General features: G+C 38.2%; 3 protein-coding genes across 4 annotated transcripts in view; 2 read left to right on the plus strand and 1 right to left on the minus strand.

The window, feature by feature from the left end:
- The first annotated feature begins 1,557 nt into the window (after positions 1-1,557).
- LOC101635992 (UDP-N-acetylglucosamine transferase subunit ALG13 homolog) lies at positions 1,558-19,048 on the plus strand. Of its 2 annotated transcripts, none has more exons than XM_004685717.2 (4): positions 1,558-1,671; positions 2,589-2,751; positions 4,065-4,203; positions 7,770-8,617. In XM_004685717.2, exons 1-4 carry the CDS (start codon positions 1,591-1,593, stop codon positions 7,882-7,884), a joined length of 498 nt encoding a protein of 165 aa, XP_004685774.1. In that variant the 5' UTR covers positions 1,558-1,590; the 3' UTR covers positions 7,885-8,617. The 2 variants fall into 2 exon arrangements, with proteins under 2 accessions (XP_004685774.1, XP_012582690.1); XM_012727236.1 differs by lacking the exon at positions 7,770-8,617 and adding an exon at positions 18,967-19,048 and having other exon boundaries at positions 1,567-1,671.
- A 145-nt stretch (positions 19,049-19,193) lies between these two features.
- Positions 19,194-62,417, plus strand: LOC101634247 (putative bifunctional UDP-N-acetylglucosamine transferase and deubiquitinase ALG13). The gene is made up of 24 exons (XM_012727235.1): positions 19,194-19,348; positions 19,857-19,940; positions 21,885-21,935; positions 22,628-22,674; positions 24,383-24,455; positions 31,392-31,473; positions 31,670-31,832; positions 34,014-34,089; positions 34,991-35,156; positions 36,172-36,236; positions 36,527-36,627; positions 37,605-37,732; positions 38,510-38,756; positions 39,190-39,303; positions 39,492-39,648; positions 40,048-40,168; positions 40,440-40,472; positions 40,576-40,631; positions 43,787-43,858; positions 45,357-45,522; positions 52,015-52,179; positions 56,023-56,063; positions 57,220-57,403; positions 61,546-62,417. The coding sequence occupies exons 1-24, from the start codon at positions 19,208-19,210 to the stop codon at positions 61,809-61,811; spliced, it is 2,799 nt and encodes a 932-aa protein (XP_012582689.1). The 5' UTR covers positions 19,194-19,207; the 3' UTR covers positions 61,812-62,417.
- A 10,335-nt stretch (positions 62,418-72,752) lies between these two features.
- The window catches only part of TRPC5 (transient receptor potential cation channel, subfamily C, member 5), a 227,480-nt gene continuing 156,053 nt past the window's right edge, over positions 72,753-144,179 (minus strand). The window contains exons 4-11 of the mRNA XM_004685718.2: positions 118,354-118,690; positions 116,910-117,049; positions 111,865-112,187; positions 101,579-101,774; positions 82,288-82,491; positions 81,831-81,872; positions 80,959-81,048; positions 72,753-79,175 (exon numbers count right to left, since the gene is read on the minus strand). Coding sequence (XP_004685775.1) covers positions 78,483-79,175; positions 80,959-81,048; positions 81,831-81,872; positions 82,288-82,491; positions 101,579-101,774; positions 111,865-112,187; positions 116,910-117,049; positions 118,354-118,690 — 2,025 coding nt within the window. The 3' untranslated portion in view covers positions 72,753-78,482. The remainder of the gene's footprint in view (positions 79,176-80,958; positions 81,049-81,830; positions 81,873-82,287; positions 82,492-101,578; positions 101,775-111,864; positions 112,188-116,909; positions 117,050-118,353; positions 118,691-144,179) is intronic.

Raw genomic sequence — 144,179 nt, forward strand, 5'->3', positions numbered from 1 at the left:
GATGTGGGTGAGAGACCTGTAGGGAGGTGACTATGGCAGTGTTTATATTGATTTTGATTTTGCTCTTTTCCTCCCAGATTTGTCTGGCCATTTCTGACCCTTTTCCATGGGTCCCAGCCAGAAGGTGCTTTAGTATTGTGGCTTTCAGGCCTTGCTTTGGGCCAATCCCTTTTGGGTGGGCTTTTGCCCACGAGGGGATGGGTCACTTCAGGTGTTTGATTTGGAAGTTATATTCTTTGTGTTCCGTATTGTATATTTACTGTATTAAAGTCCCGTTTCATTAAAGTTATGTATGTTTTGTCTTCACGTGGCGGATGGCAGAACCCACTTAGAGCAGGCAGGTTTAGGGGTTCAGGGGTGCCCATCTCCCCCTGTCCTGTAACAGATTTGCTGACCTGGAACAGATCTGGTGTCCTACAACACTATGAAATATACTTTTACTATATCATTAATTTGTGAAATGTGGTTATTAAGAAAGGTATCATTCATGTCACATCACTCCTTAAAGAAAAAGTTGCCCAAACTACAATATTAAAAACAATCGGGAACAAATAGGCCTAAGAGGTCTTTTCAGATGTTAGTTCTCAGTTGCCTCTGATCCTCTTTCTTTTTGAAAGAATTTCTTTTCACAGTTTCCTTTTTGTGTATACCAGACAGAGAAAAGCATAAAAATGAGGTTAAGAGGAGACTTTCAGTAGGAAATGCCAGGAACAATAGATGAGATAGTTTGGACAATGACCTTAATGTGGCAGAAGGTGGGAAGTCTTGAGAAATCACTTCTCCAGTACTTGACTGCCTAAGTGAAAGGTCTCAGTGGCATTTTATCATGCTAATGTATAACTTTACATTATGCACTCTAAGCCCTTGAGGGGTGGGTTCAATGAAATACAGAATAAGGCTCCAGGCCTTAATGCCTCTATTTTACACAGATCTCTTGCAAATGGAGTTAATTTGCAATTCCCAAGAGACCCTTTAGGGTTCTGGTTTAAGAACCTCAGTTACAAGATAAGCCCATGCTTAATGTGTGATTTTCTTAAAAGGACTTTTTTTTTTTTTACAAAATGTGTATTCACCAGACTGTAAGTATAGCCATTGGGAGGGAGAATGTATATGGTTAAAACATAGTGGCAAACAAAGAACCCCAAACGTGTCCATTGTTACAAAAATTGTGGCACCAAATCAATAGTGGAAACACAACGCTTACAAAGTGGGATACTCGGTTTCATAGTTATTATTTTTAGTATTTCAAAATGCCATTTTATTGCCACTCTATTTATAAATAGATACTTCATAGTCATTTTTTAACCACCACTTTGGAAAAAATGAAATGTAGCCATTCCCTAAACCCTTATTCTGAGGGTCCGGAGCACGTAGTTGCAAAGTGCTTTGCTACAGCAGCTGGCAGGTTTGGGATTTTGTCATTTGCGTTCCGCCTGGCCTCGCCCCAGTCGCCACACAGATCGAGGCCTGGCTGCCCCCTGGTGGCCAGGGAGACTTCCGCGGCCCCCACCCAGAGGGACCTAAGCTGCTCGCGTGGCCGCCTTACGTCACATCCGGCCCCGGCGACTTTGGGCCCGCGAAACCCGCGCGATGAAGTGCTTGTTTGTTACAGTAGGGACCACCAGCTTCGACGACCTCATAGCGCGCATAACAGCGCATGACAGCCTGCAAGTGAGTGGGGGGAGGCGGGAAGGCAGCGGGAGACGGCTGGACGCGGCTCGCTTCACGCGCCACTGGCCGCCACCAGCTTCTGGTTCGGTCGGGTAACCTGTCCCTAGCGGGGTACTCGGAAAGGAACCCCCGCGGCTCTGTCAAGTGTTGGCGCCTGGCTGGGACCTCGGCTGGCGTCCAGCTCCTCAGGGTCCGCCGCCTCTCTTCCTGCTTCCCAGTCGCCTCCCTGGGCTGCTCCTCCCCTCTTTTCTCGGGTCCCTCCTTAACTCCCCGGCTTTCCCATCCCCATTCTCCGCCTCCGCAACCTCAGGCTTAGCTCCTTCTTTCAGTGGCTTCTCCCCTCCGCCCCATTCCGCCTGCCACCTCTTGGGGAGTGTTGGCGGGGCGGGACACTTTTCAAGTGAAGTTCGGCCCCTAAGCGCTTCTGTGCGACCTGGTTCTATTGCAGTCGGGCTAACTCGGCGTCCGCCCGCTAGTCGCCTGGCCCCGCCCTCAGCCTCGATCCCGCCCCCAGCCTGTCCTGCCCCGCCCCCCGGGAGTGGGTGGAGCCTACCTTTCCTACTCTACGGCGCGCTCGGGAAAGGCGGTTGAGGCTGCGTGGCGGGGCACGGCGTCTTCTCGGCGTGTCCTTCGGCTCTTGGCCCGCGCGAAGCGGGTCTTGAGAGAGAACGGAGCAGTTTTCGGTTTTCCCGCAGTTATTGGTGCCTGTCTCAGCATCTCTGCTAGGTCTCTCTCGGGCGGGAGCAGCATTTTGGTGACTGACTGGGTGAGCTGGGTCGCGGAGCTCTGTGGGGACGACTGAGGTACTTCCAGCAGCCCATGCTGGAGGCTGAACGCCGACTTTAGGGTTTATGGTTATTGTGGATTTTACGGCATCTCCTTTAAAATGGCCCGTGTTTTCTTTTTCTTGTATTCAGATAATCCAGAGCCTCGGTTATAACCGACTTGTCCTACAAGTAGGTCGAGGAAGCGTGGTACCTGAGCCGTTCAGGACGGAGTCTTTTACTCTGGACGTTTACAGGTACAAGGATTCACTGAAAGAAGACCTTGAGAAAGCAGATCTCGTTATTAGTCACGCAGGTAAAGTGCCTTAGAACTCTTACAGAATAGCAGAAGCCTGAGTCTTTTTTTGGTAAAATAAAATCACGGGAGTCGACCACTGTAGCCCTGTTGAATTTAATACATTTTTGAACGGAAGGACTGAGAATACTGCTGAGGAGACTTTTATGTCTGGGTGAAAGATGGGAAGTGGACCACCTGAGCCCGACTTTAGAGTGAGAAATCCCACAGACAGCGGGGCAAACTAACGGCTGCAATGGCATGTGTGTAGAGTTTTCGAACCTGAAGCTAGTATTTGGGCTCAGATTTGCGAGAATGTTCATGATTGGTTGGATTGGGCATAAAGCAGTTGGCCTTGAGAGTTTTTTTTTTTTACAATTCTATTAAATATGAACGTTAAATTCACGCAGTCAAACATTTTTTAGCAGTCACACGTCAATCTCGTGCTTGCCGTTGGGAGAAACATCTTGATGCAGTTAATTAACCTTTCAGCAGAACTATTTTGGAGAGCGTTGGGAGGTTCTTGGTCCTTAAAATGCCTACCGTGAAGAGAGAAAAGTCATTAGAAATAGACATTAGCAAAGATTAGTGATTAAAAATATATAGGGTAATAGTTAACAGACCTTTTGGCACTGTTCTACATTCTTACTGGTTGAATCCTCCCAAACAATTCTGTGAATTAATTACTGTTGGTAGTTCCATTTTACATATGAGGAAACAGACATTGAGGTGAGGTAACATAGGCAGTCTGTCAGTAAATGGTAGACTAGTAACAATGTGACCTTAGGAGTTGAGTTCTTAACTACTAGCCTTGTCTACCCAAGGAGGATTTGCCTATTCACTTACTAGTCCCCTTCCATTTAAAATCTCTAAGTACTTTTAGCTTTCAAAGTTGAATTGACTTACAAGTTTGCACACTCCTGTAGATGTAATCCTTGACTGTTTTCAGGCAGCAAGCAGGTGGATTCATGAGGGGTGGTCTCAGTTTTTCTTCATTGGTGCCTGTCACTGCTAAAGGTTTATTTTGTGTTTGGATAAAAGTGCAGGACATTTCCATATATAGAATGATGACCCTGAATCTTATCTGGGTTCAAGGCCCATAACCCAGGTAGCACTAAATCATAGGCCATGATGGTGGAAGTGTTAAAATATGTTTTTCAAGCCAGTATAACACTACAGAGCAACTGATAAACTTGCCACTTTGAATGTATAGTTAAAAAGGCCTGCTTTGTAGTTCTGCTAACTTAGTTTTTTTGCATTTGTGTTTTATTTATAATGCTTTGGTGAACATCTTAACTTAAAAAAAATGCTATTAACAATTTGATTTATTGTAGGTGCAGGTAGCTGTTTGGAGACTCTGGAAAAAAGAAAGCCACTTATAGTGGTTATAAATGAAAAATTGATGAATAATCATCAGCTTGAATTGGCAAAGCAGCTATACAAAGACGGGCATCTCTTCTACTGTACTTGCAGGTATACTGGAGACTGATTGTTTGGCCTCATCTTAATTCCTTCCTAGCTAATTTTACCTATGGCATCTCCTTTCAGCCTCTTCTCTCAGTCATACTTTGATTTTTTTATTTGTAAAACCACCTCATTTGTTTTTCACTTTGATTGTGACCATGTATATTATTTCTTTTTTGTATCTATGCTAATTCCATTGCATGTGAATGTTTAAATATGTATGCATGAACATGTATTCATCTGGGTGCACAAGTATGAGGCTATAATTTTGAGCTTGATATTTAGATTTTCATTATTCAAGGAAGGCATTTTTCCCTGTTTTTGATTACAATTGTGTGTCAATAAGTCCATTGGAATCCCTGTTTACTCATCCTAATTCAGCTTCACCTAAAGGTAGAAGGCATCTTTTGGGTGCTTTGGATACAGTGGTTAAACTAAGGTCCCTGCTTTCTTGGTGCTTATGTTCTAGTGGTAAAAGTTACAGTAAGCAATTCACAAATAAATGATGAAGGTAATTTAACATGGTGAAATGTGTTATGAAGTAAATAAGGCAGTGTGAAGTGATAGCTAGTATGCAGATTAGTTAGAAAGATAGAAAAGTCATGGCTGGATAATAGGATATTTAAATAGGATATTTAAACCTGAATGAGAAGGAAGTCAAGTGGTCTTGTGACCTTTTAGAGGCCAAGGTACAAGTAGCAATTGCAAAGGTCATGAGTTAGGAAAGAGCTTGGAATTTGGTTGTGTTTGAGGAACAGAGGGAAGATTAGTGTAGTAGGAAAAAATTGAGCAAGGGATAGTATAAGTTGAGACTGGGGTGTGGGGGAGAGATAGCTCATCTGATTTTCTGAGTTCTGATTTTCTGTTTAGTGGAAAACCATTGAAGTGTTTTAAGCAGAGGTGTTTATGTTGTAAGAAGTGCTATTTTCTAGAAGTGTATTAATAATCAAGAACTGATCAGCATCACAATAGAAGGATGAAGAAAATTGCTGGTTGATTTTCTGTTAATTCTTGAGACACTAGAGGCTTGCCAAAGGGTCAAGGTCAGCATTTCTCAATTGTTTGACTTTAAAAGCTACTCTCCTTTGGTGTTTTATAAAGTAAAGCCTTCATGGAAGTATTACATACTACATATTAACATATTAACTTTTATGTTAAAAGAAGTGGAAATTAATTTTTAAAATAAACTGTAGATGAAATGGGATAGAACATAGTAAGCTTTTCTCTGCTTTTGTCTCTTAGACACAGTATATATTTGTTTGTTCATTAAATATTTGTTAAACTCCTCTGTATATGCCAGGCGTTATTCCAGACAGTTGGCATATATTTTATTTTCATTGAGAGGAGACAGATCCATTGAAAATTTTAGGAAGCATAGTTTTCTTTTCTAATAATGATGTAGGAGTGGAATGTCAGGGTTACTGTAATATGGGAGTCATTTTTTTTTAAAGATTTATTTATTTGTGTATACAGAACTGGGGTACAGGCCAGAGGTTCAGGGTCAGTGAGGGGCTTCACCAGAGATAGAGTGGGGAACAGAACAGGCAGATTGGCTAAGTACACTGCTGAGGGGAACAGCGGGTCTGGAGAGGTCTGCCTCACCATGTGGTTGCCTCGGGGCAGGCGGGAATCGAACTCATGCATTCAGTGCTGTGCTTTAACCCGCTGCACCACCAGGGAAGGCCAGGAGTCATTCTTAATTATTGAAGTTGTGTGGAAGCTAGCTAGTCAGAATTATGTCATCTTCCTTCAGATCAAGAGCATATATGGCCTTGGGTAGTTGAGATTGTAAAGGGTTAATATTTTTTTTTCTTTTTTTTAAAGATTTATTTATTTATTTTATTCGTACAGAACTGGGGTACAAGCCAGAGATGCGGAGGGTGAGAGGGTTCACCAGAGACAGAGCAGGAAGCAGAACAGGCAGATGGACTAAGCACACTGCTGAGGAGAGCAGCGGGCGGGTCAGGAGAGGTCTGCCGCGCCATGTGGTCGCCTCCGGGACAGGCGGGAATCGAACTCATGCGGAAGCGGCTTTAGAGTCTCAGTGCTGTGCTTTAACCCGCTGAGCCACCAGGGAGGGCCAGGGTTAATATTTTTTAAAGAAGAATTTTCCTAACTGGTTTATGCAAATCAAGTTTTTCTGAAACTTTTGATGAATATTTTCATTATATATGTTAAATTAGGAGCTTCCCTGGTGATACAAGGGTTAAAGTCTCATCACTATCAAGCTATTGCAAGCCACTGTGGCATGAGTTCTGCAATCCCTGACCTGGGAACTAACCCACATGGTGCAGCAGACCTCTCCTGTCTCCCCCTGCCCCCAACCCCTGGTCCCTTCAGCAGTGTATTTCAATAGATCTGGCGGTTCTGCTCCCTACTCCTGCACCTCTGGTCTACACCCCAGTTCTTGTATACATAAATAAGTAGATCTTAAAAAGTAGAGAAAACATTGATTTTGTAAATTTATCATAACTCTTGTTAACTCAGGCTGAAAAGGAAGCTGTATAATTTCCTAATGTACTCATTTTTAACAATTTTGCAGTTTAAGAAATCTTTTTTTCACTAATTGTCAAGGAAGTCATAACCACAAATAGCATAAACCTTAATAACTGGTTGGTTGTAATTTCTTCTTAGGTTTATTGTTTATTTGCCCCAAATCTGAGCTGGGTGGTTCTAATTTAAGTGGCTGGTTTAATTACATTTCTGAAGTAATCATTTTATTGTAGTTTGGAACCTTATTTCCAGTATGCATGGAGAAGATTGTACATTGCTTAATTATATATGGATTTATGATAGCAAAATTAGTGGCCAAAAAAAAGTTATTTCACAATGCTCATGCATGGTTTAGTAGCCTCACCAGCTTATGTTGTTCCTGTTTTGGCTTTTAATTTTGGTTTATTTATTGTGTTTTTATGAATTAATTTTGCTTCACTTTCTATTTACCCAGTTGTGAGAAGCCATGTGAACCCATCTTTCATGAAATAATATTTCTGAAATATTTCAGTGACGTAAGAAATAAAATGTACAGGTGTCCTTCACAATCTGACAGTATTCCTATGAAATCTTTTATAAGCTGAAGTGGTGTAATGTACACACAAAGAAGCAGTTATCATTAATTAAAAATCACCTATCAAATCACACAAAGATAACACATAAAACCTCAAGTAACATCGTAAAAATAGGGATAATATAAAAACATAGCCTGTATAAAGTGGTTTTTAGGGATAGAGTTTGTTGATGTCAGTTACTTGGAATGTGTGCTACCTTATAATTGCTTGTTGAAACTTTTTTTCCAGAAAATGAAAATCCTCTTTGGCCTTCTTATAGTTAGCTAAAACAGGCATTAGTACTAGGTTTTTGCAAAAACAATATGGCATATCATGAACTTTAAAAACACAGGGGATACCTGTATTGCTTTAATCTTAGTAGAGATATTAAACATTAAATTACATTAAGTTTATATGAATAGCTTGAGAAGCATCACAATGTTCTTGGAAGTTAGTCATCAAGTGGACAGCAGATTAATTTTGGAATTTTCTCCCATGTTACCTAATATTTTTCTTTTTTTGTTTTAGCACGCTTCCTGGAATGTTACAGTCAATGGACTTGTCAACACTGAAATGTTTTCCTCCTGGCCAGCCAGAAAAGTTTTCTGCATTTTTGGATATAGTTGTTGGATTAAAAAAGTAAACCATAACCTCTCAGCACTTTAAAAATACCCCCAAAATCCAACTTCTGGAATGTGACTAAATATGTATTTGCAGAATAATCAGTAAACTTACTGCATCTATAAAATGTATTGAAAATTTTGTGGTTTAACCATTAGCATTTGGGCACAAATCCTAGCAACATTTAGTGAATTTATTGGGGTTTTGTCCTAGTAAAAGAGGCAGTTTTTGTTAGTTCATCTAGTAAAAGAAATTTGTGGTAAGTAGCAGGTTTTATCCTGAAATACCAAGTTAATTTGGAGCCACAAAAAATGAAATTAGAAAGCTGACAGACCACAAATGTAGTTTACTGTTCCTTAGAATAAAAAAAGAAATAGTAACAAACTTGTAAAAAATTTTCTTTAGCATCTTTAGCTTCTTAATCTAGCAAACTAAATTTTTAAAAGACAGGCAGAAGTGATGGATTGTGTCTGTGAAATAAAAATCTCAAAAATTATCTAAAAGAGTAACTATCAGTCAGTTGATCTATTGTATTGGGTTTTGCAAAAATGCATCATTACTTTTCTGACAACCCACTACTTGGAGAAACTTTTTATCCTGAAGAATAGTGTAGTGGATGTGTTGACTATTTTCCTCTAAAATAGAAAGTGATAAAAATCGTCTGCCTGATGTCAAAACTTTACAGGTTTGTGAAGAATACTTCAAAAAAGATTTAAAACCAATAGGGCTTGCTGTATTTTTTTTATTCTTCCTCTTAACAGTGGTTTTCAAACATTTACTGTAACAATACAGTTTATAATTTAAATACCTTTGAAATTAGTTGTACAAATGAATAAATAACTTTATGGTTTAAATATATGGCTTTAAAATTCACATAACTTAAGATAGTTACATTATAAAATTCTCATAGTAAGTTTTCTGAAGGACTATAAAATTGATTATTCCTAACTATTTTTTTTGATAGAAAGTTTAGATACAGTTCATCCAAAAAATAAAACATTCACTACCAAAATTTTGACTATTCTCAACATTTTACTTGGGATACATTATGTAGTGTTTTTGTAGACTTATTTTCCTGACTGTTTTAATTAGGCTAATATTAAAATTGTTTTTTACTAATGGTAGGTGGTAGCTGAGAAATGTTCTGAGCAGCAGAAGGAAGCCAACTTGGATTGAAGTTTGCTGAGAATAAAAGATGAAATCTATACCTACATTAGTTGAATTCATAATACCATAATCATAAATGTATAGTAAATGTTACACTAATGTGATAGCGAAGGCCCTTGTTTTAAGCTATGAAAAGGATTCAAGTATTTTCTGGACTTTTTTCAAATGTATTTATTCAGTTGGTAAAATTGTGAGTTAAAATTTAAGTTAATCACTCAGTCTTTGTAGTTATTTTACGTGATGAGGGACTGGCCATAGAGAATCAGAAACAAATTAATGGGTTCACTAAAAACATCCAGACAACTTGAAAACAGTATGGGATCCCAAATCCTTTGGTTCTTTCACACCAAAATGTCTAACCCATTTTAAATGTGTTAAGTTATTTAGCAAGGGCTTAAGCTAGTGTTGTTCCTTGTGTTTGGTGACATTACAGGCTACACCTCAGTGAAATTTTATATCAGTTGTGGGATTTAAAAATCAAGAGAAACCCTTGAAGTCATTTTGATTTTGCAGGAATCCTCTGTATCTTACACGTAGTCCTATCCCTGCATATCTAAGGTGAGGAAGACCAGAGGTTACGACTTGTTTGAAATAGCTTTTGGCAGGGCTGCCGCTAGTGGCAATTGACTGCCATTGTTATATTCTTTCTGCCATGCCATATGTATTAAGAACTTATTGCTTAAATTTGTTTGCCAGGTACTTGCTTTAATCCCTTCCAGGGAAAATTTTGTTTTTTCCAGAAGTAGTTTTTTTTTAAAGTAGGGATTTCACACTTAATTGGGGCTTTCTTGTTTTGTGTATTTCAACCTTAACTTAGAAAGTTGATATTACTGAGTTTGAAATCTTAACCATGGGTAATACTGATACTTGATTGACTAAAGACTAGGAATTGTAGACTTTTCAGAGTTACAAGAGTATTTTTGAAATAGTTGTGTAATCACCACTTTTATGAGTGAGGAAAGTGACTAAGATAAATTGTCATGTTCATGTCTTCTTTGGTCCTAATGAAAAAATGGTAATTAAGATGTTGTTTGAAATATTTGTTCAATAAAGTAAAATTTGTTGTTTCATTATGTTACCAGGCTTCAGGTTCTTGAAATCAAAGAAAAAGTGGAATTTAATTTAGCAGTCTTTAGATTTCCAGGTATTGAGAGATTATTTAGACGTTTAGGGATGAGGATGCAAAAGAGATTGCTGAGAAATTTACATCATGGTTAGTTTCAAAGATGAACAGGTAATAATAGGAAGTTGATGGTGTTGAAACAGATAAAAAGTGATAAGAAGTTATAGGATAACTTTGGCAAGTAAGAATTTTAGAAGACTGCTTATAATTCAGAGGAAAATAAGAGATGGCAAGATTTGGTGGCAGTTAAGATAGTACAAACTGAACTTGTGTTTCTGGAACATTTAAAAATAGTCATTTCAAATGTACTAGCCAGCATCTGATTTTAGACTCCTTAGTGCACTACTTTGTATGCTTTAAAAGGCAAATCATATGTAGACAAAACTGGCAAAATGTTTACCATTTTGGTGGCTTGTGGAGAGTTTTCCAAGAGTAAGTCTGTCAATGACTGGCAATAATGTAGTCTCTTTGGTCCTTTATTATAGCATAAGCACTTATTCCTTCTAATTTGTTGAAATAAAATATTCAGAGATAAAAAGAAATCTGCATATAATCTTAGAAAATAGATGTGTGGATGGTTTATTTGAAATTGATTTTTGGGAGAGTTGGATTTAGTTGTCCTGATATTTAAGTGTAGTGATCAACTTTCTGCTACACAACTAGCGTGATATTTTTATGGGATTAGGGAATGAAATACAAGTTGACACTCAATGCTTACTTAGTATGGTTTACTTAAAGAAGTTTACACTCATGAACTCAGTATTTATAGTAACCTTTGAAAAAGTTGATATTGTCCGATTTTGCAGAAAGGAAACTGAGGTCAAAGCAATAAGTGGCCAAGAGATGGGCTGGGAATTGGAATGCAGCATTGAATATATTTCTATCATAACGACAGAATATTTGAAATGAGAAAAGAAAAGTAGATTGTATGATTTAAAGAAAAAACTAAATTGCTACTCAGAATTCTTGTGGAGAAACTGAGTTGATGTGCCTGTTTGGTAGGTATTTTCTGGCATTTTTCTTAAATATTAGTGTTTAGATTCTGTTTTGGACCTTTTTTATATATTCATATTTTCACTACCCACAGAACTTTAATTGTTGATGCCATCTAAATTTCAGTTCCTGTGTTGTGTTTCCAGTTATCTATTGGTCAATTCTCTGAATACCTTAAAACTCACTGTGCCCCAAACTAAAATTATATGTTCTCTGTTGGTCATTTTTTTGTCATTGCTCATTAATATTATAGTGACAGCTCCTCAACTGAATCAAACTCTTTAGTTAAATACATCTTTTTATTATCTCCTAGTTTTTGTAATGTAACAGGAAGTATGAGCTTTCTCATCCCAAACAATACATTCTGAAAACTAAACTAATACCTTTAACTTGGTATCTGTGACCCACAGTGTTTTCTGTAACAGCTTCTAATAGATAAAAATAACAAGATGGGTTATTTTTATTATTTTAATTATTTTAAAATATACTAGGATATTTAGTAAAGCAATAGGGTATTGCAGATTGAGCACTGTCTGTCATCTGTGCTTCTAAAGCATTTGCTGAACTGAATCACTGTTGGGGTGTTTGTGAGGGCATATATTACATCTTTTTATTGTTCATTTCCCTTTGTACAGGAGGACATTTTTTCCCCCTCAATGTGAAATGGGTGGATAATGCATTTAGGAGTGGAAAGTCTTTCTACATCCTTGGCCTAAATAATTTTTTGAATCTTCCCAATTGTGAATTAGTAAAACATCACTTCCCTTCATAGGGGATTTCTAAGATGTACATCCAATTGTATGGAAGATTAAAAATAATGTCCAAGACATATGCCTTGGTTAGAAATTTTGTTTTAAAAGGTATTTTCCTAGAATTGAAAATATATAGTTCTAAGTGATACAGAAAGCAGAGTCTTCATTGAATCTCACATTTAATTTGTGTTCAGTCCCATATTCAACTGCTGTTATAGTTAGAAAATTGAAGTTTATTCAAGTGGTCTTTCCTGTGTATCAAAACAGAATAAAGTGAAGAACAATCTAGTATTTCTGTGCTAATATTTTAAAACAAAGTACTGTTTTCCTTTTTTTCTAATTTATATTAGCTATGTTAGAATGCTTTGGTATATGGAAATGGGGAAGAGAATGAAGTGAAACCAAGTAGCTCCTGGTAATGTTTTTTTTCTGTTTTGAACAAGTATCACTGTTCTGGGAAATTAATTCCAAATTGTTTCATTGTCCACTTTGAAAACAAATGGCAGGTTGTATTTCCAAACTGCTGTTAAAATATGTTTTAAAAGTTTACCATTATAGTTTTTAGTAATGAAAGTTTAAAATATGTTCTAGAGTTGAGCTGTCCTTATTGTTTTTTTAGCTTAATTCAGATATAGTTCACATAAAGTATACATTTAACATATATGCCAATAATTTGAGATATATGCATATATTATGAAGTGATTGCCACAATAAGTTAACATCTATTATCACTCATAATCACAAGTTTTATCATTTTTTTATCCATTTTTATATGGGTCAGTTAACCCCACAATTTTGAGGTACTAAATTAATATCCCTATGTTATTTTTGTGTTTGCTGTTGATGACAAAGTTGACTATCTAAAGGGAGGTCAAATTTGTTATTTACCAGGGAATCACAGTTCTTTGGATGTAAAGGAGAACTTAGAGATCATGCAGCTCATCTCCTTCATTTTTTTTAAAAAGATTTATTTATTTATACATACAGAACTGGAGTTCAGGCCAGAAGTACAGAGGCAGTGAGAGGACTCACCATAGACAGAGTGGGAAGCAGAACAGGCAGATCGACGAAGTGCACTGCTGAGGGGAGCAGCGGGCGGGTCAGGAGAGGTCTGCCATGCCATGTGGATCTCCTCCGGGGCAGGCAGGGATCGCAGGGATCGAACTCATGCGGAAGTGGCTTAAGTTTCTTTGCGCTGTGCTTTAACCCGCTATGCCACCAGGGAGGGCCTCATCTCCTTCATTTTATAGATTAGCAAACAGACCTAGAGAGGTAAATAGTGTTATAGCTTAATTTATATTGTTTTCATGGAATGTTAATTGTTTCTTAGGAACTAACATTAAAAAAAAACAAAACACCGTGTCTTATATTCATTTAGAACAACACCTTGTATATCACAGATAATATGTGTTTAAAAAGATTCTAGGCGTCTACCTAATTTAATTGAAGCATGGAAGAGTGTTATCTTAGAACTAAAACTTATCCATGTTTTAAGTACAAAGAATTTCCCCCATTTGACTAGTGGAAGAATAGACAGTTGTAGCAATTACACCATCACATTTTCCAGGTTAAATTATAAAGTGTGGGCCCTCCCTGGTGGCGCAGCGGGTTAAAGCACTGCACTAAGAAGCTTAAGCCACTACTGCATGAGTTCGATACCTGCCTTCCCCGGAGGAGATCCATATGGCGTGGCAGACCTCTCCTGACCCACCCGCTGCTCCCCTCAGCAGTGTACTTCTCGATCTGCCTGTTCTGCTCCCCACTCTGTCCCTGGTGAATCCTCTCACCTTCCACATCTCTGGCCTGTACCCCAGTTCTGTGTGAATAAATAAGTCTTTAAAAAAATTATAAAGTGTAGCAATTTAAAATTAAGGCATATCAGTTTTATTACTGGTCAAGTAGTAATTTTAAGTTATTTTCATTTTCTTAGATTTGTTTTAATCTGTACCCAGAGTTTAATGCCTTAAGATAATCATTTTTCTTCCCATTCTTTGTAGATGTCAAAGGGAGAAACTCCCATCAGAGTTCAGGAAACTTTACTGAATATATTTGAATTTTCTCTTGATTTCCATCTTTAGGTGAAATTACTTTGCTTCTCACTTTATTTTTTCTGGACCTGAAATAATTTCTTAATGAACTACTTTGTCAGGTAGTTGCTAGTAGCAGTCAATATTTATCATTATGTGCTATAAAATTTGGTATGTGTTATCATTTCTACTACAATTTTTTATTTAGGTCACAAAAAATTATGGAAAAACTATTTAAAAACAGTTATAATGTATTAAAAGGTATTAGTTCAATGCAAAAGCTGTCTGCTTAAATTTGACCTGGCCTGTCACAATTTTTTTTTTTTCCTACATGGAGTCCTTGTCCAAGTTAAGTAGTAATAGCATTCTCTGTAGCCTTTCATAGTGAGTGTTTCTTAAAATTCAACCTTGAAGTTCTTTTTTTTAGGAACACAGTAATAACTTAAGGAGCATATTGTTCTAGAGCACTGGTCCTCAAAGTGTGATCCCTGGAGCAGCAGTATCTCCTGAGAACGTGTTAGAAATGTAAATTCTCAGGAACCATCCCAGACCTGAATCACAATCTCTGTGCCTGGGCAAATTAGTGTTCTGTCAAACCCTTAAGAACCACTGTTCTGGAGGTTTATTCACAGGATTAGGGTAGGTTGCTCTGTAAGAATGGTGAGGCAGAATTTCAAGTATAATAATTTAAAGGACAGTGATAATATTTTGAAATGGCTTTCTGTTATATATAGAAAGATGTCTAGTATTGTCCCATGGGTCTTTTTAATAAAGTCCTATTGTGTTAATTTGGAGAACATCCTGTATTTAACTACTTCTGAGCCTTAGTTCACATTTTACCTTCTTTGGTCTGTGATTCCTCTATAATATTGTCAAGTCAGAAGACTATATAATTCTGTTCCTAGTACTGTTGATGGAATGCAAAACCTTTGGACAAGTCTTGAAATTATTTGAAACTTGTTTCTTCATCTGTAAAATAGGTTACTGGTAGTTGTAAAATTCTATGTCGTTATTTTCCTAGTTTTATTATGCTATTCTGTCTCTGGCTTACTGAATTTCACCATTTAAAATTTAACTTGTCTAGAATAATACATGTAAATGGTATAAAATATATATCGCTGACTCTGCTTCCAGTGGGTGATGCTATTCCATTTTATGACTTAATGCACAATGTTCAAACTGGTTTTTTGTTCTTTAAGTCACAAATTCATCTATACACTTACTACTGTGAAAGCAGACTTTTTCTCTCTCCCACAGTAGAAAAGTCTAGATATTTCAGTGTAAAACAAATTGCAGTTTTATCAGTTCATGTGAGGTCAGGTTCAGTGTTAACACTATATTGACTACTTAAGTATAATCACATCTGAGCCAAGTAGTGTTCATCGGTTAAATTTTCTATTAAACTTTTGCCTCATTTTAATTAACATTAATTATTTTAAGTTTGTGTTTAACTTTTACTGTACCTAAACTGTTACTTTTTTTTTTTAGACTTGTTTACTTATGTGTACAAAAACTGGGGTACAGGCCAGAGCTACAGGGTTGGGGTGAGGATTAACCAGAGACAGAGTGGGGACTAGAACAGGTGGACTAACTGAATGAAATACACTGCTGAAGGGAGCAGTGGGCAAGACAGGAGAAGTCTGCTGTGCCATGTGGGTCAGCTCCCTGGAGTTTTAGATCTAATCCAGCTGAATGCTTGTCTTGGGATGATTTCCTTTTCATCCTTATCCTGGAAATTTCTTTTGCTTACCTCTTGTGTTGAGTTCTGTTTCTAGGACTATGTGCTCCCTTTTTTTGTGGTTTAGCATCTTTATTTTGGTTTTAAATATCCTGCAGTAGCTTTCTGAGAAACAATACTAAAAAAAATTTCCTGTTTGAAAATACCTTCTGTTCGCCCATTTGCTTGATGTGTTGTTACTGCTGAAAATAATTTCCCTCAACTATTGAACTTAATTGTTTTCTTGCTTGTAGTTATGTGAACTGTCAGGTTTATTGCTTATTTCCATGTTTGATCTCGTATATAACCTATATTTAGAAATATTGTCATGTGCATTGATGATTGCCTTTTTCACCTTCATGGTTCTGGCTGCTTATGGACCCTTTCAATATACATATAGTTACTCCTATCTTCCAGTGTCCTTGTTTTATCACCATCATCATTTGTTCCCCATCATTTTCTCTTTCTAACCTTTTTGTTGGTTAGATAGATATTGGCTTTCCTGGATTGAATCTACCTTTTCTCTCCAGTCTCATCTGTGAGCTACACTCTAAATTTGAAATTAGGAAAACTAATTTTTTTATTTTGAAAATTAAAATTAGGAAAACTAGCATTATTATCTTGTATAGTTTTGTAAGTTTTGGTGAATAAGTAATCTTTTAACTACTATCTATATATCAAGATACAGAATGGGCCCATCACTCTTATGCATACCTTCCTGCCATCCCAATGTATTCAGACTTTCTCTGTAACTATCTCTTAGCAACTCATCTGTTTCCTTCTTATCATTTTTGCTTTTTCCATTATGTTTATAAATGGTATCCTATCATATTTAGCCTTTTTAATCTTTTTTTTGCCTAGCATAAGCATATGAAAATCATACATGTTCTTGTGTATATCACTGCATTTTTTATTGCTAAGTAATATTCCTTTGTATGGATATATCACTGTCCATTTACCAGTGGAAGATGTTTGGAGGGCATATTTGTACAGTTTGGGGAAGGGGTGATCATGATTATGAATAAAGTTAATGGTCATTCATGTGCAGATTTTTTTGGTAAACCTAAGCTTTTATTTTCTCTTGGATAGATACATAGAAGTGATATTGCTCAATCATATGGTAACTATTTAGTTTTTAAAGATCTATTTATTTATGCATACAAGAACTAGGGTGTGGGGGTTGAGGGGTTTTAGAAGATTCACCAGAGAGACAGAATGGGGTACAGGACAGGCAGATTGATGAAAATACACCTCTGGCGGGAACAGTGGGGGAGACAGGAGAGGTCTGTCATGCCATGTGGGTTACCTCTCTGGCTGGGGATTGAACTCATGTGATGCAGTGCAGTGGCTGCTAATGGCTTCATAGTGCTGCCTTTTAACCTGTTGCACCACTAGAGTGGGCTAGCCCTTATGCATTTTTTGAAAGGTTTTAAAATTTTATTCTACATTTAGGTCTTTGATTTGTTTTGAGTTGTACAAGACATAGTGTATAGGTTGAAGATTAACTTTTTCTTTTGGATATGATTGTGAGTTCCAGCATCATTTGATGAAAATACTGTCTTTTGACTATACCTGCCTGTTACACCTTTGCCAAAAATCAGTTGATGTATTTGTGTGAGTCTTTCTGTGTGCTACATTCCTTTTTCTCTTTTGTCTTACTCTTTTTTGTTTCCTGCTTTGTCCTATTTTCTGATCCTCTCTTCCCAGTTTTCCCTGCATTCCTTAAAGTATATTGATTAGTAGTATTAATGGAAGTTTTATGTATATTTTCAGTTTAGTCAGAAATAACTAAAGAATTTGTATTTTCTCGACCAATTAAAAAATGCCAAAAAAATTAACTTTCTTCATTCTATAACCCTTACTTTTTTTCAGTAGATTTTGGCCTTCATTAAAGCTGGTATGCCCTCTTCCCAAACCATTTTTCAGAACGTTTGCAAAATGAATCGTTTCCCCAGTGCTATGGTTTCTTTATATTTTTTAAGATTTATTTATTTATGCATACAGAATTGGGGTACAGGCCAGAAGTGCAGGAGTGTTGAGAGGTTTCAGCAGAGGCAGAGCGGGAAGCAGAACAGGCAGATCAAGGAAGTGCACTGCTGAGGGGAGAGGTCTGCTCTGACTTGTGGGTCAAATCCCTGGCTGGCAATCAAACTCCCGATGAAGCAGCTGTGGGGAGCTTCATGATGCTGCGCCACCAGGGAGGGCCACTGCAGTTTCTTTAAAAAAGAAATTAGTTACAGTAATTTCAAGTTGACATGCCAAAGGGAAGATGTTATTTTTTTTTTTATTTTTAACCATGCTTCTATTTAACTGCTTTCCAAAGCAACTTAATTTTGCATCATCCCAAAGCCAGTTCTTGATCTATTTTTTAGCACTTGGGAAAAGTAAGGCATTGATTTTTGCTGTTTAAATAAGACACTTAAAAGGTGAAATGAAGTGATAAAAGGGGCTACTCTCTTTGAACCTTACAAAACATGGCTGTCCCTTTTTTTCCTCAGTATCCAAAGCAGTTTTTTTTTGGTGGAAATAAACTGAAGTACACCTCTCTTCAGGCCTAATACCCCTAATACTGTGCCGCCACATGTAAAAGGTGTTTTAGAATGTTTAGGTTAAGATAATCCTTTCAAGCTGCTTCATTTTAAATTTTTGGTGTTTTAATTTTAGAAGTAACACAAATTTGCTCTTTGTTGACATACAGTAGTTTAAAGCCATTAGTCTAGAATTGTGCCTCCATTTTCTAGCCTAAATGATTACTTTCTGTGGTTCTAGCCGGGGGGTATTATATAGGAGAACTAAATTTGATAATTACTTAAGACCTCAGACCTGAAATATCCTGACAGCTGCTATGGTACTTTTATTTTGCTTGAACTATGATCTCTGCCTCAATAGATTGAGGGAGTTTCTGTTGCCACTGTGTCTTTTAAAAGATATTTTTGATACCAAAGCTTACTAGTTAATTACATTCCATTTCCTCCTTACCACTTTGCCATTAAACTGAAGGGTATAGGGAACTTGGGCACAACGAAATCTTAAAGCAATGTAAAGTGGGTGAGGGTGTATTTAACACACCTGAGTCTTATTGCAGCCCCTCTGCAGTCTTGTGCAGCAGTTGCTCTGAGTTAAGCTGTGAACTCAGTTTCCTTTCAGTCCCAAAGCTCAGCTACTTAGTCATATACTTCTTTCAATTTTAAACTGATTGGATTAATCCCACCCTTCCCACCAATCCTGCCAATGAAGTAGCTCTGTCAGGTACCTTCGCCCTCCCATGTCTCCTGGTTGAGTTCTTTATGCCTAGGAGCATTGGCTCTTCATTTTCTTTTCACAGGGTCCCGACTTCTGACTTCTGAGCAAGCTGGTCCTTTGCTTCACCTGCCCCTGAGGAATGCCAAGATTCTGCTGCGCTGACTCCAACTACCCTCTCATGAAAACAATTGGGGCTACTTTCTGGATACCTGCATAAGCAATCCCTTGTCACTACTCTCCAATCCTGCCTGCACTCTGTTTTTTCCTTTTTGCTATCCTTGAGGTCCTTTCTCTCTGTCCCTACTTCCATCTCCCTGTGCACAATGCATAAAGGATGGAAAAAGTACTCCGGCCAGAAGTCTCTGAATGAGGCGTCAATGGATGAATATTTAGGCAGCTTAGGGCTGTTTCGAAAACTGACTGCCAAGGATGCCTCTTGCCTCTTTCGGGCTATTTCGGAGCAGGTAAAAGGAAAACAAACATTGCCTGTAATGAGTTTTTAGAATTTGATATGTAGCATGGTATTGTGGCTAAGAGTTAACAGCTTAGCCTAAAAAAAAAAAAAATCCTTTTTCTCTAACCTAGTGAAAACATTCAGGCCTTTCTGCTATTTATTAGCTTGGTTTGTGCCTTTGTCCAAATAAATTGCTATGCTTTTGCTAGCTTTTCTGTTCCCTAAATACTACTTTGTAGTGTAATAGAGATAAGGTGAAGCTGTCAAAGAAAAATTTGAAATATCTAGAAATTTAATACCTTAAAAATGTACAGGCCAGGTCCATAAAGTAAAATAGGGACCTGGCAGTCATCTCACCAATCTCCATGAAGATGGCAAAAGCAAATTTTAGTAAGCTTATTTTTCAGTAATCTATATGTATTCTAAGTAAGGGGGAGTTAATACAACCAATTTATGGTTTTAATTTAGAATCTTCTATTTCAAAAGGCTGCTGACAGTGAGCTGTTCTTTCTTTTTAGTTGTTTTTCAGCCAGGTCCATCATTTGGAAATCAGGAAGGCTTGTGTCTCCTATATGAGGGAAAATCAACAAACTTTTGAGTCTGTAAGTAGAATATATACATACCCAAGAGAGAGCTGTCAGTATGTGCAAGTCGGAAATGAATTTTGAGTGTCTACATGTTATGTAATCTCATTAGCAAATACTAGCCTGCTCTGGATGTCCTCCCAGAATTAGGTTCTTTTGTATTCTAATGAAGTCAAGAAAAAAATAATTTAGCTTTCCTATTACCCACTTTACAAAAACCGCCTTGAACCCAAAAAGTTACATACTGTTTTATATTAGTCCATACCACTGTTTACTTAAACATTAATCATAGTTCACAGAATTTTAGGGTGTGCTAATTTTTTTTAATGTATACTTGAAATTTGCACAAATGGAAACTCCTTTTTCTCCTAAATCTGCACACATGGTCTTTAGCCAGTCAACTTAGAGTTCTTTAAACCCTAATTGTAAAGAAACAAATTTTCCTAAACATCTGACTTTTCATGTGCCAAACTAACTGAAGCTCCAGTATGGATCAACATTTAAGCAACTTTTAGAAAATATCTTTGTATACATTGAAGTTTTGAATTCTAATTAGTGAAATAGAGCTTTATTAAGGTCTAATTTGTGTGGCTCTCTTCCCCTAGTCCTTCCAGTACTGCTTGTTTTCTTCTTACTGTATATTATGAGTATTTGCCTGGTGCTTGAGGATTACTTTTAATTTTCTTAACAGGTTTCGGTGAATTTTAAAAAACTATGTGAAGCTTCTTGATTTTAAAGCCCAATACCTTGAAGTTAATTATAGTCCTCCCCACAGCTGGGGAAAGAATTCATGCAGTTACCTCATGCAAGACCGTGGTGTAAAGCGGCGCATCTCAAGTATTTTTGTACATACAAATCACCTGTGAGGATCTTTTTAATTACAGATTGATTCATTAGGTCTGAGCTTGGGCCCAAGATTTCTGCACTGTTGACAAACTCCCAAGTGATGCTTGCTGTTGTATGCGGACCACATTTTGAGGAACAAAGATTTTCGTAAAAAAATTTAAAATCTTGTTAAATGTTAGAATTGTGCGTGTGAAAGAAGTCAGATTACCCCTTCCACCAAAGTACATACTATATGATTTTCTAAAAAGTCAAGAAAATGCAAACCAACCTACAGTGACAGAAAGCAGGCTAATGGTTGCTTAGGGGGTGTTCAGGAGCTAGAGAAGGGGGTAAAAAATGACTTAATGGCAGTGATGGGTATAGTTACTATCATGCTTGCATCATGGTTTCATGGGTGTATACAGATAATCAATTATTGTGCCATGTACGTATGTGCAGTTTATTGCATATCAGTTATTATCTCAAGCCATTTAAACAGCAAAGTGAGGAAAAATTGGTTTAAATCTAGTGATAAGTACACATGGAATTGGAAGTATGTTATATTCTGAGTTTAGCTTTGCTTTTTTTATGAGGTATATTTGCCATAACAATAAATTCACCATTTTAAGTTGAGTGCTTTTTGGTTTTGCCATAATAGTCAAGCATCTGCCACCACAATCTTGCAGAATATTTCCATCAACCTAAAAAGTTCCCTTGTGCTGTAGGCATTTTGAAGCTAATGAAATTTTATTTAAAATCCCTCAGTTTGGCTTTGTCAATATATGTCTCCTGTCAAATTTGTAATCCTTAAGAGTTTTTGTCCTTTCTCATGTGGAAATGGTCTACTTATTTATTTTGGCATTTCAAAAGAAACACAAAGGCATACCAGTTGATGAAATCCACTGGTCTGAGGATAAGTCAAGACCAGTACCTATGATACTTTTACAGTCCAGCTTTTTCCCATGTATAACTTTTGTGTATGTGCAAATCTTCTTGAGGTGCTGTACAAACTAGTAACTTAATTCCATGATTGTTGAGCTGAGCCAAAAAACCCGTTGGAGGGTAATATTGCAGAATTTAATCAGATTTCAGTAATGCTATGTATTTGGTTAAGTCAAGTTTGTTTTATTTTTGAAGTATGTGGAGGGATCTTTTGAGAAATACCTGGAACGGTTGGGAGATCCCAAGGTAAGATAAAATGTGGGGGTTAATCTTTTCAGAGTATTTGGAATAATCTAAACATTTAGCTGTGTTACTTAAGCTAGATCTAACCTATATCAAGTAGCCAGCTGTGTTGAATCAAATAGTTTTGCAAAATTTTAGAGGCTGGCAATTGACATTGTTTTGTGTTGAATATTGAGAGAGAAATGGTGTTAACCTTATCATCATAGATTAGGGAAAATATTCATTGCAATTAGCACAGGCTTAAGCCTTTTTTCACTTTAATATGGGGGTGGGGGTAATAGAGAATGTTACTAGGAGATCATTATTTTTAATAAGTCCCCTGACTCCTGATACATAGTAAGCTTTCTGTATTTCTATACAAATATTTAATTAAAATAATTTTATATGATTACTTAGTTCTAGGCTTAAAACATTTACTAAAATCCCTGCTAATATTTTATCCTTACATAAATTTCATTCATATATTACCCTTTAAAATCTTCCATATTGTCCTTGCTAAGGTCTCTAAGTCATTTCTTTTAGAATAAGTAACTATCACACTATCCCAAGCCTCAGAGCAAATTATAGTGTGTTATACAAATTCTTCATCTAAAACAGTGCTAAGCATCATTTAAAAAAAGCATTGTTGACTTGCAAAAATTCTGCCTCTCAGCTCCAGAATGTTTTTAAAAAGTTTATGTACTATTTGTGTTTAGGAAAGTGCTGGCCAGCTGGAAATAAGAGCTCTTTCTTTAATTTATAAGTAAGTTGAGTTTTCTTTTCTTTGGGGATGGCTATGGTGTGTAAGGTTTCTATTAGAGTTCCCATAGGACAGGAAAGTTGAAAATTTGATCTAGAATGAAAAGATTTAAGCAAAGTCAATTGGTATAATTTTGGGCGGGAGAAACTATAGCATTTGTGTCAGTTTGAGTGGCTTTATAATGGCTACTATTATTCCTGTAAAAAGTAAGGATATTTTAGAAATTTTTGTGTATTTAAGTCTCAGATTTGTATTCATCTTCAGTGGGACAGTTCAGTATTGCATCCAAGAGGGTAAAAATTGGATCTCGAGGACAAAAAAAAGGATTAAAAATTATAGTGGTTTGAAAGGTCAGCTAATAAAACCTATGTTAATTTAAGCTAACTGTATGTGTCAACAGTAATTCTTATATAATGTAAACTTGTAAATTACTTTATTTAGGGAGATATTTGCCATTTTCAAGTAATATTTATGGTTAATTTTAAGATTAACCTTAAGATTAATTAATGGTTAATTTTAATGGAATGCTTAATACAAGTGAAATGAAAATATATATTTTCTAGTTTTTTTTTAATGTCAAATGTTTATTTGCAGTCTTCAGGAATTTTCACATTAAATTTGGTGAAGGAGTCAAAAGAATCAGTATGTGGAAACAATACATTTCTTGATCACTATTTTGACTCTTATATTCTCTAGTTTGTGAAAAACAAGTAAAGTTAGTCTATCAACAACAACAAAAATTATAATGGTTTGTTGTCCTTCAGAGATTCATTGTATATAAACAAATATAATGTAAATCTGTGGTAAAAAAGGAACTTGAAAAGGGTCTTTAAGGAGGTTAGTGACAGGGTACAGGAATTTGAGAAACAGTGTTCTGTTGCTCTAGAAATTTTAATTTGTTCTTTAAAACTGCAAAAGTCGTATTTCTGAAAACATATAGTTTTGAAAAATACCTATATACTGCAGGTTAGAGACTAATGGAATCTTTTAAGCAGTTTGAGCTGTGTAAGCCTCCTTAACTGTTTTTATGGTGGTGAGATGTTAACATACCTTGGTAGATTCAGACCCTCTTGTTATAGGGAATTGTTCTAATATTTCGTATTTTGTTAATTCTCACTAAATCTGCAAGTAGTATAGGAGAGGCATTAAGCAGGTGTCTGATGCTTTTAAATTGACCTGTTTTCTATTTTTGGAGGGCCCTTAAACTAAGAGTGCTTTCTAAAAAATTTTAAATGCTTTAAAAAAAATCAAAAGGTTTCATAACATGTAAAATTATATGAAATTGAACTGTATTGTCCAAGTTTTATTGGAAGGAGGAAGAGTCATAGACAATTCATGTATTTAATGTGAATATTGAATAACATGATATGCAAAAACTAAAATGTTTATTTCTGGACTTTTACCAAGGAAAATTTATTAATCTGTTTTAAATAAAGGAGACTTCCCAAAACTAATAAATAAATGCACAAGTAATAATTATCTTCTGTACACTTCCTTTCTCCAAGTTAAGGCACATATAAAAAAAGAACCCATTGAACTTTGGAGGGGAAGGTAGCTGTGTACTTTGAATTACTATTATTTAATTTTTTAAACCCTTGGGTTATTCTCTATGAATAAAGTAGACAGTTTAAGTGGAAAAATATGTGTTCTTGTAACTATCTTTTGCATATACTAGATTATCTCTTTTCATCTTTGTTTTTTACTTGTGTAGTCGGGACTTCATTCTTTATCGCTATCCTGGAAAACCTCCAACTTGTGTCACAGATAATGGCTATGAAGATAAGGTAAGAAGATGAGTAAATTTTATTACAATAAAAGAAATTGAATGATGCTGCTGGATTACCTGGATAGTAAGAAATCCTTATTGACCTAGTCAATCTGTATGTCAAGTTTCTCTGCCACCAGCCTTTTACTCTACTCAGTCATCCTCAGTGTTGTTAGCTATCTCTCCTAACTGATCTTACCACTTCTGTGTGACCAAAAAAAAAAAACAAAACACCTAGTTGTTTCCTTATTGCTTAGAAGATAAGGTTCAAACTGGCATTCAGTGTCCCAAACTGGCATTCAATGTCCTTCCCAGTGTCTTTGTCTTTGAACCTTAATATACCATGCCTCCAGTCAGTCTGCTTTTCATATTTTATATTTACCTTTGTATATCAAACTTCAGCTCCTCTGAAACTTTCTCATCTCCCCTAAAGTTATTTGTACTTTTTGTGTCTCCTAGCAGCTTCCAAGTAGCTGTAGTACTTATCACATTGTGTTTGTTTACATTGCTTTTTCTCATTAGTCTGAAAGGTATTTGAAGGCATGGACAGTGTGCTACTACACTTAGTAGGTGCTGGGGAAATAGTAGGAGGTTGTTCTGTTGGTTGAGAACTCTTATCAGATAAGCATATTGTTCTTCAGCATATGTTTTTTCTTCAACATATTTAAGAAGAACCTTTTATCCTGATTAGTGAGGATAGACTACACAGTGTTTGAGTTTTGTAAGTCCTGTTTCACACATGGAACCAAATTCACACATGGAACCAAATTCAGTCAACATTTTGATGGTGAGATATTAGATACTGGGGAAACTGTTCAGATACAATTACAGTATTCTAGACAGAAGACTTCAACTAGTGAAGTAAGTAGCAATAAGAATAGAGAAAGCCAAGTAGGATGTGAGACATGACTTGGAAGATGTTCCTAAATGGGGCACATTAATTGCTTTACCAATTGTACCACCATCTAATGTATTAAGCAGTCATTAACTCCCTACAATGTACAGGTATTGGGGGTATCAAAATGAATACAGAATCATTACCTGCTAAGAGCTAAGGAGGTATAAAGCACATATATAGTTAACTGCAGCAAGATGTGTTTTGTGAGTATGTACAAAAAGCAAAAAAGGAATAGCCCGTGAATTTATAAAGTGTCATGTTTTAAGTGACATTTAAGTAGAATATCAAAAAATGATTCCAACAAGTATAAAAGGCAGTTTATTCAGAGGAAAAATTATATGTAAAGACAAACAAGCCAGAGACCCTTTAGGTCCAAGACATTGGTATAGGCAATACTGTAAAGATAGGATAATGTTACATAATGAGGAGTGTTGTAGGCTATGCTAGGATACATCGCATTTCAGTATGCAAACAAGCTTTGTTCTGGTGGGTAAGTTGCCTTAATTTCCCATTCTGCCACAGTATTGCTGCCTTCTGCAGTATGTTGTGATCTGTGAAACTTGAGTCTCCCAGTGGGGGCAGGGTGCAAGCCTTGTGCACCCCTTGGTAATTACCAAGAGATTAATGAGTTATCTCACCAGTTGTCCTCTTTACTATTGGGCCCAAAAAGGAGCCTGGGCTGACTCATCCTGATAGCTCTATCTTTTAGGAGGGGCATAAGGGAAAGTTTTGTGTGCCCACACAGAAATTGTGTGGAGTTGCCAATGTTAGGAGTCTGGTCCATGCTTAAGCAAGACTCCTCCAGGGAGATTGACAATGTCCCATCATGCCTTGGATGAACAGCTCACATCCCATTATGTGGGCTTGAGTAATAGCTTTCCCAGTCACGCTCCCTTTACTTCCTCCTATGCCTTCTCAACAGCCACCAACTTAACTTCAAATTATCCTTGGGAATGTCCTGATAACTATCTGGGATCTTCTGGGTCTCCTTTGAATAAATATTTTTGCACTTGCCTTTGGGAAAAAGATAATCCAACCTCTGTAATAATTTGCCATGTTGTAGGTAGCGTCTAGCTGCATCTATATACATTCTCACCAGCAGTGTTACAGGGGATCCTTTTCCCCACATCCTCACCACACTTGTTTCTTGTCTTTTTAATAATAGTCTTTCTCACATCAAAATAGGTTTATGATGATAGCTTGTTTTGATTTGCACTTCCCCAGTAATCAGAGATGCTGAACATCTATCCTTTCCTATGCCTGTGGGCCATCAGTGTGTCTTTTGAGACTTGTCTGTTAAAATCCCCTGCCCAGTTTTTAATTGGGTTATTTTTGTGTTGAGTTTTACAAGTTTGTTGTGAATTTTAGATCTTAACCCCTTGTTTGATACAATTTGCAAGTATTTCTTTCCATCCAGTAGGTTAATTTCTTGTTTTAGCAATAGCTTCTTTTGCTGTTATAAAAGAATTTATAAATAATAAACGCTTTAACATCAGTCTTAGTGGTGTCTTTGGCTATTTTTTAAATGACTAGAAACAGAAGTAAAAGGAATCAAATGGGATTAGATGAAATTAAAAACTTTTCCTGTAAAGCAAAAGAAACCACCATTAATACTAGTTTAGTTTTTTTCCCTTGACATTTTAGTCTGAAATTTTTCATATAGAGAAAAGTTAAAAAAAAGATTTGTATAGTGACTATCCATATACCCATCATCTGGTTCCTACTATCATACAGCTCCCCACCCCCCCTTTTTTTGGAAAGGGTAGAATGGCTTTTTAAAAAAATGTACCAACAATAAAATGGAATTCAGCTTCATTACATAATCTTCCAAAGAACAAATGGAAGTCATGATTATATGATCACAACAAGCTTTTTTTTTAAATTAAACTTTTCTGCTTTCTTGTATTACTCATTTATGTACATTATTTGACTTCTGCATTTAGGTGTATTCCCCATAAATCTCCTACCAACACATCATTCATGCATACCACTGAGTCCTTTGACCACTCAGCACCATTAAAGTGAGTCATAAGCATCTTCCAAAGGAATCACTGAGCTAGTTACAGGGTAAATATCAGCCAGTGGGACCTATAAGCATACATGCATGCATGTTAGAATATGTGTGACCATGAGACTGCCATATCTAAGTCTCATCCACACACACATACGTCTAGATACTACTTGTCAGTGGCTGGATATATGCAAAGCATAGTATTTATGTGTCTATTTGGAGACTGTATTAAATGAGTAATTTTATTAATATTGACCTTTAAGTGTAGAATAAAGCCAGGGCACATTTGTTGTGTGACAACTTTTTTTTTTTAATTTTTTTTATTTTTTTAAAGATTTATTTATTATTTATTTGTACAGAACTGGGGTACAGGCCAGAGATGCGGAGGGTGAGAGAATTCACCAGAGACAGAGCGGGGAGCAGAACAGGCAGATCGACGAAGTACACTGCTGAGGGGAGCAGCGGGCGGGTCAGGAGAGGTCTGCCACGCCATGTGGTAGCCTCCGGGGCAGGCGGGAATCGAACTCATGCGGAAGTGGCTTTAGCTTCTTAGTGCTGTGCTTTAACCCGCTGTGCCACCAGGGAGGGCCAATGACAACTTGTTTTGCCTAACACATATTTGCCGTTTCTCAGTTTAGACTACTAAGATTTATATTTGAAATGTTTGAGTTCTCAAAAGTGATTATATTAAAAGCAGTGAACATTATTAGTGTTGAGCCTTCCATAAAATACACCTCAGAGTATACATTCAAAGAAATAAATGCCTCAAGTTCATATTATTACTTTTGACCTTTTTTCTAAGGTTTATTAATGCATACAGAACTGTGGTACAGGCCAGAGGTACAGGGGCAGTGAGAGGATTTACTAGAGACAGAGTGGGGAGTAGAACAGGCGGATTGACAAAGTACATTGCTGAGGGGAGCAGTGGGCATGATAGGAGAAGTCTGTGCCATGTGGGTCATCTCCCTGGCTGGGAACCGAATTAATGCTGAAGCTGCTGTAACTAGTTTCACTGTACTTTGATTTAATCTCTTGCAACACCAGGGAGGGCCCTGACCTTCTATTTTTTAAAAGCTTTGAAAAAAAGATTTTATTCAATTTATGCAGATAGGAACTGGGGTGTAGGCCAGAGGTGGGGGGAGAAGGGCAAGAGGGTTCACCAGAGACAGTGGGGAGCAGAACAGGCAGATCTACTAGAATACACTGCTAAGGGTGGGGGGATCAGTAGGTGAAACAGGTCTGCTGAGCCATGTGGGTCAGCTCCTTGGCTGGGGATAGCTTGTTAGAGATTTTAAACCCTGTGCCACCACGGAGGGCCTGACTTTATATTTTGACATAATTCTGCATTCTACATAGTTATCCATTGTCCAAAGTGAATACTTCTTGAAATCTAGCCATCTTCACTCAGTTCATGCACTCTATTCTAGAAAGACAGACATATAAGCTTATATAAAAATGGAATAAAACTTTACCCTGGCAATGTACAGTAGTAAAAAGTCAAGCCCCCATCCATAATCTTCAGTCTCATGTGTTTTAAGGAAACAATTACTAAAGTTTAGGTAGTATCCTACATACTTTCTGTAGTTATTTTTTCTGTATAGATGGGCTTATACTTAATATTCTGTTAACATTTTCTTTTCAGATACTTTGTCATTTTTTAAAAAAAGATTACTTATGCTTACAGAACTGGGGTACAGGCCAGAGGTGCAGGGGCAGTGAGAGGATTCACCAGAGACAGGTGGGGAACAGAACAGACAGATTGACAAAGTACACTGCTGAGAGTCTCAGCGGGCAGGTCAGGAGAGGTCTGCCACACCATGTGGGTTAGCTCCCTTGCGGTGGATCGAACTCATGCTGCAGTGGCTTCGGAGAGCTTCATAATGTGGTGCTTTAACCAATTGCACCACTAGGGAGAGCCCACTTTACCTAATTTTTTTACTAGCTTACCACAATCACATCCCACCTTCCCACCTCCAAGCTACCCCAAATATATATAAGAATTTTAATGTTAGGTTGCCACCTGGAATATAAGTTATCATGGCCTGGGCCTTAAGGTAGACAGGCTTTTTAAAAGTTTTTATTTATGTGTACTAGAACTGGGGTCTAGGCCAGAGTTATAGAGGGTGAGAGGATCCAGCAGACAGTGGGGAGCAGAACAGGTTGTACAGTGCTGAGGGGAGCAGTGGGCAAGTCAGAAGTCTATTGTGCCATGTGGGTCACATCCCTGGATGGAGATCAAATGTGCTGAAGCAGTGGTAGCTTGCTTTGTGGTGCTGAGCTTTAACTGGTTGCACCCCAGAGAGGGCTCCGAACATTTTTTTTAAGATTTATTTATGCATACGAGAACTGGAGTATAGGCTGGAGGTGAAAGGGTTAGAAGATTCATCAGAGCCAGTGTGGGGAGCAGAAAACGGGAATTGCCTGAAATACATTGCTAAGGGGATCAGCGAGTGAGACAGGAGAGGTCTGCTGTGCCACGTGGGTCAGCTCCTTGGCCAGGGATCGAACTTGTGCCACAGTGGCTGCCAATAGCTTCATAGTGCTACCAGGGAGGCCTGGAATAGTTATTTAAGCACACTTTCTCACGTGGAGCCACACAGTGTTTTTACTGATATAACTTAGTTATTACAAATTGTTATTTTTTTAAAAGAATTTATTTATGCTTACAGAACTGGGATACAGGCCAGAGGTATGGTGGGTGAGAGGATTCACCAGACAGAGTGGGGAGCAGAACAGGGAGACATACTGAAATATACTGCTGAGGGGAGCAGCGGTAGGTCAGGAGAGGTCTGCCACCCTATGTGGATCACCTGCCTGGCTTGGGGATTGAACTCGTGCTGCAGTGGCTTCAGAGAGCTTTATAATGTGGTGATTTAACCCGTAGCATCACCAGGGAGAGCCCTAGAAAATGTTATTTAAAAACTAAAGAGCAAAGGAATCAGCTCAAGTGTTAACGGCTTATTTTTTAGTCATCACTGTACCATAACTCATTAAGGAAATAACTTTAGCAGCATTGCATCTGTGTAGTATATTAATATATTACTATTTATGTATAATGGATAACATTTTGAATCAATTGAATGAAAGTTCTTTCCCCCATAATCTGAGCTTTGGCTATTGAAGATTTGTGCTAATTTCTCTAGTCATTCTTTGAAGTTAAGCTGCATCTTTTATATTCCTTTAGGCATTATGTTTAATTTACTTATTCATTTGTAAAAGTTCTCATCTTTTGCAAATTTGTGAATCAGTATTTGTTTAGCATCGTTACACCTTATTGGTGATTTTTGTCTTGGCATTTAAAAATCATATTTAGTACTTTGGAATTGAGGGTACTAGAGTGGAATGGTGGACACAAGGGGTGAAGAGCAAAGGAGGCTCGGCCAACCTAGTACACAGTGGTAGAGAATGGTGGGTGCTTTGGTGGGTGGTGGTGTGCTATCAAACATTGGAAGAGGTGTGATCCTGTTTCCCCAAATCGTATACACTGCTGTAAATCAACATTACCTTATTTTTAAAAAGTCACTGTCGGCCCTCCCTGGTGGCGCAGCGGGTTAAAGCACAGCACTGAGAATCTGAAGCCACTTCCGCATGAGTTTGATTCCCGCCTGCCGCCTGCCCCGGAGGAGACCACATGGCGAGCCAGACCTCTCCTGGCCCGCCCGCTGCTCCCCTCAGCAGTGTACTTCGTCAATCTGCCTGTTCTGCTCCCCACTCTGTCTCTGGTGAAGCCTCTCACCGCCCCTGAGCTTCTGGCCTGTACCCCAGTTCTGTATGAATAAATAAATAAATCTTTAAAAAAAAAAAAAAAGTCACTGTCAAGAAAATCTCTTTAGTTTTCATTTATTTATATTTAAGTAAAAAGTAATTTCCTCCTCAGCTTTTTGATATGTAATTAGAACATTCTTTGAAGTCAGGACAGCCACATTACTGTGTAATCAAAAAACCACATTTAGTTTATTGATTTATGATTAACAATTTCAAATATTTTATGCATGTAAGATGTGTAACATTCCTTTAATTGTTCTGTTTTTTTTTTTTCTTTTCAGATTCTACTCTGCTATTCCAGTAATGGTCATTATGATTCAGTGTATTCAAAACAGTTTCAGTCAAGTGCAGCTATTTGTCAAGGTATGTGAAGGCTTTATATATGTTTGGGTGTAGTTTCACATGATTCCTAACCAGTCTTTAAATTGAGTGACCTGCCATAAATAAATCTTGCAAAGCTTTGTTGGTATCTAATGAATTTGTATATTGGGGTTATGGCTAGCTTCACGTCATAAAAATCTCATTTTGACAATTGGACTTTTGACTGTTCTTCCATCAGCTGTTTTATATGAAATTCTCTACAAAGATGTGTTTGTTGTGGATGAAGAAGAGTTGAAGAATGCAGTTGAATTGTTTCGAAGTGGTTCTAAGAAGAATAGAAACAATGCTATTACTGGCAGTGAGGATGCCCACATTGACTACAAGAGTTCAACTCAGAATAGGTAGTAAAGGGCAAAATGGATACCTACTAGATCATTGTATTTAATGTTTCTGTGCATCATTTGAAAGTTGAAAGGATCTTGCAAACTTGATATTACACACATATGCATGTATAGAGATACGATATTTAATGAGGGTTTACTAATACAGTACATTTTATTTATTTATTTAAAGATTTATTTATTTATACATATAGAACTGGGGTACAGGCCAGAGGTGAGGAGGGTGAGAGGATTCACCAGAGACAGAGTGGGGAGCAGAACAGGCAGATCAACGAAGTATACTGCTGAGGGGAGCAGCGGGCGGGTCAGGAGAGGTCTGCCACACCATGTGGTCACCTCCAGGGCAAGCGGGATTCGAACTCATGCGGAAGTGGCTTTAGCTTCTCAGTGCAGTGCTTTAACCTGCTGCGCCACCAGGGAGGGCCAATACAGTACATTTTATTGTGAGATGTTTTGGCTTTGGGGGCTCAGTCTAAGTCAGAATCAGATTTGTACTTTTTTATTGCTAGGAGACTTACTATCTAATGTTATGATTCTCAAACTTTAGTTGTATGTATATTTATTACTAAGATGCTTTTTGGATAGGCAGATTCTTGGGTTTATGTTCACAAAATTTGAGATGAGGGTGGAGCCAAGAATCTACTTTTTGAAGCAAATACACCCAAGTATTCTGATACAGGAAGGCCATGGAGCACATTATGAGAAAGAACTCATTCTAAGCCAACTGAGGTTCAGACTGGTTTACTTACACATACATCTAGCTAGTAGAAAAAAAAAAGTTAGGTTAAGGGGAGTTTTAGGAACTTTCTAATGTCTGCCTTTCGTACTCATTTAGTTGAGTGTAGATTGTGCACCTCTGAGGGTCCTCACTGGTGACCTAAAGGCTAAGTCTCAGACCTATCACTCTACTGCCTGAGTTTGAGCCTGGGAGCTAACCCACATATCAGACAGCAGTTCTTTCCCATCTTACTACTATTCCCCTGAGCAGTGTATTTCAGTAGATTTCACCAGTTGTGTTCCCCATGCTGGTGAATCCTCTCCTCCCCCACCCCTTTGATCTACACCCTAGTTTTATTCACAAAAGTAAATAATTAAAAAAAAATTCTCTTGGAAAAAAAGGTTGTTTACCTCTGAAGAAGCAGCAGTTATTGAGCAGATTTAATCAAAACCTTTGTGTTTTATATAGTAAAGTAGGCACTGTCTTATATTTTTCCCCCTGATTTCTAGTTTTGTCTGAAAATTTAATAGACTTGGTACCTGTCAGGGGTCACTTCATCTTTTTGACTTGTCCTATTTCTTGCATATTTAATGCTAGCAACTTATTTTTGTAGAAAAGATTTGGTTTGGGTTTTTTTACAAGCTTATATGGAAATGTGGGGGGAAAGGTGGTAGCCATATGTATCAGTAAAGGTTACTTACTTTTTCACTGATAATTTGTCTTAAGGGCTTCAGGCTTATGGAAACTAGTATTAAGAAGGTAAACTATATAATTGCTGTTGCTACAGTATAGCTTTTTTACCACAAACTTGGCAGCTTAAAAGAACCTAGTCATCTTACAATTTTGCACCTTAGTTTACTACAGTTTACTACAGTTTAACTGGATCTCCTAAAATGTAATTACAGTGTTGGCCTATTCTCATTGGAACTTTGGGGGGAAGGATATATTTCCTCACTGCAATTGTTCTTGGCACAGTATTTGGTTTCTTACAGCTTGTAGGTTTAAGAACTTCATATTTTTATTTATTTATTTTTTATTTTTTTGCTGGCTGTCAGCCAGAGATGAGCCTCAGTTCCCTGCCCAATGGAGTTGGTGATGAACATGACTGCTTGCTTCCTTATAGTCAGTAAGCGTAGACCAGCAAGGTAGACACTACATCTTTATGTTTAGAAGCAAACTAAATTAGAGGGAAAACAAGAATGTGAATATGGGGAGGCAGGGATTAAATGGGTCTGTCTTTACAGGGTATCCCCATGGCATGAAATGTGGACAGTAATCTGCTGAATATATTCTAGTAGATACTTATATATAGGAAGCATAAATGTAAATGTTGGAGTGAAATATTTGTCTCAATTTTAGAACTGAGCTGTTTTTACCACTAGGTGGTAGTACAGTCATTAGACTTAAAATTTCTTAGCTATTGCATTTATATAAAGCTCTTTGTTCTAAATCATTTCAATTAGGACTGAAGAATGGGATGCAAGCTGCAATGTTGAAAATATACCAGAGGGGTACAATCAAGGAACAGAGGAAACAAAGGTTTGAAAGTTTCTGAGGCAAAGAATTTTCATAGTCTTGGTTTGCCACAAATAAAATAGTTAAGGTCAGATGGTTTGTTTTGATTATATGGGACAAGGGAGGAGTTGCTAATGTTTTCCTTTGTAAAAGTCAAAGTGAGAATGTGAATATTTGCTTAGTGTTCTCTGAATTGTTATTCTGAGGAATTACAGATTTTTTTCAAGACAAACTGAGCACTTCAGTAATTTCAGAAGCTGTTGTTTTAAAAATTAATACTACAAAGCCAATAGGTATTCAGTTTGTAATCAGTCTTCTGACGCTGTTTCCTTTTTTCATGAAAACATTCTTACCCCTATTCAAAGAAAATAGGTCATGATCTTGGTCTATTAGAGTTGGAAGACTTTTGTCATCTTTATAAGCTTAATATCAAACAGACCTTCAGTTTGAGGTCAGCCCAATAGGTCAAGTATTTTCATGGTCTTTATGTCCCACATGCTGGTAATTTGGGTACACAGTTGAGCATAGTGAGATTCTAGGAAAGAAGAACAAAATTGCATTGGAAATTGTAACAGATTTTTATCAAAATGAGTAAACTTTTCAGGTTTTTTTTTTTCATACCTTTTAAGGGTACAGAAACACTTGCATCTCTCATGACACTTGTTGAATAGCCCTATTTTTTTTCCTGGATGAACATTTAATCCCAGTCTTTGTTGCATCAATTTATGTGTCCTGAGTTGACTGCTTATTCACAATACTTCCCTTCTGCCATATAAAATCCTTAAGATTGTATTTTGTTAGCTTATTTTCCTGAGCTTTAAAATGCAAGCAAAATTGTCATTTTTTTAATGAAAAAAGGAAAGGCATATGTACATAGTTTAAGGGAAAAAAAAGAGAAAAGAATGTTAATTCTACCTTCTCACAGAATGAAGACTTAAAGGGAAGGCTGATGAGTTTTGTAGCATCATTATTTTTGTTTAAGTCTCCAGAAAATCCATCAAAGATGCTCTTCCCCTATAAGGTGCTCAAAGCGTTGGATCCAGAAATCTATCGTAATGTAGAATTTGATGTTTGGTTGGACAGCAGAAAAGGTAATTAAATCAACAGGATACTTTTAAGTCCTGACAGATTGAGGAGAATAATTTTGCAAATTACTCCTAATAGACTTTTAATATACTGTTACAAAAAAAACAAAACACACACAAAACCTGGTACTTTAAAGCTTATTATATACATGACTCAAATCCAAAGGAGAGAACAGGTTTAGAATTGGGGCAGTATCTTTCAGATTCTGATTATTTGGCACTTCAAATATGTAGATACTATGACGCTAACCATTAGGTAATTTTAGATTCCCCCCAAATTTTATTCACTAAAAGTAAGCTTATTTGAAAATGAAAAGTATTATACTGCACTCATTGATAAATGAATAAGTCAGGTGTTGGGAAACCACCGCCTGTGGAATAAATCTGACTGCTGCCTATTTTGGTATGTATGTGAGCTAAGAATGATCTTACATAGTTTAATTGTAAGGAAAATGAAAAGCTGATTAGTGTGACACACGAAGTTTATGTTAAATCCAAATTCTAGTGTCCATAAATGTGTTATGACAGGATTGAGTTGTTGTGACAGAGTCTGTAGGCTCATGATAATTTTAAAATACTGCCTGACTACTGGGAAAGTTTAACAACTGTTGAAATAATTTTCTTCTTATAATCATGGTAGCCTTTAATTTTTCGTACTCAGCTTCTTGAGCTATGTTGCACCTAGGTATGACTAATCTAGATTGAGTTTAGAATCTCTTGGAGCACACTAAGTTGTTAAAAGTAATAGGCTGTTTTGAAGAACCTCTGAAGTGGGATTTTCAAATGGTACTGTATTGGTGTTTGATCAGCTTTCATTGCAACCTCCCAGCTTCCACCTATTTGTATTTAATACTACAAAGCAATTCCAGCAGAAATAACCCACCAAAAGTTATATGATGGCCATTTGGGATATTTTTTTCCCTCAGAATTTAGTTTATAGTAGAAAGTCAGATGATTGCTTGATGTAAAATAGGAAAGGAACCATTCCAGGTAAGCTTGATTCTCCATTTTCTTTTACTAGAACTACAAAAATCTGATTTCATGGAGTATGCTGGGAGACAGTACTATTTGGGAGACAAGTGTCAGGTTAGTTCCTTCTCTAAAGAATAATTTGTTTTTCTAAGGTTGTGGTTTTTGTTAGTAATGAGTTCAACAAAATGCATTTATATAAACCTGGACATTGTTTTTAATGTATGTTAAATTTTAATTACCAACTTCTGTAATTTTGGTGGTAAGGCTCCCCCTCCATTAAATCAAGACTATGGCAGTGTTATCTATTACTTCAATAAGTAAACACTGCACTCCATTTTTATTTGGCAGTATTTCCCAGTGGGCTAGGGGCTAGATATATTCTTACAGTCTTTTTACCCTTTTAGGTTCGTTTGGAATCAGGTGGAAGATACTACAATGCTCATATTCAGGAAGTTGGAAATGAAAACAATTCAGTAACAGTTTTCATTGAAGAAATGGCAGAAAAGTAATAATAATTTATTGAATTAATAAAATCTTCACCTCCTGATGCTTTTTTGTAATACTACATCAAGAATTTCTAGGGGATAAAGAGTTATCTGGTACCAGCCTAAGATTACTTACCTCAAAGTGTAAAAGCGTATGTTGACATGAAATTTCAGTATTCTATAGATGAAAGTTTCCAAATCATAGGCGGCACTAGCTGACTTATTTGAAATATTAAGTACTATAGCATTCTTGTATAAAAACTGCTTATACTAATTGGAAAGCTGGTTTTGCTAATTGAGTCTCTAACAATATCAAGATAATCTCCTTAATTCTCAAACATTTGCATGCCCTGTGACTACCCAAGGGCCTGTTAAAACAGATTGAGCCCCACTACGAAAGTTTTTGATTATTCAGTTAGTCTGGTGGGGCCCAAGAATTTGAACTTCCACAAGTTTCCAGGTGATATTGACACCTTTGATGTATTTTGAGAACCATTGAATTAGGTTATGCTGCCCTAACCAAAAAATTTCAACAACTTAAAACATTGAAGTCCATTTCTTACTCATTTAGCATGTCCATTTGGGTCAGCAAAGAACATGCAAGATGATAGCATCTCTGACTTTTCTTCCATGATTACAGTCAGGGAAAAACTCGAAGCATGATAAACCATGTGCTGGTTCTTGAAGTATCTGCTTACATAGCTAACCCTGATGTCTGGAGGATGGGAAAACATAATCTAAGGAGAGGCAATAAGTTATGAGCTAATAGTCTACAACAATCTTTCCTCTGAAATGTTATAGGTGCTACAGACAACTGAAATTGTATAAACTACTTTTAACTTTTCTAACTAAAAAGAAAATGTTGATAGAAGAGCTAGTGTCAACAGATTTAAGTAGGAAACTCTTGAAAATGAAGCAGGAGGGATCCAGTATGTGTATTAAAGGAGAATTAAGTATGTGTTGCAGTGGCTTTATGATGGTATCTCTTTAACTTAAGGCATGTTGTTCCACTGGCTAACTTAAAACCAGTTACTCAAGTGACACCTCTTCCTGCCTGGAATGCTGTGTCCTGTCGGAAAGGAAAAGGTTTCCAGAAAATTCCTGGGGGCTATGTCCCAGAAATGGGTTTGTATGCTGAAATTTTTCGTTATTTCTCTTAGACTTTCCCTTCCTCCACCCCATGAACCTTGGTGCAGCAGCAAAAATTGCCGATTGAGAACCACTTAAGATAAGTTTACACAAGATAAGTTTACTTTTATTTTTTAAGATTTATTTTTTAGTTATGCAGACAAGAACTGGGGTATAGGCCAGAGGCACAGGTAGGTAAAGGGGTTAACCAGAGACATAGTGGGGAGCAGAACAGACAGATTGACTGAATACACTGCTGAGGGGAGCAGCAGGTAAGATAAGAGAGGTCTGCTGCACCATGTGGGTCACCTCCTTGGCTTGGGATGGAACTCATGTTGCAGTGGCTGGCTATATCATGATAGCAATGAGACTCTACCTTCTGCACCATCAGGGAGGCTTTAAAATGGATTTTGGATTATAAAACTTGATGACAAAAGAGTTTTCAAAGAATTAGGAAAATACCTACTAGAAATAGCAGAGATTTAACAAGTATATCTTGGATAACAGTAATATAGATGACACTGTTTTAATGACCAAAGCTGCCTGTACTAAAGACAGTGCTGAGACTTGCCGGATTTGCCCTTCCAAATGGAATAACTGATGCATCTGTAACGTACATAAAAATCCCCTCTCCGTATTTGGCTTTTTTTCCCCCAGACAACATTGGATATTTTAGGCATTTGTGGAATGGTTGGAGGGGGGACCCTGAAACACTGGATCATTTGCCTTAGTAGTTATGAGACTTATTTGCTGCTTTCTTTGTTTGCCTGAAAGCTATGCCAGAGATGGACATAAAACAACGGAAGAAGATGTTCAGAAAAGTTAGAGGGAAAGAGTTTTATATGACTATGGCTTATAGCAGGGGAGAACCACTCCTTCCGCCCAGGCTTCAGCACAATATGCATTATGGGCATGACCCTTCTATGCACTACACACAGACAGCTGAAAGTGTTATGGCTAGTGAACCCTTTCATCCTCAGCATACACCCCAGAGAGAAAGTCGGGGCTATGGGATGCCCAGGTAAGATTTAACAGACTTAGTATATTTTACATCTCTGTTTAGATATTGAAAATAATTCCTGTAAAGATTTATAGTAACGCTTGGAAATATCATAATAGTTTATATTTCTTTTATAATTTCTGTCTAAATGACTGAATAAAGGATGGACATGTATGTTTAAATTCTTGTTAAATGAATTTGTTGGAAGATTGTATTCTAGTAGGCTAGGGAAGTACAATGCAGTTGAAGAAACTTTAGAAAAATAAATATCAAGGTGATGAGTACATGTATGTGTCACTAAATCCATTAATAATATACAAACCTAGTAACAGTAGTTGGGAAAGCAGAGCTCTTTTTATTTGGATGTTTGCAGAAAGATGTATTCATTTCATTTAATAATGGAGACTAAAGCACTGCTGAGTAAAAAGAATTAACTTTTCCAATTTATTTTTAGGGATTCACCTCGTTTTATAAACAGGCACAACATCATGAGTCCTAAAATTGGTTTTTACCCTGGCCCAGGTAAAAGGTGCTGCCAGAGTTATGATAATTTCGCCTACAGATCTCGGTAAGTGAATTTTCAATGTCGAAAATCAGAAAAAGTGAGCAAGTGTGGATTCATCACAGGCAGCAAATAGCAAATACGTGTAATGATTTTTTTTAAGTGTCAGCATTGAGATATTTGAACTGTTAGAAGTTAGGAGCACATAATCACCATATTTATAGTTTCTCCCCTTTTTGTTCTTTGAACTATAGGTCTTTTAGACGCAGTCACCGCCAGATGCATTGTATGAATAAGGAGTGCCAGTATAGCTTTGCCCCGGGGAATGGACAGATGCCCAGGGGCTTGGAAGAAACCATTACCTTTTATGAAGTTGAAGAAGGGGATGAGACTGCTTATCCAACTTTACCTGTAAGTATGTCAAAACTACATTCAAACAACTACTTTTATTTTTTTTAAAAGAAAAGATAGTGGATAAGTTTTAGGTTTTTGTACAATGACAGACAGCTTAAAGGTCTTACTGGAAGACATGTTTTTATCTTAGCACTTTTAAAGATGGGAAAAGAAGTAATTTTGTAAAGAAAGGTAGACAATGACCTTGTCTATATAGCATGGGTTAATATTTTGTATTCATGCTCATTTCTTTTTGATTCTGTAATACTTTTAAAATATTTACTTCCACAGGTCTCATACAATAGAAATTCACGTTCTTCATCTAGTTTCTTTAATTGAATTACAAATTAGCCCTTTAGCCTTTTCCCCTAATTATAAAGGGTAAACTACTTGGGAATGTGTGTCTCTTTGATACAGAATCATGGAGGTCCATCTACAATGATTCCTGCTCCTTCAAGATACTGTGTTGCAAGGCAAGGACTTAGCTCAGGCAAACAAACATTAAATTCAGAGGATGGTGATAGCCAAATTGACAATGGTGAGTCAATTAGAGTTTCTTTTTAATATATTATTATTACAAAATTACATATTTATGTAAATTGATAAAAATAAAACTTTAAAAAAGATAATTCTGGAGAATTAGCACATTGGGACTCTGAAAGGATTGCTATTTTGGTTTAATGATTTCACTCTGTTCCGGCACATACATCCTTTAAACATTAAATAAAACAAGCTCTGGCTATTTGACTCTGCTGACCTTAAAAGTTCTATGTGAGCATACTTACTACTTACATGTTTTTTCTTTCTAGGTGGATATCATGAAGAATATGTTTATCCTTTAGGTCAGTGAGCTCTAAATACAAAATTAAAAGAGTTTTTTTTTAATAAATTTTTAAAATACCAAATAATTTTCATTTTTAACTTTACTTTGACTATATCCTCTAGAATCAGACTATGAAACTTCAGGTGTTTATAGCACAACTGAATCTACAGCAAACTTGGTACGTATTTAAATAATAACAAGTAGTCTTTATAGCTCCTACTGTGTATTAGGGCACTGTTATAAAGGGTATACCCATACAGTAAGTCATTTAATGTCATAATTTAAACTAGAAACTGACTTAAAGCAAAATGATGTATAAATAGGTTAGTTGATACAAACAAGAGTTAAGTAAGTTCTTATGAGTTATTTCTAGTCACAAAAGCATCATCAAGCATATAAAGACCCAATTACTTCTATATGATATAGCTTGTATTCATTCACTTTCTAACTCACTTATTCCAATTCAAGGTCTCAGGTGACCAGAATCCATCCCAGTAGTTCTGGGAGCAGGTTGACAACCAACCATGCACAAGGCATTCTTCTGTGGTAGAGTGCACTCATGTACGCACCCACACTCTCAGGCTGGAATAATACAGACACACCAGTTATCCTAATGTACACAGCTTTGGGATGTGGGAGAGAATTTGATTACCTAGAGAAAAACTCAACAGATATAGAAATGGAACTTCTATACAGTGGCTCTGACTAGGAATCTTGTTTTACTAAAGATCAACTTTATGATGAAACAGCAATGAATGAAACATTATTCAAGGTCCTGCTCTAAATGTATTTAAATTGGAACAATCCTTGAGATAATTTAGGTATCAGTCCCATTTAATAGATGAAGAAATTGAGATCCAGAAATGAACTCTTCTGTTAGTGAGAATGAGCCATTAACTATCAGTTACTTAATATAACACAAGTTCATATCTTGGTTATGCTACATAACTTCACCAGAAACAGAGTACACTGCTGAGGGGAGCAGCGGGCAGGTCAGGAGAGGGCTGCCACGCAATGTGGTCACCTCTGGGGCTGGCGGGAATCGAACTCATGCAGAAGTGGCTTTAGCTTCTTAGTGCTGTGCGTTAACCCGCTGCGCCACCAGGGAGGGTCAGGATTTGGGATGTTTTAATGCTGTCAGACATTAAAAAATGATTTGATTCTTGCTTCAAAGCCAAATCTTAAGTGATACTTGTTGGTCGGAGTAATGTTCAGTTTTACCTTTCATAGTTTTGAGTGAAAGCAGTCGCCTTTTCAACACTCCAAGTTCCTATATTAAAGGACTCTATTCCCATTTCTGCCTGTAGTCTACTTGTCTATATGTATATGTTTTAAAAGATATCCTGCCTAACCTTTGCCAATGGTTACCAAAGCACACAACTAACATTCTGTTATTCAAACCTCTTCCCCTAATAGTTACAAGTTCATAACCTCTTTTCAACTTGAGTTTTTCTTATCATAACATTGTATTTCTACTTAATAGATTACTGTTTTAGTCAAACTAGATTATGCTTCAGTATAGCTGTAACTCCCCCTACCCTCCAGAATCTCAGCAGCTTAACCAGGACAGTTGTTCTTGGAAATGTTATATGTCTAATAATGGTAGTACACTTTTGGTTCACCAGTTAGAAAATGAGATAATCACCTTGGCAGGGCAGGAGATAGTAGGTAAGTTTAATACTGACTCTTTAAATTAATGTTAATATTTCATTGACTAAACAAGTCACCTGGTTGAATCACTTTAGATGAGGCCAGGTGTCTAGATAGAGAACTCTGGAATATTTATGAAAACTTGAATAAATACACTGTTCTCTATGACTACTTTTAACTTTGGTAGCTTATATATACTAAATGTGTATGTATAATATATATATATATATATATATATGTATGTATGTATATATATATATATATATTACTAAAAGGGCAGTACATCTTAGAAAGTGAAGAAAATATAATGTGTAATTCTTTTATTTTTCCTTTCCTCCTTTTGCCTGTCTTGAGAAAAGGCTTTTCCCCTCATGCCATTACTGTTCTCATATCAAATGCTTTTTATACCATCTCTTGAAATATCCACCCAAGTTAAAACACAAGTAAAGATCTCATCATCAGGGATGAATTGTGTGGATACTTTATTTCTTTCTGCACCTTTAATACAGTTGTCATGTTTCATTTTGTTCTGAATGTTAACTGCCCATTCTCAGTAGCTTTTGATCACTTCATGATGTGTTCCACTCCTATTCGCCAGGCTCCAAATGCATAGCAAGTTTCTAAATAAGTTATTCACAGCACTCTGAGTTGAGAAGTCCTCATAAAAGATCTTCAGGCTTAGTCATCTAAGAAACCGTGAATACTTATTTTTACCTCAGACCATGCCCAATTCTCAACGAAATCCTTCCCTAGCATTGTCTAACGTTCACCTTGGGCTTTCTGAAGCAGGGTTGGTTTGTTTCTTTGCAGATGTTTTGGCTATATTTAAAAACAAATTTTAGAAACATATAATCTTTTTTAAAAGATTATTTATGCATACAGAACGGGGTGGGGGGCAGGCCAGAGGTGCAGGGGTGGTGAAAGAATTCCCCAGAGACAGTGGCGTGCAGACAAGGCAGATCGACAAAGTACACTGCTGAGGGGAGCAGCAGGTGAGACAGGAGAAGTCTGCCACATATGTGGGTCGCTCTAATGCATGTGCCACCACGGAGGGCCCAGAAACATTAATCTTAAAGTCCAAGTTAAGATGTGCTTTATTTTGTGGTCACGGCATGTTTCCTTTTCTGTAGAAAACTTCCTCTGGTTCCCTGCTCTTATCATTATTACCAGTGTCTGCTGCTACATTTTATTTTTGCTTTTATGGCAAGTCATTCATAACTCAATCTTTTAAAATAATTTTTTAATTGGGTTGCAAGTGCTGATGAAGTTGTAAAATTGAAGAGTGTGAATAAACAAACACTACTACTTTCAAGAATAACAAGGTCTTGAGCTAGAAGGAATAGCTGAATAACCAGTTATGTACCCTTGTCCCAAGCTACGTTTTTTAGATGGAATATTTTCTTTTAGTGCAACTATTGTTGGACCTGACTTAGAACTACAAAGTCAGAAAGACCACCAAGAAACCATCTCAATAATCCTCAGTTAACACTTTAGTGTTTTCATTGCAATTAGAGTTAGATGTAATGAGGATCTTTGTAGATTGGGACTAGAACAACCATCGTTGACTAAAATGGTACTTTTTGGAATGTTAGTAGTCAGATGAAAGAAGGCAGATGTTTTATTTATGTATTTTTTGGTTACTTAATTTCACTTTATTTAACGATATTCCTTTATTTATTAAAGTCTCTTCAGGATAGAAGACCATGCTCTGTGTCCCCTCAGGAAACACTTACCTCATACGACTATCCCCAGAAGGTAATCTTCATATTGTTAATCAAGTAGTCAGTTGCAATTTTCTAAACATAGGAAAATTAGTTTTTACGTTGTTCCTTTTTACCCTTCATCATACTTAAAGAACCTGCATATAATTTATTATTTTCTTTTTAAAGATTTATTTATGTATACAAGAGCTAGGGTATAGGCCAGAGGTTTGGTGGGGGTGGGGTGAGAGCGTTCACCAGAGATAGAGTAGGGAACAGAACAAGCAGATTGACTGAAATATAATGATGAGGGAAGCAGTAGGCAGGACAGGAGAGGTCTGCTGCACCTTGTGGGTTAGCTCCTTGGCTGGGTATTGAACTCTGGTTGTAATGGTTGCAAATAGCTTCATAGTATCACTCTGCTTATATTCCTAAGTATTTGTTATATCTTGTTATACCTTGTGTCTGGCACAGTGATTAGAAAATTCATTCATCAAATTGATTAAGCATCTGCTGTGTTCCAGACACTTTCCTGTGTGATCGTGTTAGAGTGCATATTGTCTACTCTGAACTGCTTACATGATGAGATAGTTAATATGAATTACCTGTCAAGTCTGTGCCTTGTAAAGCTCTAACTGTAGATAATGCTGAATTTAGGCATCAAAAAGGATGCTGAAACCATAGGGGTAAATGAGATCATCCTGGGATGAGGACAAAATTGAGACACACATTTAGAATAGAGTCTATGAATCACCATACTTTCAAGAAGGTAGAGAATTGATAGCTAGGAAAGAAGAAGCAAGAGAGTTTATTATAAAAACCCCCGGAAGGGATTATTTCAAGGTACACCCATGTCAGTTGTTGCCACGAGGTCAAGGCAGAGCACAAGTATTACCCACAAGTGTTTGCTATGACTTGTTGCCTTGGAGACTGTTGGTGACTTTGAATACAGTTTCTGATGACCAGGGAGGATAGCAGATGCACTGCAGTGTAGTGGTAAGGAAATGGAGATTGCCAATGTGGATTGTGTCTCTAGGAAGAGTTGTCCCATCCATTGAAAGTCTCTGTACAGTCCCTATAGGGTGTCATGGGGAAGTAGCTGTGGCCTACTCAGAAAAACAAATTGCACTCTTATGAAGAAAACAACATATAAAAATATCTGTGTGGGGAAATGCATATGCATGTTATTAAATGCTTGTTATAGGTCTCTGAAATAATACAAGAGACCCAGAACTTATATTTCAGTGAAGGGAATTAGGCAGATTGACTACAGAGGTGTGAGGGAAACTTCATTGTATATATTTTTATACTTGATTTTTTCAATCTTTAATGTATTAGCTTTTCAGAAAAAATAAGAATCAAAGCTCTGAAAGTAATATGGTATCTTCTAAAAGAAAGTACCTTTTTATAGTGGGTTTACATAAGTATGGACTTCTCAATGTTGTATTTATCAAAATAATGTTTCCTTCAATTTAAGATCAGAGACTAATATTGTTTAAAGAGTTCTAAACAGTAACCAAACTTGAGTTCTAAACTTCCTTCCACACTTACAGGTGATGGTAAATTCTGCAGCAGTTGCATCTTCCTGTGCCAGTAATGATCCAGCTCCAGTCTTATCTAATTGTGCAACAGCTAATGAAGCTAGTAGTACCACTTCAGTTTCCTCACAGAATTCTATGCAGCCTCTATTTGTTTCTCCACCTACACAAGGCAGGCCAGGTAGGTTATTAGTGGTTGCTTTCTTTGGAAGTCTCTTTTCCATATTCATAAACATGTAGATACGGCAATTCTTGTTGATTAAATAGGATTATTTTAATTTCCAATATTTAGCTGTTTTAACCACTTAATAAAATATGTTCTATAGTCAAGGAACCCATGAGATGTGAAGATAGGCATTTCAGTTTTTGCAAATTTGACTGGATATGATTTTGAAGTTATATTTTTGCTACTCCCATTGACTATAGGACTTGTATTAGTTTTTCAAATTTTGAGTTGTTTTATTATATGGGAATTGGGGAGATGCGGTTTGTGCTTCAGCTCATTATTTAAATAATTTTCAGCAAGTTGTTGAACTTTTTTTGCCTGTGAGCTTTTGGGTATTGTCACTACCTATTTATGAAGTAGTTGTCCAATACCAATGAGTTAATTTAATTAAAAACTCTCAGAACTGGGAAGGTGGTGGCAACAGCAACATAGCTTTTCAATCTGAGACCCCATATGAAAATTAAAATAGCAAAACCAAAACCTATGAACAACACTTAATAATTGACATGGTTTTCTGGATAACCCAAAATTTAAACAGGTAGGGACAAAACACCAGCCATAAGGCCTGTTAATCAGGGTCTGTGTGGGAGCAAGAAGAATGAAACATCAAAGATGTTGTCTGATGGACCTGAGAAAGAAGAATCCCTAAAAGAGTTAATATGTGGAAGGAGTAGCTAAGACTGAGAAGGGATTTGAAATCTTCAATGCTAGCTGGGTGCTGAAGCACTTGGAGCAAGTTGGTCACTAAAGAAACGCCAAAACTGACCTTAGGGCTCCCATTTAGGAAGTGGAAATAGAAACTTCTGTGAGTGGAGTTAGAATTGATTGAGATAAGGAAAAGAACAAGTCCAGTTCAAGAAAGGGCCATGGAATCTCAGAAAGAAGCCATGTTTTTGAGCACCGCAAAAGCAATGAAAATAGGAGCCTTAGGCAATTAGAAAAGTTTTTTGTATACTTCAGCTGATTTTCAAGTTCATGGGAAATAAGTTTACCTAAAAACAAAAAAGCATTAAGGTCAAATACTGTATTAGAAAAACTGGGATTAAGTAACAGAATTTGGGAAACCTTAGAAATTGAAGATAGTCATTTCTGTAATGAAGAATTAAAGAACAGGATCGAATTTATACAACAGATAATGCTTTAGAGGAAATTGTAAGAAAGGAAAGAAATATAAAATGGAAAAGTTAGGGAAAGGAGTTCAAACACTGATGGAAATCCTGACGCAGAAAACCAAAGAGAAAGGAACAAGTAATAAAAAATAGAATACACAAAACTGGTGAAATTTAAAGTCTTTACATACTAAAATAGCATTCTGCACCCCTGATAATATTTACTGAAAACAAACACCAGGATATTCTACTGGAATGACTGGACTTTAAAGAAAAAAAATCCTTTGATTATCTAGATCAAAAAGCCTATAATAGTATAAAGGAAATATAATTATGACATTTTGACAGCAATGTTTTATGCTACAAGAATTTGGAGCATAATTTCAGATAATGAACGGATGAATCAAAGAATTTATATCCATCCAAACTGATTTTCAAGCCTAAGAGTAGTTTTAAGAATTCATAGCGTATTTGCATGAGCCCTTTTTGAATACTCTACTAAGTGATACTGTCAGCCAAGGTAATCATCAGCCACATATGACAATATAAATTTTAAATACAAATAAAATCTTAATTCACCAAGTACTCAGAGCTACATATGACTGTTGGATATTGTGTTGGGCAGCACAGACATTTAGAATTTTTCCACCATCACAAAAAAACTGTTTTGGATCAACTGCAGTAAACTAGGGAATGATTTTGACTGTTTAACTGCCAAAGCAATTAGAGACCTCAACATAAGTGGTATGTATTAAATAGAGAATTAAGATAAAATGAAGCCTCAGAGATTGAGAATATATACTATTAAAGCTTTTTTCTTTGGGCATAGAAAGAATGTGATTTTTAAAAAAGATTTATTTATGCATATAGAACTGGGGTACAGGCCAGAGGTGCAGGGGTGGTGAGAGGATTCACCAGAGACAGAGTGGGGAGCAGGTTGACTGACGAAGTACACTGCTGAGGGGAGCAGTGGGTGGGTTAGGAGAGGTCTGCCACACCATATGGTCACCTCTGGGGCTGGCGGGAATCGAACTCATGCTGAAGTGGCTTTAGCTTTTTAGGGCTGTGCTTTAACCTGCTGTGCCACCAGGGAGGGCCAGAAATAATGTGATTTTTAAAAGCAGAAGAATTGAGGAACCATGTGCCAAACATGGTTCTATCAATGCTCTCAGTCATCATATCAGGTTTTTTTATATATAGCCTCAGTTTGTTCTGAGGATTTATTATAAGCCAAAACAAATTGGGAGTATGGAATGTTCAGTGTCTTTGCAAATGGGAAGTCTCAGTATTGAAGAAAGGTAATATAGTGATAATAAAGGGTAAGTAAAAGTTTTAATTGCCTCAAATATGAATTGGAAATATCAGTGTAAACAGACTTTTATCTTCAATGTGTGTTTATTTCCTAAATATGTCCATGTTAGAATGCTTTCACCACCACAAAAAGTTGGTTTACAAGAGACTTTAGAAGCAATGAGTGCAGCATTTAGTCTGTTGTCTTGAAGTACTAGTTTTCAAATACAAAACAGATTTCATGGAGAAATGGCTGCTTCCAAGTCTGCACAGGAAATGTTCAAGATAAGCCTAGAAGTTATCATAGGCTGGATTTATGTCAGAGGACTTTGGAGTCAGCTTAAAAAGGCTTTCACTGGCCCAAGCTGTAACAACTTGAAACTCAACAGTGATCACTGGAGTAGATTAGAACATATTAAATATATTAAAAGTTCCTAATGATATTTTAAAAATTAAAAGGATAGGAAACCAGTTCATTTTCTTGAGAACTGGAAAGTAAGGTGAGAAAAACAAGAATTTATCCTGCCTTACATGAACTCTACCAACGATTGACTAAATAGTAGATGAGGGGAAATGTTTCTATTATTTTAATCAGTGAGAAAGTAGTGGCAGAATGTAATAATTTGCAGTCTTTACTTAGTAGATGGATATATAATATTAATTGTTGCTAACATCACAGTAATAGAATGCCTACTTAAATGTTCCAAAAAATATCAAGTCTACATTTGATCTAGCTTCCTTGATTTAATTTGCTTATTTATAAGAACTACAGAACATATTGAATTATAATGTGATTATATAGTCTATATAATCCCCACTGTAAACTCAACCGGTCAAAAGAACCCAAGTTAATTTGAAAAAAAAGTGAAACGAAGCGAGGAATGGCGTAAGGTTCAGTTCGTCAAAAGGGATTTAAAATATTAACTTTAAATCTTATTTGAAGATTCACATTTGGGTGTTAACACTTAAAAAAAAGCATGAGGAAATGATTACTATGAAAGGATAAAGGTTGATATGGTGGAAGAGAGAGTTGGTGGTGAGATATGGGGCACAAGGAAGTTCTCTGGGGTAGTGGCAGTTTCAGTTCTTGACATCGATAGTGTCCACTTTAAAATAATTCATAAAACCATATATTTGATTTGTTATCCATTTAATTTATAATAAAAACATTAATTGCTTAACACAGTGCCTGGAGCAAAAACATACAATATATGTTAATGTCTACAGAAATGTTTCGTGTTAATATAGACATGGCTTTATTATTCTGGGTTGACTGTAAGGGAAAGTATTGGCTTTCTGTTTCCAAAAGCAGATGTCTGAGCTTACAAAAAGAAGTGATAAGGTGAATCAGTCGTAATGCCTCATTTGTGTGGAATCATTGAAAGCTTACCCTTTAAATGCCATATCTGTGTTCTTTGTTCTAAAAATGTTTACTGCCTGCATTTATTTTACATTTTGTACTTTGAGTCTTTGAGCCTCAACTATGTCTCTAGTAGGTCATGACTACTTTTTTTTCAGTTTTTTTATCATTCCTCTCAGTTAATCCACAGGAAACAACTCATGTCTCCTTTCGTGTTATTTATTCATCTCTCTGGCAGCCACATCCCATCTTCTTTTAAGTCATTTGTTAGCAGCCAGGTAACCAGATGCTAAACTTGCCTTTACTATCAGTCTCCTCATCAGCATTCAATTCTGTTAACTGGGTTTTGGTAACTATTCCCAAAACTTTTGCCAGGGCTGGGGCTAGTGACTTTTATTTCCTGTGCAAGATGGAAAGGAGTACCAAAATACCTACAGAAAGGATACTTCAATGCACTATTTAAAAAAAATAAACTTATGAAAAAAGAAATTCGCAATAGATTATTAAAATTTTAAATGAGGGGGATTGTTGGGCCAAGCTTACTGTGAGTTAAGTGAGGTGTTCACTCTTGGAATCATAGTACTGGCTTGGATCTGTCTTTATAAAGTTTTGACATCCATGATGGGTTTTTGACATTAATTTAGTGGTCCCTTAAATTTGTACCTCAACATACCTTAGTTGCAGCCCTGCCCATTGATCTATAACAGACCTGTGGGGCTTATTGTTCATTTTCATGCCCTCTTCTGAAATGTCCTGAGGCAGACTACAGCTTCCTGGACAGGGAGAATAGAATTTTGAATGTTGTTGGTTTTCATTAGTATTTTAGAAAAATTTGTTTTCATTGTCCTAGAACCATCCCTTAAATTATACCTGTTAAGTCTTTCCAGATGTTCATGCATTTCTAGAGCAACTGGAAGTCATAAAACTTTTTTGGTAAAAGGGCTTTTTGTAATAATTACAAGGAAGGTGAATACAGGCAAAGTAACCTCCGAATTTTTAATACCTTGATTCTCTCACACCCATGAGAAGTTAATTAGCTACCTGTTTGTCTAGTAGTTGATGTTTTACCAAGTGATCATAATCACATTCTATCTTTAGCTAATATATTCCATTTGCACTGTGTTAGTTTGAAAGGAATAAGAATGGTGCTTTGTTGAAGAAGCCATGATTTTATAGAAAACAAGCCCATGTAAAGCCTTTAGAACATTTGGAGATGTTCTGAATATTAAATTTATCTTCCACAGCAATAGTAGAAATTTCTACATATGACAGCACTTTTAAGATTTAAAATTTACTGTAAAATACAGTAAAATTCATGTTTTTGGTGCCCACTTCTGAGTTTTTAAGCATGGAGCTGTATTTTTTAGTATTTGTATCAGTAACTGAAAACTAGGTTACTTTTAAAACTTGGCCTTCAATTCCTCTTGCTAAACTACCAGAATAACAAAATTTTACTTTGTGTGGCCTGTTCCTATACTTTACCTATATGTTCTGAAATAGAATTTAAGTCTTTTATTGAACAAATGGATAATGCGCTATACTTCTAAGGGTTAAAATTTTAGTACCCTCAACACAATGATAAAGTCTAGTACTTAAATTTCTAAGTTGGCTAAAGGGATTTATTTCCATTAACTGTGGTGAATTGTATTAGCCATCTGTTGGAACATTTAACAAATTTTCTGGCATACTATCTATGTGTGAAGATAACTTATTTTTACTAGGGTGGGTCTGCATTGTTTCCTTCATTGTCAGAGAGCAATGTATTCATGTTTAAACATTTGAATTTCTTATGTGTAAAACTGAAACTTATAAATGAATATTGTTTTTAAACAACAGTAACAGGCATAGAAGGATTAAAGGGATAAAGTATGCCCTTCATCATGCTTGTTTTAGTTTGGTAGATCCTTAGAAATGGAACTCGTGATTTAGTTCCTTATAGTCCTTTAATGCTATCCAGTAGAAACTGATGGGATTACTTAAATTTGTAATCTGTGCAGTTTAGTTTCTTACTAGGTTCTGCATTTTGTGATTTGACTAAGAATGGCAGATTGAAAACATTGTTAACTTTGCATTGAGTATAAAGCCAGGTTAAAACTTTTCTTTAATAGTATTTTTGTTTGTTTGTTTATACTTATTAGCTCATGTTTAAAGTCTTGGTTGTCTGAGCACTCCTGCTTCCATTTTTTCCCCTTTAATTTTAATTAATTTCCTTAATTCAGAATAACCTGTAACGAACTCCCATTTTTCAGTTGACATGTCTAAGATAATGTGGGCAATTCACCTTCCAACTTTTTGTTTATAAGTCCAATCGTAAAAATTAGAGTTGCTTGACCAGACTGGGGACACACAAGAATTTGTAGTAGATGAACTTTTTGGGGGAAGATTTATTTTTATCTATGCATAGAAGAACTAAGGTATAGGCCAGAGGTGCAGGGGGTGAGAGGATTCACCAGACACAGTGGGGAGCAGACAGGTGGATCTACTACTAAAGGGGAGCAGTGGGTAAAAGAGAAGAGATCTGCAGCACCATATGTGGATTAGTTCCCTGGCTGGGACTCAAACTCAGGCCACATGGGCATTAGCACTGAGACAACCACCCACTGTGGTACCAGGGAGACCCTGAACTGACCATAACACCCTTAAGGTGTTAGTTGTGCATTGTTACTTAGTTTTGTTTCTCTTTTTCAGTGATGCCTTCACCATCCTATCCATATCTTCCTGCTTCGATTCCTGCTACTTCTGCTTCTCTACCTATCCCACCACCACCTCCTTTTGAGGTGGGAGAGGCATCAAATTTACCACCACCACCACCACCATATTCCTGTGATCCAAGTGGTAGTGATTTGCCTCAGGGTAAGTAGATTTTGAGGTTTGGGTGTAGATTATTTTGGCCTGAAAATTAAAATAAATTTAAGTACATCTCTATTTGGTTGTCCTATGAGGTAGAGCTGGGACCATATGAAAATTGATCTGAGAGTATAATGCTAGGTAAGTGACCAAGGAAAAGAGCAATTTTAAACTGGGAACTTCTGATATACAATCAGAAAGTGCATGGTTTAGGCTGATATAAGCTGTGCATTTTTTATTTTGTAACTACATATCTGCTCTGAACAAGATTCTCAGCTAGATCTCTTCTTGAAAAGCTGACGTCTCTGTATAAACTTTACCATGTCTTAAAGTCTTACCACAAGTATCTGAAATTGTCAGTCTTTGATATTAAAGATTCTAATTGAATTTTGTGAAGATGTGGAGAGAATTTTTTTGGGGAGTGTGAGGAGGGAGGGTCCTGATCTGCGTTGATTTCACCCTTGTATTCTTGATGTCGATGAAAAGTAAGGAATAGCTTTCTATTGAAAGTTCAGTTTGACAGTATTTTTCAGTAGAGAATTATAGCTGAAAGTCCTGATCTGCGTTGATTTCACCCTTGTATTCTTGATGTCGATGAAAAGTAAGGAATAGCTTTCTATTGAAAGTTCAGTTTGACAGTATTTTTCAGTAGAGAATTATAGCTGAAAGTTGTTTATAGCTTGTTAATATTTTCTTGCTTGTAACAGTTTCTTGATTTTTTTTCTAATCACTTCTGTTTTTTAGCCCCTAAGGAAGACACCAACATCTTTTTGCAACTCCCTTCTGTTCCTTTATTCTACCTTAAAACTTTATCATCTTTATAGAGATGATTCCATCTAGCCCTGGTCTGTGCAGCTTCAGTTAGGTTCTAGCTACCTGCCAGACATGTTTTCATTTGTATTTCATTTCACACTACTGATACTTTTCATCTTTATCTCCTTTCTTTTGTCCAAGCCCTACAGAACATTGACTCTTCTTGATTTCCCATTTCAGCCTTATTCTGCCTAATCTAAACACCTGATATCTTTCCTCCTCTACAGTTGCTTACCTACCCCCGCCTAAGATTTACTCAATATCTCATAATGCTGATTTTGTATGTTCCAGGATTTTGTTACGAAAATACTCAAATACATCGGAAATTTGAACTTACATTTTAAGCTGAATATTTAGCTGTCCACTTACATTCTATCATTAACATTTAACTATACTTGCTTTATCACTTATCTGTGTTTCCCTCTGTCTCTGCCAACTAATCCATCTTATATTTGGTGCATTTCAAAGTAAATTGTGGATATCATCATAGATCCCCTTAAAAAGTTCAGCACACATATCATTAACTAGTTTGGTTATTTTTTTTTTTTTTTGATTGTGAAGTTTACATACACATCTTAAATGTACTCTGTTGGGTTTTGACAAATAAATGCATATCACTTATGTAACTCAGATTCCCACTGAGCTGTTTAAAGTAATTCTGTATTTTCAGACTGCTCATGTTCCTTCTTGTCTTGGCCAAATCAATCTCTACTTCCCTCCAGAATCTGATTATTTTCTGCCGTAGTTTTGCCTGTTTTGGAATTTCATATAAACATAATCACGTAGATAAACTCTTTGTGAAGAGCTTCTTAAACTCAGCATTATGTTTTTGAGTCTTCTATTTTGCTGCATTTATTAGTCCACTTGCTTTTATTGCTAAGGAGTATTTCATTGTATGAATATTTGAGATTTAGTCCATTCTCATGTTAATGAAATTCTGGCCTATTTGCAGTTTAGAACTGTTATGAACATTCTTGTAGAAGTTTTTGTAAACATAGGCTTCCATTTCCCTTAGAGTAGAATTGCAGTCACATGTGCGTGTGTGCGGGTAGCTGTATGTATGTTTAGTTCTATAAGAAACTGCTACTCATTTTCCCAAAGCCTTTAACTTGGTTATTCTGTTCAAATTCTGTATCTACTTTCCCATTAATTTTCTGTTTAAATACAATTATTTTTACCATACTCACTCCTCCACACACCCCGGTGAATTTCAGATTGCTGTTTTTAAGTTCTTATATTTCTTTCTTGTACCTTTTAACAGTTAAGATACATTTCACATGCCATAAAAAGTCAGTTGGGGAAAAAAAAAGTCAGTTGGGTTTGCTTGTTTGTTTAGTATTTTCACAAACATGAGCAACCGGCATCACTATCTGATTGCTGAACATTTTTATCCTCTCCCCCTCCCGCCAAAGAACTTACTTATTAGCATCTACTCATTTCCTCCTGGCCCTGGCAAGCACACTGATCTACTTTTCCTCACTCCAGCTTGGCCTATTCTGAGCATTTCATGTAAATGCACTCAGAGCCTGTGTGCTCTTTTGTGACTGTGCTCTTTTGTGATCGTGTCACTTAATCATTTCAAGGTTCATCATGTGCCAACATTTCATATTTTATAACTAATATTCCAACTTTATGGCTATACTTTATGTATTGTTAACATTTTGGTGGATATTTGGTTGTTTCCACTTTTATTATTGTGAATCGTACTGTTACTGATATTTTTATACAAGTTTTTTATGGAAGTATGTATATACCAAGAAGTGGGATTCACATGCTCTTTTGAATTTTATCTTTTCTTATTTATCTTGGGTACTAGACTTTATACTGATTTCTATGTGATAGTAAAAGCATCAAACTTGTGTTTTGAAGGTAGCACTCTATATTTGTATGCATCAGTGTTCTTTAAATTTAGAGAGTATTTCTGAGTTTTTGTAGAACATACTGTATTATAGGAATATATGTGCCTCTCAGGTAGAGATATTATTGGAATGTTTGGATTTCTCTTTGTGAAATATTTAATTAAATTCTATATTGGAAGAAATGTTATCATCTTGGATATAACTTATTTATCTTGCTCATTGCCTCCTCTTTTGGACTTCCAGTGGTGGTATAATCATGTAAGATAAAAAGAAGATGAAGTGTTTTGTATAGTGCATGCTGTCTCAGACTCCACTAGTCACAGCTTTGTTACTATATAGTTTTCTTATTTGAAGACCAATATAATTATTTTTCATTTGTATTTTATATAAGTCTATTTTTACATCATTTTGTGAATTTTTTCATCTCAGTTGTAATCCCTGTGGGCTTCCCATCACCAAATCACCCTGTGCCATCACCATAGTCCAGTGCATTTCCCTTCCCCCAACTGTTTTTGATTCCACTCCCCACTCCACCCCCATGAAATATCTCTGGTATATAGCTGTTCATTATTATTATTTTCTCGCCTGGAAGATCAATATAATTATTTTTTAAGATTTATTTATGCATACAAGAATTGGGATACAGGCCAGAGGTGCAAGAGGGTGAGAGAATTCACCAGAGTCAGAGTGGGGAGCAGAACAGGCAGATTGATTGAAATATACTGCTGAAGGGAACAGTGGATGAAACAGAAGAAATCTACTGGACCATGTGGGTTACCTCTCTGGCCAGGTATTGAACTCAGTGCTGCAGTGGCTGCAGATAGCTTCATAGTGCTGCAACTTAACCCCTTGTACCACCAAAGATGCCTCAATATGACTATTTAATAGTAATCACATTAAAATTTAAGTCTTCAGACAGGCAAGAAAATGCTTTTACTTGGTTCTTAATATTAGCAGAGTGATATTCTTGTAACTTGTCTAATGTTAAGAACAGAAATAAACTATTTGGTGATTAAATCTTGGATTAGAGAATAATCTGATCCTTAGAATTGATAAGGGTGGTACTGATGAGGGACAATTGTATTTGTACTTACCTTAATAAAGCTAAAAGAGAAACTATGTTCGTTCTAATTGCTAATGTCATCCAGTCATTAAATTTAACATTTTTTAATTTTAGATACAAAAGTTTTGCAGTACTATTTCAATCTGGGATTGCAGGTAAGAGTCATGTTGGAATTGCTTTGATGAACTGTATTAAAGTTATAATCAGGCTCTTGAATTTTAAAATCCAGTGACACTGAAGGGTCTAAAAGCTTTACTTCTTTTTATGTAAGGTGTTTCTGAAGATATAAAGGTCATTTTTCTACTTTAGCCTCCCCATACTTCAGTTTTTCTTATATAAAAATAGTTGTGAAATTATATTGAGTGTGAACTTTAACTAGCACAACTTTAGCACCATCAATCTCCATTTTTGTATTATGTGCCAAACTTTGACTGTTTTTCTATTTTGAAATAATAAATTGATTATTCTACTTAGAAAATTTATGTGACCACCCCTGCATTTTATGTGAAATGTAGACTAAGTGATAATGTAAAAAGTGGTATTGCATGGTTTTTGTTCTTTTTTTTTTTTTTTGGCATTTTTGACTAATGCTTTTAAATATTTCTACTGAAGTGCATCTTTATTTTACATACTTTTTAGTATTTGGAACTATAGCTCTTTGCCTCCTGGTGTTGTTACCATAGTTCATCTACCACCAAAGCTTTCTCTGTGGTGTGAGATATTTAACAATATGAATTTTTTTTCTTCAAATCTTTCATAGCCTGAGACTATTGCCTATATGGTTTTCCATCATGAATACAACATAATTCCCTGTTGTTGTGTATTTAGATTACTCTGTGTTTTTGCTTTTATTTATTTATTTTTTTTAAAATTGAGATAGTGTTGGCTTATAGCACAGTATATGACTTAAGGATGCAGGTCCCCACCTTCAGATGTGTGTTATCCTACCACACCTACCACTAAAGACCCAAAATCCTCCACTGTAGTCAGTTAGGTCCTCTTTCTCGTTTGTTCCTCACTCTTCCCCTCTTATTTCTCAGTTCTCAGTTAAGATTTGTTTGGGTTTATTTTTTCTTTTCCTTTGTCTTGTTTTTTTATATTCCATTTATGAATGAAGTCATCTGGTATTTGTCTTTCTCCTATTTTCAGTTAGCATAATTCTCATGTTCATTCATGTGTACAGGCCATTGTGTATATTTCCCTTCAGATGCATTCCTAAAAGAATTTCTTTGTTCAAATATGAAATACAGATGCTGCAAAAGATCTTAATATAGTAGATAATAGATTTTCTATGTCTGTTTTTTCCCCAAGTGTTATCACCACAACTACTGGCACTCCATGGTCTATATACCACAGATGCAGCAGCAACAGCACCTGCATATAGAGAATTGTCCCATTTATACTGAGCCACCTCCTATTGTAGATCAAACAGTTCCTCACTTGTATAATGAGGTGGGCAGACAAGATGGCACACCAGTAGAAGCATCAGCAAATGGTGAGTAACAAGATTTCCTTTGGAAAAGATGACTGGATTTTATTCTGTGTAATCTAATAATGGGCTTCACAGGTTTCATTAGATCCATATATTAGATCAACATTTCTCAAAATGTGATGCACGGACACCTTGTCCCTAAAATCCTGTTAAGGGATTCATGACGCCAGAAGTATTTTTCATAATACACAGGTAATATTTGTCCCTTTCATTGTGTTGCATTTCAGTTGAAGGAACAAAAATCAGTGCTCTCTAAATCTGCTGGTAACTAAACACAAAACAAGATGGGGGCGCTAAAATATGCTAGTAATCAGTATCTTCCTCTCTGCCACAAACTTGTGATACAGAAATGCCAGCTTTTATTTTATCAAAGGCATTCGTAGTTTTACTAAAATTTTATACTTGCATAATTGTTCTCAACCTTGGATTCGTGAAGTTCTGAGCTGAACTAGCTGACTTGAAAGAATGATAGGTAAACCATAGTTGTTCAGACTGGAAAATGTGGCAGACATTTTCTCAAGTATCTCAAATGAGCAGTGTGAGCCTCTCATTTCAGTAACAACGGATAGTATTTTTTGCCAAAGATAAAAAACATACAATTTTGTAAGTCTTATCTGCCTCCATTACCTTGACAGCTACCTGATACTCAGCACTTCTCATAAATTAGATGGGGCTATTAATTTAATGAATGACATTTTTTACATTATGTAATGAAATATGCCAACATTTGGGAGATCTTTTAACTTGGTTATATTATGATGAAAACCGTTCCCCAATTTCTAATGCACAAAGTTACCTATGTATGATTTTGTTAAAAATTTTAACCAGAATGGAAGGTACAGCAATGAATTTTAAGGTGTGAAAAGTTCACAATGCTATTTACCTACTTTTAATCTAACCTCAAAGAAATCCTGAATTATCTGAAATGGCTAGTTATTATAAAAAAGTTCATGTTTCCAACTATATGGATTTAATGAAACCAGATTTTCTTCATATACTTCAACCAAAACAATAATAAGTTATAGAAATAGACCTGAGAATCCAGTTGTCTTCTATTAAGCCATATATAGGTATTTGTACAAGTGTAAAATAATGCCACTTGTTTGACATTTTTTTTGGAGGGGGGAAATGAACTAAATTTTCAAGAAATTTTATTTGCATTAATATAGATTGGCTTATTTATTTGAATTAATATTTCTAATATTAATATTAATATTAATTTGTAATGGTAAAATATTAAGATGATCCACATAAACAAAAAGTTACTTGGGGTTCTGAATGTATTGGGAGCCTGAGGCCAAAATCAGAGATACTGTACTAGACTGTGGGGATGGTTGCTCTCTAAGCTCACAGTATAATAGATGGGGAGATATATAGAAGATTTTAAATAAGGTCTTTGGGCTGTCCTTCTTGGCATCAGCAGAAGATAGGAGAAATTCAGCTAACCTAACCAAATCTATGTCCCATTCTATCACTAGAATTTGGTGGTTGTATCAGAGCCAAGTTTTTTAGCTTCCCTATGCCTGATTTTCTGTAAAGTGGAGATACTTTATCTGTCAAAGTTGTTACAGGAACTAAATGTACAATCATGTACCATTTAATAATGTTTTGGTCAAAGACAGTCCGCATGTATAGTCCCCGAGTTCCTCTTTCCTAAAAATGACTTAAGAGCATTTTATACTGGCAACAGCCTCATACGTCTCATGTTTATTGTGTCTCTTGAAAGCACCATTTTCCCTTGTGCTTGATTTAATCTGTGTCATTTTATTTTCTTCCCCTAAGTGTACGTAAAGTTCACTGCCAGTGTTGCCAGCAAAAGGCCATATCTAATGACTGACCTAGAAACAAAATTAAAAGTGATTAGGAAAGTGGAAAGACAGTGATAGTTATTGCTCCCCAGTCAGGCATGTCCCATTCCATCATAGCTATGGTCTTGAAAAACAAGGACAAAGAAACAGAAGCTGTTAATGTAGCTGCTTCATTGAAAACATTAGACTTGCAAGAAGTCAAAAGAGCCTCTATCAGATATGGTGAAATTTCTAATGACCTAAATTGAAGACCAGAGTTAGAAGCATAGCCTTTGCCAACACCATGAATGACTATCATGACCAAAGCAAAAAGTTAACTGAAAGAAAAGCTGAGCCTGCCTATCATGTCAGATATACTGCTAGCTTGGAGTGGTTTAAACAATTCAAGAACTGCTACTCATTGCATAATGTGAAAGTGAGTGGTGAGACTGCAAGGGCTGGTGGAAGACAGCTAAAGAATTTTTTGAAACTCTTGATAAGCTAATTTTGGGGAGTAGTAACTTGCCAGAGCTTATCTTTAGTGTGGGTGAAACCTCACTGTTCTGAATAGATGCCTGAAAGGACTTTCATAAGTAGGCCAAGTCAGTGCCTGCCTTCAAGGCTTTAAAGGCAGGATAACAGTCCCATTTGGGGGCAATTTTGCAGGCTGCAAATTGAAACCCTTTGTGATCAGGCACCGTGAGAACCCCCAGGCTTTCAAGCATTTCAATAAACATGCTACTAGTGTACTATAGGAGTAATAAGAACTCATGGATGACCCAGCTCCTCTTCCCTTCTTAATTGCTCTGCCAGTAAAATGGAAATACTGTTTAGAGATTTGAACATACCTTTCAGGTTTTGCATATTTATTCACACACACACGTATATAATATGTTCATAGATTTGTTTATGTATAAGTATACCTGTTTAATATATATTTCATGTGTTTATATGTACACTTCTCTATAAACATAGATACACTTTTATTGTAACTCACATTTGAATCACTAAACAAGTGTCTATGCAGGAGAAAGGTGAATAGAGAACAGGAGCAAAGGTAAAATTAAGACTGGGCCTCAACTCCCCACCCAGATTCACTCCTTACACTGAGGTCTCAAATCACAAAGATTATGTTGTTTTGGTAAGAGCATCCTCGATGGTTTTCAGACCTATTTCAACACACGGCATGTCTTCATCCAGTCTGTTCATCACTCTGTCACAGAGGAAGGAACTGGATAGACTCTACCCAAGACTTCATGGTTTCCTGGCACAGGATCACTGTCTTTCTTACCTGTTTCCTTCCTGATTTTTTGGCTAACATGTGAATCCGTCCTTTGGCATACTTCCAGTGCCAGTACCTCCCCTTGAAGACTAAGCCTTGCCCTCAGGGTCTGGCTCTCCATTTGGAGGAAAACTTTGGACACATGTATAAACCTTGGGAGGGGGACTCTAATTGAACTGAGTAGCTTTCCTAACAGACAAATGTTAGGAAAGCAGATTTCCTTTCTCTTCTTCCTTTTCCCCCCAAGCAATTAGTGGTTCTTGAATGTTTGCATTGTAGAATCTCATTCCTGGTGTGATGTGGCCCATAGTGGTGCAAATTAAAAGTATCAACCTATATTGCATTTTTTTTAAAGCTCACTTTTACAGAGCTATTTTTATTTGTATAAGCCATGAGATCATGGCATTGTTATTTTCACAGGAGTGAATCTAAGTTATCCAAGTAATGAAGAATTTCTTTTTTAACATTTATATAGTTGCTATAGAAAGGTCAGAACAACATTTATTTCCTCTGAAACTAACTCAAGATAGCAAAATTACAGTAAAATTAAAATGATGCTGGGGACTTAATAACATTCAAGAGTTGCACTTGGTTTTCGGTATGCTCTTCCGAATACCTATCCATATAGTTGGGTCTATATTGAAAAGTCTACATAGACAGTAGAGATTTTAATTGTTATGAGGTTATACAGAAATGGTTATTTGGGTGATACTTGTTATACTGGATAACTTATGGATAACTTCATTGTTACCAATTCTCAGAAGAACTTAATTTCTTAGGACTCTAGAGAATATTTATATAGTTCCTGGTATTAGATCATTCCAAGAAGATAGCTATCGCTAGATAGAATACATTTGACACATTATATAGACATTTAAATTTTTAACATTAGGGTATTTATATGGAATGCTTTGTTTGGTGACTTATTTTAATCACTCATCTAAAGTGCTTGTGCTACAATTATTGTGACCTTTTTCTATATTTAGTGTAAGATTTTATCACCGGTAAGAAAATCGCTTTATGTTGGTGTTTTAGTGGAACTGTATATAGTGTTGTGTGTGCATTCTTTGTTTCAGGTACATTTCCAAATGCTGATCCTGCAAGTGTCCCTCAAGGAACAGTCTATTATCCAGTGATGCCAGATCCCTATGGGCAGCCACCTCTGCCGGGATTTGATTCCTGCATTCCTGTTGTGCCAGATTATACCTGTGTTGCACCCTGGCATCATCCAGTTGGTGCAGCATATGGTGGTTCTCCTGTTCATGGGGCTGTGAATCCTGGACCAGTTGGTTATATTGCTTCACCTTCCTCAGCTTCCCATTATGTACCTCAGAATATGTAACATTTAGCAGTATGAAGTATTCTTGAAATGCTATTTTTCTTGCTGTTTTTTAATTTTAAAAATTTTGTTAGCATTTAAGTGATTTATATAAAGTAGTTACTATTATATCTGCCTTTAAGATTATCTTTTCTTTTGATTTAAAATAAAGGGCTGTTACTTTGAGCTTTGAATAAGGAAATTGAGATGGATATGCAACTAGCTCCTATTGAACATCCCTGTCATTGAGCTGCTGTCATATCCACCAGCTTCTCAACTTTGTATTAGTTGATGGTACCAGTTAATAAAAGGAATGACATCTGAACTATTTCCTTGGTTCTGATGTCAGACATTCTATTAAACAATGCAAAATTGGAATGACTACCATTTTTTTCTAGATTATATAAAACATCAAAACCAAGAGCCTTTGCTTCTGGATGACTGTCTTGATATTAAATGAGAGACCTCTTTAAGTTTCTTAAGAACTGTCTGAACCGAGTTGTGTTCTCTGATACTAATCAGTTTTGAAGGCACATGGTGTTCTGCTTTAGATTTACCACATATGTTATTGTTTAATACTGAATTTATGTAACTTTTACTGCACAGTATTGAATTGGTGTCCTTTGCACAGTTAGCAGTAAATAAAAAATTAGCATTTAAAATTGCTAAAATGAGTGGCATTTTCTTCCCCCCCCCCCAACGGGAGCAAAAAGTACCAGATACTTGATCATTCTAATATTCCGCCCCCCACCCACGGTACATTGCAAAAGAAGGTGAATTTGTAGCATGGACTGACAAGGCCAGTTGAAATACTATTTAGTTTCAAAACATTGTAGTGCATACAACTATATCGAGTTATTTTCCTTTGAGAAGTTCCTTTTTAGGTGCAATTTTTTTAATCCATAGCTCCCTTGTAGAACGTTATAATCTACATTTGTTTTTTCATTATCATATTCCTCCAGTTATTGTCATACCTTGCAAATTTTGTTTTTAGACTTGTATCTTTCTAGGCCTGTCTGACTTTGTGTCTTCATTTCATCACCCTTTCTGCCTTCTTTTACCCAAAGACTGCAAACTTTAATCTCTCAGTTCTGAGGGTTAATTCATCGTGAATGTTTTTGCTGTATCTCACCTGAAAAATGGCTATTTTTAGTGTTCTTTAGAGCCTATTTATATTGCCTTCTCTTAAGGTATTTTTTTTTTCAGCTACTTTTATTTTATTTTTTAAAGATTTATTTTTATTCATACAGAACTGAGGTACAGGCCAGAGATGTGGAGGGTGAGAGGCTTCACCAGAGACAGAGTGGGGAGCAGAACAGGCAGATCGAGGAAGCACACTGCTGAGGGGAGCAACGGGCAGGCAGGAATTGAACTCATGCGGAAGTGGCTTAAGCTTCTCAGTGCTGTGCTTTAACCCGCTGCGCCACCAGGGAGGGCCTATTTTATTTTTTTAATAATATGTTTATTTTTACATCATTTTGTACATTTTTTTTTCATCTCAATTGTAATCCCTGTGGGTTTCCTATCACCGAGTCACCCGTGCGTCATCACCATAGTCCCATGCACTGCCTCCACCCCCATTTTTGATCCCATTCCCCACTCCACCCCCACAAAATGTCTCTGGTATATGGCTGTTCATTATTCTTACTATTTTCTCGCCTGGTCCATTATACTCCTGCTATGAGCGAAACCATCCAATATTTTTCTTTCTCTTTCTGGCTTATCTCACTAAGCATGGTCTTTTCCAGCTCCATCCAAGTTGCTGCAAAAGACATGTGTTTCTTTTTTTTTTTTGGTTGCAGAGTAATATTCCATTGTATATATGTACCACATCTTTTTAATCCAGACATCTAGTTTTGGGCATTTGGGCTGCTTCCATGTTTTTCCAATTGTAAATAAAGCAGCAATAAACATGGGGGTGCAGCAGAAAACTTGTGCAACATATAGTTTGTTTTGTTTATTTTAGTCAAGCTTAAAACATGGAATAAAACAAACTGGAGCCCTGTAACACAAGCTGTGGGGCAAGACTGGCTTTTTCACACTGCCAGCAGGAGCTACTGGAAAAGTGGTGGTGGTTTTCCACCCAGTCCAAAGTTGCTGTCTGTGGGCAACCCTTACTTTGCTCTGCCCAAGAACACTGCTTGCAGGCTCTTCAGGCTGCAGCTGGTGGCACGTACTATCTGCCACCAGTGGCCCCACTGGGTCAAAGGCTGCAGGCAGAGGCCAGCAGTGTTTGGGGACAGCTGTGGTTCCTCTACCAGGGCATGCAGCCCCTGGCTCAGGGTTCCAGGGAGTAGCATGGGGCCCCACTGGGACAGCTCCATCGCTGTTGCCTCCAGCTGTAGGCAGTAGAGAGATCCAGGGAGTCTCAGGCTGCCTGGCTTGTAAAATGGACACATCAGGTGCAAGATATGAGCTGATTGATGCTTTGGCCCCATCAGCCATTGGACTGAAAATGATCAGACTTGTAGGTGGGGCGCTCTGAAAGAGGATTTAAGGCAGGGCACATGCCAGTTTGGGAATCTCTGTTTTGACCTCCCAAGAAGAAAGCAGCAGCATTCAGGAGCTGACCTCCCAAGTGAAGCTGAAGAACTCTGCAGAGGTGTGGTATCGGCTCCTGCCTTCAGTCTGCCTCTTGACATCACTCTAAAGGAGCACCAAAGGCCCTGGGCCTGGTGTTTCAAAGAGCTGTTTGTTGGTGTGGGCCAACAACATATAACAGTTTTCTAACACCACCTGCTACTGGTCAGGTGTCCAGCACTGTTGACAGGTGACTGGCTCTGTCCGTGTCACTTGAGAACTGTCTACTGCCTCTGTCCATCATGACCTCCTGGTGATGTTTCCTCTGTTGCCATCTGTTCTGCCATCCTGTACTGTCCATCCAAACTTCAGACTTGCTGGTTGCTGTGGTGTCATCTCAGCAGTCCCACTGTGGTGAGTTGGGTCCATCTTTGGAAGTTTGGGACACTATTTGGGGTGAGATAGCTGGTCACTTGTAGACTTATAAACTTAGTTTCCCCTGGTTTTTAGATGATCCCCATTGTTACAGTTCCCTGAGCCTTATGTTGCAATTGTGTGCATGGATGAAGAACCCACAGTGACCTGTCCTCTATTATGCCCAGTCCTTTGAGGCTGTAGCCCCCCCATAGCCCCATGCTGTAGCACTCTTTTATAACCCCCTCAAATATTTTTTAAGATTTTTTAAGCATTCAGAACTGGGGTTCAGGCCAGAGGTGCAGGAGGTGAGAGGACTCACCAGAGACAGAGTGGGGAGCAGAATAGGCAGATGTACCAAAACACATTGCTGAGGGGAGCAGCAGGCGATCTAGGAGAGGTCTGCCACACCGTGTCAGTCAGCTCCCAGGCAGGGGATCCAACTAGTGCTGCAGTGGCTGTGGCAACCCTATAGTGCAGTGCTTTAATCTGTTGCACCACCAAGGAGGGCTCCAATATTTTTTCAAATATAGTAAGACTTCTGAAATACACATAACTCACAGCAAATGATTTTCCTTATGAAATCGTCCATGGTGGTAGGGTGGTATATGAGCTTAAACCAGATTTTTCTAAAGCTGAGACAAATTTAGTCTAATGTTACTGTTTTAACTCTGAAGCTGTTGTCAATGCGTCTAGCTTCTGGGTGGTGTTTTAAAAAATGGTCTCTCTTGAATATGTGGGTCTGGAAATTGTGTGGTTTGGAGACAAGCACGCTGTATTAGGTTTCTAGTTGGTTAACTTTTATTTTAAGCTTGTAGATAGGTTGCTGCCTTGCTTGATTTCCAATATTAATGGAACCAGTAATCAACTGTGCATATTAGACCAACCTAAACATTAGTGTTGTCAGTGTTGAAATCAGTGTTTCCCATCTTTTATTTAGCGTACAGGCACAATCTACTTGGTTTATGCATTGCAGTTTTCTCTAGGAAACAACCAAGTCCTATGTTCTCAGTCCTATGATGTCAGGCAAGGGGAGTGAGGATGGGGGTGCAAGTAATTGTACCACCACAGAAGTCTGCACTGGTTTTTGAAGACAATTTCCAGATAAAGAGGAAGTGATTTTTTTGATAAGTAAAAGAAACAAAACAACTAAAATTTAACATGTTTAGTGAGCCTGCAGTATAATTAACCTCATAGAATTATTTTCACACCTGTTTGCCTTTAGTTGCCCTGGATGTCAGAATAGACATCTGCTGTCTTCTCTGTTAACCAAACTTCAACCACTTACAATTGTTGGGGGGAAGGAATAAAATTGCTGTAGTTCTGGACACTTCCACCTTTTTCCTGAGATAAATCTGGTTACACCAAGGAGAAAAATCTGTATCATTTTCATAGTAAGGAAAAACAGAATTAATTTTTATGCTACATATATTCTCAAAATTGTGGTTTTCTGTCTTAAGAGCAGATAAAAATATTGAGTCAGTTTTACTGTTGAAATTCAACACTTGTGAATTTAAAACATCTTTTATTTTCTTGGGGCCTATAATTAGGGCATAACCTTTTAATCAGCTTTAGAAATAAAAGTAAACAAATGATGACTTATATGAACATCAGTTAGAATTTAATTTAAACAAAGGTTTCCATGAATAATGAAATTGCCCATTGGGGGAGGGTAGCGCATGCACTTAGACTTCTAGGGCTAGGACAAATTTAGTCCATTATATATGAAACTTATTTGAAGCCGTTCAGATTTCCATTTATAAGAAATTTCAGGGGGACTAGTAAAAAACAAAGACAACCTCCTGTTTCCCACATCTTATCTAAAATACTCAGTGTTAGAGCAACTTGATTTAGGAAACCATGTCTTACCTCAATCACAAAAGGTAATTTCAGGGACATGTGGGTTACTTGTGTTTGTGGGGAGGTGTAGCTTCAAAGAAAGATGAATTTGAAGTAGGCAATCTATTGGGCACCTAAAACTGCTGGAGAGAAGTAAATCTGGGTATGACCTGAAAGTAATCTGGAGATAGGGTGGGGTTTATAGATGGAAGATTAGTTACATGTTAATCACTTGAAATTTGGATTTCTTAAGCTATCTCCTCTGCTTTGTGTTTGAAATTTTTTATACTAGGTAAAGAAAAAACCTTACTTTGTAACTGGTCATCTGAAGAGGAAATATTTGTGAAGTTAGTGAGAGTTAAGGTTTTTAATTTTTTTTTTTTTTGTGCCTTGTATCCTGAAAAGAGGGTTTTAAGGTCTATCAGGGCTTTCTTAAGGTATCTGGGGGGAAAGCTTATAGAGTAGTGAGAAACTAATTCTTAAAATTCTATAATTCTCAAAATTCTAAAGAATGTTCACTAGTTATGTGAAGAGAATTGTAATTATATTTCATTTCAATCAAATTTTGTTGATCTGCCATTCACATACAAAATATTTGGGGTGTATCACTTCACACCTTGACATGTGCACACACTTCACTCACCTACTTCCAAGGTTCTGGGGCTATCACGCTGGCACCTCTCCGCCTTCCCTCCTTTTTGTAAGCACATTTTTCGCAGAGTGAGTTAAATGTCATGGCCCAATAAAATGATTTTATTGAGCCATGAGATTTATTTGTAGTTGAAACTAATTGAGTTGAGTGAACCTTTTCAGGTTTTACTGCTTCACTATTTCCCTAATAATCACCACCTTGAGCTCACTTTTCTCATGCAGCTGCCAGAGGGGAGCCTGCAAACCAGAAAATCATTAACTTTGAACAGTTATTTGTTGTTTTTCTTGGTAGGTAACTTGTGTCACTTACTAGACCTGTCGGGAAACAGTGGAGAAGGGATTGATGGAACAACATTGAGGTTAAACTGAATCAATTCTTAAGCATTCAGACCACTCAATGTTTTATTTTGGCCACACATTATTGACTAATAGTGCTGATTTACTGGTGTTATATGGATGTTCAGAACCATCACCTAATCAAATAACAAATCTTTTCTTGTAAACTTTATAGCTTTGCCCAACTATGTAATACAGGATTTTCAAATTGTTTGCAGGATTGAATAAAAATTCTTCTACCCTACTATTAGGGTATTAAAGTTCTAGACTTAAAGGAACTGTTTCATTTCCTTGCTGGCAAATTGGCCAGCTCAAAATAAGTTTTTTTTTTTAACCCTGTTTCAGTTAGGTATGAATAAGTTGTAGACACCTGCTTTACAGCATTTTGGCTATAATACACATTTAATCCTGTACTGCACACTTAAAAGTCTGCTAGGAAGGAAGATCTTATGGAATCCTTATCACAGTAAAATGAAAAAATATATAATTCTACCATATGTATAACTACCAAAAAAAAAAAAACCACCACCTTTATATTCAGTTTTGCTTGACTCAGCTGTTGAACTTTGGTTTAATTTTCATTTATTCCTTTAACTGTGCTGACATAGCTTTACCTACCCAAGAAGTCTTTCTTCTGTTTTTTTTTTAAGTATGTTATAGAATTGGCTTTTGTTAACCTTGTTCTTTTTCTTTACTCAATGCTTTTTCTCCCCTAATATTTTATGAAATATTTTAAGCATACAGAAAAGTTGGAATTATTGTGCAGTGAACATCCATATATACACCACGTAGATTCTGCAGTTAATTCTTTACTGTACTTGCCTTTCTCATATCTGACTATAGATCCTTATTTTTGATGTATTTACAAAGAAAGCTGCAGGCTTAAGTACACATTGCCCCTAACCATTTAAGCATATAGATAGACAGACAGATAGATAGATAGATAGATAGATAGATAGATAGATAGATAGATAGATAGATAGAGAGAGAGAGAGAGATAGAGAGAGAGATAGATGGATGAAGAAAAGTACCAGTTTCCCTCACTATGTGCAAGTAGAGCTTCAGAAACTTTGTGAACTTCGTTAACCTAATTGCTAAGAAGAATTTGTTAAAGTTTATGGGAATATTTCTGAGTATTTCCAGGCCCATAAAAAACCCTTCCAAATCCTACCAAATAATAAAAAATCTAAACAAGAACATAAAGCAGGAGTGACAATAACTACACAGGCTGTTTCATGAAGTAGTTCCAGAGCATCGCCCTTGGAGATGCTGCCCCTTCTGCTCAGGCCGTGCTGCTGCGACAGTATCTTCATAAGAAAATGCTGAATGGTAGTTTTAGCAAAAAATCCTCTTGTAAATTCTTTCAGTAAAAGAACAGATAGTAATGTAAGGCTTTTCATAAAACCAAAGTGGCATAAGGCAAATTTTTGAAAAGTGGGGGATACCTGTGTGTGGTCCTTTGTGTAAGACTTTATTTAGCATAATGTGTTTGGGATTTATTTATGGTGCCCATGTCAATAGTGCCTTCTTTTTTTCATTGTGTGGCTAGGCCATCATTCGTAAACATCTTTGTGAGCATGTGTTTTGTAAAATAGAATTTCAGTATCATAGGATAGTTGTTTTATGAGGAAACTCAGGGCATTTTTCTAAAAGGACTGTACCATTTTACACCCCCACTGGCAATGTATGAGAATTCCAGTTGTTTTTCATTTCATCCCCATCAAGATTTGGTGGTGTCAGTCTTTTTGACTTTCGTCAGCTATAATATTCCTGTTTGATGTAAGTCCATATCATTTGTGTTTTTATTATTGAGCTAGGAAATTTTGTATATACTGGTTGCAGATCTTTTTTCAGATACATTACTACCTTTTATATTGTCTATTTATCTAACCAATGTTTAAATGTTATATGAACAGTGACACTTAAAATAATTATGCCAGGACTTGCAGGTGAGTTATTTGACAGAAAGTCAAATTGTTCTGATATACTAATCTATGCTCTGGTGGCCTAAGTGTTAACGTTAATCATTTAAATACAAAGATAAAACTTCAGGAACCTGAATTTGTTAGGGGGAAGCTAATTGCTTTAAAATCTTTTCCCACAAAGTAGCTCTTAAAATGTCAGTTGATACTCAGATTATACCAGTTCAATAATGACCAATTTAACTTCAAGTTATGTAGTCTTCTCCAGGACTCATAGATTGTAACTGTTTTTTGTACAACATGTATCATACTTTAGGTGTGCAATGAAGAACAAATAATTTCCAGGATATTTCTGCAAGTTTTCTCAATGAGATGAGCTATAACTTTATCTCTGGTATACTCATTCCTACATGTTATCATCTCAGTTATTTATGAATGTATATTCAATTTTTAAATATTTAATAGTCACAACTTTATTTAATTACAAATATAAAAATTAGAATGGTATTAACAATGTTTATTCTCATGTACTTTTCAAAATATAGTGGATTATGTAGCTCTTAACTGTTTTTGCTGATTAAATTGTAGTGGAAAGCCCATTGTTGCTCATAATTATTTATTAATAATAGGTGGCTATAAATAATTGCATTGGAAAAGGAGGAACAAAACACCTTAAGTCTGAGCAGCCATACATTTTGGGGCAAAAAGTAAATGCTTTATTTTTGTTTATATTGAAGCTAAAAATACACAAAATCATTTTATTGTACAAGATCCTTTTAACACATTAAAGGATGACACTAACTTTGCACTTCTTACAGAAAGTATTTAAAAATAATAGTTACTCAAGGAGGTTTTAACTTTTAAAATAGTAATTTCTTTAAAGCCGAAATGCCAGTTACACAAACTCATTTGGAATTTTCCTTATTTTTATGATTAAGCTTGTGAGATATCATTTTAACCTGAAGTTTGATGCAAACATTTCCTGTATGGTGATATGTGACTGGGGCTGCCAACGAGGCTAAAACACTGAGTTACACTGCCTATTTTTTCTAGCATTTTTTATCTTTTACCAAATGTTAGCTTCATTCTTTGTTTTGAACATGAAGAAATGCATCATCCTCAATTTCAACTCTATTTTTGAGAAATCTTGAAATAGAATCCTGTGAAGTCTTAAATATTGACATTTTCTTGAACACTACACTGGGGTGCATTCCTGTGTTATAATAAACAAAGACCAGTTAAAATGCTTTCACTTGGAAAGCTGTAGTTATCCTTATCTGAACTGAAATGTCCTTGAGAAATCCTGTGTCCTTGTGATTGACATGAGAGAACATATGGATTTACTTTTATTATATTAAAGGAGTAGTTTGGACATTAAGATTTTAAATTTAATAATTTATGAAATTAGATTGCTTCTTATATTAAGCAAATTATAGATGAGTGCTTTAACCCTGCATGAATTCCCACAATATTCATTTTAGTGCCCTGGGCTTCACTGAGGCTGTTACAAATCAGTATTCTGACTGCTTCTCCTGCTCAAGTAGCCAAAGTACAATTAGCATTCTCCTACTGGACAATAGGCGACATGGCTTTGGTTATTTAAACTGAGTGCTTTGTACATGTTGTAAAAGGAAGTCTTCCAAGCTTGTGTGACCACCTTATATAGGAAATACCTAACCTGAACATGTGATTTCTCAGTGACCTGAAAATTCAGCTAGCGACTGCCATCACCCTTTTAGAATCTGCTAGCAGAGATACTTCTCTCCCCTCCTTTACTCTGTGAAGGTTGGGACTTTCCAGTCCCTGCTGACAGCCTAATTGTCACAGCCTCTGCATCATAAAGTGTCATTTTTTATGGATAAAGTAAGGCTTGGGAAGCTAATTCTGAGTTTTATGACAAACTGTTTGAAATCGGAATGTTTTACTAATTAAATATGAATATTTAGGTGTTGTCATTATGGTTGATCCTAAATTCAGTGCCTAAATATGGTGTTAGTGAAAGTAGTCTTGGGAGCCTCGACAGGCCTATTCCAGCATGGCTGCTATGGTTCCAAGCATGTTTGAAGCTGGATTTGAGGCTGCAGAGAAGAATATGGACTCCTTGGGGAGTGATGGAAATATTCTGTATCTTGATTTTAATGGTTGTTGCAGGGATGTGTATATAACTGTGACAACTCATTGAATTGTGCACTTTAAATGAATGCAGATAACTGCACACAAATCATTCCCCAATAAAGTTGATAATAGAAAAAAACCCCTTGATTTCAAAGAACATTTTAATTACTTTACAAGCAGACAAGAAACTTGTTATTTTATAATTGTGCCTGTCAAAGTGCCTGTTGCTTGTGAGTTAGCACTTGAAAAAATTTTTTTTTTACTGAAGCAGAACTCAGCTTAAACATCCAGCCTTTCACTAAATATTGATCTAAAATTATGATTACCTGTTTCTAAACATTTCATCTTATAGACTTGTGATTTATTACCATTGAGGAGGTTCAGATGGTTTTATGGGTTTTGAAAGTCCTCTCAAAGAGAATGACCACAGTGGTCTGAGAAATGGCAGCGTCTGATACGGGTGCAGCTTTTAAGGAGACGACTTTGAACAACACTTTTTGGTTTTGACAACATTCATTTGGATGCACAAATTTGGCATGTTTGTGAAAATGTTTTTCTCATTATTTTATAATTTCACTTTATATTTTATTTCAGATTTATGATACTGAAATATGACACCAGACACATCTGTCTTTCTTACTCTCCCCAATTTTTACCTTTATGACAAGTTCATTTATTCTTAGATAAAATTTGGAGAAATCAGTTCCGCCAACAATTGGCCACATAATTTACAAAATTTGATGATACTACACAACTTAAAGTGTAACTTTTGTATGAGTCTTGATGGGATGAACTTATAAATAGTGATTACAGGTGAGAACATGCTACAGTCTGAAATCCAAATTAAATATGGCCCAATCTACAAATGATTTTCAGAGGCCTCCCTGGTAGCCTAGGGATTAAGTCTCAGCCCTAGCACCATGAGGGCCCACATTTTTGGCCTGAGTTTGAGATCCCTCTCTTGTTTTGCCTGCTCGTCCCCTTTGCAGTGTATTTCAGTGGATCTGCCTGTTCTGCTCCCCACTCTGTGTCTGGTGAATCCTCTTAGCCCCTGCCGCCTCTGGCCTGTACCCCAGTTCTTCTATACAAATAAATAAAATAAAGATATTTCAACAAATGAATAATTATTTTTAAAAACTAAAAAAAAAAAGATGTACAGGTTGTTCAGAGCTACTCTGTATACTGTTTACATTTATGAATTTTTTTGAGAGAGAAAATGGTGGTGTTAATGTTCTAGGCCAGAAACTACATTTTTTTTTTTTTTTAACTTGGAAACTCCATCTCAATTTAGTCATCTAAATGGTTTGACAATTTGGTGGTTTAACCTGTGATTTAAAATACTTCACCAGAGTTGTCTTAACTTTGAAAGTATTTCCATCTTTCCTATCACCATCTAAGTATCTCAAATACTCCCTGCAAAATTCCAAAGTCTCTTTTTTGCCTTGCCTTCCAAGATACAGTTTTAATAGCTACATATGGTTAGAGAAGTGTCAAGAGAGTTTCTAGATTGGAGCATAATTGGTGGCAATAAATAGTTGGGGAATATATTCAATTTTGTGGGATTACACATAAAAAGACCAAACCCAACTTAACTGTATTTGTACATGGCTGGACATTTAGGCTAGAATTTAAAGGCACACTGCCACCTACTACTTCAACTGCCACTGAGGATGGTGCCTAGGTATGTGTGTGTGAGTGTGTGTGTGCATGTAACATCTCAGGGACTGGCTGTAATTCCTGGGATATTAAGTTGTCCTGAAACCTGCTTATAAACTCAAATTGCAGACTGTGCTGCAGAGCAGTGAAAATGACCTTCAAACTCCAGACCATTCTTACCTTTTAAAAAATCTTTACTGGTTCTATCAAGTACTTTAGCATTGTAAAGAAGGCCTTTCTTTTAGGGTGGGGGAGGACAGGAGGGTTGATAACACGGGTCAAAAGGTGGGCGTTCTGTTACTGCAAAAATCATCTATTTGTATAGTAACAGGAAGTTCCTACAGAGCTTTCACGACTTTTCCCATGAGGTAAGAAATCTAGCTTTGGGTATTAGGGCATTCTACTTCATTTAATATATAGACAGTTTCATTTTAAATATGTACATGTTTCCCAAGTATTGCAAGCACTGATAGTATGGTGTTTGAAGGAAGAAAGAACACAACTCACATCCAATGAACAAGTTGCCAGCTGCCTGCCTCCTTTCAACAATAAACTCATTTGTTTCTTAGTAACCATACACTTTTCCACTTTCTAAAAGTAAAGCTTTCAAAATCATCCATATGCCAGCACCTTCTTCCTGGGGCCTCCATGCAGCAGGTCGATGGAAACTCCAGACCATGTATCATCATAGAAAGAGTAATATCTCAATTATTCAGTAACTCTGAAGTATGCAGACTAAATTCACCAAAAAAAGTATACTTTTTTTTTTTTATACAGGTTAAGTTCTTCTGGCTTTTATATGCTTTATATTTTTCTTCAAATCAGAAACACCCAAACCCTGACAGAACTCACTATTAATGGTTGCACTACAGTGGATGCAGTCAGGTGTATTTAAGCCATTCCTCACCACATCTCAGGAAGTTTCTTTCCATTGAAAAGTTATTTTTGCTTCCCCTCACTTCAAAATGATTCAGTAATTTACCAAGTGGGATGAAGGCCAAGGCGTAAGCAATCATATGCTATTAATTTTCAGTGTGTGTGTGTGTGCGTGCACACGCATATACACAGACAAGGTTCTCACTTTACAAACATGCCCCCAAAAGCAATGCAAGCCCAAACCACATCTTTTGGAGAAAGTGATTGATAAAGTCATTTGGAAATACAGTAAAAATAGCATGTCTGTACTTATGTTCATATTTAATTCAGTTTCCGGTGGCTAATTCTATACCAACAAAGCAGATATTTGGAAAAATTATAGCGCTCAAGCAGGCCAAAAAGACAATCTAAAATACAAAGAGATTTGAGGTAAAGCTGACAAGTAGGATTGAAGAGATTATTTAAATAAGCTGAACATTCACATCAACTTCTATTGGCTGTGTTTATACAAGCATTCTGTTTATTAGCTCTGTTTTGGAAACTTGATTATCAAACCATTATGCTCAGTTTTTCCTATGTACCTTTAAAAAGGAAAGAATATCTGCTTAACTTCAAGTACTTTTTACATGATTGTTTCACAAGCTAAGGTCTGGGCCATTTAAACTGTTATACAAAGCACCACTTGATTCTCACCCACGAGGTAATATGAACATCAAATGGCTATTTATATTTTCTGTCTAATTACATGAACTCATATTTTCACTGAAATTCCCAGTAAAATTTTCAGGGAAGATTTGTACTGCCATAAAGACCTATAAAAGTTATTATAGAAAAAGTATTTATTTATTTTTCTAACTCATTCAAAAGTTGGAGGACCTAGAGTTTTCTTTAAGGTTCTTTAATCATATTGTAGACAGATGTTTTGAACATAGCTAAGATGGTCTTAATGAAGTCCTAGTGGAGTGAAAAATGATTATGGAAGCCAGAAAGAACTGAAGTTTTCCAATATTCCCATGTAATTGGACAGAAGCGCAACTTGTAGCATTTATATCCTAGTAAAATGTGGTATCTTCCCAAAATGATAATTTTCAATTTGGGACATTTTCTGTCTTTTTACTTCACTGGACTTAAAGCTAGCCATGGACGAGATTTTTTAATATGAATCATTTTATAATATAACTCAGAGATTTGAGGGTAATACTTTTACCTTTATTACCAGGGAGACTTTATTTATGATGGAACCCAACAAGGGAGAACAGATGTCTGGATGTGATAAGGAAGCCAACTGTAGTGAAGGTGAACTGTGGTATAATAGACAAGTGGTAAAGCTTTCTTGTGTCATATTTGGAGTGATGTTTACATTTGAATATGTCAGTCTGAAATCTGTGAAGTTCATGGTATCGTAGGCAAGTGAACCAAAAGTACTTATAGTGGTCATTCCATTTTCACATCTTCAATGTGTATTTACTTAATAAATGTCTTGTTTCTATGATCCAAAAGATTTGAGATTATTGACTAGCTCTGTGAAACTAAATGAGTCATTGTCCTTCTTTGCCTCTTTTTTTTTTTTTCCTATTTGTAAACTAAGAGGTTGGAATTGAGTATACATCTTCTGTAAGACTTCCTTTTCACTTAAAATTTTTATTTTTATGAATTCCTCCTCAAATTTCATCTTGTCTGGAGTAAGAAGACATAATGCGTAAGCATTTAATTTGAAATGATCCAAAATGGGATGACCACTATAAATACTTTCTTGATAGTAGCTGATTGAGAGGGTAGAGAGGTGAGCATAAATCTTTTTCCCTTCATAGTTTATACTCTTAATCAAAATGTTGGTGTCATCAACATAGAAATTAGGGCAATTGTGATTTAATTGTCAATAGTTAACTCACTTCAATGCATAAAAAGTTAGGCCTCAAAGTAGTGAAGTGTAAAGCCCAACTTGCAAAGGCAATAATACTGAGAAGATCTGAAAAATAATATTTTGCATGTGAAATATGACATTGGCTCATTTCATTAGTAGAGATTGGCTACTATGATTTATTTGACTATATTTCCATATTCTAATTCATATATCCAATATATGTATATGTGCATGTGTGTGTGTATACATGTTCTTGGCTTATAGAACGTAACTGAGAGGAGACTATATTTTCGAGTATGACTCTATATCTAGGTACCCTTATTTTCTGCCAAATGGAGAAGTAACTGCAAGAACAATTTTTTGATAACTGAGGTTATCAGAAATACATGCCTTTGTGAGAAAGACATATTTTTCTTTTCATGAAATAGGGCCATGTATTGATTTTTGGCACCCTCAATATGAGTTAGGAATGTTGCCCAGATACTATTTGTTATTCAGTGTGATTTTGACATTTGGAAAAATTGAATCTGTAACATAAGAAACCTTTCTTCTGTTATTGATGTCAAGGCCATTTGTGATAGTCCCACTTAGAGAAGCAAGAGGGAAGTTGGATTTCAGTAAATGATCACTTCAGATATGATCAATGAATTTTGGGGGAGCAAGATCTTCTCAAGTGAGTCTTCTTCATGCAGGCAAGCTGTTCTGTTGAACACTTCACTGGATCTGAGCCTAATTCTTTAGCAACTCTTCCTGTTCCCTCCTCTGATCCCTCCCTACACACCCAATTTTCCTCTTCTTAATGTGGAATATTTTGACTATCCATCACCAAAGTTACACAAGAAATGGGAATCAGTTCAAACAGAACCCACATTGTCAAAAGCTATTTCAGAGGCACATTTACATTGTTTGAAAATGATTCATTGCACTTTGACCAGAAAGCATATGCGTGAATCTGGAAGGATTCCTATTGCTATTGACATTTACAAGGACAAGGTGACATCCGATTAACTCTCTTGCTTTTCTGGGCTCCACAGTGTTTACTTAATCTCCAGGACCCAGACCTAAGGGTGCTTCCGGTCATGTATTTGAGTCCAAATTGGGGGTAGATACTTTTGGGCTAATATTGATAATAAAACACTCTTCCTGAGAAGGTTATGTTCTGGTGGTGATCAGAATATGCATTATTGACTTCATTTTTTAACCTACATCTTTGTATTCTGACAAGGTTCTCAAATTCTGTCAAAGAATTTTTTGAGTGTATAAATGGAGCTTTCTTTGAAGACAGTAGAATTTGGATCATGTTTATTATTTCATGGATTAGCTAGGGTTATTATGTTATATATCTAACATAAGTTTACACATGCAATTCCACTGCCCCCAATGAATAGTAAAACTGCAACCTGAATCAGGTTTTCTAAACCTAATTTTTTTTGTGGATCTTTTTTTTTTTTAACCAGAAAGCACTTATTAAAATGGAGAAGATGCGCTTTCTTGATTTTAACACCTCAACAAGATGTCCTTTTCCTGATTAAAAAAATATTCAAATCCCAGCTGTTACCCTAGAAGTGCTTTTGATAGCAGTGATGATTAAAACTATCCACAGTAGATAGAACCCTATAAAGATACCAGCTAATTATTTTTCCTTGTCAATGTATGAGATGTGGTGACTATTGGTTAGAGTGCAGTAGAAGTCTTTAAAAACAGTACACATCCTAAATACTAGCCTCAATACTACCAAATTTTAAAATGTAATAAGTTAACTGAAATATACAAATACAGGAAAGGAAGTCACTAACTTATTAGATATGACATATACTATGGGGTAAATATTCATTGGCACACACTAGGAACCTAACACATTTTTAAGAAACAACTCAACAAGCCCTCACAATAAGGAGAAGCTGTAGTGTTTGAAAACAAAAATAACCAAAATTTTTTAAAAAGCCAATTATACCTAAAAACCACAAGCTGACAATTCTTTGGGAGTCTATTCATTGAACCAGAATGGGCAGCGTGTAGCACTGAAGGACAACAAAGATAGGCAGGTTAGTTGGCCTTATCTGATAGCTGGTGGGGTCTGCTGAGTACATTCCTCAGCCCTGTGGGGAGATGCTGTGAGATCCTGAGGAAGGTCAGGAGTCGGCGGCGCGGCAGCAACAGTAGCGAAGTTGGCACCTGGAGCTTCAAGGAGGCAGGGAAAGAAAAGCAAAGCCAAAGGGGAAGCACCCGATGCACCTCTGCTAGTTAGGGGTAAACACCTGTTCGGTTGGTTGTGAAATGGACTTGGTGTTCATAGGTATAAAAAGGCAAATAATAGTAAGAACAAAAAACAAAAACAGAAACTGGACAAGGTGGCTATAAAAGATAGTGAAAATAATAGGAGTTTCACTCTCCTTTGGGGGGAGGGTGGGGCAGTGAGGGAACCATATTCTATGTCATCTCTGAGAGCAAGGAAATTACAAATTTTCAGTTGAGTTCAAGGACAGGTATTAGGAGCTTGACTTAAAGCCGAGTTGTAACTTGTTCTTCCTGTCCATCCCCCCATTTGTGCATGAGCAGGTCACAAGCCTCTCCCCAAGTTTCAAATACATCCTCTGAGGAGTCTAACAGTTTAGAATTTGAGGAGCAGATGCTGGATGCGCAGTGAAGAGAGCTGGAACAGGCTAGTGGACTTTCACTGCTCTGGGCAGCGCCTCGGGCTTCCCCTAATTCTACCTCACTGAGGTTAGTTTCACTTTGAGAACAGGCCTCTGCTTTCCCTTTCTCCATCTGGGAATATCGGATGTCCTGCCACATATAGTGCTGCTGAACGATTCCATCAGAAATTGTGTACATTGGCTCTGAGCTGGGTTCAGACATATGACCATTGAACTTGGAGAACAGGAGACCCAGTTTCTTGAGAGAAGGACCCATGAAGGAGCGTTTGCTTGATGACTCAGCTTTTGACTTCCCTTGGGCACCACTGGCCCTTGGCATGGTTCTGATGAGCGGTGGCCCGTGGCAGGTTTTTTTCTTGCAGCCTAAATTGAAAGAGACACTCTTGGATTTGGCCCGAGCCCCACCACTGCCATCATTGGTATCATCCCTCTGAGAGAGTTCAGTGCTGCTAGTGGAGAAGCTTCTCCTTGGGTGTTTCCTATTTCCTAATAGGTCAAGCACTTCATATCGAAAACTGGAGATGTCCTGCTTCAGTTCCTGGGGCAAGAAAGAAGACCCATGTTAACAGACCTATTTGTAGCTCAAAATATGCACACTAGGTGTCTTCTGACTTATTCCAGTTTTTCCCTGCTGACAAATCGCAATATACTCAAGCTCCCAGAAAAGCTTCCCATTCCTTCCATTCAGAAAAAGCATATTAATGGTTCGGTTGGCAGGGCTAGCCGCTGGAAAAAATATGCCAGTTGATGAGTGCATAGCCCCCATTAGGAGCACACCAATAACTTCATTCCCACGAGTGCACTGGCTTTTGCAGAAGCATACATATGAAAGGACTGCTGTGGAGGAAATGATCTTAGGAGTCTGAGAGATAAAAGCGAGAAGTGGAAAGTCAGGTGATGAGACTGTTTTGGATCAGGGTTGGGGGCTGTTCATTCAAAGCCTCATGAAACTTGCATCTACAGCGGTCTGCCTAGATACTGGATTGCTCCTTTAACAACTTAAATCTGATCATGGCTCATCCCTGATGAAAACTCTTTAATAACTTGTCGTTGCCTTAGGACAACGTAGAAATGCCATACCATGAGCTATAAGATTTTTCCAAACCTAGGATCTGTCAATCGCACCCATTGTATCTCTTCTCACGCTTTCCAAAGGTTCTCTCCAGTCTACCCGTATGGGCATATCTTGCCTTTAATTGTTCTGTCTGTCTAGAACACTCTTCTTTCTAACTCTTTTTCTGGCTCCACCCTTCGCATGACTTAAATAGCACTTCCTTTGGAAATCCTGTGATAACTCTCAAGTCCCAGTTGAGTTTCCCTCCTCTCTGCATCTCTACTGCACCCTTGAGTTTATCCTGTTAGAGTACTCAATCATGAACATTGTATCTTGCTAGTGTTTGTCTATCATTCCACAAAAGTACAAATGACTGTCTCGTTCAACTCTGTCCCCTAGCTTAGTGTATGAAGCATGGAAGGTTCTCAATTGATGAATTATGTCTGTGAACTGGGAGAGTAGCTTTCTTAAAGCTGCCTTAGTTCCTGGGGCAAGAGAGAAGACACATGTTAAGGGACTAGGTTGTAGCTCAGAATACACACATTGGGCATCCTTTGGCTTAGTCCAGGTTTTGCTTAATGAAAATTATAAAGTACACAAGCGCTCAGAAAAGTTTCATGTTCTTTCAGTACAAGAAAAATATATTAGCAATAAAAATTTTCAGCCAATTGACAGGTTTAGCTAGATCGTTCTTTGTTGTGGGGACTTGTTTTGTGCATTGCAAGGATATTTTAATAGCAACTCCAGTCTTTACCCACTAGATGCCAATAGCACACACATCTCAATAAGGCAAGCAAAAATATCCTGAGGCATTGTCAGATGTGCTCTCAAAATTAAAACTGCCCCTGGTTGAGAACAACTGCTTAAGATTACTGTTGATGGTAGGGTTTCTTAAATATTAGATTTAATAATAAATATTGTTGGCCTTCATCTTACATATTATAAGAAGAACTTGACCTCTCCAGGCATATTCCTTTGGTCTCTTGACCCTCACTACATCATTTAAAACACTCAATTCCACACTGAGAAGCATGCAGAATCCAGAATATTGAAAGAATACAGAGGACAGGTTTCTTTTGTTCATGAAGCTGATTGTGGTGACAGACATTGGTAAAATTTCCCCATCTACTTAGTGAGCGAGAATCAGAATGGTAGCTTGTTTTATTGTATTGTAGGCCACTGAAATTCTATCACCAGACAACTCAAACACCCAAGACTGTGAAGTTTAAGAAATGTGAATTGAGAAACCACCTTATGATTTAATTACCTTAAAATTTTCTTCCGTCAGTCCCTCATTTGTTTTGGAATTTCTTATCATAGCAGCCACATATCTTTTGACTAAATTCCTAATAACTTCCTAGAATTAAAAAAAAACACACACACATAAAAAGATATTCAGTTTCTTTCTGAGACTCTCGGTAAAATGAGAAACACACAGGAAATAAAACATGCTGAGACCATCTTTGTCAAAGAAAATCCTCACAGGATCCAGCCATTCCCTGCAAGAACCCAGTTAAGTCCATTGGCGGAATAAGGAGTTATTATGTGTCTGAATTTGGTGGCAGTGTGGGTTATATATAGTCAAATTTACCCAAAAGGAAAAATTTCCTCTTAAGCAAAAGGTAAATGGATTCACATTTATAGAATAATGAGAGTGTAAAACTCCTTGAATGCTCATAGTCAATATTCTTTGCCTTAAGGCTGGATTAAACTTTAAGTCTCCTAGTAAGATGACAGTTTTCCTTCAGTTTATAAAGCCAAGAAAGTCATTCTTCAGAGTCACTGAGTCTGCTGATTTCAGTGTCATGTAATTACATGGTCAAACTATTTTTCAGAGTCAATTTACACTCCTTTCCCATGGTGTCTTCTGCTACTGAGGCTCTGGGGAACGTCACCCCCACTGCCATTACTTTTTGTATTCCTAATGGTGATCTGCCACTCAATGTCAAGTGTCAGGTACTGTGCCAGAGAACACACATCCAGTCATATATAATCACTCAACCACTCAATTCTCAACATCTCTGAGTTACCATCCTCGTTTGACAGAGGAGATGGAAACTCAGTTGTGTTTGGTGACTTGTCCAAGGTCACACATTTGGCGAGGAATTGCTATGTTTAGTTTTGGCAAGAAAGTCTTACCTGGTAATGTTGATTCTGTATCAGGCTATCCGCATGGCGTTCCTGTAATTGAAAATGCACAAGGAAGTGACCTCAGCAGTCTTTCAGTACCCAACCTGAGTAGCTTGATAAATATTGTGGCTAGAAAATGACATAGGAGATCCTTCCTGACAACACTCCCCCTCCACCCACAAAGTATCTGTAGGCTGGAGTTATTTTGTGATGTTTAAGAAAGGGAATGTCATCATGGAGGAAAGGTAGGAAACAGTTTTGTGTGATCCTATATCTAAAGTATATACAGTGTTGTAAATCAATGCTACCTGAAAAAACCCTTAACTTTTAGAATTAGTTTTTATACTGCAATGTTGAAATACGTCACTTCTAAAATCATTAATATATTTTAAAAAATAGTATAATCCAATAAAAGATAGAGATCAAGAGAGAGAGAGGTTAGAAACACAGATTTTAAAGGCCTTACTGTGAAGCTTCTCAAATTGTGCCTTCTCCGTCTCCCATCAGGGTCTCTTTTGGGGCAGAAAGTGTTGTTGAACCAGTTACCGAGGTATAGAAATGATTTTGGACTAGGGATGATGTTGAAAGGAGGTGGCAAGGTGCCACCTTCATCAAAATAACTCATCCAGAGCTTCGTCCTTGCAAACTTCCACTCAATATCTGCATGATCCTATGAAAGAGAAGAACTCCAGGCATTCAGAATGGGAAAATACAGAATGCACCCTTTCTACAAATTCTACTTGCTTCCATTGTGGGTAACCAGTCAGTAGCTATACAACTCAAATGACACATACATTCTAACCCAGAAATCTTACTTAAATAAATTTATTTTAGCAATATACTTGCAAAAAGATGTGTGTCTAAGGCTGTTAACTGGAGCACCATAGTTTATAATAGCAAGACAATTGGCAACAATCTAAAAAACCAACAGTGGGTGAAAGGTTAAAGAAATGGTATTACATCCACAAAATGGCTCACAGCATATTAAAAATATAGTAGCTCTATCAATATTTATCTAGGAACAAATAGATGTGTAAATGCATTTGTCCATATATGCATACATGACATCCAAGACCTCTATGTGAAAAAAGCAACATAAAGTACAATACATGCTGTGTATAATGATCCCATTTACTTAGCTGAAAAATTATTTTAATATAATTTATGAATTTTTATATATATATATATATTACATCATTGCTCATTTTTGTACAATATTTACTTTGTCCTCTCAGGTATAGTCCTCATAAGTTCCTACCACCAGTTCACCCATGCACCATCACCATAATCCCTTGTGCTCTTCCCTACTGTTTTGATCCTTCTCCCCTGCAGTGTCTCTGATTTATAGTTGCCTGTTAATTTCATTTTGTTTTTATTGTTATTAATTTCCCCCGATCCCTTATTTGATTCCCATATATTCCTCCTATAAGTGAAACCATACAATATTTTTCTTTTTCCTTCTGACTTATTTCACTGAGTATAGTTGTTTCTAGCTCCATCCATGATGCTGCGAATGGCATGAGTTTATCTTTTTGATTACTGAGTAGTATTCAATTGTGTATATATACCACATCTTCTTGATCCAGTCATCTAATCTAATTTTGGTCGTTTGGATTGTTTCCATATCTTACCTATTATAAATGTAGCTGAAAAATTCTTTATATTGTTTGCTTCCATGTTCTAGATAAGCACATACTAAATTATCAGCAGTGGTTGTTTTTCATTTACTTTTCATTGAGATGTAACTAACCTACATTTGTTTCAGGTATACAACATAATGGTGCAATAGTTGCATCTTTTGCCAACTATCATCAAAACAGCCTAGTTAACATACACTACCATACACAGTTAGAAATTTTTTTTTCTTGTGATAAGAACTTATTTCTTAAATGATAATTTGTACTGGGTGATTTTATTTTTTAAGCAGTAAATTTTCTTGAGGTGTGATCTAAACAGAATAAAACTCACCCATTTTAAATATTCTAGGAGTTTTGAAAAGTGTTTATACCTGTAAAACCACCATCATAGTCAAGACAAACACACTCAAAGAATAAAATGATAAATTTCTGTTTTCAAGACTTTGAATTATGGCAATTTGCTACAGTAGCAATAAGAAACATATATAGATATTTATACAAGAATAAAACAGACTTGGGCCCTCCCTGGTGGCGCAGCGGGTTAAAGCACAGCACTAAGAAGCTGAAGCCACTTCCGCATGAGTTCAATCCCCGCCTGCCCCAGAGGTGATCCCACAGACCTCTCCTGACCCGCCCACTGCTCTCCTCAGCAGTGTACTTCAACAATCTGCCTGTTCTGCTCCCTACTCTGTCTCTGGTGAATCCTCTCACCACCCCTGCACCTCTGGCTTGTACCCCAGTTCTGTATGCATAAATAAATAAATCTTTTTTTAAAAAAGAATAAAGCAGTCTTAAATATTAGTTCTTAAATGTGTTGGACACTAAATTTGACACAAAGCTTCTTGGCAGTTAAATAAAGAAAAGGAAACAGCCTGAATCAGTTATAAAGTTTTAGTTGTTCTGACAAAAGAAATCGAATGCATCTGTAGAGACTTTTTTCCCCATTGGAGCCATTGTTACAGACACTCTGGAGGAGAGTGGGTTCTAGAATGTGGAAACAATATAATCTCCACTGTCAGAAGTGTACAGTGTTAAGGAAGAAAGTGAAAATCTCATTACAAGCACAGGGGATCTCTAAAAGGAGAGTTGTAGGTTGCAGGTAGAGATTGGGTATTGAGTGAATATTCAATCTGTTAATGAATCCTAGAAATTGATCCTTGGCTTTCAGACATTTCATGAAAGTTTTCATTTATTCTCTAAATTAGCAGTGCTCAGCTAACACTTTGGTGGGCAGACAGAGTGAGTTCATGACATCTAGTAGAATAGAGAACTTTATGTCTGATCCCATGGATCAAGTTAATGGAGTCAGTGAGTCTATTAAAATTGTATGTATGATATTGTGTGCTTTGCATTTTTCTGTTTTTTTTTTTTTTTTTTTTTTTTTTTTTTGGCAAGAGAGTGTGTGTATCCAAAACAATTAAGAACTACTGAAGTGAGGGGCTGGGAGAGGGGGCATTGTGGACAGTGGTAGAGGAGATGCATTGGTGGTGGTTGTGGTATGGTGACATCAACTGAAGGGTGTGAGACTCTACCTCTAAATCATATAGAGTGTTGAAAGCCAAGGTGATCTCAGTTAAATAAAATAAAATATTTTAAAAATTGGGCTGTTTGTCTTTATATTACTGAGTTTTATGTTCTTTGCCTAGTCTGAACTAATCTCTTATTAGAGCTATGATTTGCAAATATTCCCTCCCATCCTATAGGTTGTCTATCTTACCACTTTCTCTTGCTTTTTCAAAAATTACATTTTTTATGGAATACTTTGAAGCATAAAGCTTTAATTTGGGTAAAAGATAATTTATGAATATTTTATCACTTCTGCTTTTGGTGTCACATATATAAAGCCATTGCTAATCCAGGGTCACAAAGATTTGCTCTTATGTTTTGTTCTCAGAGTTATATAATTTATCTTTTACACTTAGGTCTGTGATTCATTTAGAGTTAATTTTTGTGTGTGGAATGAGGCAGTCCTACTTCATTGTTTTGCATGTAGATATCTGAGATTCCAACACCATTTGTTGAAAAGACTAATCTTTCTTCATTAAATTGTCTTGATACCATTGTCTGAAACTCAATTGACCATTTCAAAAGAAGCTTTATTCTGGACCCTCAATGCCATTCTATTTCTCTGTTCTTATGCCAGTACCATACTGGTTTGGTTACTATATGTTCATAGTAAATTTGAAATTGTGAAGTATAAATCCTCAGGGTCTCGTATTTCTATATGAATTGATGTACAGCTTTCAATTTCCGAAAAAGAAAACTATGCTGATTTTATACAATTGTTTTTTTCTAACTCCCTATTCAATACATTTAAGTGATTATTCTAAATTCAGGATTCATGGGCTTCACAAGTCAGTCAAAAAGTTTTATGCCACTAAAATATTAAGAATACATCTTTGATCAATGTATCATGCATTCACAGTAGGGGTTCACACTGCTTCATGCCTTATACACATCTCTATTAAGGATAAATGTTGGCATTAGAAACAATTGTTTTGCCTGATACTGGGCTATTGGGATAATTTACAGTGGGATAGCAGGAGTGATGACAATTTTAATCACCTCATATCTCCCTTCCTCAGCTATTATTAAATAATATATCAATTCCTGAGGTCAAATTCTGTGAAAAAAAAAGCACACACACACACAAAATACCACTATATGATATATACAACTCTATGTTCATCCAGATGACAAATTCAGAACAGGTTTGCACTCTATCAGTCTCTCCTTTCTTCCCTCTCCCTTCTCTTAACCTTTCTTCTGTCTGTACATCCTAGAGTTAGAATTTAAAAATGTACTGATCATTAAGGGATTGATATTGACATTTGTTCCGTGGAAAAAGGTAGTCATTCTTTTTAAGAGCAAACAAATATGATTTAGTTAAATGATTGCACATGATGACAGTTTTCCCAGTTAGGCTATATGATAGATTTGTTTTTATAAATTTGCTAATTCTGTTTTGATAAAGTTTTGGTAAACATACTAATTTGGTAAAATTATAATTACATAAAACATATAAGGCAAAAATATATAGAAAATGTTCTACTGGTAAGAGTGTATTAAAATTAATGAAATCTGTGTTTTCCATGTCATGTTTTGTTTGCTAAACAAAGTGCCTTCAATGAAAAGATTTAAGTGTATTGAATAATTATTTGACAAGTCTTAGTAAAACTTTTTGGCTTCATCCCCAAATGTATCAGCTAAGAACAACAACAACAAAACATGTATTATCTCACAGTTTCTGTGAGTTGGGATTCTGGGTATGACAAGTTGTGTGCCTCTGGATCAAGATATTTTACAAAGTTATATGCCACTTATTGGTCAGAGTTAAGATCTCATCTGAGGCCTTGACTTAAGGAAGATACTTGTCCAAACTCATGCACGTGGTTTTTGACAGGATTCGATGCCTACCTAGTGTGCAGTTGCACTGACGACCTTAGTTTATTTTTTTTTTAAGATTTATTTATTTATGCATACAGAACTGGGTTAAGGGCCAGAGGTGCAGGGGTGGTGAGAGGCTTCACCAGAGACAGAGTGGGGAGCAGAACAGGTCAACTGACAAAGTACACTACCGAGGGGAGCAGCGGGCGGTTCAGAAGAGGCCTGCTGAGCCATGAGGATCACCTCTAGGGCGGGGATTGAACTCACGCAGCAGTGGCTTTAGCTTCTCAGTGCTGTGCTTTAACCCGCTGTGCCACTAGGTCCTCAGTAGGGCCTAGTTTTTAGTTTTTTTTTTTTTTGTTGGTTTTTTATTTTTTTTTTTGCTGGCTATTGGACAGAAGCCTCCTCAGCTTCCAGAACAGTGTGCCATTCTGGGCAACAGTGACAACATGGTAGCTAACTTTCATCAGAGGCAATCTCTGATGAGAGTCATCTCTCAAGAGACATCATTTGTGCTATATCCTAGTGTCACATGCGTGTCCCTAGATCCGGCCTATAATCAAGGCGAGGAGAATACATAAGAGCTGAAATACCAGGAAATGGGTGGCCATAGGGGACCACATCGCAGGTTTCTAGCTACAGTATTACTTCTGGGAAATTAAGACACAAATGATTATAATTTTGGGTACAAATCCATTTCTAACTTAGGTGGTTTCTAATTCTTTACCTTCAAAAAAACTTAAGGGAGGGGAATCTAATTAAGCTGTCAAATGGTAGCTTGTTAAAAGTGTTATTTTATGAAGTCATATGACTTTTTGCACATAACTCAGTGCAAGAAAATTGACATTGGCATAATAAAATTCTAATTCACTTATGCATTATGGATATAAAAAAGTTTCTTAGCACTTTTACAAAAATGGAAACTAAAAATATAATTGATGCTGAAACCTCTCAATGTTACTCAATATTCACCTGGATATAATGACTAGTTGGAAAAAGCCCCACTTACATCTTTGAGAAATGCATTTCCAAGAAAAATGTGTTTTATGTCTAGTAATTATTTGTCAAAATTTGTATTATATTTGATTCTTTTGAGAAGTTATTTTGTGCTACTAATAATTGATTAATAACTCAATTCAAATCAATATTTTAACATTTATTACCTTCTGGCTCCAGGAAATAAAATATTAAAATGCAATACTTTTTATGAGGAAATATGATAATATGATAAAAATAATAAAGGACATAATCATATAGCATTAGGATAAAATCCTGTAAGGCTGTGGAATGGAAATAAAAATTCAAGGAGAAGAAAAATTATGTAAACGTTCAATGCTTCAAAAAATCCATTTATATTTTAAAAGCATGGTTATGAGTAACAAGTTACTATGGTATTCAGAATCCATTGGATACACTTAAAGTAGTTTCATTTTATTTTAAATGACAATACTTTGTATATTTCAGAAGTTACATCCTTTGTAATTGTTTTAAGTTATGGTACAAATCTAGATGTGAATACCCCAAATAAACATAGATTTCCCCCCTCCATATTCATTAAAAGGATTGCCAGAAAGATTTGAATATTCTTGAGAATAAGAACTAAATTAGCCTCCATATTTAATCTCTCTCACACATACACACGCACACACACACACACACAATTACAGCTACAGTAACAACCGCTATCCTTAAATGTAGTGCTGTATAAAACTTGGGGTGCAGAGGTGGATAGTATGTAAGGACACTATAAAATACAGGTTTCCCTTCCTATCTATAAATAAACTGTTCTATGAAACCAAAAATGGTGAAAAGCAAAAAAGCAATTACAATTAATTTATATGGAAAATATTTTGAGCATCCCCATACTCAAAAAATAACCTACCAAATAATATATAAAACCTAATAATAATATATTATTATTATATAAATAATATATAAAACCTAATAATATATAAAACCCTTCCTCGTGGCACAATGGGTTAAAGTGCAGCACTGGCCACAGCCGTTTCAATGCCAGTTCGACCCGTGGCCAGGGAGCTGATCCACACTGCACAGCAGACTTCTCCTGCCTCGCTGGCTGCTCCCCTCCGCAGTGAACTTCGTGGATCTGCCTATTCTGTTCCCTACTCTGTCTCTGGTGAATGCTCTCATCACCCCTGCCCCTCTGGCCTGTACACCAGTTCTTTATGCATAAATAAATAAAATTTTAAAGACCTCACCTTAGAATCATTTCTTAAAAACAAACAAACAAACAAAAAACCCCCAAAAAAACCATTCCAAATCCTGGCCCTCCCTGGTGGCGCAGCGGGTTAAAGCACAGCACTGAGAAGCTAAAGCCACTTCCGCATGAGTTCGATTCCCGCCTGCCCCGGAGGTGACCACATGGCGCGGCAGACCTCTCCTGACCCGCCCGCTGCTCCCCTCAGCAGTGTACTTCGTTGATCTGCCTGTTCTGCACCCGACTCTGTCCTGGTGAATCCTCTCACCCTCCACATCGCTGGCCTATACCCCAGTTCCATATGAATAAATAAATCTTAAAAAAGAAAAACTAAAGTAATACTAGTTCATTATAAAGGTAGGCATGATAAGATATGTACTTGTACAAAGTAGCTTTGGGGTAAGGAGTGTGGTGGTGCCACTCTTGCTGTTTGGGGTGACTACTGCTTTATAACAGCTGCTCTGAAGCCAATGCTCAATGCAATGTTCATATTTTGCTTTTTGTCATAAAAGCAACAATCCTCTTCAGATTTATTTCTGTTAGCAAAAATAGGTACTAGTGAGGTTATTTGTAAAAGCCAAGTGGTGTCATTCAAACTTTCAAAAGGCTGTAGGTGAGGAAGCCTGCCATCATGGAAAGGGTTTTCAAATCAAGCAAAGGAGGACTCGAAATACTGCTCTGCTGGTGATCTCGGATCACAGTCCAAATCGCTGAGTCATAGTTTCCTTAACTTTAAAAATGGAGAAAAATACTTAACAAACTCAATTGTAGTAAAAGTCAAGTCAATGTAAAATGCCTAGGCTGTTTGTTGCCTGCTTTATAGTATGAAATGCATAATTGTTTTCTTCCCCTAAATTTCTGAGCTTAGAATTACAGAAGCAAATGTTGAACTCTTACTTTACCCTTTGATGGCCCCAAATAGCCAATGTTCCATTCATGGAATGTTTCCCTAGCACCATTCTTGAGATGAAGTAGCATTCAATATCTGTTTTTTTTTTTTTTTAATGAACTGAGTCAAATTTTCAAACACAGAATTCTATCTCTAGGCATGTTTGAAAAGGGAGAATGATGATACAGCTCTTGTGGGTATTTAGTGATTTTCTAATAAACTTGGCTATATGTCATGGTGTCTGGAACTGCTCTTACTGATTTTTTTAAACCCCTGTATGAGTTTAGCTTTTTGTGAGTTTGTGTGGGTAGGAAACAATAGGCGATGATGTTCTTTTTAAAAGATAGTCTTCTAAAGGTCCTGGGAGAAAAGAAATGCATTCAAAAAGAATAAAAGTGATTCAGTGGGCTTATAAACCATCAGCATCTTTTTTGAGCATAGAAGACTTCCTGTTGCTTCTTAACACACCTTCTCCACTCAGGCAAGGAAGTGATTTTGACTAAGCATTTTGAAAACATCTCAAAGACCTTAATTGCTACCATGACATTCCCATAGTGTTTATGTGACCTCAGGCAGGGGATAGCAATGTAACAATTTAGCATAGGAGTCATTGCAAATTATTCTTTCAAACGTCTTTTCTTATTCATTTACGGTGTACCAATTTATCACCTAACAAAGAATGTATTTGATTCTTTGGTTCCTCTATTGAACAATTAATTACCATATTCTAGGCACTTTGCTAGTGCTGGATATAGAGAAATGACTGTGTAGTAGTGGTGATGGCAATGCCTTACAGACACAATGAGGGTACAGAATCTCAAGAAGTCACAGGCCACTGAGCAGGATGGGTTAAGGGGTTTGAGCTGTAAAGTGATGGTTTAAGTAAGTATTCATTCATGCAACAAATCTGTATTGACTGCTGGATACTAGGCGGTGGGATTGATTTAACCTGAACTGCAAGATGATGTATGTGGTTTTTATTGTATTTATCTAAAACTTGCTTGACAGTACATCCAAGGGTCTTATTTATCTGCAGTGAACTAGTCTTTCTCCTTATGTGATACACAATTCACTTACTTGTAGCATTTGGTGGTGATGGTCTTGCCTAATCTCTGCCTTACATTATCTACTCAACTTTTAAGGGACAGCCCCTGGCTGGGTACTTTTGTGTACGACATGTCCTACGCAGCAATACACCATGGTCCTTGCCCTCCCCAATGTTCCAAAATGTTCAGGACATTTGTGCTGCTTTAATGAGTTCTTAAAAACACATAGCCTCACGTGTTCTAATTCATGCGTGTTCCCTTCGTTATCTTTGAGATGGTCAGTTCCTTTAGAACAGGCTGTATTATGCTTTAGCTCCTTGCACAGTACCAAGGTAATGTGCTGTGACCGTAGAGCATGCCTTTCAATGCTGACTTGCTCAGATCCCAAACACATGGCCACAGCTAGGTCAAAGGAATATATCTGTTTAATTTCACATTTCTCAGGAAATCCAAGCTCCTGATTATATTCTTTGGGATCAAACTACAAGCAATTTTATACCAGCTTTGTATAAAGTCTCATGCAATCTCTCTGATCTGCCAGCAACCATCTTGCTGTAGCAAATTGGAAAGCTTTATAATTGCTTTTTTTTATTAAAAAAAGATCTATTTATTTATACATACAAAACTGGGGTACATACAAGAGGTGCAAGGGCAGTTTGAGGCTTTATCAGAGGCAGAGTGGGGGCAGAACAGGCAGAACAATGAAGTTCACTACTGAGGGGAGCAACAGGGAGATAGGAGAGCTCTGTTGTACCATGTGGGTCACCTCCTGGTGCGGGGTTCAAACTCATGCTGAAGAAGCTGCCGATAGCTTCACAGTGCTGTGCTTTAACCCATTGCACTACTAGGGAGGGCCCCTATAATTGCTTTTTTTTAAAGTTGTGTGTGTGTGTGCGTGTGTGTGTGTGTATAGAAGAACTGGGGTACAGGCCAGAGGTTTGGGGGATGAGAAGAACATCAGAGACAGAGTAGGGAGCAAAACAGGCAGATGTACTGAAATACACTGCTAAGGGGAGCATCGGGCAAGACAAGAGCAGTCCGCTGTGCAATGAGGGTCACCTCCCTGGCTGGGGATCAATTTAGGTTGTGTCGTGATATTGCTGAGACATAACCCAAGAAGAGCTAATAATGCTTAAGGAAAAAAAAAGCGGTAGCCAGGAACACTAGTCTGATGGCAGACTGGCTGATGGAATATTTTGTGGGACGAGGCTCTTGGGCATCCTTCACATTGTCTACTAACTGACTACTTTAGTTGGACATAAGACTAGCTCTGTTTCCCTATGATGGGAAGCAACACACATTGCTAGGACATACATGACACAGATTGAGGCATGAAAGTTCATGTCCCAGGCTTCTCAAGGGAAGTCTCACGTGGACCCGAATTAGTGCATGCTTCCCAGGTGTTGGTGTGCATCAGAGTCACATGGGGAAGGCACTAAAAATGCGGATTTTGGTACCTCAATGGACATGTTTATGTTGTATTGTAGTTTTGCCTCAGGGCTAAAAGTGTAATTTAAAAAAAAGATGTAGCCGTTTAAAATATATAATAGTATATATAACCCCATGTTAGCCTTACTTCATTAAAAATAAAAAGGAGTCCTCAAAATATGGAAGTAATTAGGACATTCACCATCTCTTGGAGGCCCCGAAGCAGCGAAAGTCCCCTCTGTGAGGATCACCGTGCCCTCACCTCTAGCTTATTTCTCTCATGCAGTGGTGCAGAGGCTACAGCACAGGGCCACAGGCAATGAGAACGACCTGATTAATATTAATAACCCTGAATTCATTTTGGTTTCTAAACCTCAAGCTGAGCAGAAATTAAAGAACATTTGTAGCACTTATATGTCCAGTCAATGGATTCCTGCCATGTAAAGGATGGATAATGGGAATAAGTCAGAAGCAAAGAAGGATCACACTCCCCAGCCATGACTTCTGAGGAGAACACTCAGAGACCAAGCCATGGGCCATCCGCTAGAGATGGGCAGAACGATTCTTTGAGCATTTGGCCCTTCCTTCTTCACTCACATAGTCTGCCCTGCTTTGTTTGGGATAAGAGTCTCCATGACAACTACTAATGTTCCTGCTGAGCATGCAGGACAGCCCAGGCACCTGTCTGGTCTGGGTGCCATTTAGTACAGAGAAAGAAGATCCACTTGCCTTCACTTTGTCTCCTTTCCATTCCCAGTTATGTGTTTGTCAGCCCCAGTGAGTCCCAAGCAACAGCAGGCATCAGACAGCAGCTGGAAGCATGGGCTACTGCTCAGGAAAGCGTTGCCAAGGTGCCCCCTCAGCATTGTGGCAGAAAGAGCTCACATCCCCAGCAGTGCAGGGTCACAGACAACTTGCTGACCAAACCACAAGTGTGCATTGATGCAGAATGATCGAACCATCTACTGTGTCAGGTGAGGGACCACCATGGTATATGAAGTCCTTCATTGACACAGACATGGTAAAGTGACATATAACTAGATAGAAAGCACTGAATCCAGTGCCTGACATTACATCAAGACTTGTCTTGATGCCAGATATTCTCATTAGTGACTTCTCTCAGTCTTGGGGAACTGAGAAAGAGCTCAGCTTGTGGGCAGAGGTGTGGGTAAGGGACTTCTTTAGGTAAGCTTCAGGTAAGGTAAAGTCATAAGCTTGGAGTGCTTTGCTGGGATAGGTAGAGAACAGTGAGGACTGAGAATGGGGGCAAATTTATCTCTTTTTACTACTTTTCAAGGTTTAGTTATTAATGCATACAAGAACTGGGGTACAGGCCAGAGATGCAGGGGTTGAGAGGATTCACCAGAGACAGAGTGGGGGATAGAACAGGCAGATGTACTGGAATACCCTGCTGATGGGAGCAGCAGGCAGGTCAGGAGAGTTCTGCCACGCCATGTGGATCACCTCCCTGGCTGAGGATCGAACTTATGTATGCTGCAGTGGCTACAGACAGCTTCACAGTGGTGCGCTTTAACCCGTTGTGCCATCAGGAAGGGCCCTTTAGTGCTTTTCTAAAGGTAGTCTCTGGATTTAGTTATCCAGCTCCTAGATATAGGACTCCTCCCCCCACCCCATGCTTCTCATTGCTGGGGAACAGTTCCTGTTGATACAGGGGGGATTTCATTCCCATTTGAAGATATTGTCATGGGGAGTCAAAGGATGGGAGGCAGAAAGGAGTAAAGACAGCTCCTACACTTTCACTGCCTCCAGTAATCAACTGGCAGATTCCTGCTGGTACACAAGTTCTTTCCCTATCAGAAACGAGATCTGAAAGTCCCTTACACCTTCACATTTTTGTCTTTTCAAATGTGGCCCATTGTTTAAACAGCCCAATTTGTGTTTCCTAAGTCAACCATATAACTTAGCAATGAGGCTAGATCTGGCTGGAATGCAACCAGAAAATGGAAATTACTCTAGGTTTTTTAAACATAAGGTATTTAAACAGAGATTGCTACACTGATGATAGAAGAGCTAGAAGCCAAGTGGGATGGTGAGAAAAGTCACAGATAATAACAGGAAACTCCGTTTAACCCTATAGTTGCAGGGACAATAACAAGAGGTTGGGGGGGGGTGGTTTATTACCAAAGTCTGGAGGCTGGGTTTATCTGGAAGGATCTAGAGCCAATAGAGGTTACCCTGAAAAAGATGTGGCCAAGAAAGAGGGAGTGTCTCTGTTTGGAGGTGAGTCCCATAGAAAATTGGAGGTGACTTCAAAAGGGAAGTTGGGGATGGGGGAAAATACCTAAATTTTCCTTTTTCTTGTTTGTCAAAACTACTTAGAAGCCAATGATCAAGGGGCTGTAGGGAATATCCTTCCCTTGACATAGAGCAAGCAGGAACTATGGAATGGATCTAAGAGTATGTAGCAAGAAAAACAAAGAAACAAATAAACAAAGCTATCATTCCCATTTTACAGAGAAGTCAAATGAGGAAGAAAGATCAAGTTGGCCAAAACCACGGTGCCAGGCCAGTCCTGAAATCATGGTCTGACTAACCCTCAGCCCACTCTCTGCAATCACTTCTACTATATACCCATGAAATAACATTAATGTCACTTTTCTTATGGCACACTTTGCCCTTTAAAATAGATTGTATGCCCTAAAGGTGAACTGTGTTTTACCTTTAAATCATTCACAGCACCAAGCCCTTTGTGTATTTTTCAGATCCTAACAGAAAAATGTGTTTTGTTGATTGAAATGTGATCATCAGTGGGTTGGCCAAAGTTCCACAGAGCCCATGTGAGGGGGGAGCACTGTTAAGATGTTCTCTGCAGTCCTGAATGTTTGTTTTCTTGTTAGTCAGATGTAGCAGTCCCTGATCAGATTTCAGACAATAGTTTGACAACAGGGAAAAGCACTTGCTGCAATGAGAAAAATCAATATCTAGATTGCTTGAGGGCATCCCGAAGGGAAGAGCCAGTTATTAAAATGTGAAATGGTTCTGCTCAAATGTCATAAGTTTTCTACAGCCTGAATAGAGCAGCTTCTTCACCTGGAAAAAGGCTATACGGTTCCTTAGACTTGGAGCTTCCATGGTTTGAATTGTTCTGCAGGACTGGAAGCTCATAGTGTTTATGTTTTGTTCTGTTTTCTCACAAAACAATTATTAAGAATAAATAGACATGAGTGTGTTGGATGAGGTTTCCATTATTCCTGTCCTAGTGAAATCTCTGGTCGCTGGAACTTGGAGGTCAAGGCAACTGCACAGTTCAGAGTTGTGTTATAACTTGGAAAGGAAAGAACCTTGTAGTGAAAGTGCATTTAATGTACTTCTTGGCCTCAAGGTAAGTATCTATGTGAACATGTACTGGGTTTATGTGTGGACCTGGGGTTAGATTACCTCATTTCAAATTCAAGTCCTACTACTCCATCTGAATTATTGTCAATATAGTGAGGGCAAGAGCGTATTACATAGCACACCATCCTAACTTTTCTTTTACCTCCTATTTGTTCTTTCTCAGTCTTTCCAACTCCTACACATTGGAATGCCTCTTCTCTCTTATATCTATACTCCTTCCTCTGATATCATCCAGTCCCATGACTTTAAATGTCATCCATATGCTGGTGACTTTCAAATCTCTACCTCCAGCCTAGACCGCTCCTCTACACCTGTAGATCACTGCCTATTTAACATCTTCACTCAAGTACCAAATTGGCATTTTCAACTTCATATATCTAAAACCAACCCTGGGTCTTTGCCCTTGACTCCTAGGTCTGCTCTTTGCCCACTCTTTCCTAACTTAGTAAAGCATGGCTCCACCTCTGTTACTTGGCTCTAAAATCTTGGTGTTGCCCTTGACTCCTCTCTATGGTTTATACACCACATCTGATCCATCAGCAAATTGGATCTATCTTCTAAATATACCTAGGATCCAACCACGTCTCACTACATCTACCATGACTTCTCTTGATATCAGCCACTACCAGTTCTTGTTCTGGTTAATGCAGTGGTCATACCTGGTCTGTCTCTGCTTCCACATCACTTCTGTCTTTTATCAACGAGTCACAGCAATGTTATTAAAATTTAAGTCAGTGCATGTCTACATGACTGAGATCTTAGCTAGAGATTCTGGAGAAGAATCTGATTCTAAGTTCACTGACATTGTTGAAAGAGTTCATTTCTTTATGGTTGTAGGCCCGAGGACCCAACTTCCTTGCTGGCTGTCCAGTGGGGTCTAAGTCTTCCATGTTCAAGCGAGCAATGACACAGAAATTCTCAGTGTGTTTCTAATCTCTTATATTCTCTTTGCTACCAAATGGATAAAACGGCCTTTAAAAGACTCATGTAATTAGATTAGACCCATCTGGATAATCTCCCTGATTAGTAACCTTAATTACATTACAAAATCCCTTTTACTGTGTAATGCAACATAGTCACAATTCATCCTCTTCACAGTACTGAAGACTAGGGTGGAAAGTCTCGGGGAGTTATTTTAGGATTATGCTTACCACAATGATATTTAGACTGTTTAAGAAGCTGACCAATCAGAATGTATATAAGCATCAATTGAAACTGCTATCCAGGTGTTCCCATTTACTTGCTGGATTGTGGATTGATCTGGGGGCACCTCAGAGGGAAACGCAGGAGTGGCAGCTATTTACCAACTGGTATGGAAATATTTCAATATTTTAACAACAGGGAACCACAGAACTCCATTGGTTATCTGCCTGCTTAGAGGAGTCAGAATCCTTGTGTAGTGTGTGAAGTATCTTGAGAGTCTCAGGTTGCTACCAGATGCTTGGGGGAGCAAGGGCAGAACGCCTGTATGTCTGTGGCATGCAGCAGTCCCTGCCAGCTCTGGTGCTGTCTTTGCAGTGCCAGCTGTGTTCTGATGAATGCCTCCATTTGCATAGCTGTCTTCTGCAGTGGAAAAGTCCATGAATCATTTGAGCCTCCAAATGCTGCCACCCCAAGGGAGAAAAGCAATCCTAAGTATCTGGGCAACCCCCGAGCCATCCCGCAGATATAACTCAGACAAGAAGGGACTATCTACCTCCAGTGTTAGCCTGAACACTCCACAGCAGCCAAAGAATTTGAGGGCTCTCAACTTGCTGAACGAGGCGCTACCACAGGGCATGATGCGCTCCATGCTGCACAGTGGCCACTGGCAGGCCACGGAGGTGCTTGTGGGTAAATTGGAGGAGGAAATGGGGCCTAAGGTCAGTGAACTTTGTGGGTCGGATCTGTCTCTCCATCTGATATTTTTATGTGAGAGAATTGGATTAAAATGGCATCGGGGTAGCTTCGCTGCTGGAAGTGGGAACACACATATCAGAACAGCAGGGAAATTGTTGTTCTGTTGAAAGAAGTAGCACGGAGGGAAATAAGGAAGTTGAGGGTAATATGAGGACAGAGGGAAGAGGAAATCACTGAAAATTGTGACTATGATGGTGAGAAATATGGACAGTTTTGCTTGTTGATTCTGGCTGGAAGCTGGGAGTGCAAACCTGGAGTAATCCCTGCACCCACTGTCTGGAGGGTGACTCTTTACATTACTACACTGGAGCCTCCTTTAGCCTAGAAATGCAATCGCTGCTGAGCCAAGTCTCCACACTACCACCAGCTCTGCACCCCGCCAGAGCGCAGAGACCCAACCTCTGCAAGGCTGCTGTTCCCTGATGTGCCTGAGCCCTCCCTTGAGGTGCGCCATGAGCAGACTGACAATGAAGTTTGTCAGCAACTGAGTCTCTATTTAGATGCCTGTGATGCTATTTGTTTTCTTAAAGACTTTTTTTTACTTACTTATGCATACAAGAACTGGGGTGTAGGCCAGAAGTTGGGTGTGTGTGTGAAAGGATTCACCAGAGACAGTAGGAGCAGAACAGACGAAGGGGGAAGATCTATGAAGTACACTATTGAGAGGAGCAGCAGGCAAGATAGGAGAGGCCTGCTGCACCCTGTGGGTCAGCTCCCTGGCTGGGGATCCATCTCCTGCCACAGTGCCTGGCTTGATAGCACTGATACCCCTGAGCAACCAGGGGTACCCCTCTGATGCCATTTGAAGTAGAGATTGGTCTTCAGTAGTTTCCCTTTCTGTAAACTTTCCCCTATATCAGGGTCCATCTAAAAACTACACTCACTGTAAAGTGCAGATGTTGCAAGTGGAATCAAACCTACTTGCAAGTATTTACCATTTAAACAAACCCAGAGATATTTTTGGAATCAGATTGCCCAGTATCCCGACTGCAGTGACTCCAGTTCCAAATGCTAAAGGCTCATTACCAGAGGGTAACAAAGCAGCAGGTATATTCAGAATGATGGGCCATGTCTCCGGATGTGTGAAGTATACAAACCCTACTCAGACTTGCTCCTAGCAGCCCACTCACCCAACTCCTTCCCAAGCCAGGTTCTTTTCTTCAGTGCAGCAGTAGGTGGCTTTGAAATACAACTTCCCACCAGCAGGTGGTGACAAGAGAGCTGCAGATGCTGATTCCCACCCTTCCTGACTAATGTCACTGAGCTCAGTGGGAGACAATGCAGCCCTGCATTAGGTGACAAGAAAATCTCTCCCATTTCCACTACCATTAAGAGCATCAGCTGTGAGACACCAGGGAGAAAATGAGAAATGCTGCAGTATGAATACTGCCATCTTTATAAGGGATAGGGCTAGGATGCCAGGCATAGGGGTGGGAAAATAAACCCTTGCAGTTTTATGCCTGCCCTCCTGACAGAGGCATACTAGGAATGAGTTAAGGCCACTTCAGTTATTGGTCTAGTTGGGTGTGAATTATCAAGAGAAATAGAATATGGAACTGCACTATATTTCATTTCAAAAGCAACAAACATGCAGATGGTTAGAGGTAGACAGGACCTTGCAAATTTATTCTGTTCATCTATTGATACCCAGATGCACAAGATAGCAGAGTTGGCAAGGATTGATCACCATCAATTCAGATATAGCTAACGGAGCATGAAAAGGCGCTCAACATCAGGAATCATCAGGGAAGTGCAAATCAAGACACTAAGATATGACCTCACACCTGTTAGTGTGGCTACTATCAAATAGGTAAGAGATACCAAGTGTTGGTGAGGATGTGAGGCAAAGGGCACCCTGGTGCTCTGTTGGTGGGAATGTAATTGGTGCAGCAACTGTGGAAATGGATGCAGGGTCCTAAAATATTTAAAAATATAATTACACTATGATCCAGCAATCTCACTTGTAGGGCTCTATCTTAAGGAAATCAAATCAACTATGGGTAGATGAATGGATAGAAAAATGTGGTGCATGCATGCAAACACACACAACACACACACACACACAGGAATATTATCCAGCCACAAGAAAGAAGGAAATTCTGCTAATTGCGGCAACATAGCTAAATGAAATATATCAGGCAGGCATGATCTAGGGTGTAAATGGAATGTAAAAGAAACAGAGTAGAATGGTGGTCATCAAGGGCTGGTAGCAGGAGAAATGGGGTGATGTTGGTCAAAGGGGTTAGAAGAGTAATAATTTCTGGATATATAATGTACACCATGGTGACTATGTTAACAATACTGTATCGTATAAATGGAAGTTGCTAAGACAGTTTAATATTTGTTTTCTCACCACCAAAAAAATGGTAATTTATGTGAGGTGGTTGCTATCATTATGCAATACAGATGTGTGTCCAATCATAACATTGTGTACCTTCAGCTTACAAAAGTCACTTTTATCTCAGTAAAGCTGGGGTGGGGGACACCATTTATTCCACCCTTCTCACTTTTTGGATGAAGAAATTGAGGTCCCAATGGGGAAAATAACTCAATCACACAGTTATAAATGACAGAACTAGAACTGAGTCCTTGGTCCTCTAACTCCTAATATATTTTTTCAATAAGATCCTTCCCTTCAATCTCTCCGCAAACATCTAAGAACTTAACCATCCTAGTAGGCAATTATATATCCTGGTTTTAAGAATACTAATGAAAGAAATTCTGTAAACCCACCTATGAGTATATATTTCATTTCCATTTATGTGTAAGAAATTCTTCCAAATAGATAATTCAAAAGTCTCCTGCTGAAACACAAGCCTGTTCCTCTTTTGTCTGTGTGTAATAGAAATGGATCAGATGTTCACTATCACAAATAATATTTAAGACTTATGGACAATGTGTGCACAGATTCTTTTTCATAGGCTAAGTGACTCCTCAGTGGTTAACCAAATCTGAGAAATAGTATCTATGAAGGAAGAAAAAAATTCAGGTATTTTACTCTATACCTTTTGAGCTATAGCAAAAACTTCCAACAACAGATGGAGACATGAGGGTGAGGAAACACTTTAATTGGAACCACACATTTAAATTCATTGGTGCCCAACTAAACTGGATCTCAGATAGCCAAACTCCTGCGGTAATTCTCCATTTCTGGAAATGCTTAGTAGATCATAAGAAAATAAGCTAAGGTTAGATATTTACTTTGTCATCAAGACTCTAGGCAGATCTGGACTGATCCTTTATGATTTTGTCATTTCTAGTTTAGAGTAATAAACACTGCTGAACCAAGTTGCTACGTGATAGTCAATAAAGATTCATCAATGGACTGTATGTAAGAGTGCCTCACAGCAGAATGCAGTTAGTCATGTATCTGATTAAAAAAAAAAAGTTGATCTTAGTCTGAGAAGGTAGTTCTGGGCAATGGATTGCTCAACTTTGGGATGGAGGGAGATATTTTCCAGGAAGAGGGGATAAGATCCTCTTCTTGTAACTGAATAATATTGCAGTGTGTGTGTGTGTGTGCACACATGTGCACATGCCTGTATTATTAGGTCAGCTCATTCAATTCTGGAGATTAGCTAGTGTTGTAGCCAAACTGTATTCATATCTCTGAGTTCTCCTTACCAAAGCAAGAAAATGGATTCAGAGATTGAAGTCTATTTTTAATAAATAGCCAAAGTCTTATCAATCAGGACATCTTCATAACACTGAGGTTCAATGGACTAGAAGTCCAAACTGAGTTGACTTGGAAAGAAATAATTCAATCTAACAATTGGAAAAGCTAAAGTCAAACAACTGAGGTAGACAGACTGTTTCGCTGAGCTTCCAGAGGGCTCCATGTCAACATGACCACTGCTGAAACCAAAGTAACCACCTTAAAAAGTGAAAGTACTCACGGCAATGAGCTGGTAAGAGTTGTTCATCATGGCGATCAGCATGTTCAGTAGCACTACTAGGGAGATGACGTTGTAGGTCCCGAACATGGTGGCTCCCACAAACTCTGTGAACTCATGTCTGGCTTTCACATTGGTGACATAAAGATTTAAAAGGCCAAATACAGACCAGAAGAGTGACTGAAGTGTTTCAAAGAGTCTAAAAGAGATTAAAGAGCAAGTTAGTTAAGTCTCTAGAAAAAGCAAGAGAAAATGTGAGATGATTTGCTTAATGAAGAAGCTGTCAGATTTGTGTTCTAACAGGTAGACTGATGATCCCACACAGTTTGGTCTCTTCTTCAACAGAAACCTGGCAGGTCAGTTTCTTTATTCCTACTCCTATGCCTTTTGGCTCCAGAATTTAAAAGTATTTATTATACTGGTTGTCAATGTATCACATCTGTGTCTTATGCTTTGTTCTTCTAACTGGAATACCACCTCCCGCTTAGTCTATGAAGAACCTACAGTTTTCCAAGACTTATTTCAAAGGCCACTTCCTCTACCAAATGTTCTTTCATCTTCCTATTATGAGATTTGCTCACTTTTCTAATTACACAGGCAATGAATAATGTGTTTAAGAATGTGTTGTGTTGCTTTGGGTTGAAATCTCAGCTCTTATACTTGTTAGCTGAGTGTATGCAAGTGAGTGAACATTTCTGATGCTTCTTTAGTGGATCCCACAGAGCCCAGAATGATGCTAAACTCAGCAGTGGAACTTAAGGGTTCTTGAGTTAATTCTTCATATGAATTATTTTTAATGGTATATTAATTAACAATTATTCAGGACATTATATTATCTACAAGCACGCCAAGCACTTTTACACATTATCATTATGATTCTTATAAAAACTTCATTGTTACTGCTGAGGAAACAGAGGTCGAGGGATGGAATGACTTGTTCAGGTCATCCAGTGCTGAGCCAGATTTCAAATCCAGGTCTGTTTGACTTCCCCAAACTACCACATTAGTCTATGAATGGTTTCACAACGACTCTTTCCTCTTGCCATCTCCACACCCGAATCTGTAACTCTGGAACAATATGTTGATGATGGCTAGTGTCTTTTGACTCATATTCAGTGAAGAATATAAATGTGAAGAAATAAAATGCAGATAGAACATGGGTAGCACAAGTCAAACATTTCCTAGGTACACAGAAGAGGTACAGAATATAAGAAATGCTAATTTAAGCATAGGTATATTTTTTCAATTTTTTTTTTTTTTTTAGAGCCCAGTGTATTTTGAGGGGCTTTGGGATTTTTTTTTTCTTGGGATCATGGGGATATGTGCGTGCGAAATGATTTAAAGATTCCCAGAATTACATAGCTTCTTCCTTCCTGCCTCCCTCTCCCCTCCCTTCCTTTCTTCCATGCATACAGAACTGGGGTACAGGCCAGAGGTGTGTGTGTGTGTGTGTGTATGTGAAAGGATTCACCAGAGACAGAGTGGGAGCATAACAGGCAGATATACTGAAACACACTGCTGAGGGGAGCAGTGGGCATGTCAAGGGAGATCTACCACACTATGTGGGTCACCAACCTGGCTGGGGATCGAACTCGTGCTGCAGTGCCCGCAGTAGCTACATAGTGCTGTGCTTTAAACATTGTGCGGCCAGGGAGGGACCTCCATAGTCTCTTTAAACTAAAATTTTCCTTATTCCTAAAATGGTCATTGGCAGCATAAATAACAATGGCTAACATTTATTGTGCTAAAATTATAGGTGTAAATACCTTGCATGGGTTTTAATACAACTGATTCTTGAACAAAAGGGAGGTTAGGAGTGCAGACCATAGGCAGTCAAAAATATTTGTATAAATGATGGCTATGGTGGGTGGGGTGGTCTGCAGCTACAATGGGCTCAACCAACAAGGTTGGTTGAATCCATTATTGTAAAACCCAGCAGAGGAGAACTATCCATGTATAAGTGACTCCATGCAGGTCCAATCCATTTTGTTTAAGGGTCAACTGTATTTGGTTCTCAGAATTACCCTGTGAAGTAGCCACTGTTATTTTTCTCGGTTCTCAGAATAACCCAAAGAAGTAGCTACTATCAATCTTTTATTTTTTTTTTCAATGAGAAACTGAGGCACGTTATGGTCACATGGGCAGTAATTGTCAAAGGAAGGATTTGTAACCTGCTCTTCTGACTCTGGAGCCCACATCATTAGCCACCTCATTCAGTCACTTAAGGTACCACACAAAGCACTCAGAGCAGTGTTTGGCATATAGTAAGCATTCAACATGACAGCTATTCTAATTGTTTACTTGTGTTCTCTGTTACACTATGTACCTCTTGAGAATAAGGATGCAATCTTACTCAGTATCTTGATTGCCCGCCACAAAGGAGTTGCTGGATCAATGTTACTTGAATCACTCTTCAAAAGAAAACAGAAACACATAACCAAGGAAAGTACCAACAAGTGTCAGGATAAGAGAAGCAGAAAGCCAATGACCTGAAATTTGGGGGCAACCTGAGGATAACAAATAAATACCTTTAATCCTAGTCAGAACAGAGAAAGAAAAACCTCTTAGGGAGACTAAGGTTATGTTCGTGTGAATAATATGGGAAAACAAACTTAATATTGGGTTGGATAAATTACCAATCATGAAGTCAGAATAGCCACGAATAAATGGTGGTCATCTATTGGGAGAGCCCCTAAGTGATCTGCTAGGTTATGAGTGTCCTATTTATCCTGACTTGTACTCATAATGATGGCAATTTGGTAGAGCAAATGTTATATAACTTCACAAAGACAACCTTATGCCTGTGTCCCTGGATAAAATTGTGGACTGGAGCTTGTGTGCCAGGATTAAAATCCTGAGTCTGCCACTTACCATCTGTGTGACTGGGGGCAGCCTATTAAATGGCTTTTGACCATAATGTCTCCATCTGTAAAATGGGTAAAAAAATGCTACTTCATAGCATGATTGTGAGGATTTTTGTAAAGCTCGTTTGAAATTGTGTCTGTATCTAGCACTGGAAATTTTAGTCATTGGTATTACTATTAGCCTTCCACCTGAATGTAACCTTATTATTTGACATCAACTTATTGTCTTCATAGATTACCCTACATTTGCATATCTAGTTGTACATAGTTGCAATTACAATACATAAAATTTTTGTGTTTTTAAAACTTATACACTTTGGGTAGGATAGTGTTCTCATTTATATCATTGTAATAGCTGTCCAATATTCTACCCAGCAAATAACAAGTCTGCTTGACAGTCTTATCAATGTTTTGCATGAAACTATGTGGCAAGTTTCTTAGATCTTTGGGTGAAACAGAACTGGTTGATAATAGCTAACAGATTGATGACAAGATCAAGATTCAGAAAGATATCAACAACCTGGAGTGATGGGCCAGAATTATCAAGACAAAATTTAATAGGCATTATAGTTGAGGTTTATTCTTGGGCCATGGGTCCAAGTACAGGATGAGGGTGATAGGATAGAGGTCAAGGTGTTCTCTGGCAGCAGACTCAAAGTAGATCATCAGAGTGACACCTGCCCAAGATACTTCAGTCATGTGATGATATTGGAAGCAACAGATCTTCTAGAATTATGATAGTGGGTCCTCCCTCGTGGCCTAGGGGCTAAGTCTATGTGCTACCACATGAGGCCACTGTGATGGCCTGAGTTCCATCCCTGGGTGGGGAACTGACCCACATTGTCCAGCAGACCTCTCCTGTTTCAAATGCTACTCTCCTCAGCAGTGTATTTCAGTTAATCTGCCTGTTCTGCTCCCCACTTTGTCTCTGATGAGTTCTCTCACTCCTCCTCCCCCTCATACCTATGACCTATCCCTCAGTTCCTCTACACAAAAATAAATAAATAAAATTTAAAAAAAAGAACTGCAGATAGATAGGATTGTTATTGAACTTCATCCTTTTATTCACCTAATTGTTCAGTAGGCATTCTGAGTACTTTTATGTCTTTGGACCCTCTGTGGTAGTGTGAGTCCTACTAGGGTGTGTGTGTGAGGTCTCGGTCTGGTGGGTGAAAGTATAAATGACAAAATACAGCAAGCTACCTATTGTCATGGACATGTGTTAGAATGCCACAGGTTACACAGAATGAGCTTGTAACTGGAGTGGGGTTGGAATAGGTAAGAAAAGGCTTAGCTGGTCATGGTCATGAGTGCCTGTGGTCCTGGCTACTCAGAAAATGGGCAGAAGAATGGCTTTGGTCCAAGAGTCTTGGGCTGTAGTGCATGATGGCCACGGAGTGTCTACACTCAGGTGAGTATCAATATGGTGAACTCAAAGGAAGGCTGACCTGGCCCGGGGGGGGGGGGGAACAAGCAGATCAGAACTGATTATAACAACAGCAGCAGCACTTAAGAGAATAGGTAAGGCTTTGGCAGAGAATTGAAGGATGAATGAGAGTTTTCCAGACAAGCCAGGTGGAGATAGGCATTCCAGGAAGAAAGAATGGTTTTTCATATGTGAAGACTTAGAGGACCAAGTCACTCTCCTGTAGTTGCAAAAAGCCAAGTGTTGCCGGTGGAGGACAGGAGCGGAAGGCTAGAGAGGTGGGGTCAGATCACCAAGGCCGGGCATGCTGTGGTAGATGCTGGGTTATATAGTGGAGAAGATTCAGATACCTGGTGAACATGTAGCCATGGAGGACAGAATGAAAGTGCTATGGAGAGAACAACTTCTATGTGGTGACTTAGAAACTGTTTGGATAGGAGGTGAGACTGAAGGCAGGGAGACCAGTTAAATGTATAGTGTGATCCTTGGGAGAGATGATTTAGGACTGAACCAAATCTGTGGGGTGTGTGTGTGTGTGTGTGTGTGATGAATACAAGAGATATTTAGGAAGTAGAGCTGAGAGGACTGAGTGAGCACCTGACATGAGGGGGTGGGATGAGGTTCCCATCTGGGAGCTGCCATTATTCTGGTGTCATTTAATAAGATGAGGAACTAAAGGAGAAATAAGTTCTGGGTGGGAATATGGAGTTAGGAGTGTTGAAGTCTTCCCACTTCTTCTCCAGACAGTAGATGAAGGCTGGGTGCTCAAGCCATCAATAAGTGGATGCCATACTTCATGCCAAGTATTTAAACAAGTTCACTTTCCCCCTTCTATAAGCTGACTGATGTCAGCATCTTTCTGATGCTGGCTGATAAGGTGCATTTTAAACAGGTATTATAAATGCCTGAATTGAGCTATTTAAAAGAAAACATAAATCTGAGTCAGAACTCTGTGGAGGAAAATATAATCAACACCTAGAGGCAAGTTGAGGTACTATTACAGCTTATTTGGCCCCAGCATGAGGATGCTTCTTCATACCTAACACCCCAAAATATAATTTTATATATGACAGGTGCCCATTCTTGTCAATTGTTCCTGCTGGGCAAGTGATGGTAGAGAAATGTCAGTTGGCAACAGGGATGTTAATAATCACTACAGACTCGCAAGGAGGCATTTCATAAACTTCCTCAGCAGAGTTCACATGAAAGGGTAATTGGCAGGGACCTGGCCTCCTGGAAGGCCACTTGCATTCAGGTGTTCAATTCTGTTGAATGCTTTATGAGAACAAATGCAGTCTCCTGGCGCTCGCGCCACTACAAAATTGCTCTTTCTTTTGAAAACAGGTTGACGGGAGTTCTGTCTCTAGAGTAATGCAGGAAAGGAGTTAGTTCCCAGTCACGAGGCACTAGAGCGAGGTGACCAGTTGCCATTACATAGTCCTGGTTGAAAACCAAGAGAGCACTATTTCTTTGTCAATCTGTTTTGGTCATTTTTTAACCTGTAAGTCTATATCAAACCAGACGTTGATATGAATCTGGTTTCCCCATCCAAGGTTTTGGCCTGCATTTTGGGAAGAACACCAAGGGGTGTGACCTATCAGAGGGGGTGGGTACTGCGAAGTGGGCAACAGAGTGAGCCACCATGTTAAAACTCTGTTCACTAGAATTTCGTCTTGGCCAGTATACTTGGGAAAGCCTCCTCCTGCATTGCAAAGTCTCTGAGAAGTTCTGAAGTGAGGAAATCACTTGAAATGTATGCTAGCACTTCCAAAACTCATTTTGTTATAGATCTTGTGTTCATTTTTAGTAACGTCCCCCTGAACTATGCTTATTTGCAACCCAGTTTAGGATATGCTGCTAGAGGCAGATAATAGCAAGCAGTAGGCAAGACAGCACTTCTTTTCACCCCTCTCTAAAGGTGAGACTTGGGGCCAATCAGAAATGTCCCATCCACCCCCCCTCCCAGCCTTTGTTTCTCAACTGCCTAAGTCTACTGAACTGCCTACTTTTCAGCTAAGGGGGAAACTGTATCTTAGTTTAATGACTAGGAGTTTCATGACAGGGGTTTCATAACCTTGGGGTCATAGCTGTGAATTAGGGGTAGTGATGGACAAGGTACTGAGTCCAGGGTAAGATCAGGAGAGCTCCTGTAGCCTAAATAATTTCCTATTTCTTTCTCTTGTATATTTCCCCTGACAGTGCATTGTCAAAAAATAAAAGCTTGATGGGGGGCTTGATGGACCTAAAGAAATAGGTGTTGAATTTATAAAGAAAAAGCGTAGGAATTCCACGTGTCTGGAGGCAGTGGCCGCATGGATGGAGTCATGAGCTGTCTTCTGTGACCTAAGTGCTAATGGGGACATTTCTAATCTATACTTGGTACCATTTGATTCACCTGAAACCTTAAATTAATTCCAATAGGTGATCTAACTCTAATCACACCTTCAGATTGTCGAAGGTGGTACAGCCCTCCATACTAGACACAGATATTTCCCCCAACCCCACTCGAGGCTCCAGAGTGGGCCAGGGCGCAGGGAGTGTGTCCCTATAAGCACCCTAGCTTCTATTCCACGCTGTGTGCAGAGACTGTCTTACTGGCTTCCATTAAGCAAGTCCAATTAACATTGCTTGAAAGATGGATTTACATTCCCTTTATTTTGCAATACCAACTAAGGGAAAGTGCTCCCCAGTCAAATACAATATGCATCCCCAAAATATAGTCAGGTAAAAGAGGTGAAGCTGCTTTACTATAACTTGTTCACATATGCCACATCTCCAACAAGTTTTTTTTTTTTTAACCTTAATTCCATCAGATCTTAACCATCGATTCCATATTAGGACTTTATAAACAGGATTTAGTTTCACAATAATAGGTAGGGAAGGGATTCCTCACTATCATATAACATCCACTCTCATAAAGCAATCAGATAGAGGAGACACAACTTCCGGCATTAACCTACTCAAACATTCTAACTTTCATAACCTTATGGGCCATTATGTTTTTATATTCTCCCAGTGTAACTATAGCCTGAGGCAGGCCTTGACCAGTGGGTTTGGTGCCATCGCTCATGGAACTCCTGTACTCCTGAGTGGTGGAAACTTCTCCATCTCTGAACCACTTCGCCCACTCCCATGCAAAAGGTTTTGGGTCCCTAGCTAGGTGCCAAACAAAGGGACCCTGGCCCTTTTGACAAAATGTCCTTTGTTAGTTTTAATAATCTGCTTACCAGTTTCTCCAAGTGGTTGCTGGTCAGATATTTCATTGTAATTCTTGGGCCTCGGCCTATTAAAAATTTCCCCAAACTGAGGTAAATTATGTAGACTTCTTTGGAACCCTTTAATATCGGGGGTAGAGAAGGACGTCCTTTAGTCCACTCAACCTTCAGTAGTGCTGAACTAAAACTTTTGTTTCAATCCCGTCAGTACATTTTATTCATTCCATTTCATAATAACCATCTAAGTATGTCCATCCTGCTGGGAGGAGTTCTGTGATTGTCCCTTCCTGTTTTCTTTCCTTTGCTCCTGTCAATACTTGCTTTATTCACCTTATTTCTTAATTAACCATTTAAAGATTTCTACCTTGTTGGGAAGAATCCCTTTACTCTCACTAGGCCTTTTCCCGTTTTCTTGTTAATTAACCTAATGTTTTGTTAGCATTTCTAACACTCATGAGAGGAAGCTGAGACAGCAAATTCAATAAAGCTTCTGCAACTGTCCCTTGGTTTTGCAACAATAAGGTTACATGAGGCATCATGTGAAAGGAGCCCCTTAGCTACAGAATTTACCATGACCTGGAAAACAGGGGTATTCAGTGGATGGATCTCCCACTCGTCATAAAGCCAGAGCCACATGGCTCGTATAGGAAGTATATCAGCAGCAGTATATAGAGTGTTTTGCTTGGCATTCACAGGGTATGGACAGCCCCCTTTTTCAGAATAAACAGCTCTTACAGTGACTTGTAACCAGTCCACCAGGCTGGCTGTTCCCTTAGGAATAACCTTCTGTGTATCTGGGTCACAGACAGCTATCTCGAATTGTTCCACAGTGTGCATGCTCTTCCATGCTGCAGCATTCAAAGTCAGAGACTGAGTCCACAAATCAGTTACTCTCACAATCCATTTTAGTAAATGTTATGCAAGAAGCTTATGATGGTGATTCACAAAATGAAACAGCTCTTTCACTCCCTAGTTTCAGTACTTCCTTGATTTTGCCCACCGACTGCCTTTCTGCTGACCAAAGGTCTTTGTGGCATGTTCGGTTGCCCCCATCATTTTTAACTTGAGGGTAAGCCTTGAGGCTAATGGCTTTGGCTCAAGCCAAACTGAGCCTGAACTTGGCTTCACATCTCAAGACAGATTAGCATCAAGGCTCAACCTATCCCTTTTCTTCACTTTTGATCTTTATTATTATGATAGCAATAACCAACAGAATGTATGCCTAGCTGCTTCTTATTTTTCTGCATTTCCTTGTGTATCCAGAGAGTCCATTCTGTTGATGTCAGGTTTACAGCCATTTCTAAATTACACTGGTAACATTTACCTTGCATATAACTGATTACAGTGCAGCTGTACTTTCATTTCATAGGTGATGATGTATATAGGCTTGCACAGATCAAAAGTTTGCCTCCGTCTACCCTTCAATCCTTTATTTTCCCAACCACATGACTCCATGGGCCAGAATCTTTCTAGCAAATCCCATTTCTCTGACACTAACTCAAGGTTTGAACGCAATTGCAATAGGTAAATATGGGGACATTTCCCCCCTCACCACCAGTAATCTGAACCAGCTGGGAGTCATACAATTCAGCTCAATTCTGACACTATGTACCTGGAGGTAGCATCAATTCCACCTGTGAAGGACTCTTTCCCCACCTCAGACAACTATTTCAAGTCCAGGTTGTTTCCTGTGCTTCTGATAGACCAGCTATCCATTGGCGATTCCAACATCTCCACCTTGAGACTGATTAATTTGCTGGACTGGTTCACAAAACTCAGAGGAAGATTTTACACACTAGATTACCAACTTATTACAAAATAACAGATAAAAAATAAAAATAAGGGCACAGCCAGATGAAGAGAAAATAAGGGGAAAAAAGAATAGCTAGTTGCCCAGGCGCCAGGGTAAAGTATGGAGCAAGAACTCAGAGCATCTGTGCCCTTTTCAGGCACCCAGCCTGCAAGCTTTCCAAATTCATCCCTGTTCTTTTAGGTTGGTATGGAGTCTTCATGGAATAGGTATAACTGATGTAATCATTGGCCACTGGTGATTGAAGGCAATCTCTAGCCCCCCTCCTTTTCTATGAGGTGGGGGGTGAGTGGGACTGAGAGTTTCTACTCTATAATCACATGGCTGGTTCTGTTGACAACAAGCTCCCATTCTTAGGTAGGCTCCAAAAGTCACCTCATAATTATAACAAAAGATGCCTTTATTGCTCCCATCACAGGAAAAGCTAAGAGTCTTTCAGGAGCTCTGTGCCAGAAAGGGGAATGAAGATTAAATACATATATATTTCTTATTCTAAATCATATCGCAGGGTACATTAAGATATTTTGTATCCTGCCTTCCTTATTTATTTATTTATTTATTTTGTTCTTGATTCAGAATAGTTAAGTCAGCTTTGGTAGTCCTCATCCACAGAATAATAGCTTTGCTGTGTCTTTTCCTTGGCGAGTGATGCCTTCTTGAGTGAGGAGTTACTTATTCCCTTCCATTAATTCCTTAAAACATATGAGATGCTAGCAAAAGCATTCAGGACTAACTTTTTAGATAAGTTCCTGGAGACCTTGTGTGCTTGTGTCTTCTATGCACACGCTCAGAGCCCTAACAATACTTCCTCTCTCACTTCGGTGAGGATGAATTTATCCACTTCAGACCCTGTGGGTAGATTCATATTGAGCCTTGTATGCACTGTCAAGAGACGGTGACAAAACTGTGAACTGAAAGTAGAGAAATGAAGGACAAAGCATAAAACAAGCAAGAGAGGAGAGCGGCAGTCTTACGTGGAGAAGGCATTGTTCTGTTTCTCACATCGGATCCCCTTGCAGTTGTTGGGCTCATCGATTGCTCTGGTCTCGTAATAAAAGTAAAGCTGGTTCAACCCATTGGCAAAAGCCAGCAGTACCAGGCAGTAGATAAAAAGGAATTTGAGGATATCGAGCAGCATGCGCCCCAAAGATATCTGCAGAGGCCCTAAGTGGGAGTTGGCTGTGAACAGGGATATGAGACGCAGGGAACTTAAAATGTTGGATATGGCAAACAGTGCTTCTGCAATCAGAGTTGGGTGCCACATTTCCCATTCTTCTCTTGGCCGAGAACCATTATACTGAAAGAAACAAGTGCACAACATGAAGGTACAGTGAGCATGTTGAAAATGTTCCCTTCCCTCCTCCGTCCCTTCCACATTCAAGTAAAGCAACCAAAATATGCATCAAACTTTCATACCACGGTCCCCATGCGTGGTACGATTTGCTTCTCCTCTTTTCCCCACTCAATTGACACACAGTGCTAATATCGCTCTTCCTCCCACTTCCACCCAAATAAATGTGCAGACTGAATTTTGGAGACATCATCTGGAGCAGCCCCCTGTGGCTTCTCAACAGATATTTTGTAATTTGGAGTTTACCAACTCTTGGAGCAGAGTCATTGGTGACCCAAGCTTCTGGGACACTTTGGTCTGCTTCCCAGTGAGATTTCCATTCAAATCTCTGCTCTTCAGTTCCACTTTCTGTCCTGAGCACCAGGGTCAATATGCCGTTATCAAAACAAGGGGGAAGAGTCAGTCTCCTCAGTGTGCTGTGTTCGTCCTGACTTCCCTGGTGACTGCAGTTTGGGGCTGATAGAGCATCCTTAGAGGGTCATTGCTCTGTGTTTCCTGCTGAATTTTTAGCAGTTTATAATGTAGCCCACAGTGTTGTAAATAGAACGCTGAAGCGCCAGCTACTGAATCTGGCGCGGCTGCACACTGTGCTGTATGCACGCGCGTTTTTGCTCCTTCTCCAGCCCTACGAGTTAGTGTGTCCCTCCAGGACAAATGAAGGTTGAAGGAGGGGAAGAGTCAGCATTTCTGGAGTTGTTTGCCCATACTTTTAGTCTTATTATGTACTTCCAGCTCCTGCAACATTGGGGGTATCCTTGTAGGAAAATGGTTTCCTTGTGAGTCTTGAGATTTAATTTGGGATTTGTCCCATAAAACTGTTTCTCTCGATTTCACCATTGAATGTGAATAATAGCTACGCCTACCCACTGCACACATTTGCTATTATGTAGCCATATGCAAAAATCTGTGTACTCCATAAGGGGAGATGTTAGGGAAATACAAGAAATTGCTTTTTACCTTCCCCAAGACAGAAGTAGATTTTGCCTGGGATCCAATCTGAAGCATATTGCCTAGCGCTCTCATCTAAATATCACAATTTCTCAGGGCTGAATGTAAACAACTTTTCTGAGCAAATGTAGCATTGGGGGCCAAATTATATTGTTAGCATTTTAAAAGTGTGCTTTACTTCCAACAGTTAGAGAAACTGGTGGTGGTAAAATCATTTGTGTATATAGTCAATGTTCTTCTCTGTCAGAGGAGTTTGGGCGAGATCTTGCCACCATGTTTGTTGTTTCAGATAAACTTTAGATGAATAATCAACTCAATATACTCTTGGTCACATGCACATTTTACCTTCCAAAAAAAGCATTTGTTGTATCTCCAGGAGGCGTGAACATTGTTATGTCTGTTTTACAAGTGGAAGAGCAAAAATCCGGAAAGGCCAGTGGGTTGCTTTAGGTCAGACAGCAAAAGGAAGACAGAGCCAGGACTAAAACTCAGGTCTCAAACACTCAGTTTAGCACTCTTTCCATTCTAGCTGATATCACAGCACATATGTTAGATAAGCCTCTAAAAGTTTATAGGTATATGTGAAAGCTAGAGATTCTTTGCAGATAACAAAATATATCTTTGTCTTAAAACAAGAAATTGTCAACTGCAAGATGCCTAACTCATAATTGAGGGTTTTATCTCTTCACAGGCAGAACAGTAACTGCAGAGAAGTCTGTTGCCCAGGAAATGGTGAGTGTTCATTTGTTGTATACTCAGAAGTGTGAAAGATGATTTTCCTGGCAAATCTATGTTTTACATTTATACCTTTGAAGAAAGATATTATGGAATATGAGAATAGAGAATTAATTTGGAATTCACTTAACATTGAGGTCACCAAACTTTGTCAAGGGTCAGATAGTACATAGCTTTTGTTTGTATGGGTTATAATGTCCCTGTCACAACTACACAGCACTTTCTTCATAGGACAGACAATATGTGAACAAATGGATATGGCACGTTCAGTCTGCAGACCATAGCGTGCAGCTCTGATCAACACAAGTGGCTTTCAAACTGTATAGCTTGAAGATTCAGGGTTTAGTAGAGACATCTGGTGGTCATTGTGGGAGCCAGAGGAGGCCTGGAAGACCCATCCTCGATCCAAATTCTATCCTTTGAGCTCATTAATATATTGAAATTCTGCATAAAATTTCAGTGCAAGATGTGGTTCCATGGGGAAAAAAAATTATAAGGCTGAAATCCACTAAGCTAGTCCAATCTTCAGTCATGTGGGGCAGAATCTAAAGTGTAGAGATGTATAAGGATTGTCTGTGGTAATTCAGCTCCTGAGTGTCAGAGCAGAGATTTAAGTTCAGGCTTCCTGCCTCTTGAGTTAGTGATATTGGGAGGCAAGCGCTTTTCTTATATTCTTTAAGATGGAATGCAGCTTGAAAATTGACCTCCATGTCTTTGTAAATTTTACTCTGTCAACTCAAAAGCCAAACATGGAAAGGGACAGGCTAATGTAGGAACTCAATAGAAGTAAGGATGGGCGTGGGGAATTGGCTGAAGAAAGTACCACCATTCAGTGAGCTTGAAAGTTCAGACTTAGTTTATACATGTGATAGGGAAGTGATGGGATAAGTCAAAGTGTGCTAACCTAGAAAACAAAAGGACAATTTTAGGGTTATATAGGGGCATTGAGAAGCAATCTTATGTGTCCTTATTCCTTTTGAATATTTCTGTGTGTGCCTTCTGTTTCCTGTGGTTGTGGATTATGTGAGATATTGTCTATACTGTTGGTTAGTTTTTGGTCTGATAAGAGATCTTTAAAGTCAGATTGTCCCAGGAAGCTTCAGTACTGCCTCAGTAACAGTGATCTAAAGTGTCTCAGAGGGTCTGGGGATCAGCTCTTGTGACTTTACCTCATGAAATTTGGCTCAGCCTACTTGAAGAAATTCATCTCAGTCTGGTATGCCTCTGTGGATGAGTGGGTCAAATTTCTCATGTACAATTTTTCATTGCAAAGCCAAAGTTTATAAGAAGTAGTTCTTGCTTTGTAAATTCTCCTTTTTCAAGAAGGCCTCCAAGTTCTTGGGAAAGGTCTCCTTTGAGTTAAGTGAGGCACATTACTCAGCTTAGCAGAAACAGTTTATCCTTGCACTTTGTGGTGGGGAAGTGTTTAACTCCTTAGAAGCCTTGACAGTTTAGTTGGATAAGTTATGTGACTAGCTACTCCTGGGCATATAAAGACACATTTTTCACATTCCTAAGAGTTAAGCCTTTTCTTGATCATTTCTTGTAAACTTTCCTGCTCAAGCAAAAGCCACCAATTTCTAAATTGATAATTTATTGTTCCTCCAGTTTATAAATACCACTTCTAAAGGAAGAATTTTTCTTTAGGCAGACTGTATTACTTAGTCAGCAGAGTGCCAGAATGACATGGATTTCTTCCAGGCACATTAACCAGAGAATCAAACATTTTCCTCACCAGCTTTTTCTTGTAAGGAAGTTGTAAGTATGTGTTAAGCGATCACAAGTATAAGGCATATTCCTAGGCTTCTTTCAAAAATGGTTTATGACTGCATTCAATATTCATGTTCCACATAACTAACTCCCAAGGTCTTAAAATTTATGCAGTATGCATATTAGAGATATAAAAATAAATGAAGCTGGGTATTTGGGGGACAGCCATATTTCCATTCTGAAACTCCTTAATGTGGGATTTAGTGCCAGAAAGCATGACTGACTAGATGATTTTGAAGACTGAATTGTCAGCCTTTCATCATGCTAGGGAAGTTCAATTCAGGGGAGCCCAGCCATTCCATTATCTAATGAGTATCAAACCTGAATTTGGAGCCTGAGATACCCAATGTGAATGTTGAATGTGAAAACTAATTTTCAGGGTAATTCAGGTTGAACATTGTGTGAGAAAAGCACCAAGGCTGTGTGTGTGTGTGTGTGTGTGTGTGTGTGTGTGTGTGTCTGTAAATATTATCTGAATTGGTAAAGAGACATACTCAAAAAGGCTGGATTCATAAGCTGGAATGATCATCCTGGTGGAGGAAGTGATGAGGGAGGCAGACATGATGAAAAATCTATGTCCCCTGCAGAGTTTAGGGTTCTGCTACCTGCCAAATGAAGAACACTTGGGCAACGTGTGAATATTTAGCTTTTGAGAAGAGACAACCCAGTGGGTTAGGAAGAGATAACTTCTCATTGGAAGCACCATTATGAAAAAGGAACAATCTTCTATTTGACCCCACGGGGAAGAAAGATTACTAATGGATATGTCACAGGGAGAATATTATTAGAAAAATACAAAGCAGAGCTTTTTAAAATGAAGTGTCAAGGGCTGAGAGAGGTTTTGGAGATAGCAAATTCAGTGAATTTCCTGTTCCTATTCTATACAAGTGTCTGTAGACCATTTTGGCAAGAATATTGTAGAAAGGATTTAAACATTGACTGGATGGGTGGGTGACTGAAGATCCGTTTTTACACTTAGAGTTGATGAATGTAAAGATTCATTTGCAAATTGCCCCATTCTTCACTTCTTTGTTTTTATTTTTTTGCTTACGTGGACACTGCTTAGAAACCATTGAAAGAATTTCTATTTATACATTTCTTTCCTGAATGAATTAGACTGTCATCAGCACTTTCACCCTAAACTCTCCATGTTCTCAGTGCTAAAGTAATGTCACCAAAATCATTGCTTAAAAAATGGTAGGCATTCCAAGTTACCTTGACATAGGCCACAATCTTCAAGGAAATGGTTGCCAGGTATAGTGAGTTCATTGCAAAATCCATCAGGTTCCACCAGTCATGGATATATTCAGTAAATCCACCATCCCACATTTCCTTTATCTCCCCCCAAATGAAACCTGAAGAATGGAGGCACAAGGTTTATTTCTACACAGGATCAGAACAGCCATCATAATAGGATCTGCCCCAGGTGAAGAAAGATGAAATAAATCAATGAATAAAGTAGGGTCAGTACCATGACACCCCTAGAGATAGTAAGTACTTCTTTGCTTTCTTCCCTACCTCACCTCCCAGTCTTGAACTTGTTAAACTTGATAGGTTTTTCTGCAGAGGCCCATATGTTATACTTTTCTGGATACTATTTACTTTTAGCATTGCTATTCTAGCTGCTAGAATGCTGTTGCAATTTCTGGTGTCTAACTCTGTCGCTTCCCATTTTGATGTAGGTATAATTTCATTTATAAATTAGACCATTATTATCCAATAATCACTAGTTTCCACTATCTATTGGAGGGGAAAATTCTCAATGAGTTTTGAGGTGAGCAAGCTGAGCATGGACCAAATTTCAAGATGCTGAGACTGAGTAAAGACAGTGGGTTCCCAACTAATTTAGAATCATTTTCTCCTTTGTCCTATCATTGTGTGGAGGTTGCATAGATGTTCTTTACCCTTGGAGTGTGTAATAGAGTAAAAGTTGTGGCTGTGACCTAAGGCAGTTCTTCTCAGGCTGTAAAATGCATGTGAATGCTTTGGGGATTGTGTTGAAACGCAGGTTTTGATTCTGTAGATCCAGGGTGGGTCTTGAGATTCTGTAGGTCTAATAAGCTACCAGGAGATGTTAACACAGCTGGTTTGAGAACCAGTGTTTGAGGAGCGAGAACTTGGAGGATAGCAATGCGTGGGAGTGTCCGATGCTATGTAATTATGCCTAAAGACTACTGGTAAAACTGCTTTGACCATGAGTTGTGTGAATCATATCCAAATAGGATGTGGACCCTGATTAGGCATTGGGATAATGTGGAGTAGCCACAAGAAAACAGCAGTTTAAAGTACCACTTCCCACCCCCAGTTTGGAAAAAAGGGCATTGAATAGACTGATCAGTGTATACACTATCTCTTTTACCTGGGCCATAACTGATATTGGAATTTTCTTCTAAACCAACTGAAAGACAACTTTCCCAGTCTTGAAGATGCTGGCCTGGCATAAGGAAGCTTTTGGTACATTGCTAGTCTCACTGTGGACCAAGCAATACTGAGTGACCAGGGAACCGGAAGAAGGAACCACATTTCTGAGACTCTCAACAAAGGGCTAAGCCATTGCACAGAGAAAAGGTGACACCCATTTAGGGCCAGAATATGCCAACTGCCTGTTCCAGTAATTTCTTTAGCTAGTCTGGCATAGCTCCTAGTTCCTTTGACTCACCGAGAACCCAGGGCAGTATCATCCATTCCACGACAGTTGGGGGAGGCCCCTGAACATGGAGGTCTGTCCTGACAATGTGCTGAGAAGCCAGGAGAAGCATGAAGAGGAAGGTCAGATAGGAAGCTGTGTGGCAGATGAACTTGATAAAGGGTTTCTTGATGAACAATCCAAGGTTGCTCCTGGGTGAGATCAAATACGCAATAGACAGCATGGGAAACAGGAACCCAATAGTCATGCAGGTCAGAAGCTTGACTATCCAGTGTTTCCGCCGCCATCCAGGGAAACCGTCGTACCACAGAGTGGCCAGTAACTGTTGGCAATTGGGCTGAGCAACAAACTGGGAAAAGAAGAGGACCGGTTAGATCCCTGCAGTTTCTGGGGATGTTTACACTCCTGACAGCTCTTCTAGTGTATAGCCAGGACATGGCCCATCTCCAGGAGAGGCCTGATTTCCAGGTTTCCATGCATGGGTCTAATTCCAGAGATAGCTCTACATGTCACATTATGAGACCAGAACTTCCTCAGGTTCTTATGTGTTTCATATATTAAGCAAAACCATTCTATTCAGTTTGGCTTTGCGAGGTCTCCTTACTTCTCCCATCATGTTAGAGAAATGGCTCTTGAAACCTGACTCTATGTGAAAATCATGCATGGAAAGTTAAAAATCAAAATTTCCAGGTTACCCCACAGACTGCTTCTCTGGGAGGTGGGGGGTGGGGGAGTGGGGCCTGGGTTTTACAAAAATCTTCTGGGACACTATATGTGTCTTAGCAGAGAATCATGTGCATATTTCATTTCAATTTGATTCATTTTTACTCATTTGCCTAGGCAGTGTGAGGTTATCAACAAGTGTATATTCTGTGCAAATGTAAAGTAGCAGGGAATGAGCTCACGCCTGTGACTGTTGCTTGGACTGGAAACGAGTTCCCTTTTTTTTTATTTCTTTTTGGTGTAGAGCACCTCTTGGCTGATGAGCAGTGAATGAGGTTGTTACTCTGTCATCTATTTAACATTCTCTCTAGTCTAGACATGTAAAGTAGGAATATATTTGGGGGCCAGTATAACAACAATGTAAGCAAACTCAGTTGGAATTTTTCTTAAAGGCAGTCTACAAAGTGCCATTGATTAATAGTTAAGGAAGTATCAGCATTTCAAATCACCCTCCAGCTGCTACATCCCGGTAAGCAATCCAACAGGGAGCTTCATTGCCAGCCAGGACTTTATATACTGCCTTTATTTGATTATTCCAGCTTCCCATGATAAGGGGTTAAATCAAGCGGCATCATATAGCTTACTAGTACAAAGGAAATATTTTTCTTCTATCTTTTGCCCAAAACCCAAGGTAAAGCAGCTCACTCTTGTTTATGCACATATCAGGACTACTCTCCTATTTTCTCTTGCAGTGAGGGATGGCCACGTGGTGGAGCTCTCTATAATGGAAAGTGCCACTTCTGGGTTTGCCCTATGGAGAGCTCCCATGTGTGCTCCTCCATATTCTTTCCTCCTCCTGGTTGGCAGGGATGTTTTGACCCAGCATGAGGTAGGGTATTCTGTCAGCCCACACCCCCTCAATGATCTTGTGGGGTGAAACTGTCCTCCTGATCAATACTGTCTATCTTGGACTGGACTGTCATATGACTGAGAAAATGTATTGAATCTGAACCATTCCATATGCTGAGGGTTTAGCCTACACTAAAGCAACTTGCTATTACAAAACTACTGAAAGTAAGCTCTTAAATCTTTTTATCATGTGATCACATTTTCTCCAAAGATGGACTCGATTCCCATGGTCCCCTCACATCTCCCTTTCATTCATTCACAGACAAAAAGACAAAATCCTCTACTCCCTTTCTGTACTTCTTGGCATTATAATTTATGTCCAAGTCTGGGATTAAAGCGTTCTAGAAAAAAAGCACAGAAAAGAAGAAGTGAAAATCAAGATTTTGGGATGCAAAGTACTGGGAGAAAACATTTGGAGCTCACATTACAGACAGCTGTAAAAGAGTATAGTAAGAGTTCTAGAATGGATATGAACAAAGCATAATGGGAACACAAAGGAAGCCACGTGTGAACTATCCAGTAAAGACTTCCTGGAGCTGGTGATACTGAGTGGAGCATTAAAGGATGTGTAGTGGTTGGGTAGTTGGGGGCTAGGAGCAGGAGAGGAAGCAAACAGCCAAAGCAAAGGCACAGACATGAAGACTTGTGTGGAAAACTAGCTTAGTGTGAGATGGAGGCAGGTTGCATTGCAAGACTGCTAATGGCAACAGATGAGGCTTGACAGATATCAGTGGTTACAGAAGATCAAAATGATAGTTTTGGGACATTATAAATAAGGTGGTTCATTTTAAGAGCAATGGGGATCTACAAGCAACGTGTGTGTGTGTGTGTGTGTGTGTGTATGTAGAGTAGTATAGCCAAGCACATACAGTGTTGCTTCACACATATATATGAAGGTCCCAATAGGCCACACATGTAGTCTAGGTGTGTAATAGGCTACACCATCTAGATTTTCGTAGGTTGACTCTGTGATGCTCATGCAACATTGAAATTGGCTAACGATACATTTCTCAGAATGTATACATGTCACTAGGCAATGCATTACTGGCTAAAATTATAGAGTCTGGAGCTAGACTGTAATGGTTCTCCTTGTTCTTCAATGTCTGCATATAAAGAATGGAGGTAACAGAATCTATTATATAGGGTTGGAGTGATGCTTAGTATCAGTTACTACATATGAAACACTTATAACTATGCCTGACATGTTGTAAGGGCACATTAAGTCTTACTTGCATATATCATTATAGTTATGCCCATATCAAATTTAGATATTAGTATTAGATATCTGATTATTAAGTAGTAGGTGGATTGGGGGCAAAAGGGGGGAGGAATTAGAGACAGGATGAGCAGTTAGAGAGTTGTCAATCTTGTCCAAAGTGATAAGGCTTGGACTAAGGTAATAGCAGTGGAAATGGAGACATGTGCTCAGACTGCAAACACTGTGAGGAGATGAAATTGGCAGGATGTGCTGATGGATGGGTTTTGAAGTAATAAATGATTTGTGAAGGTAACGGGGAGGCAGGCTTATCTTTTGGGTGCAATGGTGAATAACAGTGCCATTAACTGAAAGTGGAAACACTAAGTCTGGACAGGTTTATGGAGATGCATGCATTTTACACATGCTGAATCAGATTTGACTGTGACACATCTAAATGGAGATCTCTGGACTGATGAACTATTGGAGGTCTGCGGACAAGGTCTGCAGTGGGCCATACAGTAAATATTTGTTTTTTTTTTAAAGATTTATTTATTTATTCGTACAGAACTGGGGTGTAGGGCAGAGATGTGGAGGGTGAGAGGATTCACCAGAGACAGAGTGGGGTACAAAACAGGCAGATCGAGAAATACACTGCTGAGGGGAGCAGCGGGCAGGTCAGGAGAGGTCTGCCGCGCCATGTGGTCACCTCCGGGGCAGGCGGGGATCGAACTCATGCAGAAGTGGCTGAAGCCTCTTTGTGCTGTGCTTTAACCCGCTGCGCCATCAGGGAGTTCCCAATGTTTGGTTCTTAGCGGGCTATGTTTACCAAAATTACCAAACTCAGCTGTTTTAGCACAAACTTTGCCATAAACATTATATAGATATGTAAGTGAATGGGTGTGGCTGTGGGTCAATAAAACTTCATCCAAAAAAAAAAAAATCCAAACATCCAACAAGCTACTTGCCCAGCTTTGTTCTACAGTATTGCTCCCTCCTACTGCCACAAGCAATTATTTGAACCACTGTAGCAATGGTCTTTAGGACCTCTTGGGATTTCCTCTCTTGTGTATTCCCAAGAACTCTGACCCTCAAAATCACTTTTCTCTAAAGCAGAAATACAGAGGAGAAGCTTCTTTTAAAAGTGAATATTGACACAAGAACAGAAACCATAAAATACCTAGAAGCAAAGATGGGTCAAACACTACACGACATACACTTCAGTGACATCTTTAAAGATAGAGCACCCAACACCACAATAGTGAAGGCAAAGATAAATAGATGGGACTACATCAAGTTAAAGAGCTTCTGTACAGCAAAAGAGACATTACTAAAAACAAACAGACAGATCACTAATTGGGAAAACATTTTCTCACACAAAAGTAGCGATAAAGGACTGATCACAAAAATATATGGAGAACTGATGAAACTCAACAAAAATGAAGTAAACAACCCCATCAAAAAATGGGCAGTAGAGCTAAAAAGACACTTCTCCAAAGAGGAAATGCAGATGGCCAACAGGCATATGAAAAAATGTTCAACATCACTCGTAATAAGGGAGATGCAAATTAAAACCACAATGAGATACCACCTCACCCCAGTGAGAATGGCACATCTTCAAAAAACTAGCAACAACAAATGTTGGCGAGGATGTGGAGAAAAAGGAACTCTCCTGCACTGCTGGTGGGATGCAAACTAGTACAACCACTATGGAAAACTGTTTGGAGGTTCCTCAAACTGCTAAACATGGAGCTTCCTTACGACCCAGCAATCCCACTCCTAGGTATCTACCCAAAAGACACAAAAACACTGATTGAAAAAGATACTTGTACCCCCATGTTTATTGCTGCTTTATTTACAATTGGAAAAGCATGGAAGCAGCCCAAATGCCCAAAAGTAGATGACTGGATAAAAAAATGTGGTACATATATACAATGGAATATTACTCAGCAACCAAAAAAGAGAAACACATGTCTTTTGCAGCAACTTGGATGGAACTGGAAAAGATCATGCTTAGTGAGATAAACCAGAAAGAGAAAGAAAAATACCGGATGGTTTCACTCATAGCAGGAGTATAATGGACCAGGTGGAAAATAACAAAAATAATGAACAACCATATACCAGAGACATTTTGTGGGGGTGGAGTGGGGAATGGGATCAAAAACGGGGTGGGGGGAGGGAAATGCACGGGATTATGGTGATGGCACATGGGTGACTTGGTGATGGGAAACCCGGGGGGATTACAATTGAGATGGAAAAAAATGTACAAAATGATGTAAAAATAAACTTTTGTAATAAAAAAACCCCTTGAAACTTAAAAAAAAAGTGAATATTAATTTCCCATTTTTCAATTATTTTCCTTTTTTTCAATTTGGCTAAAGATGGTCATTTGAAAGCTAAACAGGTTTTTGTTTTCTACTTTTATATTTGTCAAGAGTATTGTAGAGTGATTTGGATTCTAGCAGAACAAACTGCAATTAGACTATTATAAAGGAAATTTTTATTAAGCCACCATGTAATATCTAATCCCAAAACATCTGTGAGCTGTGGAAAGGCAATCTCGATTCCTGCCTACACATCGAATTTCATTTTTCCAGGTTATTTAATCCATCTTTAATTGATTTCAAAAATACCAGCTTTTGTTGATTTCAAAATTACCTCAGAAAGAATGATAGCATGGAAAAAAGGAGAGCATGTACGTGCTCTATGCCTGATTGCACGGACAACCAAGCTGTACAGAGCCTAGAGCAGTTTTTAAAATCTGATGAAATTTGATGTGTCTTATTTTGTTGCTTGTGCCACTGCTGCATATCGAAGAAACCATCACCTGATTCAAGATCACCTGATTCAAGGTCATGACTTGAGTTTTCTTACCTGAGTTTGATAGCTTTAGCTCTGATATTGGTGAATTTGATCCATTTTCAATTCGTTTTTGCATATGATGTGAGAATAAGGTAACAATTCATTCATTTGCAAGTGGATATTTACTTGGTCCAAGCATCATAAAAAAAAGATTAGTATTTTCCCACTAATGTGTTTTGCCACCCTGGTTGGAAATCAACTAGCCATAAATGTGAGGGTTCTGAGTTCTGCTCCATGTATCAGTCATGCCAACACGACATGATTTCAATTGCTGTGGTTTTGTATTAAATTTTGAAATCAGGAACCATGACTTTCAAATTTGTTCTTCTTTTCAAAATTGTTTTAGCTATTCTTCCTTCATATGTTTCCATATGAATATTGCAATTGTCATGCCAATTTATGTTAAAAAGAAAACCTAAGGTTTTGATAGTGATTGTGTTGGCATCTTAGAACTATTTGGGGCAATATTGCCATCTTAATATAGTTGAGTTTTCTAGTACATGGGCATGGAACATCTTTCCATTTGTTTTGATCAACTTCCATTTTTTAAACAATATTTTGTTTTAAGTTTATAAGTTTTATACTTCTTTTGCTAAATTCATTCCCTAGTATTTTTACACTTTTTGATACTAATATAAATGGAATTGCTTCTTAAATTCAGTTTTGGTTTGATTATTGCTAGTGTATAGAAACAACTGATTTTGTATATTGATCTTGTGTCCTGCAATCTTGCTGAATTCATTTATTATCACTATGTTTTTTTTTTTTTTTGATTCCGTAGGATTTTCTGTACACACGGTGACATCGTCAGTGAATATAGGTAGATTTATGGGTTCATTTGCAATGTGAAAACTTTTTTTCTTTTTCTTTCTGAATTGATCTGGCTAGAAACTCTAGTAGAGTGATGATTAGCTGTGGTAAAATTGAACATCCTTGACTGCTCCTGATTTTAGGGCAAAAACTTTTGATCTTTACTTGGTCTGATATTAGCTATATATATTTCATAGATGGTCTTTGTGAGGTTGAAGAATTTTTATTTTCAGTTTTCTGAGTGTATTTTTTTTAAACTGGCAGTTAAATCTTCATTCCCATCTGTTCAAACTAAAAATGAGTAATAAAAAATTAGATGTAAAACATTGCTTTTGTATATTTTTAAGGCCACCATTGGACATTTCAGAGAAATCCCCAATAGAATATATGTCTTTGCCTAGTGTTTTGTGTGTAGCTTAAATAAAATTAAATATAGGAGGCATTTTTTTATTGAGGTAACATTAGTTTGTAACTCTGTAGGTGATTCAGAACTATAGGATCATACTCTTCAGTTGTATGTTACCACCCACATCCACCACCAAGAAATCCACATTGCTATCATGAAAGGGAATTGGATTTTGCCAAGTACTGTTTTCTGCGTCACTTGTGATGATCATGTATTTTTCTCTTCCTATTGAAGTAATGTATTAAATTCATTTTGCTATGTTGAACCACTTTTATATTTTTGGGATAAATTTCATTGAATCATGGTACATAAATCTTTTTATATATTGCTGGATTCATATTGCTCTTTGTTAAGCCTACTGCCTGCTTCAACTACAAGCCTACTGCCTTCCTCAACTACTCTCCACTGCTTCAGGCAGCCTTGATGTTAAACATTGATTTTTGCACCAAATGCTACTAGGGAAAGGGCTTTTGATTTTTTTAGTCAGATGATATAAATTTAAGCCCCGTGGTAGCTAAAACAAATCTCTTGGGAAATGCAACTAGAAACTATTCTTAATATAGTCAGATTCACAACCACTTATTGAGATATTATAGTGTGCCAGATAAACATAAGGACAGATGTTATACCCATTTTTACAGGTGATGGGAGTGACCAAGCTCACATTCTTTGCAAGTGGTAGAACTAGGACTGAATCCCTAACTTGGCTTTCTGCAGACCAAGCTTTTCCACAGTAGACTCTGGCTACCCATGAATGGCATGATCTCAGGCTTGCAGAAAGCTAAATTGCCTACTGTCTTCCCAGATGGCCTTGCCATGGTAGTTGAAATGTCCACATCAATGGAACAAGCCATTGAGGTTATATTCAGGTTTGTTGGTGGTGGGAATATATGAAACAACTGTTCTTAACAGTTTAAAGTATGTATGCCACATTATCTCATTTTCTAGCTGTAAAAGACCTGCTGGAAAGCAAAATCCAGAAGCAATGGGGCTCTCCCCAAATCTGGACTCCTTAGTGGCAGTTAGGAAAAGCAGAGGAACAATATGTCATGAAGGACATTGGAGAGACACTGAAGAACTTAGTTTCCTGGTGTAGGCGTGGGCCAGATCTGTGTGGGATCCACTTTTTCAACCTGTCCACATTTTTTGTTCACAAATCTGTCAGAGCCCTCACTGCAGTTGCTATTGTCCAACCCCAACCCCACCTGCTTCTGCAATGCTTCATTTTTTCCAGTGCTTCAAGGCAAGGGCTGAAAATTATTTATTCCTTTTTGCAAAGGACTTTTAGGGGAAAAAAACCTGACTTTTCTCCTTTTTTCAACACAAAGCTGCCTATTAAATGGAGGGGTTCAATAGGTCTTTGCTCCTCCCTGGAATAATGCTTCATAAGACTAATACAGGGTCTATGGGAAAAGGGCCTATCACTCCCTCAGACAACTTGCACAGTTACTGGGATTTACCCTCAGCAGAGCTCTAATTTCATTCATTCAGTGAGGAGGGTTATCTTAGCACCTCAGCAGCCTATTGTGTGCCACTTTTGTTCCTACAGCTGTCTAAATAATCAGGCACTTTAGTGCCGATTCATTTGCTGCACCCAAGGCAGACCAGAATTTGACTTGCTCATTGCCAAGAGAGTGCCAGATCAACGTGATTCAATTTAGATGTTGCAGCAAGCATTTCTGTACACCTGCTCTGTGTGGCGTGGGATGAGGGTCACAGCAAGAGACACTACCAGTAGTTCTGCAAGATCTCATTGAGAACCCAGCCAAAGTCACCTGCAACAAACAAAAGGATAATAATATTTGAGTTCAGATGCCCACACGAGCGATACAGATGGTGCAAGTGTCTAGCTCCTGGGTGGTTGGCTCTCACAGATGGGTGAGGACTACTCCCCTTCTAAACCACAAAATTTTGCCATGAAAGGGACACGAAAATAACCCTATCACCTCTTTGAACCTCCTATTACCACCATCTTATAAAAACACTAGTATACATGGAGCTTCCCTGCGACCCAGCAATCCCACTCCTAGGTATCTACCCAAAGACACAAAAACACTGATTCAAAAAGATACCTGCACCCCCCCCCCATTTATTGCTGATTTATTTACAATTGGACAGACATGGAAACAGCCCAAATGCCCAAAAGTAGATGACAGGATTAAAGAGATGTGGTATATATAAGCAATGGGATATTACTCAGCAACCAAAAAAATAAATAAATAAACGCATGCCTTTTGCAGCAACATGGATGGAGCTGGAAGGGATCATCATGCTTAGTGAAATAAGCCAGAAAGAAAAGGAAAAATACCGGATGGTTTCACTCATAGCAGGAATATAATGGACCAGGCGAGAAAATAATAATAATAATAATGAACAGCTATATACCAGAGACATATTATGGGGGTGGAGTGGGGAATGGGATCAAAAATGGTGGGGGGAGGGAAATGCACTGGACTTTGGTGATGGCACAGGGCGATTTGGTGATGGGGAGCTCATGGGGATTACAACTGAGATGGAAAAAGGCACAAAATCATGTAAAAATAAACTATTATATTATTAAAAATAAATAAATAAAAGAAAAGGACATCTGACAGGAAAAAAATTAGTATAAGTCAAAGTCATTCAAACTGGATACAGTTAGTGTAAGAAAAGACTTGATGTTTTGTTAAGAGGCACCACCTAAGGAAATCAAGGGATTCAAAACTTGGACAAATCAGTGGGCTCTAGAATCCTGAGGAAAGGCTACAGAGAATCATCAAATCAGAGAACCTCACTTTCTTCTGGAAGCTTCCCCTATTGCCACGGCTAGAGGTGCTCTCTCCTCCTTGAGCTCAGATAACTTTGCTTCTTCCTTGTGACCCCCTCTTAGAGCCTGCCTCATGTTTCACTTACTTATATGTAGAACTGTGACTTGGCCTTCTTATTAGATGGTTCATTTCTCAAGGAGAGGGTTTGGGGGGGGGCACAATTTTGCTTGTTGTATGATAGTTCATGCAGATATTTGCTAAAAATCTCCCCTATGCCTCCCTGAACTTCAGCCCTTAAATTTCAGTTGCCTAGAGGGCATTTCAAACACATACGCCAATGGAGCTCTATCCCCCACCCATGACCCCCCCATGACACACACTCCTGCATACTAGTCCCTCTTCTCACCCCTCATTCTGTGCACATAAGACTTATTCATTCTGGTAGGCAGACCAAGCACAGGTTGATTGTCCACAGAGCTTCTATGTTCTCGATACTTTTGAAAGGACTTTATATATACTAAGAAGTACAGGAGCTTTTCTTAGACCCATTTTACAGGTGAGAACTGAGGCTTGGAGAGGGTTACATAGTCATACTAACCTTAGCAACAAGGAAAATTTGAGTGCTTACTGTGTGTCCAGTGTGTGAAGCATTATGTAAGTGCACATTTAAAAGTGGTGAGCCAGGATAGACTAACATGGGTATTGACTCAGGCCCCACTCTCTGAGAAGGCAATGGAAAGGAGGCAAAGTTTGTGGTAAAAGCAGGGGGTCTGGGTGGGTGGTGGGCCCTTAAGAAGTAAACCAGGTTGTGAGGCAGAGAAAGTCAGTAGCAGTGAATTTCATCGGCTCCATTGGGAGCAGGCAATGGTGAGAGGAGAGAAATCTTTCTGAACTTCTACAATGCCTCCCTGGTCCATGCTGCTAGCAACAACAACAAATCTGGTCAGGATAAAATAATTCAGTCCCACATTGAGTCACTTATGTGGTTATTTTCAGATGATTTGGAACTGTTAGGTGGGTATGAGAAGTGCAGTAGGTGAGACTAGAAGATAGGTCGCCTTGACATGTTTACAATGCAGGGGTTTGTACCGGCCTGTTCTCTGCAGTAATTGGCAATGAGTTATCTTTGTGTGTTTCCTAAAAGAGATCAGTTGACGTCAAGCTAGGGGACTTAAAACTGTAAATACTTCTTCCATTAGTTCTTTGTGAGGAAAAGAAAATCTGAAAGGTGAGAATGAGTCTCCCCCTCCCCCAGGGAGAATGTGAGGCTGGGGAAGAAAAATCAAGTTCAGTGCTATGGCAGTATCTGAGATCAGGGCCTTGCTGTTTGCAAAAACCTACTAATCTTTCTAGAACACTCTCTGCTCTCTTGCTGCATGGTTGTACCCGGAAGCAGGTACCACGTTCGTTGTTTGCGATGTCAGCTCTTCAAAAGAGAGTCCACTTGGGTAAAAATGAGTATTTGAGAAGATGACAAGAGAGCCTGTAGATATGACTGGGGATGGATAGTTTCATTGCTGTTTGGTAGTTACCAGTCAAGCTGGGCTCTGATGAGTTTAGAAAGGGTTCAGGAAGGAATTCAGTGGCCAGGCCCTGAAGTAGTTTCCTGAAGAGGGAGCAATGCTCAGCCCTTTCCTCCCTTATCATACCAGGAAGCTTGCTGAGCTTTGCTTTCATGAAGCCAGTCGGCTCTCTATCACCACAGCAGAAATTTGAGATGGAAAGAAATCGACTTGGGCAAGTAGTTTCGGCCCAGATGAGAACTGGAAATAGCCCCTAAATTATCTAGGTAGTCCCTAACACGATTTGATATTTACCCACTTAGAGCCTTCACATGTGGTGATTTTTTTTTTTTTAAGCAGATACGTGCTTACTCAGGGATTGCTGAGACATTTTGTACTCTGTTCACTGTTCTAGCAATTAACTAGCAGTTCCTGAGCTGTGCTACCAACACCACTGGCAACACAGGTGCAGGCTTCACAAAGTAAGTCAACCTGGAAGTCATGTCTATAATTTCAAACTAGAACTAAGCCTAATTTAGGACATAATGGAGGAAGGTACGGCTAGATGCTGAAAATTTTGTTTCAGAATACATATTTAAGAACTCTAATTTCTTGTTTGCTAGTATACACAGTGGGGTTTCCCGCCAGGTGTTTTAATTCTCTGAAGTTGGAGGTGATGCGCTGGGAAAGCAACTTGTGCACCTCAGGCCAATGTAATGGTTTATTTCAGCCGTGAGATGGCAGCAGATGGTGGTGGGTATTCACTTCCTATGCCAAAGAGGGACATTCTAGGGGGGTGGAGGGAAACCTGGATTGGAAAATGCAGCGGGCAGGGAGCAAGAAACTTAGCATGAGAGGGCAATTGAAGAAGATAATTTAGATACTTGCTAAAAGCAAAGAAATCAGATAGGTATGACTAGAACACGTGGGAGTTATAACTACCGTTTTAAGTCAATAGGCTGGAAGGAGAAATACCTCAAGGCATTAAAATATCAAAGCACAGAGTAATAAACCATTGATCAAGCTAATGACACATGGAATAGAACAGGGGGCGGGGAATATAATGAGGCCCAAGGAGGAAATCAATTCCTATGTCTTAAGTCAAATCCAGTGCTAGGAGGGGCTGCAGGTCCACAAGCTCGTAGTCCCTACTCCAAAACTCTGGAAATCAGATGTGTCTTGGAATTCTAAATATGTCAGGTTTTAGAACAGTATATGCTCTCTGTGCCATATATGAGGTTAACACCCACAATAGGGCTTGAGGCAACCCCCATACTTTGGGTTGCCAAATTTAGTGACTAAAAATATAGGATTGTTCAGTTACATTTGAATTTCACATAAGCCACAAATAATATTGTAGTATAAGTATGTTCCTTGCAATATTTGGGAAGACACATATGAAAACATTTTTTGTTGTTTATCTGAAATTTAAACGTGACTGGATACCCTGTATTTTACCTGGCAATCCTACTGTAATAAAACACATTATTATTCAGCAATGAAAGCTAAGACTGTTTCAACTCAGTGGGATAAAGATCATACATCACCTCAGACCATTTCAATTTCATTTTGCCAACATATGACTTTTGAAAGGAAAAATATGTAATAATTATTTCCTTTGGGTTTTTAGAACTTGGTAGATTTTGAAATCGTGGATCTGTCATTCTTCAATGAATAAAACAATAAGGCTGTGTTCGTGCCTTCAGTGTATCTGGCCTTAATGGCTGGCCAAAGTCCTTTTTTTTTTCTTCAGCTCAAAAGACCCATTTTGGTATTCAGACCCTGAAGGGCTAGGGTGAAGGGGAGACTAAATTAGGTTTCATGACCTGCTGTGGGATACTCAATTCCTTTCAAACCTTCAACATGAACTCAGAATAAAGGAGATCAAGGTAAGTTAACTCCTAACTATAATAAAGAAAACATTTTGAAACTATGAATGAATGTTGAGCCCGACTGGCATGTCCTCTGACTTGTGGTAGGATATGGGGCAAGTGATTCAGTGCAATGGAGATTCCACCATCCATCCTCCCTTCTTCACAGGGTTGCCATGATGCCTAAATGGGTGATGGGTGGGTAAGTGCTTTGAAACATTCTCAACACCAAACCAGTGGAAGATGGCATTGCTCATATGCCTTTGCTAGCGTCACGGTGCAGTGTAGTCTGTATACACAAAGGCATTTCTACTTAAGTACAGTAGTTGTATGGTCTTTGCTGTCAGATAGTCCCGGGATTCAAAGTCCAGCCCATCACGCCTGGCTGGGTGACCTTGAGCAAGTTAGTTAACCTTTCTGGCCCTCAGTTTACACATCTGAAAATTGCGCATTATAATAGTCACCTATACCAGGGGGTTATTATGAAGATTAAGAGATTTAATTCAGTACTTGGCAACAAGGAAACAAATATTGTTGTCATTTTTCGTCATGAATTGTAAGAATTAGAAGAGGAAGCATTCAATTGATGTTAGTTATTTTCAACAATGTGACAATTATTATGGGATGGAGAATCATTGTTTCATGATGAGTATTGAAATGACTATGAACGTGGCTTGATACAGCCCTCGCTATGACGGTTTGTATACATCAGCATTGCTTCCATTGTCAGTTCCTCTGAATGTTCTGATAGCATATCCTGTCATGCCGATTACTGGCTTGGAATTTTGAAAAGGAGACCGATAGAGGTGATGGTGGTTAGGGCTGGTGAGGTGGGGAGTAATCATGTGTTGGAGAATTACTTCCAAGTGCAGTCAGTATGGTCCTCATTGTATAGTCAGATCCTATAAATAATGCTAACAAATTCCAGAATGAAAAACTGGACTATTATGAAACACATTTTAGAGGAAAGGCGACTACTTAATAGATAAAGGAGAGAACTTTTCATTGAGCACAACTGGCAAGTCAGGAGTGTAGGAAGTATGGAGTTTTCAGAGTTAGCTGACAAGCTGAGGTATCACAGGTGGTTCTTTAAAGCCCAAATGGAAGATTCCATGGATATGGTTTGGGCTCAAAACAAAACTTGCTTAGGGTGATATTCACTGGGTGATTATTCACCCAGAGAAGAGACCAGTGTAGCTTGGCTCCTGTGCACTGAAATAGGATGTTCTGTACTTTCCTGCCCTCCCATCCATCCCACACACCCCCACCCCTCCTAGTCTCTCTCTTTTTCTCTCGCTGAGAAAACAGAGACCTTCAGTGCTTGGAGACCATTTAAGAAGTCACTTTCCCTTATTCTTCCAGCAGGACCACTTCAAAGCCAGTTCAGTTAAGCCTGCAACACTTACTGAGCGTCTACTCTGTGCCAGGTCCTGGGGATACAGGTATGACTCAGTTGCCAGAATCTCATTCCTGAAAGAAACACCTAATGAATAACAACAAATCAAGAATCCTGCCCTTTCATGAGAGGTTTCCAGGGTTTGACAAAGGATTCAGAAACCAGAGAGCGGCCTTTCTTACTACTAACCAAACAGGAAAGTAAACTTACAAACGAACAAGGTTTGTGTAGCTAGCTGATGGGAGAAAACCATTAGCTGGAGTCCTGGGTGGCAATCAAGGCTGATGGGGGGGGAGGGGGGTTGGCGGCTTGGTTTAAAAGAGATTGGTAGCTATCCTAACTCCTGCTCTTTCTCCTTCATTCTAGGGAGCAGCCTTGCTTGGAATTTTGAAAAGGAGTAGGGTTTTAATGTTGACTTGTTCAGTTCTTTACTATGTGCTGGGTATTTTGTACTTGAGTCATTCTTTTTTTTAAGCCTTAATCCTCGTCATGTTCTTGGAGGGAGATGTTATTGCTATGCTACAGAAGAAGGAAACGAGGCACAGAGAAATCAAGGAACTTGTCTAGTAAGTGGGGAGAGCCCTGGTCTAGCTGAGCTCTGGTCTAGTTGAGTAGACCATGGATGATCTGACTCAGGGGTCATCAAAATCAGCCGAGGGGGTTAAATCTAGCCTGTGTTGTGGAAACAGTTTTATTGGAACTCAGCCACACTCATTTGTTTACATGTTGTCAATGACTGCTTTGACACTAGAGTGGCACAGCTCAGTCCTTACAAGAGACGTGATGGCATACAGTACCCTAAGAATTTGTTACCTTGCCCTTTACAGAAGTTTATTGTCTCCCTGGTTCTAAGCACCATACTACATAGTCTAGACTTTGGATTTTGAGCTGTGTTTACACCCTGACTGTGTCATTTATTAACAGTGTCCCTTAAATAAGTCTTGTTACATCTCTGTGCCTCCTTTTCCTCATCTGTAAAATGGGAATAACAATATTGCTTATATTCTAGGATAGTTGTGAGTAATAACTGAGAGACTGCATGAAAAGTTCTTTGCAAAATGCCTAAATGTCTGTCACATAGTAAGCTCTTAAAGATTGGTAACTAAATGAATTGTAACAGTAATGACAACGGATAAAATATAGCTCCATGCTTATGCATATGAATGTTCACTTAAATACCAGATCATTGCATTTGCCTTCTTTTAAATCAGGTCAACCTTTCTAGAGCCTTGGGTTGATAAAGACTGAAGTTTAGGGCTGGAGGGAGAGGTGTGGGGTCAGTAGGATGGAATAATGAGCACAGTGGGTTTGGCCTGGGTGAAGGGGTGAGAGCATATTTATCCTAAAATAAACTGCTTAATGCCTTAAGTGTGAACAAACCCAAAGCATATTATTTGACCAAAGTGATGGGTGTGTGTGTGAGAGAGAGAGAGGGCAAAATCCTTCTCCCTAGTTAGCACATAAATGGACTCTGAGGCCATTTGAAAATTTTGAAATTCTCTTAAAGATTCCAGTGTGTTCTGACCTCCCTGTTCTCCAAGTGCCTGCAGCAACTATAGAAAAAATGATTATGTGATATACTTCTTTGTTCTTTGTTGTGCTTGGCTGGTCTTCCTGATTAGACTCTAAACTCCTGTTTATATTGCCCAGGTTGAGAGAGAAGGAAGGTGTTGATGTTACTAAACAATGAAGGTATGTGAATTTGTTTGTGGTGTGATATATGTGTGTTCCTGATTGGGAAGGACTCTGATAGAGACAGAGGAATGAATTTCAGAAACAAGGCATTTGAAGGATAGATGAAATATATTGATATTTCAGTGTCTCATTAAACTGAGAAAAACTAGATAAATGACATGGGAAAAAATAAAAGCAGGACCTTAGCTGGGGAAACCATCTGCTGGGTGATTATGCCTCTGAATTACCTAGATGGAAGAGAAAGTCACATACAATGTGATAGAAATTCCTACCATTAGAGAAGTAAACCACTGAGACCCTGTACTGCTGTTTCTGCTAACCATGTATTTTCTTATGTGTGTGAAGGTCAGCCCTTCACTATCAAGGTGAGTTTCTTCGTAAACAATTTACCACTTGCAAGAGTGTGAGAGACAAAAGATACATATGCCGTGCTTAGGGAGGAAGGGATGCGTTCTCTTTCCCCTTTGGGGAAAGCACTTGCCTTTTTCTTCTGGCAGTTTTCACTTTTCATAATCTATATTTGTAGTCCCTCCCTCCTTATTTAATGGGATACATATTTCTTGTCACTAACACCAACATCACTCAGACACATTCTCTTTTTTCTTGCCAGTCTTGGCAAGAAAACCCATAGCTCGTGCAGGGGGGAAGAGTTGGGTGCAGGGCCATAGACAAGTTCAGACTTAACAGCCTAAGGGAGCAAGTTGATTCTCTCTAATGCTACCCTAGTTTGTGCCTAACATAACTTCCAGGTCATTCCTTTTCAGGTGAATATCAACGCGATAACTGGTCTATACTACTTGGAGTTCCCTGGCAATATTTGCCATAACTGTCATATACTTCACTGAATAATTGGGAAAATATAAAACTATATCCTACCGACATTGAGTTTTTGGTTTCTTAAGGGGATACTGTTTTTTTTTCTTTGCATTTATGGCTCATATTATTACTCTGTGCATTGTAATCAGTCATCACAACATTGCTTAAGCAACACACTGTGTAGTCATCATGGTAGAATTCCCTGGAGACTTGGTTTACTACTGTTCTTAAGTTCAGTCTGCAAGGTTTCCATATTGAGGAGATGACTACCTATGTGTGATCAGATTTGTGCTTTACAGTGTTCAGCCTTGACTGAATCGAAGATGAATTGGCAAAGGATAAGGCAGTGGAGTGATGGTACAAGTGGAGGCAGGGGAATTGATTAGGAGCCTCTGCAACTTGCCAGGTGAGTGGTAAGACAGACATGAATTACAGAAGTGGGAGTTCAAAGAAGGTGATGATAATCAGGAATATTGTGGAGAAAGAATTGACATTATTTGGTAAATAGTTACATGAAGGGGTAGAAGGCAAAGGCAATTAAGGTTATCTGTTATTACATGATTTAGGGGAAGAAGACAGACTTTGAAACAGGTTTCCATTTGTGTTCATTTTAGGTCTGGTGATTAACTATCCTATTCTGTCTGCTATGGATTCTTAGCATGTGGATTTTTCAGAGCTAAAACTGGGAATTTCAGCATGAGTTGATTACCCCAAGTTTAGGATATGTTGGATTTAAGGTCTCTATGGGCAGTATCCATCAGGTGGTAAGGAGGTAGGAGTAGTGTGCAGAAAGGATATCAGAAACAGATGCATGATTTGGGGAGTTACCTGTATAAAGATGATGACTGAAACTGTAACAGGGTGATCCTTAGGGAAAGGAGAAGTTTCAGGTTCCCTCCCCCACCCAGAAGGAGGGTGAAGAGCCAGAAGGAGACCCAAGGAAGCCACATGGAGTATTGTAACAGGGTGGTCCCCACGGAACCTGGAACTTCCCCTTTCCCTAGGGACCACTCTATTACAATACCATGGAGTGGGTCTGAAAATTAAGGAGAATTCATAGCATGAGATCATAACTGCCTTATATCCCTTGCATTATAATTCCTGTGTATATAATTAAATGAATAGAATGACTAACTAGGAGGTAAAGTTGAGCGAGAAAATGGCAGTCAGAGTTTGAGTTGTACAGACCTGTATATAGGTTGGATGTTGAATGAAACCTGAGAGTCTGCCGCAAGAGTCATTAGGGTATCAGAATAGATGATGATGTCATAAGGGGTGAGGACAGATGATGATGTCATAAAAGTCAATAGAATTTCAAGAAGATGTGTGTTGAGCAAGAATAATTTTGAGTACAGATGACTGGTGATTTATATGACACTGGTCAACTACAATAGAACATTTCAGTGGAATCCTAGAGTCTGCAGCCCTGAAATCAAAATACAAGAGGCTCGTTACAAATTGGGAAGAAAGGATGTATGGGCAGTGATCATATATTTATCTTTCTCCCAACTTTGAGGGAACAGGAAAGAGGAATTTTTTCCCTTCCAACACCAGCTGAAGATTCCAACACTTCTGAAGTTTTCCTGAACAAGTGCCATGCCTGCTGTTCTCCTCAAAGTTTCTAAAGCACTCATCAGCTATATCCCATTATGGGGAGGTATAAGTATGCGCTATACTTCTTTGGGTAAAATAATAACTACCTAAAATACTACTTTATTTTCTGTGCTGGTTGGGCTCCCCATAAGATTCTAAATTTCCATATGGGAGAGAAAGAATTCCAAGAATATTTGATTGCTATTAGGCTGGAAAAGATGGAGAAATCCTCTTTGTCAGATTTTTTTTTTCAACACATTGCAACGGGGTGGTGGGGAGGTGGAGGGTGGATAAGTCTTGGTTCTGGTTCTGGGAGAAGATCCTGTGCCTTTAGGATGACTAGTGCTAGCTAGTGCTTGCCTCTCTCTACATATTGCTAGCATATTCAGGATATGCTAGGATGTCCTGAACCCTCCAGCAGCTGCCACAACCAAAAGTGTTTGTCAAATGCCCCTCAGGCCAGGGGTAGGGAGCCACTCCTTTGAAACCCATTGCTCTAGGTGAGTCTGGTCTAGCTTGCTGATTCCATTGCCCTTCCTTCAACAGGGCAATCCGAAGCTTTCCCCACTGAGAAACATTTTGTCCCATTTACCACCACCATAAAGAGATGGATAACCTTCCTTGTTTGCTTGCTTTCAGTTCTGAGACCCATAATTTCATTCCTTTCTCTGCCTCTTCCTGGAGTGAATGAATGACTCAGTACTTTAGAAGTACTGAAATGATGCCGTTGTTTCCTTTATGAACCTGAGTTTCACAACAAAGCCAGAGATTCTAATTGCAGCCGTGGTTGGCAATGTTTCCACAACTATAAGGGAAAAAAATACTGATTTGTCGGCAAACTGCAGCTAGTAGTTAACAATACTTTTCCTTTTCAAAGTATCATTTCAATATTTCAATGTTATAATATGGTATCCTCCTAAGAGTTTGGCCAGAGTTTGGAGAAAATGAGAATATATGAAATAAAGGTACAGAAGTTCTTGGTGCCCAAGCCAAAAGAGAATCCAGGAGTCATTGGCTTTCATTCTAATTAGGTTAAATCAAAAGAGTCTCACTGGCACATTTATGTATCTCCCCCAAAGGGTCTGTGGTCTCAGGACATCATATCTTTATTATGGCCATAGGAATGCATAGATACATGTTGTGATGGACTGACATTTGAGATAAGGAAAAACTATGGTATCTTTCTCTGTTCTCTCATCATTTTCCAATCTTTTAGGTTTCTTTGTTATTTCCCTGTGCATCTTACTACTGCTCTATGGGAACATCTAATGAACTAGTTAGTACAATTTTAGTGAGTAACTGATAAAGACTCAAGACAAAATAAGTGATGTCAATAAAATCAGTGAGGTTGTTCACTCTTCCTAGTCCTTAATGGAGCATTTTAACTTATTGACCTAAGGATTTTCCAAGTAGACTTGGATTTCAGCCCCCCCCCCACTGCCCCATGAAATAAGTATGTTAATATCCATTCTCTGTTTTTACAGGAACTCACAATTACATGAGTCTACATGAGGTTAAGCCATTTATACCAGGGGCCGAAAGGTGACAGAACTATAATTCAAACTTCAATCTCTACAACTCCAAACCCATGCTTTTATCCATTATCTGATGTTATTTAATTATCTAGTCTAGTGTCTCTCCATTGTTTTCACATGGGTGTGCTATTTTATTTTGAAAGGAAGGACTGAGAACCAGTAAGTGTAACTGACTTGTCTAAGATGACAAAGTGGTGTCAGTGGTGATGGTAGAGGAAGGAGTAGAAGGGAGAAGCTAGAAAACTTATTTTCTTCCTCATACAGAAATTTTTAATATTACCATATTCTTTCTAGTTCAGAACATAAATCTCATTCTGGAAAATAATTAAAGAATTATTAGAATAGACAGTTTGACATTCATGGTGTGATACTGAATTTCTAAATTCTGTGGCATTGACAAATCAAACAATGATTTGCCATTTTCCTTTTCAGTGAATATTAGAGGTCATTAGCTATACTTAGCTTGCCAGCAGGCTTTGAGTAAACTGTACAATTCATCCCTGCAGGACCTTCTGGGAGGATAAAAGAAACCAAAGTCTATACTACACATTCTGGTCAGGGAACTGGACTAGAGAATCTAGCTATCACAGAAAGAGAAGTTCCCTATAGTATGATTCAAGAATCACCTTGAGGAGGGGGAAGGAAGGAGAGATATAAACCAATTGGCATCTTCCAAGATTTAACTGAGTGATGGTTGGAAGCCCTGAACAATCTTGTGAATTCCTTGGTCTTGAAACAGGTTTGTTTTCTATTCTCAACTGGAATTCCCCTGACCATCCCTGTGCATTAACTCACTTGTACCATTGGATCAGGGAGAATAAGTCAGAGGGGTGGGTCTGTATTATTCCAAGATACTAAGTTTTAATTTTGCTTATTATAGACAGTACATTTACATAAAAGAATTAGCGATTTTATTGCCAGAAGGTAAATGATTTTTATTTATTTATATCTTTTACATCATTGTGGTAGTCCTCATTAAATTCCCACCTCCAATTCACCCATGAACTATCACCATAGTCATTTGTGTTCTTCTCACCCCTGTTTTGATCCTTTTCCTCCCCTTTCCTCACAGAATGTCTCTGATTTATGGTGGCCTGCTAATTTTGTTTATTATTATTATTTTCTGATCTCATATTTGGTTTCCCTATGTTCCTCCTCTAAGTGAAACCATCTGATATTTTTCTTTTTCCAGGAAGGTGAACTATTAAGCATTATCATTCCTTCTATCCCCAGGGATTATTGTAAATCCTCACAGAAGTTGTGTTGCATTGGCTACTCATCAACCATTTGGGTATTTTCATTTCATCTCAATTATTTACTACAAAAGAATCCCCATGAATTATGAACAAGAATATGTTTCCATAAATGCGATTATAGTGCAGAGTTTTTATACAATTATTATTTCTTTCTTTTCAGTCACTGCTTATGCCACACTCTTGGAGGACTGTCACCAGATTTTCATGTCTCCCAGTTAAGTCATAGTCAGAATCTAGTTAAGGTCTAGCCAGGGACTATACCTAGTAATGATCTAATCAGGACCCAAGAGCCTAATTAAAATGTAAGAAAGACCTGATATATTTAAGGGTCAGTTAGGCCAATCAAGGCCTAGATAACTTATTTCATGCCTATTCAGGTCCAAGATCCAGTTAAAGTTTTATCAGGCTAGTTAAGGCCTAGTTAGGTTTAGTTAGGATTTAGTTTGGGGCTAGTCAAAGCTTATGCTGTTAAGGCCTAGCCAGAGTCTAAAATAATTTAGACCTAACTAGAACCCATTTAAGACCTAACCAGTGCCAAAGACTAGTGAAGACCTTGTCAGAGTCTAGTTTAGGTCTAACAGTGTCCTAAAACCAGAGAAGCCATAGTCAGAGTTTAGTAAAGGGCTGGGAAGACTATAAATAAGCCTAGTTAAGGCCCGGTTAGTTCAGTTAAGGTCATCAGAGTCTAATTCTAGGTAAAGTCTATTTAGATCCCAGATAAGTTTCAGCCATGAACTAAGTCTGTTTAAAAACAAATCAAAGCGTCTAAATCTAGAGAAGACATAGTCAAGGCCTGGGCCTTGGCCTAGTTTAGGTCTAGCCAGGCCCTAATCTAGTGATGGCTTGGTTAGACTCTAAGTCCTAGCTACAGTCTAAGACTAAGGTCTAATAATCCTTGTCTAAATCTAAATCCAGGTCTAAATCTAAACAACTGTCAGCCTGTTTAAAGCGTTAGACAGACACTAACCTTAGCTAACATCTAGTGAGATTATAGTTAAGGCCCAGCCAAGAAAAAGTTTGGAGAAGGCATATTCAGAGTTTCTTTTAAGGTATGACCTCATGTAGGGTCCAGTTAAGGACTATTTAGCCCAGTTAAAGCTTAGACGAGGTTAAACTTAGTTATGTCCTGGTCAGAATGTAGTTAAGGTTTAGTCAGTGCCCATGTCCAATTAATGCCTCGTCAGAGTGTAGTGAAGATGAAGCCAGAGACTAAGTATAATTAAGGCCTAGTCATTCCAGTTAGGACCAAATTAGGTCCTTGATTTTGTTAAAGGCTAGACAAGACCAGGACAACCAACTCATTGTAATTTGTCATTGAGTGCCGAAAGTCTTAGAAAATCTTTTGGTTGCTGACAAACCAGATTCTAGTCACTCCAGTCAAGGTGCTTTAAAGAAAACTTTTCTGCATCTTGGAGTTTATGATTTACAAAACACATTTATTTTTTTCTTCAGTCACATTTATTTTTATGGAGGTAACATTGGTCTACAGCACTATATGATTAGGGGAATCATACGTCTCTTCAGATGTATGATACTATACTATACCATACCAACAACCAAAGCACCCATAATCCTTCACCACCAGCAATTGGGTCCCCTCATCCATTAAGTCTTCACTTCACTCCTCTCCTTCAATCATGCTTTCATATTTCCAGACTTAATTTTGGTTAGTCTTGTCTGGTTTCTTTATAGCCCACACATGGGTAAAATCATCTTGTGAATTCCTTCTGACTTATTTGGCTTACTGTAAGCCCTCCAGTTTCATCCATGTTGTGGCAAACGACAAAAATTTCATTTCTTTTTATAACTGAGTAGTATTGCATTGTGTGTATATACTACCCCTTTTAAAAACACAGTCTGAACATTATTTCATTTGAGTATTATAGCATTGATCTGAGTGGGTGTCATTATCCTCAGTACATAGGTGAATAAACTCCACTTTATAGAGAATAAGAGCCTCCCTCAATGTTAATACAGTTAGTATCAGAGGCAGAATTTAAATCTATGTTTGAATTCAAAAGTCATGCTCTTGTTTTTCAAACCCCATTATTAACAGTTGTCTAAATCATAAAAGCAATGCTTGCTCAAAGTATTATCATTATCCTATTTTCAGATCAGGAAAACAAGTCATAGTGAGCTTAAGTGATCTGCTCAAGGTAAGAGAACTTGTATTAGATTTGAACCTGGTTTTCTCTGGCTCCAAATCCCCCCTTAAAATATCTTTTCCCCATCCTTCCTACTTCCCCAGTGTCGAGTACTCCAGTATATGCCTGTCTGGCTAAGCTTATATGTGTCTTCAGTGATGTTTATGTGCCTGTATTATCTGAAGTCCATGAAGCATTTAGTATACCATGCTTGTGTTGACACTTCTGCTTTTATCCTGAGGTTTATTTATTAAAATGATGTTTGCTGTTTCATTTGGGGATGTTTTTTGAGCCTGACAGCAGAGCTGACTTGGTAGTAGAGTCAAACCTCAACCACTTGATTTATGGTGATTAAAGGATAAGGCACTCAAAGCAGTCTAGTCTATTTAGTTAATTCTTGGGAGGGTTACCAGGTACATTCCTGTGATAATGACATTTTGGAGACCTAGAACAGTGACCAAGACCTCCATCTATAGTACTGACTCAGCTGCCAGAAGGCACTGAAGTCTTGGCAATCTTTTTCCAGCTTTTCAACTATTGTCACCTCCTGTGAGCTTACTAGGGATGGCAGGCATCTCTGTTAAAATGCCTGTATGTAAATATAGTTGTATCTTTCACTAGGTTATCCCGAGGACAAAACAATTGCCACCCTTACAGAATGCAGCAGCTTATGGGTTAGATGCCAACGAGATCAATATGTCAAATATGAAGTATTCTCTTTCCCCCTGCCAAATTATCACCAGCTTCTTTGATGATGGTACATATAAAAGGACAATCTCCACTTTGCTTGTGTGGCAGTGGTAGTGAGGGTGAGTTTTTAATCTGGGCAGCCCGTGGCTTAGATGCTGGCATGGTGGGAGAGGTCACTCGGATGCACATTCTGTATCAGATGTCTTTTTGGACTAAAATTCCCTGCACCCCTCACCCCCGCATCATTAAATTGGTTTGCAGAACTGTTTGGATTAATGTGCAATGTAAGAGGAATACTGAGCTGGTTATGAAGAAACAAATGATGCATTCCACAGAGCAGCTGGTGTATTCAAATGTTGCTTTCTTGGAGAGAGTGCCATTTGGGAATGACATCATTTTCTCTGACATTCACATGGTGATTCCCTATATAAATTCAGTCTTCAGATGACTTCATGTGTTTGTATTCCTGCGCGCTGGTGAGACACTGGCTTCGAGGCACTAGGCTAGTGGCATAAGCAGGGCATGTCTCTGTCCTAACAAGGAATCTAGAGGGCATGGGGGTTTAGCAGAATAACGTTGGAAGATAGGAGAAGAGAGCTCAGAACTAGGTTCCTGTTCATCCACATTCCAACTGTGTGACTTTGGGTAAATTATTTTGCTTCTTTGAATGTCCATTTTTCATTTAGGATAATGGTGATAACAAACTCTGTATTGTGAGACCATTGTTATATGGTAATTAAAAATATTTATTTATTTATGCATATAGAACTGGGATAGAGGGCAGAGTTGCAGGGGTGGTGAGAAGATTCACCAGAGACAGCGTGGGGAGCACAATAGGCAGTTCGACCAAGTACACTACCAAGGGAAGCAGGGGCAGGTGGGTCAGGAGAGGTCTGCTGTGCCATGTGGATCACCTCTGGGGCCAAGGATCGAACTCTGACTGAAGCAGCTATGGCTAGCTTGCAGTGCTGTGCTTTAACCCACTGTGCCACCAGGGAGGGCCATTATATGGTAATATTGAAGATCCAGTGAGATAGTATTAAACCATGAGAAAAGTATAAAAGTAGAGAAAGTATAATGTACTTTTAAAATATAAGGAATTACCGGTCTTATTATTCAATAAATAATTTATTGAAAAATAGTTATTGAGTACTTACCATGTGCTAGACACTGTTCTTACACTTGAACAAAATAGGTATCATTGCCTTTACGGAGTTTACCTTAGACAGGGGAGCCATCAGAATAATCCTAATAAATAAGTTAGTTAGACAATATGTATAGAAAGCAGTAAATTCTAGAAAAAAAAAAACAGAAAAGTAGGGCAAAATAAAGCACTGTTTCATGAAGGGATGCAAGAATCTGTGATTCCCTCTGTAGCAGCGAGCAGATTTGAAGGAAGAGGAAAGAAAATCAATAAAATTCGGTTTAAATTGACCATATTCCCCTTATTCCATTTTCTGTTTTGAATATTTCATAGATTTTCAAGAAAGAGCCACATTTAGTTCCACAGCTGCACAAGTCTTTTCCTTCTTTCTTGATAAATTAAAGATGGTTCATGGGAATTTTAAATGTCAGACCCTGTAACAGGGAAGTGCCTCCATGCATAGAGCTTTCTTTTTAAGGCAAAGGTTGTAGCTTTTAAATAATAAAAAAAAAGTTTAAAATGTAAATCGCATTGCTTTATCCATTTCAGCCACCCAGGCAGCTCCTGCTATGTTAAAATGATACAAATTTCCCATTGGGAGCAA

This window comes from Condylura cristata, unplaced genomic scaffold (genome assembly GCF_000260355.1).
Source record: "Condylura cristata isolate star-nosed mole 26May11 unplaced genomic scaffold, ConCri1.0 scaffold00019, whole genome shotgun sequence".
NCBI classification, from domain to species: domain Eukaryota; kingdom Metazoa; phylum Chordata; class Mammalia; order Eulipotyphla; family Talpidae; genus Condylura; species Condylura cristata.

Bases quoted from the DNA above. Each gene is read 5' to 3' on its own strand.
- LOC101634247 (XM_012727235.1), top strand. From the start codon at position 19,208: ATGCATAAAGGATGGAAAAAGTACTCCGGCCAGAAGTCTCTGAATGAG. The intron at 34,090-34,990 runs GTTTGAAAGTTT...ACCTTCTCACAG, and splicing joins AAGGAACAGAGGAAACAAAG to AATGAAGACTTAAAGGGAAG. The intron at 37,733-38,509 runs GTTTGTATGCTG...TTTGCCTGAAAG, and splicing joins GGGCTATGTCCCAGAAATGG to CTATGCCAGAGATGGACATA.
- LOC101635992 (XM_004685717.2), top strand. From the start codon at position 1,591: ATGAAGTGCTTGTTTGTTACAGTAGGGACCACCAGCTTCGACGACCTC. The intron at 1,672-2,588 runs GTGAGTGGGGGG...TCTTGTATTCAG, and splicing joins CAGCGCATGACAGCCTGCAA to ATAATCCAGAGCCTCGGTTA. The intron at 2,752-4,064 runs GTAAAGTGCCTT...GATTTATTGTAG, and splicing joins TCTCGTTATTAGTCACGCAG to GTGCAGGTAGCTGTTTGGAG.